Source organism: Diorhabda carinulata, chromosome 1 (genome assembly GCF_026250575.1).
Source record: "Diorhabda carinulata isolate Delta chromosome 1, icDioCari1.1, whole genome shotgun sequence".
NCBI classification, from domain to species: Eukaryota; Metazoa; Arthropoda; class Insecta; order Coleoptera; family Chrysomelidae; genus Diorhabda; species Diorhabda carinulata.
The window spans coordinates 32966753-33081823 of record NC_079460.1 but is presented as its reverse complement, the minus strand read 5'-3'; the positions used below and the strand labels follow the sequence as shown (position 1 = coordinate 33081823).

Below are 115071 nucleotides of genomic sequence, written 5' to 3'. Positions count from 1 at the left end.
CTGAAATATAAGTAAAAAAAAGTTTATTCCTTTACTTCATTAATTCCTCAAAATGTAGAAAATCAATATGAATGTGAAAGTTCATCAATCAGATATAATCATATTTTCTGTGAATAATGTAATGTATACTCTTATTTTTTCATAATAGTTTCCAAAAATCTCATACTATGAGGAAAATAGCTATAGAAAATCAGTCGGAAGAATTAAAACATGTGACAAGGGTTTCTAGAAGGAAAGAAAAGAGGTTGAGGTAAATTAGGAGAAATTTGGATTTAATCCTATACGTATATGATAAAGTTTCAACGAGTGGTATTAGTATACTTTATTGACTATGGATTTCTTGAGAATTATGGATATATAGATTGTTAATTTGAACTACGCCTGTCTTAGTAGTACTGAGAGAAGTTTAAATAGAAAAGTACCATAGTACATAACATATTTCTACTAAGTCTGTAACATGTATTATAGTTAATGAATAAATAAATAAATAATGAGGTAGACAATATTCTTGGGGCTTTGAACACATTTCTTATATGTGGTTGTTCATCGTTTCGTGGAAAACTATAGATTTATAGTTTCCAATGCAGATTCTTAGGTTTTAAGTAATGCTTGTTTTTTTACTTACATATTTCTCTATTGTTTTTGATTTATAACCTCCTTTTTATAGAGCTAGTCAAATAATTATTGGAAAATACCTATTTGTACTACTCCGATCAAACATTATATAACTGTATTCCTATCCATTATTGATGCAATTTTCCATAACAACAGAGGATCATCAAAATTTATATTTATTGTTTTCGGAATAATTCAGTATAAAGTGGTGTATATAAACAGTTTTCGTTTCTCTCAAGTGAGACAGATTTATTGCGGCATTTTCAATATATACTTTAACAATATCTAAAAATATTCTATCTACTTAATTATACTAATCTCGTTGTACCTTTGCTTTGGTAATATGTTGTTTATTCACATATATAATGTAGACGTGTTTTGAAAGGTTGTATTTACATACTCACTAGATTATTAGGTTTACTTTATTATCAGATGATATTAATTATAAATATACGTTAGTCTGTAAAGCATCGGCTACAAAACGATAAATTTTAAACTCAATAGTGAAAATCATCCATTCTATTTTTCGTAATGCATTGCTAGTATAAAATGGTCGTGTGGATTTTTTAAATCACATAGATATAATGTTTAATTACATATTTAACAACAATTTGTAATAGAAAGAACGTTTTATACAAAAATATAAAACGAGTTAAGTACACACAGTGAAATCTTAGAAATTAATGAAAATGTATTGTGCGCATTTTATATTTTATTGAATGATATTCTTATTTTTTCAAAGGATATATCGACAGGTTGGTATAGTGAAGAGAATACCTATTTATTATATTTTACATTTCTGTATAAATACGAACAACCTTATTATTGCAAAATTTCCGTAATATTCCAATGTTACAAAACCATAAAAACTCGGGAACATAAATTCTTGTAGCACACCTCAGAATAATTAAAGCATGTGAAATTTTATGCATTTATGTTTCTGATAAAACATCAAATGTAGTATTTGAAACATTTTGTATCTATGTCAACTGAAGCACTGATAACAATGGTAGTAGAAAGTATTTTGCTCTATATCAAATTAAAAATTTTCTTTTGCCGATCTCCATATATTTCATCTCATTGGAAAACTACAGATTTCAATGCAATCATTTTTTATTAAGGCATTTCACTTTGCAGATCTGCCTGATCCTGAACAAATAATCATTATTATAGAAATTTTTTTTTGTTTTAAAATAAATTTTTGTAAATTGTTTAGGATCAGAACAGCATTTATTTTTAAAAAGTTAACAGTTCATTCGTTATTCTTCATGTTAAAAATATGGCATACCCTTTTACATAAAATTATCCTGTCGACGATAATTTAAATTTTCATCTCAATGTATAGATATACGTACGGTTATTAAAAGTATCTGGTTAAAACTATACGTTTTATTTCATTTGAACACTTTTTTACGATAAAAGTAAATTTAATTATCCTATTACGATTATTGCAATATCATAATCTTTAAACTACTCCTAGATCCATTGCTCAATCCCATAAAATATAATTTTAAACTTGTGGTAAATGAATTATGAGACTTATTTCAGATATGTAGTTGGGATGTTTAGTTTTTAAAATATTTCATACAGCCATATTTACATTTTTTTGATAGACATTTTTATAACAAACTTCTAAACATGTCTCGAAGCTAAGAAAATATCTCCTTTAATTAGAACGGCAACAATCGGTAAGTACTTTGGAACCTTCTAAATTGACTATTTAATATTTGTTTTTCTATCATCAACAGCAAAATACTACATATTAATCTGTCATCAAAGAAGACAATACCATAAAAGACTTTTCTTCAAACACTTACCGAATATTGCATGCAAATAATAAAAAATATTATAAATGGAATGTTCAGATTGACATAAAGAAAAAACCGTTGTTAAAATCTAACCAATTCAGACTTCACAACCTTCATAGCTGTCTTAAATAATGTAATAAACGGTACCATTTTTCATTTTAAAATATTTCTAATTCAAGCAATGGATCTAGGAAGCATATCGTCTAAACCAGCCACCGTAGATCGTAGGGTGTGTTACTGGAAAAATTGAGCAACATGCATGACCACAGACAGACCTGTTTGAGCCCTCCAGTATTAGAACACATATCTCCTAAAACTTCTACAAATTCTATGAGCACGAATGTCTCCATACTCTCGAGAAGTAGATCATCGTCCGAATACCGTATTCGCACATAACCAACAAAGAAACAAGTCTTTCTGTCTGTAAAAATGTTATCCATGCTGTCCATAGCAGAAACACTTTGTTAAATGTCCGTGGGGAGGAGCCCCCTTTATAGGGGTTCGAAGAGTTTGGAGGCCGCCCTGGACAGTGCTCGCAAACGTTTAGGATGTCTCTGTGTCGTCGTCCGTTATCTCTTTTGATGTCTTCTGCTTGAAGTTGCTGCTTCTCTGTACCCCTGCCCGCTGATAAGCAGTAGCTGTAACAACAGTCTTCTTCCCCTCGAGAAGATTTCAGTCTCTGTTCGCCGGTTTCAGGAATATTAGGATCTGTAAAATATGTTATATTAGATATTTCATATAGATTTTAATTTCAATAAACAAGCATAAAAGTTTCCTCGTTTAATAATATATTCGAATATTCTATTTGAAGTTTAATTCCAAATAATAGGTAAATATTACTAGAGTAGAAATGAGATATTGGATTCATCTGGCTTTGGGTTTGGATAAATAGATAGATAACTAATTTTAATCATATTCATATAACGGAAAACTCTATATGTTTATATGTTTATTTTATACATTTAAATATATCATAACTTGTTAAGACTATGCTTGGTCATATGGCAAGGTCGCCACAGTGTATTTAAATTGAGCCCTCATTGTTGAAAATACCTTAATGAACTTTTAGTTGCTCATACTACAATTTTCAATATGTTGTTTAAGTATTATGGATAGAAATAAACGAGAAAATAAGAATTGTATTTTATTTTTCCGTTGGCTAGTTTATGGCTAGTTACGTTTTATAACTCCATTTATATTTATAAACGTCCAATAGTTGGATGATACGCTCTTCTTGAGTAATTGAGTTTTCATTTTAAAAAGCAAAAACAATAACAATCATGTGTTAGTATTATTCAAAATTGCTACAAATTGTGGAGACCGACCATCTCTTATGTTATATACTTCTATACCATTTTCAACACCCTTTTTATATTATAACAATAAGTATATATAATAAGTTTTGTATTGTGGCAGATCTTTCAAAAATTTAAAAATTCATCAACTACTCCAATCTATTTACAGCCCAATTACCATTCCTAATATAGACGGTAGGTACGTTGTGAGTGTAAATTAGGGGGCTCAAACAGTTGGCTCACAGATCACCTATATTTAGATGGATACGATAATTTTATTTGTTGTAATAAAATTGACATTAACTGTGGGACTGAACTTGAAATTTCAATATGACTTGCTCATAAAATCATGTTAAATTTGAAATTTATTAAAGGCACGTATACTAAATTATTTGGAGATAATTCATACAGCTACCTCAAAACAACGTCTATAAATGAGGTGGTTTGTAGGCTGGCTTTCTCCCATCCATTGTTTAACGGGATAAGGCAAAATTAAGTACATGTATTTAGTCATTTTAATATTTTCAAAATTAACGCTCATCAAAATACTAACTGATTAAGGTGATTGAAGCCTTTTTTTAGCGATTTGTGTAAACTGTTAAAGGTAATTGACTGGATATTTTCCCTTAGAATTTCAATATAAAGCCAATATTTGAAATATGAATTAGATTTATTCATACTTTGAATGAGATTCGCGAAACGATTTGAATGCATTGAAACATTTTGAATTAGTTTATTGACAAAGGTCGCGTTCAGCGGACGAGAATGTTGTGCAACTGTTGTAAAACCCTATCGGAATCGTTTGCTGGTACATACACTACAAACTCAACACGTTCTGGAACAGACGCCATGTTTCGGAGCGCTTTTAATTTGTGATAGGTAGAATTAGCGGGACTGAAACGTGAGAAAAGTGAACAAAAACTGAGACAGAACCAGACCAGAGATTTTTAAATCAACTGTGTTGAAAAATTATTGAATTCGGTTATGAGGATGAGGAACCCATTAAACTAGTTAAAGCTACAGAATGAAGATCCCAATATATTTTTTTACCTACAGTTCAGCTGAAGGTTACGATTCTGATAGGGCATTGTGACTCGTAACATATAGCTCATCACAAATTGATCATTTGGAAATATTACTAGGCACACTTTTGTGTAGGGACGCAAATATTTTCAATCCCATTCATGAAATTTTTCCAAAAACAAACGGTGTTCGTATATGAGTATAAAATAAACGAGCCCTCAATCCCCACATGTCCATTTGATTGGCAAGTAATTGAGATTGACTGTGGATCATGTCTGTTATTTTATCTCATAAGAGATATTTGAGCACCCATATACGTAATCCAACTTTTTTATCACTTGTATTTATTACACCTCCAGAACGAGAACTACTAATTCTGTGTTCAATTCCTTTACCGTATAATCCTAGCTTTGACATCTCTTGAAAATTGGGATTTACATTATTTTTACACTTATTGTCCTATTCTTTCTCCTATATCTTCAAACAAACTATCAACTTATGAGATTATCTAGAGGCCGAATAAATAATGAACTCTCCAGTATTCTACAAAAAACAAAAACAACAAAATAACACCAAACCAAAGATCGTCTACTCGAAGATATAAGTTACTCTAGAAAAAACAGCACTTCCATTGAGCACAATGATTATATATTCAACAAAAACAAAAAGGTTCAAATGGTAACAAGAAATGATCCACAAGCATCAATTTCTCTTAAACTGGTGGAATTAGCAAAAGAAATATATTTTAATGCATCTAAATGTTCTTGATTTTAGGTGTCTTCAGTTTTAAAATTAGTTTTTTTATAGTTTTTAAAAGAAAGATAAATTTTGACATTTCGACTTTTCGACTATTTTGATAAAGACTTAAAATCAAGAATATTCAGATACCTTAATATATCAAAAGGTCTAAGAAATAAAAAAATTGAAGATATATATACAAGACTATACATTCTTCTCTCTATGTTTATCACATATTTTTGCAGCTTCGACTATTGTTCTCTATTTTTCTCTGTCCTGCATCTGTTTGTTCCAGTCACGTACTCCCAGATTTTCCATATATTGCACAATCTGATCTTCCCATCTATTTTTTGGTCTACCAGGCAATCTTTTTTTCTCGGTCTCCATTTTGTGATTTTTCTTGTCATTCTATCATTAGTCTTCTATAGTCATTTCCAACTTTCACTAGTCCATGAATTTTCCTAATTATTCTCCTCTCATATATTCTTAGTTGTTCTTTGTCTATATTTGTCAGCCTCATTGTTTCAGCGGCGTATGTAACTACTGGTCTTATCGCAGTCCTAGCTGTCGACTACTTCAAATATGAGGTCATTTATGTTCACTGTTTGCGAATTTCCTTCTTTCTTTCAATTTCCATATATTTTGTCTTCTTCTGATTTATTTTCAATCCTCCTTTTCCTAATTCTCTTACAATTTTCTCTAATGTGTTCTCTAGACTCTTTCGGTCCCTTGCTATTAGTGTCAAATCATCAGCATATGCTATCACTTGTATTGATTTATTAATGATACTTCCATTGATATTACATTCTCTTATTATGCCTTCAACTGCAATGTTAAACAATACCGCTGAGAGTCCGTCACCCTGTCTTACCCCAGCATGTATTTCAAATTCCTCAGCTGGTCCGTTTTTTGTTATTACCCTTGCTTTAGAATTTAGAATTGTCATTTTCACCAATCGTATCAACTTTTGGGGTACTTGTAGTTTTTCCATATACTTTATAATCGTCCTACTTTTCAGACTGTCGAAGTAAACTAATACCTCTTTAATTACTACTACGTTGGGATTTTTTCCCTTCAGTATTGGTATAATAAATCCAGTAGACCACTCTCTTGGCATTGTTTCTGTTTCCCATACTCTTTCTATGATCTTGAATATCTTGTACCTTAGTTTCTCTCCGCCATATTTTATTAGTTCATTCACTATTTCGTTTGGTCCTCCTGTATTATTGTGTTTCAATTTGTCTATCATATCATTACATTCTGCTTCCGTCGGCTTTTCTTCATTCCCTAATATGGTACCATTGTCACTTATATCATCTTCTTCGTATTCACTGTTTTCTTCCGTTAATAATTCTTTGAAATACTGACTCCATTCTCTTTCATTACTATTTGTTGTATTTCGTTTTCTATTTTGTTTCTTTATAAATTGATATAATTTTACATTATTTTTATTGTCATTTTCTAAGTTGTCCATACCATCATTTAGTTATTTTATTCTCTTTGTCTTTATTAACTTGGTGCTCTCTTCTCTTAATTTCTTGTATATATTATAATCCTATTGTTTCATAGTTCTTAGCCATTTCAATCCACCTTCATTTTTCTCTTTAATTTTTCTTGTACATTTGTTCTTGTAATTTTTTGTTGCATATTTTGATTTTAACTATAATTGGTCTCTTTTTGTTTATTTTAAATGCTCCTATACTGTAGTATTCTACTAAATCAACTTAATCAGCTTCCAGGTCGATTTCTACCTCTATTTTACCTATTATGAATTGGATCTTTTATTTTATTTTCTGTTTACTTTCATTCTCCCTATCTTCGATTCCTTGAATTATTATATTATTGCGCCTCATTTCTCTTGAGACTACCTTTTATCTGTAAGAACATTCCTTTAATTGTTTCCATATCGTCCTTTTCATTTTTATCATTCATTTTCTTTTATTTTGTCCCGTTCAGTTTCGCTAGGCACCTACTCAATTCAGCCCCCAATACTTACCCGGGTTGGTAAAACTCTTCTAGCTACGTTATTGTGGATTCATTTTGCTATTCTATTTGGATTTAATCCGGGTCTATATTTTTATCATTTCGGATTTCTATTTTTATTGATTTTTAACGACATTTGTTTATCGATTTTTTGTTGATATTAATTTGATTTGTTTTATATCTAGTTTTCTCTTATATTAATGTTTCGGAATTACTCACCAGTAATATATGATAACTTGCACTTACACAAGATATTTTTGAGCTTTCTGATAATTCTAGATTATTACTTTATTCTCAATTTTGTTCTATCACTTCCACGATTTAACTGTATACTTCTCACATTAGATGCAGGACCGTATGATGTGAGCAGATGAAATATTATATATCAAATGAAAAATATACTGTACACTTAAAAAACAAGAAATATTGCTGCAATAAAAAATAGTTAAGAATACTGTTGAAAAAATCGGTTTTCATATATACATTTCATACAAAAATTTATTTATACATGTGATAGCAGAATTGCAAGTTTTAGGTGGAATGATTTATAGGTAAAAATTAGCTCTTTTCAAGACCATTGTTGGTTATTTCGAAGTTTTATATTGTTTAATAATTCGTTTCGAAGTTTTCAATTGTTGTTCTATAGATTTGTCATTGTCACAAGTTATGAATTCGATATGCATTGAACTTGCTAAAAGCTAACAACTATTAAGCCTGTCAAGTTACACGAATCAAACAATGATGAATTTGCTGGGTAGAATTGAGCCCTCTTGATTTTTTAATCACAGTTAAAGACATTATTATGCTTTGTCAATAAGGTTCTGAATGCAATTTTTGCGGAATTCAAGAACTATATTTAAATTCATTTTCGTTGAATAATTCTTAATTGCATTCACTTCATTTTTTGATTGATATACTTAATCAAAAAAATGTAGTATTTCTGACATTTCGGGCATTAATAAAAATAAATTCATTTTGTATAATAAAAGAAATTTGAATATGGAAAATATATCACATTTTGATTATTTACAATGGTTTATGTTACTCAATTTATCAAAACTTCATTACGCACTTTTTAAATGTTACTAATCTTGTCTTCAATTCTTCAAATGTGAATATAATTTTTAATGTGAAAATCACGTTCGTTTGAATTGAAGCTTGACTGATATATAGATAATTTGGGTAATGGAAAAGGATTTTTTTTTAATATAATAGCAAATAGTTTACATCAAACTTTTCTTATGGATGTAATTTAAATGAACCGTTGAAGCAAAAATCTACTTCACCATTTTTAATCGAGGAGGAATGCCTAATTAAAGTAAATACAGTTCACGGCAAACTCAACGCATATTTTTGATTTTTAAATCTTAAAAAATATAAATATCGGAGTGAATTGGAAGAAAATATTATGTATATGTGAAAAAACAAAACAATCAATTACATCTTGACAGCGCATGGGTATGCTACGAATCGCATTTCTGATTTTACTTTATTCAAGAGCATTCAATATTGCTATGAGTCTTTGAGATAACTCTTTTAATTTGTGAGGAGTAATAAAGCTCGTAACCGACTTTCGGTAACTCCTAAAAAGGTTCTAATGGATTGAGGTGAGGGCTGTTAGATGTCCATACCATAGCTTCGATCTCTTCAAATTTATTTTGAACTATTCTTGCGATACGCGGTCCAGCATCAATGATTACCATAACAGTTCAATCCTCCATATTAATGCCACGCGATACCAATACTAGTCCACCACCATACGCATCTCTGGTCATATATATCATTGCGTGAATCTTTTGTTTTCTGTTCTCTATACTATAACACGTCGACAGGCAACAAATAGGGCGGAATCTGGACTTTTCAATCAATAATTTACGATCTACGTAACACCTCTACGGCATGAAGTCGGTTTCTATTGGCAGAAACGGATGTTAAATTTACGTTAAATTTGATACCTTATATGGAATTTTGTTTTCCGGTGTCAAGTTTGTTTCGTTATAGAAAAACCACCAAGACATGCATTGGAATTAACTTTTTCCCTCGTGCACTTAATTCTTAAAATTTTTATAAATTTTATATGAACTCATTTATGATTCATACATATAATTTTAAACAATACGTACAATACAGAAACAAATACAGATCTTTGTAATGTGTACATGTACATACAGTTAAGAAAATACAAGCGTCTGCTCGATATTTATTGGATTACGATTTGTTTTGTGTGAATAGAAAAATGTGGGAGCAAACAAATGTCAATCAAGAATATTTTTATTGCTTTTCAAAATATTAGCCAATGAGAGAAAGCATTTCTGGAGAGCCGTCACTTCGATTTAGAAGAGAATATCATCTGTTCAAAGAGTCCATGAATCAATAAAAATGCAGATAGCTTTTATCGACATATAACACAAAATAGTATTTGGAAAATCTAGAAAGAGCTTACTACTCTTCCAGTCTCCGCATTTCGTTCTGTAGGAAGTCAGATACTTCAACCAATATACTATACTTATATTTATATTTACAAAAGTTATATCCAAAGATTGGCAGATATGTCAAAATTGGAAATGGGAACTGGAGCTGCGTTAGTGTCAAGTAATCAAAAATTCATCTTTAATAAACATCTATCTTCTGGTCTGAGCTCTTTGTTATTTTACAAGAATTTACATATATGAGCTGAAACGAAATCAACTGTATTTTAAAATTTTGGACTCTTTAAGGACCTAAAACGAAATTATGTACTAGTATCAATCCAGACCAGATTATAATATCTAGATTTCTTTCAAGACATTCTAAATATCTAACAATTGTGAATAGTGCAGCAGTTTTGAGTTAAAAAACTTGATTTATGTCGTACTGGTAGCCGATAAAAAACATAGAAATTTGTGTTTTTCTCAAAAGAGTAGGTGACTAACTAACTTACTTGATGTATGAATAATTTTTGTTATGTATTAGGAGAATCTTTACTAAAAAAAAAACAACTGAAAAATTGTGAAACTGACTCATCGATGTACGCCAAGCTTCTTAGAAGAATGGTTAAAGCCAGAAATTGAATTTCTCAGACTTTGGTTTTTTTTGCCCTTTCTTATTTAGTCGTTAGTTCCAAAGGCTACGCCACGATTATTGAATTACATCCCATATAAGGAACGTGATTTCTATCGACCTTTTTGTCGATATCATCCCTGATGGGTCGCAACTGCGAGGAATGAGTTGTAACCACTGACTAGTTTCGACGTTAATACGTCTCATCAGTGTGGTATAATAAACAGAAACAGAGAGCGCTAATATTTGATTCCTGTAGTTAAAAATTCTCCAGCAACGTTGTTCGGTACCATATTCACTTCTAACTGCGAACAATTAGTCAATTAAAATCTAGCTATTGTTGGCGTTGATATCAATTCTCTTGGGAATGTCCAACCACAGGAATCAAGCAGAAACTCTTTCCGACGCCGTTCTTAGCTCAGAGTCCATTCCAAAGGAGAGGCCGCTACAACACTCTGACGAGTTAGAGATCACAACCCTTCGCAGCAGCTTGGGGGGAGACTTGTGGCCCATTAGGAATATTGATATCGTCAAAAAGGCTATGAACATCACGGTCTTCAGATGAGATATATCTCAACATTCGTCGAGGCATTAGCCGGAAAAGTAGTTGTTCTCTTCTTTTAGGTACTGCAGTTTATATTTTCGAAATATTAAATTTTAAGAGGTGAATAGTAGGAATCCTATATTTCGATATATTTGACACACCTCATATATCATAGAAATGGAATCTATACATATAAATATTAGGGTTATTCATTTGCTCCAGCAAAATATTAATGCATATATAGAAAATATAGTTTGAACTCTCAATATGGATTTTAAGTACTTACATTTAAATATAAAGTTTTACCCTTTAAAATGCATGTAAAAATTTTCTTACTTACTCACTTTTCACAATAATGCAAATCACTTTGATGGACCTTTCGAGGGATTTTATGCTCTTCGAAATCGCTTTAGAGTTTTTTTTGTGTAACTCGCACTGGTTCACCAATAAGAGAAAAAATCTTCTCAAAAACTGTTCTTAAATTGAAAGTACTTAAAATTGATATTAAAAGCTCAAATTTGGTGAGATTTTTTTTCTATATGGAGATTAATATTTTGCTTAAGCACCGAAAAAAATATTTTTTGGCCTTGGAATCAACTAATAAAAGTGGTGATTTGTTGCGTAGAGTAGACAGATTGAGACCACGGTATCGGACTATTTCTATCCAATGACTTGAAAGTGTCTTTCTTTATCCACAATATATTAATTATTTCAAATAATATACTTCCTACTTTGTTTCCTAGATTTTCTGGACTACTTTTCCGAATTTTGTTCCATTTCGGACCTTTTTTTCTTCAATTAATAATTTGACTATATATTCTTTAATTTTCAAGCATTAGTCTTTTGCTCTTTCTAGTTTTTTTTAGTTTATAAAATAGTTATAACTTTCTGTTTCCTTAGTATAATTTCCCAGATCCTTTTCGTAGCTTATCTCACTGTTCATGTTGTATTCATTCAGTTTTTTATTTCATAAATATTTTTCCAAATTTTTGATATTACGTATTTTTTTCTGCTTTTTCTGCCTTATCACCTTTCGTGTCAGTTGTGGCATATAATTCGAAAAAATATACAAAGTATATTTCTATCTGGAAAATATCAGTACATCAGAGAAATATTGTTCCTTTTTCATTAAATCCATTTTTTAAACGATGATTAACATAGTTATAATTTTATATGGATTCAGATATAAGTTATTAAAAATAGAGTAAGTATATAGCAAACATATTATTTATGAAAGAGGATTCACAAAATAATCGAGCCATGAATTTATTTCTTTACATAGATCGTTGAAAAAATCTTTCGTACGTGAATTTGCTAAAATCCTATATAAGGTAGATTGTTGAAAATGATTTCATACTTGTCCAGGTATTCCTGCCGATACTTCAAGAAAATTTGACAAATACATTTATTGGCTTGGATTTTATACATACCAAGGCAGAGAAAGGTCGGTTCTCCGGCATATTGTGGTGTCGGGTGGGCCGCCTCTCCAGGAGACACAGTTTGATCCGGCAGTAGGTACGGACACTGTTGTTCGACGTTTTGACACACACGCAGGCACGGTCGCATACGCTCGCCAGAACGTGTGTAATGAGGCACCAGGGAACTGCATACCCATCGCCGGTATGCTTCCTGTAAAAAATCGTCATATTATATGTATACATCAATGTATAACACACATTAATAAATTTATCACATGTTACACAAGTTGCAGTTTGTTGACCCATGATTCATGTATGATATTGTATTTTGGTGGTACTTTATCATGTTTGAGAGATAGCTCCTTTTGTAGGCATATCTAGGCTATGAATTAAGTTATTTGACTCACAGTTGAACGAATTGGCACTATTATTATTTATCTGGTAAAAAATAGGAATCCTTGAAGTGTTTTGTATTTTTGAGGGCTGCATAGACATCTCGCATAATTTGTATTTCTTATAATACCCTAAATAAATGAAATAACTCGTCAGCTGATCGCGTTTACCCACTGGTCTAAAGGACTATATCCAATGAATCCGACCCGATTAACTCAATCAGTTTGGGAACAACGGTAAACGTGATCTCAGTTAATTTCTACAATTTCAGAACATGATCGCTATAACCCGATAATATTTCTCGAAAGTCCTTATGATATACTTACTAAACATTAAAAACACCTATACATGACAATAAGAAGTTTATTAGAATTTAATGGGATATAGGAATCTATACGAGTCGAGGACATAGTTTAGTAACTCTATTGTAATATTAACATAAAACCATACTCCATAGTTTTTGATAAATATGAATGGTGATTACCAATGAAATATTTCAGACTAAAAGTTTTTTCTGAAAGAAAGAAGATATGTATAAAATAAGTATATTTTTTTTGTTGTAATTAATTCAAAACATTGTAATGTGTTCTTAATTACTTTTTTACATCGCCTCTGTATCTCTTACGCTCTGCTATTTATATCAATTTAAAATAGATTGTATAATGACTCAATGAGTTGATTAAATTACGTAGAATATATTTTTGCTATAATTCATAATAATCACAATTTCTAACTAGTTGCACATTGTATAATAAGATGAGGGAGCGTATGTATTCAATTCACATAATTTGACATTGAACTAGAAATAAAATTAGAATAAAAAATTAAAGAGAGAATATACACTGAAGATTTCCAATTTGTGCATATTACCCACGTAAAATAAAAAGCCGACCTTTGCAAAAGAAAGACATCTGTAAATCTGGGTTAAAAACATCTTCGAAATACACAAAAGGTGGTGTTCTACGTGGTTAAGAGGCATCGACGACTTCACACAACAGTTCATTAAGTAGCCAAGTATGATAAGCTTTTGCAGAGCCTAATAGACCTCGGGCTGTATCATGTTTAACAAGCTTCTATTGAAACGGGAAAGGTGTACCTCTAACGACTGATCAAAGCTTTCACTTGAGACCAACCCCGTTGAGTTTTCAGTCTATTTGTGCTTGATTGGCTACTTCAGGTAAAATTTGTCTTGAATACCGAGTTTCATAATGTTTGATATGATCGCAAATCTTTGAATATATTGTTTTTAAAGTAAAAGCTATATTTTTTTAAAAAATAAATATTAGCAAAATTATTCAAAAAACGTTGTTCTTTGTTATAACGGAGTAGTTGATATCAAATTTATAATATTAATAGCTATACCAGGGAAATCACTTGACATATTGATCAAAAGCATTTGTCAATTCTCAATATTGGTTGAATAAAATATTTACCAAACTTAATAATTCTTGACATTTGAATGAAGGAAATCTACGCCTAGGTAATATGGACCTACAGATTGGATTATAGTTACTAGAATATGTGACAGACAGCTGAATCCATATCACTCAAAATGAACAATTAATTCAATTATCTTTAGAGTGTATAGTATTATTGTCAGATCTTTCGCTTTTCTAAAACTGTAGATAACCTGTATATGCATTTTGAAAATTGAAATGAACAATCTCCTCGGGAGTATTTTCACTACTTTATTACCATATAGAAATGTTTGCAAAGAACATGTAGTTGATTTACTATGGCGTTTCGTTTCGTGACGGAAAACCAAATTAATGATAAATCGTGAAGTGGTTCAAATGTACTTAATCATCAATGCAATACTGCAAACGACGTCTTTCACCAAAGCGAAGCAAATTTACTGGGCAAATGAAGTTTTAGCGAAAATGTGTGACAATATTAAGAAACTAACGCACTTTTCAGTAAGGTTTTATACTGTTATCAATAACATCTTCCATCACAGCTTTCAATCGAAAATGTATTGATATACAAATTGCTAATTATGATTATATCACTCCCACGTATCAAGTGTTGGTTTGAATGTACGAATGATAACATCCATGGGGAATATATAGAATTAGAGAATCTTCCTGCTTAAAAGATTTCTCATTATTATTACTCTCCAATTTCTACTATTTCCTACATTTTATTATTTCAATACGAATGAAATACGCTAGAGATCAAATTTTATCCTTTACTAAGTGGAAAGGATTCTCTGAAATTAAAGCTAGAGATTGGGTAATTATTCTCCATTAATTAAAAACCCAGTTAAAATTCAGAAAACTTTTTAGCAGCTTAATATCTTCAGCAGAACGCGGACGTTTACAAATGGAAATACCTAGAGAACAAGCACAGTCGTTAATTAACTGGGCAAAAGAGCTTTGTACAAACAAAATTTTGTTTCTCACTCAAAAAATCTTCAGCTCATGAAATTATATGAACAATATTTAGAATTTTCTCGACAAAAAAGAGTAAAAGCCACGGCAAAAGTTTTTTTTCGTTGAAACATACTGAACCAACGCAATGACTTTCATGGGTACAATGATACTGTTTAGATGAAATAATCTGATCTGTTAGTTTGTTATTTTTTTAAAAGAGACAATTCAGTTTAATTGGCAACAAGGAGAAGTCATTCGGTAACAAGTTGGAAGTGTTATGTAAAATGATTTGTCGTTTTGCCTGATTTCAATTTTCTGGAATTTTTTGATAAATATATTGTCTTACACGTACTTTTACAATTGCCTCTAAATCTATGATAGTACAGATTACGGATAAGTAACTTGGTTTTCGACAGACTGAGTTGATGTATGATCCGATTTCTGGCTTCCAAATATTTGTGAAAAATCTGTATGCTGGTTATCTCAAACGCTCAAATTAATCTCGATTATCGGATATATTTGAAGGTGGTTTTTTCGCTTAGTTTCCGCATGACATCGGATTTCATCCTTATGTATAAGTGTTTCGTTTGAATTAAGTAGCCTGGGTTTGTATTCCGACCCCAAAAGCTGCTTCATGTACATTCTACGAGTTTTATCTTCATATTGAATCCAGATTCCAAAATTTTCGCAAGTAGTTCCGCGTGTATATATACTTTTCAAGATCACCTAGTTATAGACGCTGAAAATCAGAGTAATTAATAGAATAAAAGCGTTTAATATTTCGCATGAGGGAATATTAAAAATATCGCTAAATAATTACCCTTGGCAAAGAAATTAATGGATGAAACAAACTAACCTGTTCGATCTTGATTATATTACGGTCTCGTTGAAGTAAATAATAAATATGTAGTACCCCCGCTTCGGCGCTCCTGGACCACAATATTCAAAGAAATCGGTTTTATTATCAATTACAACCCAAACTCTCGCCCCAAACCTTCCAATTACTTCAGTCACTTTAAAGTTAAGTTATTGTTGCAAGGGAGGAATGGACTTATTTACTTCAACGAGACCTTAATATAATCAAGATCGAACATCACTTAATGTAAGTTTGTTTGATCTATTAATTATATTACGGTCTCGTCTTGTAAATAATAAATATGTAGATGTTTAAAGTTTATTGCAACAACAGATAAACTCAAAATTTTAAACAATATGGTTAACCGTGGTAACTAATTAAATACTTAATCGTAAACTGACAGTTAAGAAGCTAGTACAGTTTTCGCAAATTCAGAATTATCTATAATAGGGGGATTATAAAAATTAGTGAATGTTTTCGAATCCTTTGACCACCCCGCAGCTAATCTTATATTATCAAAAGTGACTCCGGCCCTAGAAGCTGAAGAGGTGGAAGCATGTCTTGTACTTTGTGGTTTAAGCATTGCCATATCCACTCCACTTTTTTCCAACATGTTCTTCATCCACCGACTGATAGTAGAAGCAGATGCTTTTCAATGGGGTTTTTTAAAAGTGACAAAAAGCCAATCACAAGAGTTTCTCAAATTTTCAGTCTTGGTAATATATATTTTAAGCGCTCTAGCTATACATAATTGAGGATCATCATCAAGGAAAGGTAGAAACAAAAGAGGTTGCAGATATTTTCAAACGCTCTGATTTTTTATTATGATTTTATGAGGTTGGATTGAAATGTTCTTGATATTAATAAAGTTGAAGTTTGTATTCGACGGCTAGTAGCCAGGGCTAACAAAACTGCAGTCTTCTTGCTTAAAGACTCTAGGCTAATATCTTCGGTTTTAAGCGTCATTACGTAGGACAATACTATTTGGGGATCCCAAATGTTCTCGTACCTGGCACTGGGTGGTCTTTTTCCAAAAAGTCCATAGAAAAAACGCTGAAGTCTGAAATCTTGACTGAAATTTTGCCCCGCTATTTGAGATGTGGCCAATCTGTATGAATTTAGGGAAACTCTCTTATGGTACAAATTTTTAATTTTGAAAAAACTTATGTAATCTGATACGTTTTTCTTGCGGTAATGAAACATTCATATTATTAGAATTAAATCGAAACCCCAGATATTGGCAAACATGGTTAGGGGTGAAAGAGCCCTTTTTATAATTTATAATAAATCCTAAATGTTCTAAGACCTTTATAGTTTCTTGTGTAGAGAAAGTTCTTCCGAGAAGTAGAAAATCATCTAAATATATAACAGATAGAAAGCCACGCCTCCTAAGATAAGATATAACTGGTCTTAAAATCTTTGTAAAAATCAAGGGGGCGCAACTCAACCCGAATGGTAAACAATTAAATTCATAAATGCATCATTTGTAGCCTCTATATACTTGATCTCTTCCTTCCCATCATTTTTCGCGAAATCAGATAAAAAATGAGTTAAGGCTGAGATTACTGCCGCAACTTGCACTTGAAGGCTGGATAACCTTGCATCTCTTTTAAGAGTGTTTCCTGGTACGGCTATTTTGACTTCTGGGTTAATTAGAGAAGACACAATCGCCTTTAAATTCTAAGGATGCAGAAATTTATTTACGAGCTCGACTCCAACCTCCTCTTTTAATCCATTTAAGTGGACATTCACGTAACGTGGGACCCATTCCTGTATAATCCGAGCGGCTACTGTTTTGTGAATCTTCCGAGGAATGGTTTGTTGAACGACCATAACGCTTTTGCTTTTGTTCAATCGCATTTAACCTTCGCATTACTGATTTAAGCATTGTTTTTATCTTAGCACTATCCGATCCTCTATTTCCAGAACTTCCGAATCTCTTCTTTCCCTCGCCCGCCATTTAACGTAATAATAAAAATATTCAATTGTGAAACACGATAATTACACTAAAATTTATAAGCTTAATCGAAAAACCCGTGCGGTCTACAAAGCACAAAAACGAAGACTATTGTGGTCCAGGAGCGCCAAAGCGGAGATACTACATATATATTATTTACAAGACGAGACCGTAACATAATAAAAGCACTGAAATACTTCCCGCGATAAGATATAGAAAATTAGCATACCTTGCACACCATTCTACATAATGATAAATATATATTAGAATTAAAGGAAAAGAAGATTTATCTTCATGAAGAAATATACACGATAGCTTCGATGATGCTATAAAAGAAATAAAGTAGAGCAATCAATTATAGACGACGTTACACAGAAATATGCTACGCTAATGATATGGTCATATATTCAGAGGAAGAAGAAACACTAAACCAAAATCTCGAATTGTTCCACCGAATAATAATAAAATACAGTAAGAACATAAGCATAGTTAAAACAAAAAAGATGATCATAAGCACAGAAACAAAGACACACGACATCAAAATAGGATATATACAAATAGAAATGAAAAATTCGAACGAGAAATAACAGAAAGAACAGTAAACGCTGGAAAACTATGTAACGCGATAAAAATTTCTTCACTGGGGAACAATGACATAACCAAGGAAATCGATCAATACATAGAAGATAATCAACAAAGCCAGACAAACAGTGGAAGACCAAAGATCTGGATGGACGAAATCAACAAAGCGTCTGAGAACAGAGGAAATAAATCACATGAGGTACTACCACAAAAAACCAAAAGATAGATAGAAATGGAAAGGATATGGAAAATGTAACAAATAAACTCAACCCCACGTCTTACACCGCATATGGATTAAGTGAGTAAGTGAGTAAGTAAGAAACAAACGAAATTGAATAAGTCTGAATTTTGGAGAGTTGATAAAAATGGCTGGAAGAATTTAAAGTAGCGATATTAAGATATGTCGATTCCATTTTCTTTTCATATGTGTAAACTGATTGACACATTCTAAGTTCATTCAAACAAATAGTTTACAAAGGTGTTTCAAAATAGAGACTATATATTGGAAACTCGGTTGTCAGAGTATGGCCTTAGTAACAACACTGAAGTTTATGTTTGGTGATATCGAGATCCTTGCATTAACAACAAATATGTTGTCCTGTAACTTATTCTTACTCTTTAGTTCAATTACTTTATGTTGTTTTACTGTTATTTTTGTTGCGACTCGTTATATGAGTTTTATGTATTGCTTATTCTCAAATCTTCCATATTAATTTCATGTGTTGACAATTTCTTTTTTCATCTTAATCTGGTTGAAACCTTTTATTTTTACAGAAAAATCATATCCCAAACAACCTTCGCTCTTCATGTGTGCTAATTATTCCAATTTTGTCATAAGTTTTGTATATTGCTTCGTTCTTATGCTGCTATGTTTCCGTTCGATCATTGTAACATAGTGCAGATTTCTCTTCTGATCATTAGTCAGGCGTTATTATTGGCGAACAAAATATTAAGATTATTAATATATTGGTAGTTACTAATTGAACCTGAACTAATATTGTTTGTGTAGATTCTCGGTTAATTACTGTTTGAATGAATGAGAAATGTACAAGTGATACTAACAAAAACATTTAAACAGCTATAGGTGACATAACACAGAATAAAAATATCCAGAGTATTCTCCAGAGAACAAAATATAAATGAGAGAACACGGAAAAAGGAGAAAAATGAATGTGTGAAGTATAAACATGGAGGTAATTTGGGATAAAGAATATCATATAGATGAATAATATTGTAGTTGCAACCAAGTTGGATGAACTGAACGAACCTCAAAATGATAATAACAAATTACATGAAATGCCTTGGTTGAGTCTATGAATATTCAACAATAGATAGAAGAGACCGTTCTATATGCAAGTATATTAAAATTGGCTAATCTCTAACTATTAGTCGAACTTATTGAATTAACGAATCACGATATGTATATTAAGCAACTTAATTGTAATTTCGCCATCAATGATATTCTGATTCCAATTAATATCATTGTGAAATTGGAAACTTATGCAACATTGACATTTCTGGTATAACCATGGAAATACGATTGTAACCACACACTTACATTTAACACGGTATATAATGAATAAATTAGTATTTTTACTATGTCATAGCTTTTCATAGTTAAAATAAATAAGCTTGCAATTCGTTGGAAAAAAGGAATGTGAATATTACAAAATCTAGTCCAAACAAATACCTTAAGCTTAGAAAGAAGTATGGGACCCAGTTTCGACACGGATGGCAGAGAATCGATCTCGTTGTGCACAGCTGGTGCGGGGCGGTGGCATTCGCTTGCTCCTCGCGCCATTCCCCGCGATTACGTGGAGGCCACATTGAACATTGGTGAAGCGCTTGGCTACACTCGTACTCATACTTTTGTCTCACAGGTCATTCAAATATCGAAGACGGCATTTAATGAACAGTATTTGTGCCGCCAAATTTTGATGAGTGGTGAGTTATCTTATTATCGATAGTGTTAAATATTGGAAATTTAGAATCCATTATATACTTACGTCATTTAACTCTGATGAATAATTACATACATAATACTCTTAACAATAACCCAACTTGAGTATATGAAAATAAAGAAGCTTGTTAGAATGGAAATTGTTTATAGAAGACTACAGTGAGCAAAAATCAAATCTCTTATTTAGTTCTTTGTTAATTAATAATGCCACGTTCCGTAGATTTTTAGCGTAGGAGCATTTATAGAGCAATTTTTTCTACGCAAATACATAGTTCTAATTATAAATTTTCAATTTTATGAACAAAGCATATATTATTTCGAATAATTTAGGTTTGCATAAAATAACAAAAGTAGGAGGTCGAAATAGTATTCATTCAGTCATAGACAGACAACAATTTTTCAGAATTGTTGCTACCAAATGGTTTCTATTAAAAAATAATTGATTAGCTAAACATTAGTGAAAGGCTATTAATATTTTTTTACGTTTCCCAGTTTCAGCAAACCAACTCTCATATCATCAAAAATTATTGAATCCCAATTTTGAATATATTTGTTATGCCAGTTAATATATCAACCATCAAAATGTATTTGTGAGAATTATGCAGTAGACAAAGTAAGTAAAGTTATTACTTGGAAAAGTAAACAACTTTAAAGATATGCTCCAGTAACAATCATATTTGATGAAGTACTATTATTACAAATCTTAAATTGAAAAAAGCAGCAGCAAAGTAATTCAGAGCACAAAATTGAATTATCCAATAGCGACAAAACAAAATTCTTTGAAGCAGAACGATAGTTTCCTAAAAAAGAAATTTATTTTTTGACAGAACTAATATAAACGAAAGCCTTTTTTCAAAAGTATGGCAAGACTTGAAGATCCAAAGCAGTCGATAAACTTTTAGAGGACGTTTCTTCCTGTTCAAAAGCGTTGTACGTTGAAGGACACAACTTAACAGATATTATATTACGATCCCGTCTTATAAATAATAGATATGTAGTACCTCCGCTTTGGCGCTCCTGGACCAAAATATTCAAAGAAATCGGTTTTTTTTATCTATTACAATCCGAACCCTCGCCCCGTGCCACCCATTTACTCGTTTTTGTGCTCTGTAGACCCCACGGATTTTTCGATTAAGCTTATAAATTTTAGTGTAATTATCGTGTTTCACAATTAAATATTTTTATTATTACGTTAAATGGGCAGGGGAAAGAAGAGATCCGGAAGTTCTGGAAATAAAGGATCGAATGGTGCTGAGATAAAGACAATGCTTAAATCAGTAATGCGAAGGTTAAATGCGATTGAGTAAAAGCAAAAGCGTTATCGTCGTTCAACAAACCATTCCTCGGAAGATTCATAAAGCAGTAGCCGCTCGGATTATACAGACGAGCTCAATTCTGATTGTTCTTCAGCGAAGGAAGATGTATTCGAAGTCGAGAATAACAACTCTAATCCAGTAATTGCGGGTAAGCAAACTACGTTGAGTGAAAAAAAAAGTACTTAGAAGAGAGAAGATCCTAGAAGATAAATCAACTTGAGCTTAGAGTAACTAATTATTTTATATTATTTTTTTTGTCAAGCCTAGAGTGGCTAGATGGCTTATGACCTTTTTTCTCTGGGTTATGGATAACACGACACCAGACAACATCAACATTAACTCAATTCTGGGAGAAGAGACGCTGGTGAAAAGTGTTTCTGAACCAATTCTACAGGAATGAGTCCCACGTTACGAGAACTTAAAGGCGATTGGGTCTCCCCTAATTAACCCAGAAGTCAAAATAACCGTACCAGGAAACTCTCTTAAAAAAGATGCAAGGTTATCCAGCTCGCAAGTGCAAGTTGCGGCAGTAATCTCAGCCTTGAAGCATTTTTTATCTGATTTCGCGAAAAAAGGTGGGGAGGAAGAGATCAAGTATACAGAGGCTACAAATGATGCATTACGCTTGCGGTGTGACGTTTTGCATCATGAATCTGTTACAAGGAGAGAGCTCTTGCTGTTGAATTTGAATAAAGACCTTAAAGACGCTCTGCAAAAAACCACGATTTCCGAGTACTTGGTTTGGAAAGTGGAAAGGAGCCGGATACCACCATCGAAGCTGCAAAAAAACTCGAGAAGTCGGCGAACACTTGAAGATTAAAAAGAACAAGCCACCTATTCCTACCTTTGCCAAATTTTCTTAACAGGGAAACTACCGTCGTCCATCTGCCAGAGGAGTGCCGCGGGTGGTCTACACATCCCAGAAACACACTCCGATGTTAAACAACAAACCGATGAAGTCCACGCCGGTATTAAAAGTTAGCAGGCTATGCGGTAGACTACTAATTTTTCTAATTTAGTACTGCTTCAGTACTGCTTAGTACTTTCTAATTAGTACTACTAATTTAATAAAGATCTAGGTTTTCATAGAAAGGTTATTTCCTATAGAACTGGTCTCAAAATTCCTCTTATTAGGAGACCTATACAAACAATTGTTCCTATAGAGCTTTCAAGGTCACATAAGGAATGTGTCTCCCTTGAAAATATAATTAAAAAATCTTTATTAAAAGAAATTTTTTTGTGTTGTAACACCCTGTAAAGGTGTAAAATATACATCGAACATCTTTACTGTACTTAAACCAAACGGTTCTAGCAGATTAGTTATCAATTTAAAATCATTTAATAGATTGCATGAAACATCACATTTCAAGTTAGAGAAGCACAAGACTGTGATTCAACTAATTACTAAAGATTACTTTATGACATACATAGATTTAAAGGATGCTTATTATTTAGTGCCGATACATAACTCTCATAGAAAGTACATAGGCTTTCAAATTAAGGGGTGCATTTATGAATTTAATTGTTTACCATTCGGGTTGAGTTGCGCCCCCTTGATTTTTACAAAGATTTTAAGACCAGTTATATCTTATCTTAGGAGGCGTGGCTTTCTATCTGTTATATATTTAGATGATTTTCGACTTCTCGGAAGAACTCTCTCTACACAAGAATCTATAAAGGTCTTAGAACATTTAGGATTTATTATAAATTATAAAAAGAGCTCTTTCACCCCTAACCATGTTTGCCAATTTCTGGTGTTTCGATTTAATTCTAATAATATGACTGTTTCATTACCGGAAGAGAAACGTATCAGATTACATAAATTATGGAAGTTTTTTTAAAATTAAAAGAGAGTTTTCAAAGTATTTTGGCAAATTAGTGTCTGCAGCTCCAGCTCTCAGATATAGTTTTCTCTACACTAACGTTTTTGAATGCGAAAAAATTAAGGCATTATACCGGGTTCTACGATGCAAAAATGAATATCTCTACGGATTTGTTACCTGAATTTTCGTGGTGGTTAAAGAACATAATGGTTTCAAGTAATAGTATTCAGAATGATAAATTCGCTATAAAGATTTTCTCTGACGCTTCAAAATCTGGTTGGGGTGCCATTGTGAGAATAAAACTACTTTTGGGTTCTGGTCAAATCAGAAAAAACATCGACACATCAACGAATTGGTACTACTACTAGTGTTTTTTGCCTTGAAATGTTTTACACGAGATGTCGAAGATGTTCAGGATTTCTTTGACTATACATTTTAATAGAGGCGCAACTTATGGAACCCTAAATTCATACAGATTGGCCACATCTCAAATAGCGGGGCAAAATTTCAGTCAAGATTTCAGACTTCAGCGTTTTTTCTATGGACTTTTTGGAAAAAGACCACCCAGCGCCAGGTACGAGAACATTTGGGATCCCCAAATAGTATTGTCCTACGTAATGACGCTTAAAACCGAAGATATTAGCCTAGAGACTTTAAGCAAGAAGACTGCAGTTTTGTTAGCCCTGGCTACTAGCCGTCGAATACAAACTTCAACTTTATTAATATGAAGAACATTTCAATCCAACCTCATAAAACCATAATAAAAAATCAGAGCGTTTGAAAATATCTGCAGTAAATAGATCTCAACCTCTTTTGTTTCTACCTTTCCTTGATGATGATTCTCAATTATGTATAGCTAGAGCGCTTAAAATATATATTACCAAAACTGAAAATTTGAGAAACTCTTGTGATTGGCTTTTTGTCACTTTCAAAAAACCCCATAGAAAAGCATCTGCTTCTACTATCACTCGGTGGATGAAGAACATGTTGGAAAAAAGTGGAGTGGATATGGCAATACTTAAACCACAAAGTACAAGACATGCTTCCACCTCTTCAGCTTCAGTTATTATTGTATTATTATTTTATATTTGTTTTGGGCGTTGAAGGTATACATTTTGTTAGGAAATATATCTTGTGTACTGAAAATATTTGTGTTATTGGATTGGTAATAATATAAATAACACAATTTATTATTGTGATGGATCAATATTGCCTCTTAACGTGCCACTTAACTGCATAATTAGGAATATAAACTAATATACAATAGTGAAAGAATCTCAAGGACTGCATTGTCTGCAATTGTTTCCTCATGTAATATAATTTATTGCTAATTGAAAAATTCTGTACTCGTATATATAAATATGATGGTTGCAGAGTTAAAATATTTGCCTGAAATTAGATACAATGACCAGATATTTAGAAATAAATCAACCACCGGTCTATCCACAAGTTTCGTTAAAATTTCTTAATTATGTTGTGTCGTACAGAGGAATGTTATTAAGCTAATATAAGCTAAAATTTAGATAAATTGTATTCATGTTTTTTATCACAAGGTGTTTTTAAGCGTATTTTGTATCAATATTTGGATAGTTATGGTCTAGGTTATTTAATATTGATTGTGGATAATAAATTTTTCCTCCTACTACTGAATATTTTTCTCATACTCATACTTCATGTATACTTTTGCTTTTGGTCCTCAATATATATTTAGCTTTTATCCTATAAATCGAGAATCCCACGCCTTATATACAAATGAAGTGTATAAGGCATGGGGTGCTTGATGTCCATTGATGAAAATGTTGATATATACCAATAAGCCAAAAGCTATCAATACTTTTCGTATCTTATTCGCAGATGATACCACAACCTTATCAGATGGTATACAAGTGGGTGATAATTGTTAAATCATTGGTCCGTGGCTAATAAATTAAAACTCGATGAGAATATTTTTTCTTTAGTGTAGACGAACGGGCCATACAATCGGAGCCAGTGAAACTACTGCGCATTTATTAGCATTGTATTCTTACTAATTTATTTGAAACTTTCTATTAAACACTCCTCCACAGCAACAAGGTATTATACTGAGGAGCAGCTGCTCATCAGTTAACAAAATATTTGTTTCACAGAACATAGTAATAAGGAAAATTTACGATGCGCCTAGAACCACAAATTGCAGAGAAATTGAAATACATATTGCCACTTCCGTTCCTGATCATTATAGAAATTTCCGTAGAAAAACAAAAAACCGATTTTATTTGAAGAAACATGGAGATATTCATGATTATTTCACAATAAATAACATAAATATTGTACCTTTCAAATCTAGATTGAAATGACACAAAACAAGTTTTATGTTATATTGTATAATCCATTTGTTAAATATTTGGAGCATCTTTGACATATTGCTTTTATATGATTTATGAATTTTTAGAGGAACTAAAAACATTTTGCGATTATTTATAAATTTTAATTAGGGCGTACGTATCTAAATATTTATGTGTATTTATCTTTATTTACTATTCTGACTTTCAATGTACATAATATATATGAACGTGGCCAATAAAGTTTCTATCCATCTATCTATAAGTTTATGTTTTCCAATCGTCTTGATTTTAGGTCTCTTCTGTTATAAAATAGTTTTTGATAATAATTTGAATTTGATATAATTTTTGAAAGATAGATAAAAATTTCTAAAGACTTTATCAAAATATTTTGATAGTCAAAACGTCAAAATTTTAATCTTTAAAAAATTATTTAAAAAAACTAATTTTATATTAGAAGAGATCTAAAATCAAAACTATTTAAAAACATTAACATATAAAAGGTCTAAGTAATAAGAAATTAGAGAAATCTATCTATAGTTGGCTATCAGAAAGCACTCCATGCTAATTCACATTAAAATGATATCTTTTATTGATCAAGTTTTAAAAAAATATTTTCTAATATTCAGCTTGACTTGCTATTATAGCGGGTTTTTCTATTTTTTTTTAATTATTATTTATCAAACTCCTTTTCCGTTTTTCTTCAATTATGAATTTAAGCAGTGTGCATACCTGAACACGTCCTTTGGTAATTGGTACGAAGCACTACGAAAAATCGGATATAAAAAATCGCTAGCACTGGTGAAACTGATCAGGATAATGGCACAAATTTATTAGATTACTATATTATCATCGGATCTTAATAAGTGTGCGAAATTTCAAAGAAATACAACGTATTGGGAGTATTTTAGTTACTTATTACCATTTTTGTAAATGTGCTAAAATAAATATATCACACCAAGGAGTGAGTAAACATAAATTCCAATTATTGTTCATTGCTTTTATATCCATTTGTTGACAATAGAATTGTTAACAAATGAATTACTGATTAAAAATTCCGCTGGGAAAGATAAATTATTATTTTTTCCAATAAAAAATGTATATTTGAACTACTCACTTGGTCAACTTATCGTTCACAAATGGCAAATTTCCAGAAGTTCTATAAACTAGTCATTCCGATTGAAAAAATGCCCCGTCAACGTGATCGATAACTATCGTCATGAAGGTATGTGAATATTCTTTTCAGGATTCAATATGGATATTCTTAAACAGTTTTGGTATTATTAAGAAGAGTCAACATGGGTTTAGAATAAATCATTCAATAAGTTCAGCGATTATTCAGTTTTATAAGAAACTTTTCGAATGCCGAATGCCCTGCTGGAATATTTTATGACTTAGCGATATATTATCGAGTATGCTCATGTAACGATATGTGAGGACGATGCGTCTTTGAAAGAATTGGATAAGATTAAAAATACTACACTAGAAAAGTGTGTTATAAAGTTTAAATTTACTTAATGAATGTTCACCACTAGAGTGTCAACGATATTTCAATACTCATGAATGAATCGCAATTTTGGGCCTAATTTGACAAAAATATTTATTGGAAATTCAATGTCATAACCTACCAAAACGGGTGAATTCATTTTGTTTTTTTTTTCAGAAAATTTTCATTCTTCGAAAGATATTTGTAAAGATAATTGCTGCTGTCAGGAATCAAAATATCTGAAGAATGGTAAGGACGAGCTGGGCAAAAAAATAAAGTTACTTTCCAATGGATTCCAGGATACACAGGAGTGGAGGGAAACGAAATAACTAACATACACGCTAAATTAGGGGCGGATAAAGCAGTCATACAACTCTCCCCCTTTTGTGGTATCAGCTACATAGCAATATAGAAAACACTGAAAAAAAAGCTGAATAGTGTGAGAGACTACGGAACTCCAGAGGGTTACACTTGGGAGCATATGAAATACAAAATGAAGATCTCTAGCAACTAAAGACATGCCAAGGAACTTTATAGGAGGAGTGGGAATAGTGAATCATCTGTAAACACTGAGGATCACGAGTGCCACAGCAAGGGGACACAATAGATTATTTGGGTCGCAGTGTACTCTGAACTACATTAGTATATACATATATAAATGGAAAAAAAAATTGTAAAAAAAGGAGACCAGCAGCTAATGAAAGGAGATATCATAAAAACATGTTAATAAGAGCAGCCAATATAGTATAAACCTAGCCAAAATAGTATAGATCAAACAAAATATACCATAGCAATCAAATTCTCAATTTCATTGAAATTCATGTGATGGACGATATACAAACGATTTATGTTCCAATTATGAAATTGTAAAATATTTCCTAATTTTCTTTTCCAAGCATTGTATCCAAAAAGTAATAGTTCAATAACTTTATTATATATAGTTCAAAAATGTATTAAATAAAAATTTTACCGTTTAAAATGTATTTTTAAACTAAAAATTTTGGATTTAACAACAGTAATGTTAACTCCAAAGGTTTACCAGATTTGACACCACTCGTCTCGGTTTTCGTCTGATCTTCTGAATATAATCCTTTTTGAGACTACCTCAAGACCTACTTCAAAAACATCTCACAAAAATCTTGGGACAATATATGTAGCAAGAGTACAACAGCACTTCACAACGTCCATCCATCTACATCTCACCTGCTCCTATATTTTTTGAGTATGAGAGAAGCTGTCACACCTCCGTATAAATCACACAAAACTCACACTCAGTTATTTGATGTCGACAGAGAGTAAGTAGTCTTGTCTGCCAAAGTGTCATATTCCTGTGTCCGTCAAGCACATGTTCAACGACAATACTCCCGCATACCGTCACATCAGTTTAATTTGTTCTTAAGGTGACACTCAACTGCCCGACGAAATGAAGGAAATCTTAGATTTTTTTAGTTACCAAGCTGTATCAGGACACATTTTTGTTTGTTTTATGTGCCAATGACTAGCGCTGTCGAGGTACGAAAAAAATTTGAAAATTGAAGAAAATATGTTGGTAGCGGCATGGTTTAAGCAGCAGATGGAGATTATCAATGTTATTCAAGTATTTGAATATTGAACGACGTTATGCATATGTAGACCAAGCGCAACATCTTTCAAAATATCATATTTAGTTTCAACATCCGTACCATTCTTCTAATAACATTCCATCAAATGTTTTGATCATAAAATTCAATGCAAGTAAATATTGATAAAGAAAATGTAGAGAAAAATCACTAGAGGGTGTTCTGTTCAAACAAGGTACCACATGTAAACTGAGTTCTTTTCTATTCTATTTGGTATCTTAAGGAGTTGAGCTGACTTAATATTAGCTGAAAGTTGTTTTTTAAGCCAAGTTTGAAAGAATTTGTTCTTATATTTATATGATAATTAGCAGAATTGGCTTAGATAAAAAGCCGTCTTTGGTTCTAGCGAGTAGTATTATAATGCGTTTCCCTTAAGACCATGGCTCATTTAAACAATAATTTTTATTATGCAATTGTAATTCATTGCGTCTGGATGATTTGCTAATTGTTGCTTCATTTTCCTTTTATAAATTTCAGATATTTTTATAAATTCTAGTACATTTTTTTCAATTATAAAGGTTCTCCGTACAGGTTTTTTATTTTCAGTATGATAAATTGCTCGATAAAATGAGATTTTATAAATTTTTGCATCAATTTTCACTGTGATTGTATTATCAAGTTGTTGCACATTTTTTTTTCAGCATAACCAAATATATAGGTATTTGAAATATCTTGTTGAGTCTATATTAGCAAATCTTAGTTTTCAAATTCTTGTGATAATATCCACACATACCTATACATTTTCACTACTACTTTTGTAATTCGATTTTCACACGCCACTATCTGTAGCCCTAGAAGTTTTTAAAGATAAAAATTTGATTCATTAATCTTCAAGCCTGGGACGCCACTAGCTTCACCAATGCAATGCGTTCAGCCTTATGATTCACCGATTTGATTGGCTGAACAAAGATTTTGCATATTGAAATACGTCAATCGAGTCAGCTTCCTTTGAATATATATATGGATAGTAAACATTATTTTTCGTTTATATGTGTTAGCGAAGTGATTTCGATTTCTACTTATAAAAACAGTTTATGCAATTGATAATGGAAGTTTAATTTTTTGACGTATAATGATGATATTACCTCTTTTACGAGTACAAGTGATAACGAGATACATAGAGTAGCCATTAAACATGCTATGTTTGAAACTGAGCTTTCGTTTATAAACAGTTTCAATATTCCTTCTTTGCATTCATTATTAGTATCATGGATTGTTTTTTAATGAATTTTTATTTATCCTACGTGGAATAACATCAGTTTGCTTGCTTTCAATCTGGGCTAGTTTACTAGAGAATTCTTCTGATTGATCCATTATTTCTTGTATCATATTTGTTAACAATACATGCCTTTTTGCTGTTAACCAACAGTTTTGGTATGATAGTTCAGTTCTATTTATATAATTTTAATTTGTAATTTTAGCTCCAACACTTCTTTTATAGGTATATACTTAACTACAATTATATAGGATATGAGGATATAGGTTTTTGCGTTTTTGATTACTGTCAGATTTAACATATGCAATATTTCCTTCAAATAATTTTTTAGTGTGTTTGACATTTTTCATATTATGAAATTTCGCTTTACATAATTTTCTAGCCTTATTAATATACAGTGCGGAACAAACTAATGTAAAAAATTCGTTGATAATCAAATGAGGGCGTGTTGGGGAAAACCCTTGGATACGTCGATTGGTATTTTCAAATGCGCATTCAAATGCATACAATGCAATTCTGAGAATCTGATACTGGCCAAAATCATATAAAGTTGTACAAATCATATTGATTGGTAAACCAGGCAAAGGCCCAGCCAACGTGTCATCTTACCGTCCAATAAGCCTTCTACCTACAATGTCCACACTCCTTGAAAAATTACTCCTTCATGGAATAACTGAAGACTTATTTCCACAGGATTGGACCCCCTGCCATCAATTTGGATTCAGACAAAAACATTCGACAGTGCAACAAGTCTGAACAAAAGTTGACCAATAGACCTAATAAGAGGTATAAGAGGTTGTATCACAGAATGTAAGCCTCACTAATACATTATAGATGTTAGATTATCTAACACTCGCGAGCAAATTAATCCATAGAATGTAGAAAATATTCTGATTGTTAATAAAAACTTGTAATAAAAAAATGATACAAACGAAGGAGTTCACAGACGACGATTTCGATAGCAAGACGTATTTTTATGAACAAATTATGGATCGATTGATAGAATGGCCAGCATAGTCTCTTGAACTGACGCCGTTAGACTTCTTTTTGTGGGTATATGTCAAAAGTATTGTATACAAAACTAAGCCCCTTCACATGATTTGAAAAGACGAATCACGATCGTGATTTTCTTTTTTTTATGTTAATTTTTGTAATAAATATTAGAAAACTTGATATTTTCGAAATAGTTGAAGATAGGTACAGAACCAGTAAGGGGGTTGCATTCAAAATAAGAAAGTTGGTTTTGGATACAGTAACATAACCCTATATAATTTTTTTTGAAATAAAATTGGTATTTAAAAATACAAATCGACTTGCCTGAGTATTTTCCCAACACGCCCTCATTGATTAACTAATTTATTCCATTTGACTGTTCCACACTGTATATAAGTTTTAAAACTATATGGAGATATTCATGTATAATAACTATTGATACCAATGATCACCACGAATTTCGATAAGCTTTCAAATAACAAATAAAAGAAGTTTTGAAATCATATTGGTTATTTCATTTATTTTCCTTTACAAGCGAACGTAGATGATATTCTGAATTGTAATGAAAAATAAATTGGCCGAATCCCAAATCATATTTAAATTAATATTTTGAGTCGAACCGTATTTTATGGCAGTAAACAAATCTGGTGTAGTATGATAAATGTCTGTCCAATGTAATTTATCAAAAGATTTGAATATTGGGACACAGCAGAAATATTCCATTTGTTTGGCTATTCAAAGGGACCCCAATAATTGCTCGTAGGAATCGATATCGAAACAAAATCTCCAGAAAACATATCAAATGATCTAAGTAGTCAACACTCCTGACCTAATTACTTGATATCAGTAGAAAATGCTTTAATATGGTAATACACATATAAATGTTAAATTTCTGCTATCATGAGTTTCCCCAGTGTACAGTACAGTGTACACTTAAATGCTGCAGAAGAAAGAAAAGACAGTGGATAAATGCTATATTGGAGGAAATAGAGAAAAAAAGCAAAGTCGGTAGAAATTTTTTCTACTACATCAGAGCTCAAAATACTCCCAGGAGGGCGTTTCCGAGATTAGATGGGGAATATCTTTTAACCCGCTCTCAGAGAAACGAGCGAACAACACGAAAGTAACCAAGGGGGAATCGAAGAGGCGGCTGAGAGAGAGGAAATCACTAGGACTAGATGACATTATACAGAATTAATATAGAATGAAGGAAGAAGTCTGATAACAAAAATATGCGACATTAGAAAGAAAGAAAATATGGGAAAAGAACAAAATGCCCACAGAATGGAGTATGGGACTGATCCCGAAAAAGGGAGAATTCACGCTCTGCGACAGTTATAGACCAATAACACTTCAAAACACAACTCTGAGCACTCCTATAAGAGATAGACTAGTAGAATACGTTGAAAACAAACTCAGAGACAATCAGCAGGGTTCCAAAATCGCCAGATCCACAATAAATGCAGTGCATGTGATGACACAAACAGTTCTATGAACACGGAATGGACTTGTATGTGATATTTATGGACTTTTGATAGTGTCAACAGGAAATGCTTAGACTAGATACTGAGAAAAAAGGCAATAACCTAAAAGCTTATCAAATATGACGTTGAACAACTCTAAGGCCAAAATTTTTTACAGAGAGCGGGTTAACAAAGGTGATTCCAGTACAAAGAGGTGTTAGAGAGGGAAACGCTTTCTCAACTACTTTGTTCAACATCGAAATAGAGGGAATAATAGGTGAGATAGATGTGGAAGAGAGTTTATACTAAAACAGCACGCAGACAGTAGGATATGCTGAAGACCTGACACTTATGGCAAGGGATAATAAAAGCTTAGATTTATCCTGCACTTAAAGGAAGAGGCTAGTAAAATGGGGTTGGAGGTGAGTGTTCAGAATAAAAAATACATATTGGTGACTAGGAGAAGGACAAATGAAGAGAGGGAGATAATTCTGGGAGGATATCAATTCCTATAAGTGAAAGATTTCAAGTATTTGGGTGTGACAAAATAGAAGCATCGAAGTGACAGAGAGAACAGAGCGTCACATAGAGGGTACTGGAGGTATGAAAGTTTCTAAGGAGTGAAGAGATGAGTACGAATAAAAAGTTGAAAATATATAGGACAAGAATTTGACCAGTCATTACATATGAAGCCGAAGTCATGTGACTGTCGGGGAAAGACCGAAGCAGAAGAGAAATGATGGAGAGAGGAAATTTATATGGTTCGAGCATTTACAAAGAAAAGGTCCGAATGCGGAAGGTAATAGAGTCGATATAGGAACAACAAGTAATGCATGATATTGCAGCGTTGAGGCTGAGGTACTAGAGACAAGTCGTGGAGGATAGAGAGGAGTGGGACAGAATACTGAGGGAAGTGAGCAAGAAGTTGTATCAGGTTGGAGTTGAATTGACAGAGCCCGAAAGGGCGGCTATCATTCGTAATGAATGTAAGACCAATATATATATATATATATATATATATATATATATATATATATATATATATATATATATATATATATATATATAATTATATATAATAAGACCCGTGGGATCATCAATTTTAATTTTGATTTTTAATAAAATAAAATATCTAGATTCAGTTCCAATTAAAACTCTAGATAGGCGGTATTCGAAACAATGGTTGTTTACAATATTGCTACAACTTCCAGATGGGTATTTGAAAATCGAGAAGCAATTTCAAATATAATATTTCACTAGAGGAAAAAATATTTTTTTGGTGATTGGAATAAAATAGAACTGAGAAACATGTATACGTATAACCAATGGCGAATTTTTAGAAAGGCAATCTGTCCCTGTTGCCGAGATCTGGTTAACTCTTACCCAGCACCCAAATGAATTATTTTTCTACTTATGACGAATCAGCTTTAAAAATCAGCAAAAAATTATTTCTACTGTTAGTTCAAAAACTAATCTGTGATTTTCCATTAACATATTACAAAGTTCTTTGGCCATGCCGAAAGATCAAAGGGAACAAAAAGTTAGTCCAATGTATTTTATCATTTTATTTATTATTATTTAGATTTCGTTTTCTTATACCAAAAACAGTTCGTTATTGTTTATTAAGGAATAAGATATTCTCAAGGCTACTCATCTTGATGATCTTAAGTGTGTGTGAGGGGTTGATTAGCAACACACGTCAACTCAAAAATTTTCTTGTAGCTGAGCTTCCTGCTTCCTATACTAATGGAGAGATTTGTTTACACCTTGTTTTGAGCTGTCGCTGGAGGAAAAGCGTTTCGTTATTTAGTTAGGTTATCTCAGACCATATCTGCATGGTGGTTGTAGAACAGGAGCAAGATACTCGATTATAGGCAAACACCATATTCATTGTAATTTGTCTATCACCACACGAAAGATGCATAGTTAACGATTGACCGTAGATTTGATTGGTAAATTGGGTCTTAACTTTTTTATTTCTTGTAAAAGTATTTTGAGGTTATTTTTGTAAAATATACCCTAAGTGTACTTTGAGTCATTCTAATCTACGTGTCTCTCAATGTCATAATAATTCATAGTCCGTATAGGATAAGATAAGGTCAGTATATTGCACCTATAGTGAAGACCGTAAGGTTGCTTCTAAGGAAACAGCACATGGACTTTTACATTTTCTTAAGATATTAACGAAACATATATTCAATTTCCCAGAGATACGGTTAACCAGATTCACAGAGAAATCCATTCTCAACCTTAGTAACTAGAGCCAGTGATAAAGCAGATTTTTAAGTAGATTGAAGAAAATTATAACTGTTAGTCAGGCAATGAAAGATTTTAACAAATCCATCAAGCATTAACCCCATGATATCTCAAGTACATTGGTATCTAATAAAATTTGCTTAAAAAAGGAAGCACGACATATTGTTCGAGAGCTGTTCCAAATAGAGGTTGAAAGATGAAGAAGAATATTGAATTATGAAGAATGCTGGTGAAATTCCAGTATACAGACACAGGTTTATAATAAAGACATGTAGTTGGCGTGGTTAGCGCCAGAATAATTGGAAGCGTTTGTAAACCAATAACAAATTCAATGGAGATTTTTCATCTAAAATAATTTTGATGAATAAAACAGGTGAACTTTCGAGTATTAGTTTTATGGAACTAAAAATATTTCAATAGCTCATGTTATTATATCTGTAGTAAGAAGTCAATTGTTTGTATCACGCCTAGATGTGGAATTAGGTGCATATTTTCGTCTAAAATATTCGATTTAAATAAAGTTATAGAAATAGTAACGCTTTAGGATGTTGCGAGTCATACAAATAAACAATGTACTGAGCATTGGCGACTTTTACAAAGCCTGCAAAAATAAAATCTAAAACTTTTCTACACATTTTGTACGATAACATAGGCATCATCGTTAAAATAGTAAATGACAAATGAACTTTCCATAATTTTGGACCTATTGAAATTATAATTTCAAATGGTGAAATTTTTTAGTAATAAATATATTAAAAGACCAAATTTGATAAACAAAATCAGTTTATGATTGAATATTCACTTAATATAATTGAAAATCAAAAACTACTAGAAAGGACTTGAATCTTTTAGTGTTATATCCTTGCCGGATATTAACAGGAGCTCAAGTCATTAGATACATATACCTTATAATATTCATTCAACCTCTTTATAGAAAATAATGTGACATAATTCCAGCCAATTCCAGCCATGTGTTTATCGGATGAATGTTCAGTTGTACGATTAGGATCTTTTCCGACCCTCATGTCATATATGGGGCCGATTGGTTTCTGAATAGACTAATAAAAAATAATCAGTTTAGCGAAGTACGTGAACCTATCAATTCGATATACGTATTTGTAAAATTTATAGTATATCGAGATCACATTAATTTGCTGTTTTTTTTGTCGATATCAATTATATTTAGACACATTAATTCAACATCTACAGAAATATGTTCAAATATTTTTAGACTCTATTCATATCTCATCATTTGAAATATTCTAGATAAAATCACCATCACCAATTTAGCATTAATTCGTTAATAATGTCAAGTTTGTTAGCCAATAATGATTGAGAGAACATTTCAAATCGTTTTATTGTTGTTTAATCAATCGCGTTTTTTCTCGGTTAATTTTTCTAACTAATCATTTAATTTTCACAATTATTCATTAGCTCATTGTTTCCTGGCGGGAACGCTTAACGACACCTAAAAATGCACGTAGTCTTTTTCTGTGAATTAGTGGTAAAACGCACAGGGATAAAATGTGGTGTATGTGAAAAAAAAAAGAAAAACGTTTTTTTTATAATATTGGTTCATATTATTTTGCTTAAATATATTCGAGGAAATAGAATGGGGATCTTATGGATGAGCCAACTGATAAATCTAAGAACAGATAGAAAATTTAAAAAACCACAAGATTGTAGAGAAAACGGAATTATAGCTGAAATTATTAGGTACGACGGAGAAAATATACAGAAAAGAATATGTAGAATAATAAGGAAAATTTGGAATAAAGAACAAATGCCTCGGAGGTGGAATAATGAAATAATATGTCAAATATTCTAGAAGGGAGATGAAAGTATATGTGAAAGTTATAGAGAGATATCACTTCTGGATGTGGTATACAAAGTTTTGACGATCATATATATGTATATATATATATATATATATATATATATATATATATATATATATATTCTCAATTTCTTAGACCTTTTAATATATTAATGTTTCTAAATATTCCTTATTTCAGGTCTCGTCTATTTTAAAATTAGTTTTTTTAATAATTTTTGAAAGATTGATAAAAAATTGACTTTTCGATTTAACTTCGGTCTTTATCAAAATATAAAGACTGAATTTAAGTATATATATATATATATATATATATATATATATATTAATAATTCTCAAAAAGTAGAAATAAATTGACGTTTCGACCAAAAGTGGACCAATTTTAATATATTTTCCGAGCTTTCGAATACTATTCATCGTCTGGGACTGAAATTATGGTCTAATACAATATAAGAAATATGTATTAAAATAATGAAATTTCTACTTACAGTAGTTAATTAAGATTTTCGGTGGTTTTGAATCCTATTAATGTTAAGATTATGAATGAAACAATATAACTATTGAATATTCAAATAAACGCTATTAGTAAATAAATGAATGAAAATGTGGCAGGCAAATGAAATCTACTTCAATTCGTTCATCCATCATAGCGCTAATTAGAACCATTTTATAGCCGTTAGCACAAACTCCACAAGCACTCGAATGATTTTTTAATTTTTAAAATGAACCCCTTCCAATCATCAATCATTACACGACAAAAATCCATCCACATGTATTATTTCGACTAATATAAACACTCTTTTGATGACGTGGCATCTGTCGTTAAGACAAAGAATTTTTTTCGATTGTGATTTTAAACAGTAGCCGATAAATAAAACCAGTAGCCAAATTTCTAGTCATGTATTAGTGAAATCAAAATTGAATACATAAACATAACCAATACGTTGAAATAGATGGTGAATGTCAAATGAAAAAGATCATAAACATATATTCACTCGATTGGTTTTATACAATTGACACAATGTATGTTATTGAATCAAACCGTTTGGTTGCATTTTAAACCAAAATTAAAAAATACAAATGAGAAAAAAGAAATGCTAGATAATCGAGAATATTGCGTGGGAGATATTTGTAAAAACAACAGTTCTGTGGAAGAGTAACTCTTCAATTATTAAGTTATTTTGCTGTAAAATAAATATTTCTTCAACATAATATCTTTTTAAGTCTACAGACAAATATTCACTTCATTAGCTATATCACGTTCTTTTATTCGATGATGCTAATCACAAGGGTACGGATTTTATTAGCTATTTCTGAAGTAGTTACAGTGAATCACGGTCCCGGACGCTCAGTTTCATCCCCGTTCATATGCCCACTTTTGATGTCATAGGACGGTGCACTTAAAAATAATATTTGAGTAACTTTTTCTTGGCTCTTACAATGGGTCTCCCACATGAAAATTGATGTTCAATCAACACTTGTAATTCTTCTCCTCCAAATAGACCCAACAACAAAAAGTTCTATATGTCAGTATATGAAAAAGAATAGAATATGTCAGATTTGTGTACAGTTTTTACAGATGACATCAGAAACACAAGGGAATCTTACAATATACCATAGTGAAACTGTTGTAAACTTTTGAAAAGTGACCGTCACACCGCCCTCGTAAAGTATAATAAATTGTAACGATTTGTACATGATTCAATTGAATTTATTGTACCCGACAAATAATAGATACACCGATAATATGGGAACTAATTCTTATCATTAATTTCATATTTTAGAATTGCAATAATATTTATCTATCAAAATCTTAATTACATTGATCACAATGTTCTTCAGATACTCTTAAATAGATAAAATTCGTTGAAAATTTTTGGGAATTTCGGTGCAATATTGTTGATATTGGTTTTTAATGGAGTAAGGAGGTTAGTAATGAAACCAGCTGCTCTAGAAAATGTTTTTTTCTCACATATTTGAAAGCATCACTATTTTTGCCTGTTCAGAGGATAATTACAAATTTCGTGATTAAATATCGACCATGCATATTTTTTGACCACTTAAGTCTCCCACTTCTATAGTATAAAAAATGCATTTTCAATTTTCTAAAAAAGTTCATTGAGCAAATTTGTGTGAATTTTGCAAAAGCTAGGGTATGTAGAAGTTGGTGGGTAACTACCTTAATTCGCTTTTGTGACATATTTATTTATTATAGGAGAACCGTTACTTTCATTAAAAGATTAGTAGGTAGATACTACCTTCGCTAGTATATTACTGATATCATATATTAAAAGCCGATTTAATAAAAAATGTCAACAACCAGTATAAAAATATGGCGATGGCGTAATAAGGCGCAGGCGTAAGTTAATTTGTAATTATCAGAAATAACAATGTACGAAACAAAAAAGATAAATTTTTATTTGGAAATATTTTGATTATCTATTACATTACAAATATCAATATTAAACCTGTGATTTCTGATTTAAACAATGGAATACTCCACTCTTAATATACTGAAATTTATCCAATTGGTTAAATTCAACTCAACGGACTAGTGATTTTATTGGACAAGATTTAATTTTCTACTTGTGATGAAATGTAAGAGATTAATGATTATCCAGAGAAGTGGCGAATGATAAATTGTTAATTACAAAGAAAATACCATTAACAAACCACAACCTATCACTCCTGCAACTTGTTGACTATTTGATCACATTATCATTCTACTTATATGTGTGTGTATACTTGATGTGGTGACGATTCACTCAGACCTGAATGATTTATTGTGCCGTCTTCTCCTCTCAATTGCTAACTGTGCCAATAACTAGTAGTTTTCTAATTCCTGCCTTAAGGTATCGTCTTTTTGAGTTTAAGTTTTCTGAGATATCTATTCATGCAACCTCTGTTAAAATTCTTAGATTTGCTTTGGTTAAAGCATTCCCCCAACCTTTTCTGGTTTAAGTTTGCTAATAGTGTTTTAACTTGTCTAAGCCTAACTGTATTACTAAAGAAGTCCAATATTTGATTTATATTTCTTTAATTTCCCCAATATTCTACCGGCGCACAGAAGAATTTTGATCCCAAGAAGATACTAATTTATCATATTTCTTTCTATTAAAGTGTGATGTGGTATATAAGAGGGTCACGTATTTTCAAACTATTTTGGAGCTAATGATTGGTATTTGTTTGCCTACACTGCTTATTGATTTTAAAATGGGCGCATTCCCCATTTGCGTGAATTTGTCTTTGGAATGTGTTTTATTTTTATCCCAAGCTTTTTTTTCTAGTTCTTGAATCGTCTGCAACTTATTTAATTGTATTATTTCCTTGTCTAGTGTGGTGTTTTGATCCTACTCCTTTTTGTTACTTTATCCTGTATTAAACTTCATTCAGAAGCTATATTTTTCCTCATTCCATCCTATGGAAGGATTCTCTTCTCTGACTAGTGAGGGGAAGTTTTTCTGCAGATTTCCCCCTCTATTGATACATTATTAACTTGTATATGTAGTGACATAATTTTTAAGATTTTTTCAATAACTGCTATAGAGTATGTTCATTACTCTCGTTAACCTATGTAAACTAAACGTTAGATTCTTAGAAGGTTATCTCTTGTTGAGCATAAGCCCTAATAATTAGGAGAGACGGGTAAGAGTGGACCTTTGTGCCTGACGAAGAAAAAATTTAGGAGGACCTGAAAGCAGTATAGAGGAAGAGGTAAGAAAACTAATGAAGGTCAAGATTTATTGATCGGAATGATGAGCTACTGAAATGAAAGTATTGAGAATAAGGTACAGGGGGATCAGGATCAATATTACTTCGACGTAGGGTAAATGAACAAATTGAAAAATCGAATAATGAAGGTTTATGAGTCAAGGTAAAAATTTTGGTATGCTTCAGCTATTACTAAATTCTTACCACTGCTTCAAAAGAGGAAATGAGGATTTAGAATACTAAAGAACCTACAGTATCATATATTCTAATTTCTTTAAATTACGAGGCGTTCATCAAGAGAGTTCCTAACAACAAATACTTAGCGGGAATCTCAGAGTTATATTGCTTTCCTACAGTACGCAACGACCGAACTATCCATGTTACCTAATCCTTGACTAGAGCTGGGTGATGATACCTTTGTTGTAGAAACGGTTAACGCAAGAAACCCGTCTTGTATTTGAGTCAAACTTACAAGCATACAAACATGTAGGTGAAACTAATAAAAGCGTGTTAAAATGTTCACTTGTAACATATGGAAAACATCCAAAATTTTTTAGCATGACTGAAAAAACTGAAAGTCGTTTATGAGAATAATGGAATAAAGAGAAAATCAGTGATAAGTTTTTAGAAATTATATGAAGAATTCGGTGTATTATTCAAACTGAAATTATATTCAATCTTTGATATACTGGCATTTATCCTACTTAACGAAAGAGTCATTTCATTGAACAAGATTCAGTTTTTTATCAGAAAGGAATGTAAGAGATTGATGAGGAAACGTCGAATCATAAATTGTTAAATGTAGAGCAAATACCATCAATACTTAACTTCTGCAATTCGTTGACTACTAAATTGCAATTCCAATTCAATGTTACCACCTTGTGGTTAAATACTTTGGTTAAATTGGTTTGAGACTCACCTTTTTCTTCAACTCTTTGTAAACTAATTATGCCCTCATAGATGTTTGAAAATACATTATTATGAATATGAGAATCTAACAGATATCTAGATTTCCTTTCGATCTTATAAATGATGTATTTGTTTCTAGTTCTTAAGAGTTAACACTACATATTTTTTACAGATTGTCTCACTAATATTTTAATATTATTTGTTAACTAACAAATTTGGTACTACATCAATAATTATTTGAAAATATTTAAGGAAATAAATGAAATTGAAGATTGAATAGAAAGTAGGCACGAAAAAATAAATTACTCTCTGAAATGACTTTTTATTTAAGATCATTCACCGCGAATATATCTAACTACTTTGTTTTTTATGGTTTATCACAGAATATACAGTTTTTGAGTGTAGGTACTTTCTTGAATCAATACATAAAAATTTTATTATACGAGGGTGGTCCCAGAAGTACCTATTTATTTTTCGACATAATCTCCCTTTAGCTCCATACTTTTTTCCATTATATTCCCGATATTCAATAAGTTCGATATCCTTTTTATAATAAGAATCATCAAGTTCCTCAAAATAGCCATCAACTGCCGACATCACCTCTTCATTGTTGAAAATCTGGCGAATAGGGTACATGAGGTATCAATTGAAACTTCAATTCATTAATTTTGGCTATTGCAATAGAGGATGTGTGAGTTAGTGCATTGTCTTGATAACACGCCCCAGCCCATCCCAAAAATCTAACACCATGATCTTGCCTGCAGATGGAACGGCTTTTGCCTCCTCTGGAGCCGGTTCTCCCTTTTCAGTTCATTGTTTTGATTGTTCTGTTGTTTCGGGTGTGAAAAGGAGCAGCCTCACCCAGAATAGAATCTAGTTCAGCTTTTATATTGGTTGGGCCGACGCCTTTCAAATAAAAGTATTGTATCACTTAACGATGACCAATTTTTTCCATGTTTACAAATTCACTGAAAACATTTACTATTGATGGCTGCCAAACAAATACTAAACAACGTGGCGTCTTCCAATTTGAAACATATGCTGTATTGTGTACTTTCTAATGTAGTGGTATTTTTTAAACAACCACCGCCATCTCTAGGTAAGGCCAAGTACTTCTGGGACCATTCTCGTATTAATTCGTGGAGTAAATCAATGATACAGTACATTCACATGAGAAGTATATTGTAATAGTACACTTCATTGTTATATATTGACAATGGAAGAAATTAGTATTATCTACTATTATACAATACACTCTGTATAACAAAGGTTCGAGTAACATTGTCAATCATCTTAGACTATTATGAGTTCCCCTGCATCTATTTGTTATCTAATTTATTTGTTATTGTACATTGTGTAGTTAGTATCGAAATGCGATGAGCAAATGTGAATTAGCACCAGCAACCAGCAAGTAAATAGAATAAGAACATGCTTTGATGATATTTGTCGGCAAGTTTAACCTAAATATGATTCATATATTATACAGATCAATATCAAGAAATAATTCGAGTTAAACATCAATTAAGAGTTAATTTAAATAGACCAGTAATCAATATTTCAATAGGTACGTATATAGGAATCGAATCTAACAAAACAATAAAGTGTCTAATTGATCAGTGGTAATTTGTAAAGTATATTTTTGTATGCGAGAAATGAGTTACCCTCCACTTAAGTTATTAAGAGTTATTAAGTTATTAAGAAGAGTGATTTTTTGTCGAAATATCATTGTAACTTAAAAGCCTACCTTTTTCTTAAAAAACCGTTAGCTTCGTTTGAAACACGCGCATAATTTCAAAGTTAATCTCGTTATTTGCTGGCTGAATTAAAGTTCAAGTCCCTTGAAAACTGGAATTAACTTGTCTGCAACCAACCGCCTATGACCAAGAGAAAGCAAGGATGGAGGACAGAACGAGCAGTTTGAATTAGTTCTCAGTTTTATCATTAATATTCAATTGTTAAGTTTGTTAAAGTTAGGAAGATGCAATTGTCTAGCATTTATGTACCACTCAAGATTACTTGTTAAATTTGAATAAAATTCTTTAATAATATGTTCAGTTGCTTCAACCCAAAAAAATTAAATAACTATAATATAGATAAAATTGTGGATTGTGGAATAAATTTTACCGAATTGGTATTATCTACATAAAGTTCATTTTCTAGGCCATATAATCAACATTCAAAGAATGATTATTAATTTAGCTGAACTAAACTCCTATTTTCAGAAAAGATACGTTGCCAGATATTGAAAAAGCAAAAACATTATTATGAGAAAAGAATTATCTAAAACAAATTATTAATACAGAATTGGATATATGAATAAATATTATAATCGAATAACAAATAGTATAGATCTTAACTATCATAATGTAAAACATATTTTGTCATAATATATGCAAGGGTATTCCCAAAAGTTATTTTATTACTTTAATAAATGTAAATCATATAATCAGAATAATTGCTAACATTAATGCCTTTCAATACATTACTGGAATCCCCCGTACCATTATCACTAGGTTGGGAGAATTTTTCTCGCTATGGCATTTCTATGAGCAATGGAATGATCAACATTTCCCTCACCTAATGTGTTCCTTATTCTGATGGCATAGAAACGAAAACAGTGGCCTGTGTATTGCGTTGGTTCTGGCAATTTGAGAAATTTGGCAACAATAGAGGGCATTTTTCCAAATGTATTTATTCCAATTGAATAGGTAGTACATTCTTTTATTTATGTATTCAGAAAAAATAACGACGATGTTTGATAACAGAAGGGTGCACTGCAATCTATTTACAGAAATAGTCAACATACTTCCCAATAATTCAGAAAGATTGACTGACTTTCCTTTTTGTGTTTGTATCACCAATGATTTATTTGTTATTTCGATATATTCTACTAATAAATCACATAATTCTTCACGATAAGGAGCTCCAAATAATCCGAATATATTTGCAAACTTAACCATCGAATATTTCTCATCTGGTACCTCGTTCAAAAACTTTTCAACTTGTTCATGTGTTAGAATTTTTGATTTTTTGGGACGATATCCTCCACTTTTCTGTTTTAAATATGCCATTACCTTGGAATATTTACTAATATTAACATCAATTTTAACAAGGGTGCTCGACTTGATCTTAAAAAATATGCTTCAAAAAGTTAATTTTTCTACTAGATATGCTGAGAAAACAGGATCACCGAAGCTCACTCCTACATTTTTCAATTTACACCAGGCCAGGAGTTCCAAAGTTGCCCTTCTTTCAGAATTTTCAATGTTTAGGTATTAATCATTTAAAACTAAAAATTAAATATTGTTTCAAACATCTAAAAAATACACTTTTAAAACACATCAAACTAAACAGTTAGAATAATTTTGAACATAAGGTTAAAACAATAATGAAAAGAAAATATTAGTATTATTGTGAAAATAGTATGGGGCGCTTTGTTCCATATTTCTCATACATCGAGTGCCTGACGCTTTTTTCACAATAGTATTAGTATTTTTTATCCATCATTGTCTTAAGCTTAAAATTATTTTCAACTTTTCAGTGTAATGTGCTTCAAGGGGGATTTTTCAGTTTTTTGAACTATATTTATTATTTGTAAACAAACATTTATCAGTAGCCATAATGTTGGCAGCATTTACCATTCACAACAACCTTGTGATTATCTGAATATTAAAATACGTTTTGCATATTAATGATATTCCAAATTACATTATCAAAAACATTCTATGACATTTGTGTTTAAAGTGATTTCATTCTGTTCATGAAATTGTTGAATTCCTTCCGCTCTTTTCATAAACTTTTTCAGTCACCAAATAAAACTTTTGATACTCATATCGTAAATAACTATGATTAGTCTAGAGTATAATACACCGAAAAATAAAAGAAATAATATTATATTTCTAGTTATAATTGTGATGCTGTTTATATTATATATATATATATATATATATATATATATATATATATATATATATATATATATATATGTATATATATATATAAAAGTTTTAAGAAATCATATACATAAAACTGAACAGCTCGAGCAAATCTCCATGTACTCTAAAGTAAGTAGAAGTAAATTTATAAATGCTTCATTTTCGTATATTCAAATTTGAATTTTGATTTTTTGTGTAATTGAAATAGATTCTATTTTGATGTTCATGTGATAGAGGATACATCAATTTATTATCTAGTTGTCAATATAAGTATATATTCTGAAAAAGAGCTTAATCAGGTCGAAGCGTTAAATTTCTTTTTTATAAAAAAACATGTTTCTCGTTCCATTTTGAAGCCATTAATGAAAGAGTAGGTGGGGTGATTATTCGATCAATAATCTAAGAAGTAATCCGAATAAATAACGTTTTTGTTTAATAAGAAGACTTTTGACGCTTCAGTCTGATTATCAAAAATTTCGGTCAGTTTATTATATTTATAAAATATAATTATAATTTTGATTTATTTCTGTCCTGTTTCTTTAGCGAAAACTTGCCGAAACAGTATTATTAAAAATTATGTTAAATAATGACGTTCACAATATACTTCCCATCGAAAAGTATTATACGTGAATCTTCTTTTTCAAGTGAGGTGGTAAATGTTTCGAACTCTAACTACATGAACGCCGAGGGCCCTAACCGGCTTTATGTTGGTCTCTATGCTTTTCTTCGTGTACTTCAATGATATACTAGCAGTTTATCGTTTTATGGATTGGTCATTCGTTTTAAAGTAATTAAAACAATATTCATTACGTTTATCAAAATGTAAATCGCTCAGTATGTAATATCAATTTACTGTGGTATGAGTATATGCATGCAATTAAATTTAATTTGATAGCATAGTTGATTAGTATCAATTGTAAGAAAACCCACTCTATATGGGTCTAAAAGATCAATAATTTGAAGCGCTCATCCCTCGTTCACACGCTGTTCTTATAATTTTTATTTGAATTGTATATGTGTATGAGTTTTTTTCAATCCTTTTATAGAAACTATTTTTAGTTTATTAGTGTTGTTTCAGAACTCGAAATGATATTATGTGTGAAAATTAAAGTGAGAAGACTTTCTAGAATCCTGTTTTGCAGCATCATAAACATGATTTTTTAAAATCTTTATTACTATGTTATTACCTCTATGAATATGGTTGACCATGTGTGAGACTCATAACACATTTTTAAATTTTTCGTACAAAAATTAAACATCTACAGCATTGATCCAAACTACTCTGAGAATTCTCAGTATATGAACAAAAACACCACATCATTTCAACAACTGATTAAGCATTATTTGATTCAACACATATTTTTAGCAATATTTTTTAATGGTAGCGCTGTCATTTTTATATTGCTACATAGCGTTGTGTTCAGAATACATTGATTCCAGATATTTTTCAACTTTAAGTTTGTTAATCAGTTCTTCATTCAAATACGTGAAAATAAGTAAGTAATAAATACTATCCTGTAAGTGAATAGATAATTAAATAAAAGAACGGAAAGAGTCGGTCATAAATACCACTTAAAATTTTTTACGCAGCAATGTATTAAAAATATATATTTTGCCAGTAACAGTGTCATTAAGTCTGTAAAAACGGAGTCGTAAATATGTGACTTCTTCCGCGTCGATGCACGAAGTTGGACCATTAAAAAAGCAATTTCGTGCTATAAGAGACCACCCCAATTGTGATACGCCCGGCAGCTCTTTCTGTATCTCCACGCACCGCCATTTTGATCAAAAACGGATTAATGTCAAGTAAATTGTAGGTTCAATAAATTGTTTTTTTTTTCGACAAAAGCATAGTGCATTCAATGACACGTCCGAAATATAAATTAACATTAAAAACTACCAAACTATTCAAAAATGACTTGCGCATCTCATAAAACTATACAAAGTTTTAACCTTAATATGAAAACACAGAAACTACTAAAAACTAAAATACAATTTGTGAGATATGATTTTGTTATATTTTTTAAGAGTTGTGGTAAATATCGGAGACTTGCACTATGCATCTTTAAATTAAAACAAGATTTTTCAATTTACATGTATGCAAACATTGTTTCTAAGACAAAATTATTTGATGTTTATTTCTGGAATTTTTTTTACTTGTTTTTGAATATTATTGTAAAATCTATCGAATAACGCAAAACTACAAACATTTCATGAATTGTTTTGCAGTGATATATTTTTTACACACACGATAATAATCTTATATTTTTGAGCGTCAAGATCAACTAAAACAGAAGGATCAACGATGTTTCGAAATTTTATGAAGGAGTTTTGATAAAATGATATAGTGATGACTTTGATGTTGAAACCTATATTTATCTTATTGTACATACTGTTTACACTACCACTACACCAACCCTCACACTTATTACACTATCTGAAGTGCGTTTCAATATCCAAGATTTCGTCTTAACAGACTAAAGGTGAACTGGTAGTGTTAGTGTAAACAGTGTGTTCAGTATGAATATCACTAACGATTCTAGAAACTTCAGCTTAATTAATATGTTTATCAAATTTTCTAATTCAACATGAATATGAATATGAATATGAAAACAATAGATGGGTTAACTCATTTGTTCATGAGTCAATTCACCTAAAGTAATATAATAACGGAATAGCTTCATATGACAAGTACGATGGCGGTTTGACAGCAGAATTTCACAGATCTAACAGAGAGATTAGTTTTAATTTATAATGTAAAGGAAATTGCTTACATCGTTGGGTCAATATGGAGAAAAATAATTTCACTGGTTAATAAAATATAATTTTTACGTTTTTACGCAAAACAATTTAGGAAAAATTACGTTAATATTATCCTAAAAGTGCCCCATTTCATGCAATTATTCGTAAGTGCTTTACAGATTTTAAAAGTTGTTGATCGTCTAGGACTGAGATTTCATTATATTCAAATCAAACTATTTTGTAATATTTTGCTTAGAAGGTTATATATAAAAAATCTATCTACAAGGTGGATGCCAACAAAAGATAGAACTGGAATATATCATTATACTACAAAACCAAAGAAACAATCATAACAATTAACATTTTCATTGAAGGAAAAAAGAACTTTCTTCATTAAAACAAATTGTTCATATATAGTCTGGTTGTTGGAAAATTTTAGTGGACGTATTTTCACAGAATTGCAACCTTCGGTCGGAGTCGTCACCTGAAATATATATGAGTGAAATTTGTTTTTCGTGTATGTGTACTGTACTATGACTGACGCCACATTAAATGTTAAATTATCAGCTAGATAGAATTTGAGTTCACTATAATTTGAATTGAACATTTCAATTTAGTTTACTAAGATTTATGAATTAATCATCGTGTTCATATTTGTCTGTGTAATTCAATGCTGTCACTTATAAATCCTACAGTTGCAAATGTTGGTCGAAATAACACGGTAATGATATGGGCCTTATATTTAACACTAATTTCTATATGTCCATAAATTTAAAAAAAATTAATTAAGTTTTTGACGTAAATACATTGATTGAATAATTCATATGAAACTAAAGTTTTCTTTTCATGCAATTTTTGGAAAAACGTTTCAATTTTATTCGTTCATCTATACTTATTGCGTAACAGAATACATTCTAACCAATGAGTAACTTTTCTGTTAATACAAAACTTTGTTCTATAAACTTCTTCTGGCTTTTGCTACAATGTAGTTGGTGTATACTTTGAAAATGTAACAATATTCCAGTTGCGCTCTGGTTTGACAATAAATCTGATAGCTATCCTAAACAAAATATTGACGTATCCGTCGACTACAATCCGCGTAAATTCCCAGCTAAACAATAAACTACAAGGTAACAATTGTTATTGAATTGGAAAACGAATAGCTGACATTAATTAAACCGATAGATTAACCAGCAAACTAAGATAATAAAATCATTTATTCTTTCTGATTAGTTGTGAACCTAAATACGAATATTTTGAAACAAAGAATTATTACACCTTTTTCTAATATTTTTTAATCATTAGGACCATGACATGACTATGTTAACTAGTGTTCATATTATTAATCAAATTTCATATACAGTTTACTTGACGCTTCATGCTTTAATGTAAGGGTAAAAAGGTGGTCATACAAAGTATCCCAGTTTGCTTTGCGGGATAGTCGAGCTTCAAATCAACATTGGATTAAAAAATATTCACCTTCTCGGAACGCTCTGTTCCAGGAAAATAGAACGTGATAAATCCAGCTTTAGTATCAAGGGATGGTATGAATTAGTTACATATGAAACTAGTAGACTTATACAGTGATTTGTAGAAGAACCGACTGTAGAAAGAATGGGATAGGATGAATTTGTTTGTCTGATAAAAAATGTTTTTGGTGAAAAAAAATGAGTCATTCTCAAATTCTCGGATTTTTCTTAATTTTTTTCACAACTACCTAGACGATCTTGTCGATATTGGGGATCTAATTGAAGAAGATGGTAACGATTTCACCAGGAACTTCGAGTATACAAGCTACTGAAAAGCACAACTAATGCCCTATTATTTTTGGAGTATTTACAAAAGCTCTAAAACTGATGGCCTATTATTTTTGGAGCATTTAGAAAAGCTGTCTATCTGGCTCCGCGATCTTAGCTCCCCTTGGGAAAAATTTCAATTAACAAATTATACCATCTGAAAGGTCAAAAATTAGTCATAAATGGTCAGTTGGTCTTATTAATTGATAAGAGTTATAGAATTTGTATTGAGTCTTAAAGTTTTTCAAGGTCGTTAAGAAATTTAGCTCCTCTTTCGCAAAAAAAAATAATAAAAATTAAAAAATTCTACCTATGTGTGATCAAGAAGCATTCGCTGATAATTGGTATTCTATATAGCTTTAATTGTGGCCTCCAGTTTCTTTTTTGTTGGGTGCCTTGCGGTGGAAATCTTTGACATAAATTTTAGATGCAAGAAAACTATATTTTCATATTCATATTTGTCACATTGAAGAAAAGTTTGGAATGCAGGATATGCTATTTTCAAGAATGAAGTGTGCGATTTTTCAATCAAATATTTTAAACGCTTACTGGGATATGTAATATATTAAAATCAATTATGGTTTATAATAAATATCACAAAATTACTGTTTCCATCATGGCTGTTCTCAACAAGTTATATAATCGAAGATTCTAATTGTGCTATAAAATAGAAGTGTTCCATTTGAAACAAAAAAGAAGAAAGTTTTGGACTACTCTGTATGAAGAGAATAAATAAAATTCAATCGCATATAGATGCATCATGATATAGAACAAATTTTTCTTTACCTACTGTTATCAGATGAAGCAATATAGTCGAATTCTGCCTAATATACAGAACTTTTCATTTAATAAATCTTTTTGGTTTATTTTGAAAAAATAATTTGAAAATAGATACAATACAGATTTCTACTAGTTTTTTCATATTTTACACTGTTCTATAGACGATAATCAACATAGAGACTATATTCCAGAACAACATGCTACCCATTGTTTTGAATGGAAATTGGAAATATCACTTATTAAAATTACAAAGAAAATCAACAAACATACATAAGTACATAATCATCTGCAACATACAGTGATATGATAATGAAAATAGTTGTCAAACACAAATTTTCATCCTCAATTTTAAAGAAATTAATTTCATAGTTTTTTATTTCTCTTTCGTGGTTCACTTTTCGATTAATTTTCGTTCTTCTTTTTATTTGTAAGAATGAAAAATATAAACTTTTGTTAATCTATAGATAATGTTCAATTTATTGTTACTCTTTACATTTTTTTTTATTGTGAGGGCAAATAATAGTACAAGCTTTCATTCGAATGTTTTTCAATGGAATTCTTGTTATACTGCCGTTTCATCCATTCATTCTTGATGTTTCCACTAAATTAATTTTGTCGGACAGACTTACAAAAATGAAATTTGTACCATATTTGTTATGTTACTGGACAGAACTATCTTAAAATTGGAGACACGATATTGGGCTTTTGCATCAATCACAAGACGATCAGTGTGTTAATAATTAGGCGAAATTACTCCAAGAATAAAAGAAAAAATATTCTTTCCATTACCAACTAATAAGATCTATCAATTTCCTAGGAAACATGATCAGTATTTTTTGTTCCTGTACTTGATCTGTCGATTTCAAATTGATTATGGATTGTTATTAACATCAGTGATTTGGAATAATCATAAATTCTATTGTCATAATAATTGTTTCTCTATTAGCGCGATGCAGCACTTGGGTTTGATACTAGCACGACTGATCTGCTTCCCTTAAGATTTGGGATTACGGCATGCAGAGGCATAACTTTTTAAGCTTATATAGAGAATGAGGGCTTCATTGTGTATAGGTGCTTGACAGAGGTACTAGAAGTACATTTCTGAACGAGGTAACCTTTATGGTGATGCATACTTCTTGGATGGTTACTGAGTTATTTGATGAAATTCAAATAATGCGATTTGTTCATTCACAAATTTATTTAAAGCAGCTCGACATATGAATGTTGAGATTTATTGAAATAGACCACATTTACTAATTTAACAAGAAATATATATTTAAAGTCAGTAAGCCTATGTGGCAATTGGAAAAAAAAGATTACTGTATATATACGGGCTAGATCTAATTTTATACTTGTCCGTGTACTTTGTGTAACAAGTTGTTTTCGCTAGTGGGTTTTCTAAAGATTTTTCATAAATATAATATCTCAACGTTTATATACCGAAGACACCTCACCATTTCAAATGATCCTACTACTGAAATTGTTCCATTACCTGCAACAAAAATTAATTATTAGTATCAACAATAGTGAGTTTGGTAATTTGATTAAGTGACCATGTTCAGAAATTGCAAATAAAATCTAGAAAGAAATATGGGATGAATTCTTCAGGCAACGAAAATCTACAAATGATGTGTGTATTCATTCAACCAAGAATATCTGTATAATTACATTGAGTTGAAATATATTTACATCAATAAACACATAAATAACCACAGAAACTATCTGTACGATAGTTTGTACGTGATGGGACATTTCATTAAATAAAAACTAAATAAAAATATTTATAAACAATTAAGTACTTATTCCTAAAATTATCTAAGTTAACTGTTACATATAAGAAATAAAGCAAAAAATGGAGTAAAAAAGTGATTTCGTAAAACACAGTCATTTTTGTATAAATATGGCATCACAATTAATTGGATGTTTTCAGCTCTTTTAGATCAAGAACTGTCAAATTAATTCATGTATATCTTTTCTTGGTCTATTTCTTATATAACTTTTTAGTTCAATTTTGAATCTTTCTAGTGTATTTCCTTTTTTCATAGCATCTGGTAGATTGTTATATAATATAGTCCCTAAGACAAAAAACTTCTCTGTCCTATGTTCTTGTCCATAAGGGGTGTAACATACTTTTGTTCATTCCTAATTTCATAGCCATGTGTTTAACCTTGTAATTTATCACTGTTTGAGTATTGTCTTAAGTTGACATACAAATAATATATTTAATATCTAATACTTTGGCTTCTGTGAATAGTTTATCAGTGGAATACCTGTTACGTTTGTTCAGAAGTAAATCAAAAATTTATTTTTCGAAACTTATAGTGCATTATAGTGTGTTTTTGAAAAACCTCCCCAGCCTATGATTCCATAACTTAAATGTGATTCTACTAAACTCTGATAAACCATAATTCTCTCTTTTTTATTTAAGAATTAGACAATTTTTTTAAAACTATATAGGATACTCATTAATTTTTTTGTTAAGTAATCCACATGAGTTTTCCATCGGAAAGTGAGATCTAACATTATTCCCAAATATCTAATTTCATTTGCTGCTTTTATTGTGAAAGAATTTTGTTTTTTATATCAAATCTTGGAAGAGCTGTCTCGAGGCTGCCGAATGGTAGATAACTTTTTTTTTGAAATTCAACGACAATAATCTATAATCCAACCAAGTTTTAATTTTTACAAAATCCCTTCCAATTTTCAATTTCAAATTGTACCAGTTTGTGCCCCTATATACAATCACAATATTTGCCTCATTTTCTCCAATAAAAATATATTATTCATGTCAATTCAAGTCAATAACAAAGGGCCCAAAACCGTTCCTCGAGTCACTTCTTTTGTTATACTTATTTTGCCTTTTATTTTGACCTGTTGTTTTTTATTTTCCAGATAACTTTCACAAAAACTATATGCTTAACCTCTTATTCCTAGGTTCTCTAAGGTTTCTAATAGAATGGAATGATGGACGGTGTCGAAAGCCTTTGACAAATCAAGAAATGTTTTTGTTTGTTTGTTTGAGTTGACTTATGATTTATAAATCCTAATTGAGAGTTTGAAAGTAAACTATGTTTTTCCAATAATTTGTTCACTCTAGCTTTCACAATATTTTTTTATACTTCAGCTAGGCTTGTTATCAGTGAAATTGGGCGATAATTTGCCACATTATTCCTGTCTCCAAATTTAAAAATTGGTATTACAGCACTGTTTTTGAATGCTTTGTTTCGAGTGAACTGTTATTTATTGCAGTGAGTGGAAGACTTATATAATCCTTTATAATTTCCAGCGTTTCATCACTGATATTATCATACCCAGGGCTTTATTTGGGTTTCAAGTCGTTTTTAATAATTTGTTTCATCTCACTCTCAGTAGCTGGATACAAATATAATGAGTTGCAACTAACAAAATTCTTTTCTTTATAGTTACATGGTGGATTAATAGTATGGGCTAAATTTTTACCCACATCGATAAAATATTTTTGAATATATTAGCCATTTGCTCAATGTCATTGATTATTTAGTTTTTGTCTTTGATAGTTTGTATCTCCATTCTTCCTGTTTTTAATACCACCTCATTGATTAGATTCCTCAACTCTATCGACGAATTTTTTTCATTTTTCATCGTCTTTTGGTAATAATTTATTTTTGCTTTTCAGTTTTCATCATTGCGGGAGTAATCCATGCTTTTCTTTTTTTATGACTATGTGTTATCTTTGAATAAATAATAGGTACTGCTTTCTGTATAATATTTGTTTGTTCTAGTATCAAAATCGGGTTCTAAAAGTATGTCGTTCAATGAGGCGCACCATATATTTTTTAATGATTTTTTGTTATCAATGTATTCCTTATATTTAATATTAAAGTTGGTATAATGTTTTTCCATTTTTTTTCTAAGAACGAGTTGTAATAATGTAGTATGATGGTAAGTAATAGATGTGGCGATTGACAGAGGTAGTATTTTATCATAATTATTTGTATGAACAAATATATTCTCCAGAAAAGTTCTGGAATTTTTTTGTACCATGTGGTACTATGTACCATATGTAATAGAATGTTAATATTAATATAACCTAAAAAGAACTTGTAATCGCATTTCTCATTATCATTTTCTAACATGTAATTCAACTCATCGATAAACTTGTTTTCATCACTAGCATCACATCATCACTTCATGGCACTTTAGCAGGGGATCTATAAAACGAAGGATACTCTCATTCAGTTCTATTAATTGCTGTGAGATATTCATTTCTGATTTTATGAATATGAATATTACAATCCATTTTTATAGTATAATTCAATTTATAGAAATATGCGATATCATGGGTACTGATATAGATAGCAAAAGCAACGGATATTTGTAAATTCCGAAAAAAAGAATCCTGTTTATATTAGAAACCAATAATATCTATTTATGGCTCAGATGATAGGAATAACAAAAATTTCCCAAAATGTGCTGTTGAGAGATCCAGATTTTCCAAGTATGAAATTCATTGCCACGGGCTAGAAAGTAATTCAAAGAAATCTATTGAAAAACGATGAATTGTTATTTATTCTTCGCAAATGTCCACTTTTTTGTTGAGATAATATCTTCTTTATCTTTGCAACAATATAAATAATTCATTTATAGTGTCTAACATAAATCCAAATACCATATAAAGCTTACCTATTCTGTTTTTCCTAAAAAAAAATTCTTGTTAATAAGAAGTCAAGGCATTAAAGTTTCTACTTTTCGAGAATATTAATGTGATGAGCGCTTTTTGGTATGGCTATATGGTCATTATCATATCAATCATAAAAACTAATTAATAAGCCATACATTGTTTTGTCACAAATTCGGGAGTTTGTTTCATCATCTTAATTCCAAAGATAAGGGAAGTAACAGTAGCAGAATGTATGCTAGTCATAAATATGACCATTTCATGGCACTTTAACAGATTGTTCATCTCATACACTTTTTGAAAATGCGGAAATGTAAGTAACGATTTTATCCAGACAAAGAGGAAGTGAGAGAACTGGAATATTTTCATAGTTCTCAATTACTGTTTGACTCTTGATAGGGATGCTTCATAAATTATAGTTAAAAAAAATAAGAACACGCTTCCAGCAATAATACAACTAAAATAATAATTCTTAGCATAAGAATGAAATTCATGATACTACTATAAAAGTTTGGTATCGTTTCTACAGCATTTTCAATTATTCAATTCAAAAATTATTGTTATAACTGGGTCATGATATCTTTGTTATAGAAACGGCAAACGCTAGAAACCCCTTTTGTGTTGGGGTTGGTAATTGTATTGACAAATGTACAGGGGAAACTTATAAATGCCTGTTAATAAATAAATGACAAAATAACAAAAGACAACGTATAAAAAAACTAAAATTATTAATTTTTAATATTCCAATTTATATTTTCAAGATACTATTCATAAATAATTTGGATAAATAAATTGTGTTTGTATACCATCCATCATTTCGATTTTATCAAGCATTTGAGTTTTTATTCTCACCTATTAGGTCGAAATTAGAACAAATGGAAATGGATTTCAATCTGACCAACAATTGGTGGCACCAACTCAATGAGTTCGAGGATCTTGAAAGAAAATTACTAATAATAGAGAACTATTCATCTGATTAGTCACATTCTACATATAGGTGAATTTATTGAGGTCTCTTGGCTTATATTGTAGCTCTCTAAATTATTAATAGTAATCAATAATTACGTTACATGATGTATAGTAGATCCATTTTTGTCAACGTAGTTTGTAAAGTAATTATTTTGAATGCCGTCTTATAAGTAGATACTCCAATCTTTAAATATTAGTATCTAGGGTGCCTGTTTTTTGTGTTATATATATTTGATTGTTCATGGTTTTTGAAAATGCCTGGAAAGTGATAGGAAATTAGAGCTGAAAATCTATTTGGAACGCTTATGGATTTGAACGCATATGAATTAATCAATTTCTGAATTTCATATTATAAAATGATAACTGCTCATTCAAGTTTTGACAAAAGATCACTCAGATATATTTGTTCCTAATATAATCTCTCTCTTTATGCCTGGATAATGATTTACATGGAACTATTTTTTGAAAAATTTATAATCCATTTTTTTTTCCTTTCTCTCTTTGACCCAACTATATATTTACTTTCGTTTGTCGACAGTACCACTATTACTATCAGTCACTTCTGTTTGACATTTAACCAGCGTATTGTTATATATTAATAAACTCGAAACAACAAATCCCACATGTACATCTACTTTCCGCAACCTTTGCAAACATTTATTGATCACTTCGGATGATTGATAGCTAAAGCTTTTACTCGGAAAAATCCAGCCTCCAATATTCTTGAGCGATGCCCATACATAAAAAGTAGTTTGAAATGGCGTCTACGTGAAACGCTAAAAGATTTTCAAGTGACTAGGTATCCGGAATACATCTTTCGCTGGGCGTTTCTTAGCATATATATTTGTTTTTACACAGATATACAAATGGATAGTGTAAGAAATATTTTATGAATATTTTTGAAGTTATTTGATATGCAATAAAAAGTTAGAGCACACACACAAAAAAATAACAAGTTAATACCAACACAAGCATAAGTTATTGTATTTATTGTGCTATATTGTTGTCAAGCTTTCTTCAGTTATGGTGGTGATGATAGTATGTCTAAATATGGGTAATTTTGACAACTGTCTACTAGATGGAAGAATACATTTTACTCCATTATTAGTAACATAATACAAAATACAGAAACTTCATGCCGCTACTTCTAATGTTGAGATTTATTTATCAATGGAAGCTTAATTGATTGAGACCTCATTAATCAATAAAATAATCGTATCAGAGGCACTATTCACATGTCACAAATAGAGCGCTTTAAATCAAACTCTCATTTTGAGTTAACAGAAACTAAGATAGTTGTGTGGTAGAGAAAGTTTAGTTAGTACAATTATCACACACTGCTGAGAACTCTAATGCAGAAAAGAATTCATTACCAGCTTAAAGTAGGTAAATGTTATAATAAGAAACTTGCAAGTCGCCTCTATAGAGAAACAACAAATATTTGACGCAATACGGTTGAAATATTGTGCCAAAAACAAGCTGAGACAGATGCAGTGATTTCAGAATATAGTACTGAGGCTCATACTCGAATGGCCCTTGACAGTAATCGTCATAGAGAATAAGACAGTAATAACAAGAAATAAAGAATTAAGGTAAGTTTTATGAGTACCTTGGGTAAAGTCTTTATTCAATTGAGCAGCCTCTTCAATTAGATATCAATTGTTTCCCAGTTTGGTAACAGCTTCTGCTCCTTTCCTATAATAATTTGAATTGTATAATTACTGTTACTGTCAAACTGTTCCCTATTTCTTCAATTTGTATTGTTACTTTTGTTTTATATTAGATTTAAATAAAACTATCGACAAATTGATTTATTTGGTGGTTTTGCTCACAAAAGTCACAAAGTATGGAGATATTGGTTATCAATATTTATCTATATTATTTATTCAATGCCAGTAGGAGCCAATAGCTCATGGAGTAGCTCTACTCGCGGCTATTATAAAAGAATAGTTTGAAGTATTTTATCAAATGTAAAATGGTAACATAAATAACATAAAAAATAAAAATAATAGCTCTTTTTGTTTTTTGATGTCACATTTAGTTTGACTATCAAAAATCCATCAACCAAAAACAAAAATTTTCTCACTTCTCATTATTTTTACTACAAATCTTCGTGATGGATAGAAATCTGTAAGATAGTGTATTTTTATTACTTCAAGCTTCACAAGTTGCATGTTTATTTCGCTAAAAGCAGTCTTTCCACTGCAGTTTATGGTTTTCATATCTAGTTAATGTTGGCAAATCGCCATATTTCACTATTTGAATGTCTTATTATTGGCTTCATCCATATTCCAAATATAATGAATAGTTTCTTCGTTTTTATGGAATTTCTGCCATATTTTGATAATAACTCACTAAAACATAGAACCAATCTGATACTTTATACCAAAGAGGTCAAAAATATTGAAACTTAAAACTTAACTATTATGGTAATAACGATTCATTCATATCTCATTTAATGATCATAAATTGATAAAATGCGCATAAAAGGTTTTGCATTTTCTTAAAGCCAAAACGAAAAACTATAGACGAAATATAAGCCTCGTTTATAATGATGAATCCAGGATATGTCAATTATTTCCGAAAACTTTTGAATAAAATTCTTATAATCGAAATAACATTTCATTCGGAAGCACTATAACTTCATTTTTGTAAATATATTCTTTATTCTTACACATACAAAGAGCTTGAGATTCGTAGTTCATATAAAGTTTATATTAACACCTGATCGATTTTACTTCCATATTAAAATATGAAGCCGAAGGTAACTTCCTTATTAATAAAAGATTACTCAAAATTTTTTGGAGAATAAAATTTCTGCGGTTCGGAATTCAATAATACACATACCCTCGACAATGGGTTTTTATCAGAAATCATTTTAATGCGCCTCGTGAGCTGAACCTTGACAAATAAGTTTCCTTAAGCTTAGTTATGAAATATTTACCGTTTTCACGGCTCTTTAAATCTGAACGAATAAAATGATTCTCCACCTTAGGGTGACAAAACTATATATTAAAATCGATATTGGTTAGAATACATATAAGTACTTTTATATATGCTAATAATAAACCGTAACCGGACATTTTACCAAAATGAAAGTATATATAATGATATCCATATCAGCAAACTAATAGTTGGATTTCAAAAGCCACATAAAACTACCAACTAGTGCAATACTTGTTGTTTTGAGAATATTTATAGCTTTTAAATCTTGATTAGTTGATGAATTCTCATTACTTTGATTGGAACCTCAAAAATCTAGTAAAATATTTAAAGGAAATACTGATTTCGATTATAAAATTAGTTTGTTATCATGAAACAGTTTTGCAATAGAATCCTAAAAATGTTAGTTCTGTCCACACTGGAATATTTCATAATTTCCCTGCAGGAAGCTTTATTGTCTCTACCACAGTCATACACCACACATGGAGATCATGGGGAGAGTTAAGCACGTAGAATTAACTGAAAAAGAAAACTAAACTAAATTGGATCGAGTGTGAACAAATATGTAACAATGATTCTGATGCTGTGTTAGGAACAAATTGTTAATCGAGAAATATTTATACAGAAACTAGAAATGATATTATGTTGTCCAGATATTAGTACGAATGCTGTATTTTTGATGCCGAACATTGACAATTCTACTGTAATGGATTGTTTTATCACAAATATTTTTGGTACAATACAAAAAATACTCTTACAAAAACTCTCAATACTGCATATTAATTCACTTTATATCCGATACTCTTCTCGCTGGTTTTTGGGAATGAGAAGCTCAAAGTTCTAGTTTATATTATCGGATCCAATGTGGGCTATGCCTGAACAACAATTTAACTAAACCACGGTATTTTACTAGTATCAGTGGAATCAATAGATTTGGCATTCAGAGAACTTTGCGACATGCATAAATTGTCGATCGCAAGCTGTTGGAAGTTCCACTCGTTACTCAAAATTTTGATTCGAAGCCCATTCTAGCTATCTATAAGTAATCTGAAAATATTTTTAGTATGTTTTTACCCTTAACTAAACATGAAAATATTTAAGTGACAAAAATATTTTCTCATACGACCACTCGTTCTGAGTGATAGGTCTTTGTTGTGATTTACGTATATTGTATAGATTTTTATATTATCACACTGTCTGATTATTGCTTTACTTCTAATTTCACAATTTTTAATATTGTTTATCTTAATCAACGTTTGAGTTAAAAAATGTACCATATATTTTTATCCTTGATAAAGATCAAATAAAAGATCGAAACATTTAAAAAACTCTCTAGACAGTTTTAGTCCTCGACCAGCAACACCATTCGAAATTTAAGTATATTTTATAAATTATACATCCATATTTTTTTAATAATAACCTGAATGGTCAGAGATACTTAGAATTTCTCCAAAATAGTTTCCTCCCCATTTATGAGATTCTTCTAAAATTCGCAGAGACATGTAGCTTATACATTTTTTCTAGTAAGTGGATTGGTCAATGTGGTCCATTTGCATTACAACTACATTCCTCTGAATGAAATACAATGGATCTCTTAAAGGCTTGGTATATGCAACACAGGTGAGCACAAAGAACGAAATGATCGATACAATAAACTTCCATTGTGACGCTATAAGGAATGCTCTTCCAAGTTCAAAGATATATCATCTGTTGACTCCGGAAGTGTGTGGAACTGCAAGGTGCCCACCTCGAACATTTATTAAAGTTTTTTTTTTTGTGTTTTTATTAGTTGTAGACTAATCAACTAAATTTTTCTACATTTCAATTTTTTCCTCATGTAAGAAACACGATGTTCGACAGTATGCAGTTCAATTAGATTACATTTCAATACCTCCTGTGAATATTTTCAATAAATAATTATAGTTTATGATAATTGTCTTCAGAATGTCTCTTTATGGCGAACTTTTTCCTTGGCATGTACAACGATGTGAAAATCTACATACATCCTAAAATATAAATTTTATCAAGTTAAGCCAAGATTATCTTTGTTGAAAAATCGATTGAAAAATTAATTTTTGTTATCTTTAGCATGCACAGGTTGTCTCTATAAAAGTTACGGAGTTTTAACCATTGGCCATGAGGCACCCCTAGCCTTTAGATAGAATTATTTATTCTGTCAACCTAACACATACGTAATCATCCATTGAAAATTTATAATAATCGAATGTATAATTTAGAAAATATACTTAAATATAAGTTCTGATTTCGCAACTTTAAACGCCTATAACGTCGTATGAGAAAATTTTTTCATGTCACAGCATTATTTTCATGTCATCCACTCACTCACGAATTTTTTGCATCAAGTCCCAAAGCGCCCTGTATATCAAAAAGTAGTTAAAATCCGAACTTACCTAGCGACAGGTTTTCAAACACATAATACGTAGTTCATAATATGATAATTGAATTTCAATTTTGTCAGACCAGACAAAAATATAAAACTGATCCACATCATCTACTACTCCTATACTAATAGTATACGAAAACATGGGATAAAATTCACATGTTCGTGATGTATTTTAAATAACAGTTATGAATTTTCTGGTAATTGATTGACACTTAACCTCGTTGACTCAACACCCAGTCATTAAATCAGAAATAATGATTTGATACAAATCGCGACAATTTTAATTTATGACTTCGCTGATAGGAGAGAGAAATTTTTGCTTTTAATCCTGCCTTTAATGTGTTTTGATGTTCAGTTAATTGAGTCGTGAGGTGAATTGTGACTGTCTACACAATATACCTACAAATACCGTAAATCGCCGTTACTAATTTGCTGGCCAGCATTTCCCTGCTTCATATCACAAGCTGTCACAACTACAAATTATCCTTTCAATACAAATAAATACTATTTTCTATTATAAAAGTTCCTATCATTTGAAAAAAAGACTATTACAGTCAAAAATTTTATCCTTATATAATTATGTTATCATTATACCAATAAAATATATATGTAGGTGTGCCACAGTGAATCTATTCCTAGTTTGGTACTATTAAATACTTGCTGTTTGACTGCATTGCTCCAGATTTCATTACAATTTCATTTACTTAAGCACAACACCATTAAAAAATATATCATGCTCCCCGTTCTATTAGACCATAATTGTTTCTCGTGAAAAATAAAATAATGAACAAATGTCAGAGCATTATATCAAAATTCGAGTATTAGGTACTGAAAATGCCGATGCTTTGAACATATATTCATATATAATATGATACTTGTGCAAAAAATATCCTCAATATCCAAAATGATGAGGAGCTAGTGATGAAAATATATGTTTCATTAGCACTGAAAACATAGCTATTCCCACCAAATAACACATTAAATGCCATTATGAGAAATAGAATTTATTTGAAACTGTCAATTTGTCAGCAAACTAGATGTAGCAGACTGGTTTGACTGGTTTTTTAAGGATGAGATGAATGACAAATAAAATAATGCTGAGGTTCAATCAAAATATTATTTAACTATTAAAAATATGAGGAACTTGTTGGAAATGAAAACATGCATGAAAAAAGGATGAAATGATATTAACATTATTTATCTTATGTTACTCGTCATCAGACCTTGTGGTTGCGATTCTGCGCATTTTTTTAGATAATAGGGGAAAATGGATAAGACTTTCATTACAAGTAAATAAAACCGGGTTCTCGTTATGTGATTTTTACTTCCCCTCGTTAAAACAATCATAAGCTACGGATACGATTAATAATATCGACAAAATAAAGATTGCAAGATTCTTTTAACTTAGTTTTGAGCTTGCATCAATGTCGTATCCGAAGAATTGGCAAGAACATCAACATTATTTCTTTTGCATTTCATCTCTTGGACCTGGCTTATAATGTTGCTGATTATGTACTCATTCATTAAATATTATACGTACCTCAGATAGCTCGGTTTATAATAATGATTCGATTCAATTTTCATTCTTTGAGAAAACTCATTTTAAAATTCAATTCACAAATTTTCAAGAGTTTTGTAACAGGAAATTATTGACTGAAACAAAGTTTCAATAGTATCACCGAGATATTCTACTCAATTTTTTGATATGAAAATAAATAATAGACAATTGTATGAGATGCTGATTATTTATTTGACATAGAATTCATATGTAATTGAATAACTGATTTCCAAAGTCAGAGAAACCATTATGAAAATTAACTGATTATACGATTCAAATTAATGTCACTCCGCAAATTTAATTAATTCCATTAAACGAGGTAACAATACGATTAGATGTATTTCATATTACAGCTTAATACCTTAACATCAATTTAAACATCTAGGTGAGACCTGTTACGAACATTAGCCTTTGTGGCGTAATGTAATGCATACATAGCGATATGTATTGAACATGTAACTGGTAATCCACAAGGTAAACTAAATTACTGTACAGCTCAAATTAGTATCCATTTTGGCAGTAAGATTGTAGCAAATTAAGTACGTGGTTATCAGAGAAGTTTTCTATTAATCTAATATACATAGTTTCTGAAAATTTTTTATCGAGATGGCTCATATATTAGAAGTTTTATTCATAATTAGGAGACTAACGTATTTACTGACAATAATAATGTTCATTATATTAAAGTAATACATGTACAACAAATACAATTACTACGATCAGAATTTAACAAGCCACTACTTCTGCTTCTGAAATCAGTTCATTGAAATTAACATAGATGAAAGGGGAAATTAAACATTAACCAATCAAAAACTAAGTTATCGGCAATGTCTAATTCTAATAAACTACGGTTATTTTTTATAATTTGAATCCAAAATCTAATATACGAGTGTAATACATTCATTATGAATTTATTAATCCAACAGAGCTTCAATTAATTTAATAACTTCATAACACAATACCTCTATGCTGCGAACGCCTATTTTAGGGTTCAATTTCAATCAACGGATTATTACGTGAATATTTTGTACTTAAGGCAGCTTATCGATATATTTCATAGATTGATATTGCACGACGTTTGACATTATACAAATCACTTACCACTGCATCATGGCTACTCTACCACAAAAATTCCATAATTAAATTAAACAAATTCATATTGTCAAATTTTATTTAATACTAGCTGATCCGGCAAACGTTGTTCTGTTATATAAATTATATCTACGAAATGTTTTTCTAGTTCAATACAAATAACTAACTTACTATATAAGTATATAGGGATGTACTTATAATCGAAAAATAAAGATTAATCTCTTAGCGCAATAGAATGTGCAATATTCTTGTTTAGACCGTCTTTAGCCAACACAAACAAACTGGATGGTTTTCCCACGCGAGAGCACGCCACATATAGTTGTCCGTGGGAAAAGCATTGTGTTTCCAAATCTATGTTTCCACATACAGACAATGTCTGGCTTTGTGCCTTATTGATCGTCATAGCGAATGCCAATCTAATTGGGAATTGAGTGCGTTTGAATTTAATTGGCACATCTGTAAGAATCATTGGGATTCGTGGCAATTTTCCAATGACTAATCGTGTGGGGGTCCAGCCTTCAATTGGAAATGGTGTGGTGGCATGCCTGGCAAATCCAATGAATTTAAAAACTCAATTGGATAATTCACACTTTCGTTGGTATCGCAAACTGCATCGATAGATTTGTATGACACTAAGTCCCCAGGCAAAAACTATTGTATCTTTAAATTTAACCCATTGACATCCACATTTTTTGCTGCCAAAATCACTCTTTCTGCCAGCCACTTATGATTTTCATATTGTGTGTACATCGGGAAATATGTTATCGATGAGAGTATTTTGCGAGTGGATGATTGAGCAGAAGTCCATTTGTAATTTTATGCATCATCCAGTATTTTCATGTTCAGCAGCTTTCCTATCGTCAATATCTAACAATATCTGTATAGAAAATGTTTCGCGATGATTTTAAGTAAGCGTTGATTTTACCAGCGTACGTTGAACGTAGAATAACGGGAAGGGTTTGTCTAAAACCACCTGAAAGAAGTAAGAAAGTGCCGGCAAATAGTTTATCGTTGTTTTTTATATCCAATGCCTCAAACGAATGTGTCATAATGCATTCATCCCAAATAATAATTGTACATTCTTTCAGCACTGTGGCCATGGACGATTGTTTTTTATGTTGCACACTTTGAATATCTAATGGCAGCTTAAATGCTGAATGAGCTGTTTTGCCTCCATCTAATAAAGTTGCTGCAATGCCAGAAGATGCAACGGCTAACGCGATGCCATTTTTTGATCGTATCTCGGCAAGAAGTAGCGAAATAAGGAACGTTTTGCCAGTTGAACCTTTTTTGTACATCCAAAAAAAAAAAAAAGAATCATCCTTGTCCTGCCGAAACTGCCAGCACAACGGTAGTACGGTAGTAAATTTTTTGTTCATCATTTAGTAGTGGAACATTGCGACTAACAATGCCTGCCTTTTCTACAGTATCGTACTATCGTACTGTAGTTCACGATTCATATCTGTGTTGAATAAATCAGATGCACTTCGATTTGGTGAGCTCATACCGAAATGGTAAATTCGCAATAGCAATGCAATGTTCCTGGATAGCAATCAATGCTTCATTGTATATTGTACCACTGAATGATATCGTTAGATCGTTGTACCTTGTACGAGGTCGATACAATATATCATCAATCATTGAATCTTTGTGATTATGTCATTATGAAATATGTAGTCAGTACTGTAGCAAATAGTAGACGAATTTTTGTTCCTGTGCAGTTTAATGCTGCTTCAGCAAGCATACTGTCCCAATGATTGTCATCTTCTAGCAAGCCTAGTGCAAGGTATGCATCTTTATACGTTGGATACTGTTGTCCATCTACCTTGCGTATATTTTGAAGTGACAATGGTGCGGTGACATTAACCAACAACAGTCTCAGATAAAAGCACTCAGTCTGCCTTGGATTGACTGTATATACACGATCCAAACTATTTGATTTGAATAAACCGCGTCACGCATCAACTAGTGTCCCTTGAAAAAATTCGCGATGGAATAGGGGTTCATCGTAGCGAGGGAAAAATTTAAGCTGATATAATATTTTTATTATAAGTTGAAAATTTAGAGATGGACTACCCTTAAAATTTAGGGGGATGAAAAATAATGTTATTCGACTATCAGACCTACCCATACGCACACAAAATTTCATGAGAATCGGTCAAGCCGTTTCGGAGGAGCTCAATTACAAACACCGCGACACGGGAATTTTATTTATTAGATTTTGTGACAGGTTTAAAAATGAAAATAACAAAACTAAGTGAAATGATCAAGAAAAAAGTGGTCAGTGAATAATTGGCAATAACGATACTAGACTTTTCCCTACAATTTCAACTTGCATGTAATAAAAACGGCATCATTCAGTTGAACTTCATCTGCGCATGCTTTTGATCAAGAAATATGCATCATGTCAAGCGGCCTTAATAGTATATGCACCAAATATGAAACGACTATTTTCAATTACTGATCTTCATGAAATTTTTGTAGAAGAAGGCGTCAACGAATAAACTTTTAAATCGACGCTGTTAAGTAAAATACAAATATTTCTCATAAGAAATACGAGTAAATAATTGACTAATAATTAAAAAGTCATAGTTCAATAATAATAATAATAATAATAATTTTTTTGTGCATTATTATTCGAAAAATGGTGATTTTCTTGGTCTTCATAATTTACAGTAAAGCTAAAAGGCTTATTCGCAGGAATGTAGTGAATTCTATATAAGTAATATATATAAGTGTTGGATTAAAGTGACATCATTAGCCTTGAATATTAATTTTAGTTCATATATGTTGTCTGATTTTATTTGATATATTGATTATTTATGATTTATTCACGGAAATTAAATCTATATTTCTGTTACCTGGGAAAAGTTCTTACAAAAATGAATCAAATATAGAGAATATATTTCCGTCTAAGCAAAGTCAATGATCAAAATACAGAATAGACAATTGAATGAATGTAGACACGAAATCATAGATCACCTATATTATCATAGGTAGGTTGTGGACAAAATACTAGATACTCTTGTCGCAACAAGGCAAGTGAACTTAATAATTTTAATTAGAAATCTTCAGATAATCATCAAAAGTTAGCTGTTAACATATTTTATATTTTTAGGGCCATTCTTCAGATTTTACGAGTCAAATATAAAGTACCTAAGAATGATTTAAAATCAATAGAACACTGGCACTGGATGGTAGTTATGAAAATCAGACAAAATGTCGATGTCAGACTTGGAGTTTTTAATTTAGCAAGCAAAATTGTGCCGCAGGAATTCAATGGTTCTCCTGAGAAATGAATTTCAGCAAGGTTGATTCGAAAGCAATAATAAAGACTTTAAGAGCCTTAAGAGTTCCAAACAAATTATTTGAGATGCTATGCATACGCCACTGTAATCAAATTACTAGCCGAAAAATTTAAAACCGCCTACATTAGTGAAGGGGTACCTAATGATGTCTCTGCTAAGACATGTCGGTTGTTATTAACTTCATTTTGGAAGATATAGATTTTATACTATTAAACTACGGATTTATCACTGCAAATGCCCGCCTCTCATGTCGTAGATCTGGTATTCATGAGCACAGATTAAATCAATATTGAGGCCGAAATAAGGAGCAATACATTGATTCATTTAATTACACCCTAAAATAACTAATGTCGCGGAAAAAATCGAAACAACAATAAAACACGAGTAATTAATTCGGATAATCGTTTTATATTTGGGGAGATTGAATTGTCGTCGATTATAATGAAAAATGGGAAAAAAGTGAATTACTCTATCTGGTCTAGATACGTATATTGTAGAAATCATTAATGCTGTACGTGACCTTTGTAGTTAGCCATTTTCCAAAGGCAGTTTTCATAATTATTTCAATATGCATTTATTAATGATAGTACCTAGTGACATGTATTCCTGATCATTGAACAAAGAGAGTGAATTGAATCACGAAGTGGGTACAACACCAAGCATAACTTTTAAAACATTAATATGCCTGAAAGTCAAGGATTGCTGATATACTCTTAGCAGAATCATAATGCTTTTGTAGAATATATAATATTGAGGGTATGCAAAATAGATAGATGCAAAAAATTGTCGCACTGTATTTTCAATATCTCTCTTGAAATAACATTAATTCCCACGCAAGAATTTCACTACGGATCTGAATAAATAGAATCAGAGGATACAAGATCCTGACTAAATGCTGGTTGTGGTGGAAGTTCAATACCAATAAGTTCTTCGATCTCATTTCACGTAATTTCGCAGTATGTAGTTTAGCTTCACACGCTTTCGGTTAACTAAACCTGGATATTTATCTGATAAAACCTCATAAATTCGTATCAGCTATCCACATTATGCCTTTGGTATTGATGGCTTGACTATCTGGAAAAATTTCGAAGTACACTAAACCTTCACAATTCCACCAGACACACAACAAGACTTTCCACTAAAATCGAACTCTCTTTGCGCCGGGTTCTGGTAATTGCTCTTTGTCTAGCCACTGATTTTCATTGTTCGGTTTGTTTTGATAAAATTCTTTATACTCCACTCAATTCTCATTTTCAGATGTTTCTTCACCAATTGTTTACTTTCTTCCTTCACAAAATGCCCAAAATTGTTTTCATATTGTTGTGTTTGATTTCCTGGTATTGGACGGTATTAAGTTTTCTACCTCAACTTCTATTTCTTCCTAGCTATCTTTCTCAAAGTATAACATTTTCTTCTCACAAATAAAACTTTTATACGCTTTTAAAACTTGTCAAGTATCAAAACAAAACCTCATATCTCGCCACCTAAATTTATTAACTCGCCAAACATGAAACCAAAATAACCGCTTAAAATTATGTCAAAAAGTGTTGTACAGCATTTTCCTTGAGCTTGAATTGATCTCCGTGAATTATTTCTTGGTTGCGAATTTTCACGAAAATTTCCCTCGGCCAAGGCCTTGCACCTCGAAAAAATTTTCGGAAATAATTCAAGCTCTAGGGAGATTATAAATGATCATTTTAGGTAAATGTGCTTTCCAGCTTTTCTATTTAGTTATTTTATTCATGAATTTATTTCTATCTCTATTTTTAATACTGACTTCTTATTTATAATTCATAAGATTTCGAAATAGCACATTATTCAAATTTTCTGAATAAAATAAGATGCTCAGGACATTAGAATATACATGACCTTAAAAAACTTCTAAAGTTTTAAGGATATCGTAATTCCATCCCGGAAAACAGTAAATTGTGTGGAGCCACAACCACTCAAACTTATACCAAGTTCTACTTATCCTGGAGAATTATTAACACTAGACACGAACAATAGAAACAGGAATTAGACAACTTAATGTTCTTGTTCTGTAGGAATTATCGGCTAATGTTTTACACAAAAATTAAGCTATTTTTATGAACAACTCTTTAATATATGCATGTACCGTCATTAGAATATATCCAGTATCCATTTTTCCATTAATATATCTTTTTATAAAATTTGTTATTTGAATGACGCTATCGTGTTAATTGATTTAAATCATTTATTAGTACAAACGAAAACTGTTCACGTCTTGTAGTTTTCGGTGGAATAAATTTGTCAATTTTATTTTCACAACTATCATCTGCAAATAAGCTACTACTTGAATTCACGTTAATTTCACATAACCTCTAACACCTGAAATGGTTAGAAATATGTTCAAGAGAATTTTTTGGGTAGGCTGGCAGATGTTGCCGTAGGGTATAGGGGATTTTTAGCGTTAATATATGATGTAGAGGAATTATGTTCCATAAGTAGGGTAGGTAGTCATCGTATATTCAGAAAACTGTAGCCTTTTGGTAAATTTATTCTAAATTCAAATCAATTTCCTTTCGGAATACACACAAATTTCATGTTTAAAGTCAAAGGCAAAACATCCACTAGAGATTATTGTTCTCTTTTTTCTAAGAGCAACCGAAATTGTATATGTTTGGAGATAATTTATAGTCTTAGAATTATATTAATAGAACCATTTAGTATTGACACGTATTAATATTTACTAGGTGAGTTGTCTATAATGTCCAATTTATCATTTTTAGTTAAGGTAGTTTAGTTTTTTGCAATATAGCATATTTAACAACTACTTTAGCATTACTAATAAAAGATTCAAGTTTTAACTTGTTATTTCTGTTTAGCTAGGCTGTTATCCTCATTGGTAATTTATCGATTTTTCCTCAGTAAGCTTGTGCTATTATTTATATTCCATTTTAACTCATCAGTCGAAATTGATACGTATTAAATTATTGATAACAATAATAAAAAATGAAAATGACACATGCAACAATGAACTATGTTCTTGAAGGAACAGAACTTGAAGGAGAATGTCAAACTATAATGTTTTTCCATTATTCCGTATTATTTTTCTGCAACTTAGGTATACCCAGATATTTTAGCAGCCTTACCAATTTCTTAATAGCAAGAATTGGTTTTGTATATCAAATATTTGGTAAATGGATGAATATGTAACTATTATATGGAAAAGCTTCATTTTTATCACAATATCATGAAGACAAAGGACAAGGAACTGAAGTACTGATTCACGTTTCTACTACGAGTAAAATTTTAGTCGATAAAAATTCACGAATGAAATGAGGCCTGCAGAAAGAATACAAATATATACCGAACTAAAATGAAGTGAGCCAGCACTATAAAGAAATTAAATTCTATGTAATGTTAATTGAATGTTTGAAACAAATGATGTATTTGAGGAGAGGCTACACTGAAGAATAAGACGTAAAATGTCAATTCCAAATCAAGATCAATCGAGCATTTTTTATCATAACTGTTTTCTCTCAGATGAGTTGACTTCAGTTCAAGCTAGTATGGTGGTTTGTTTTCTGCCAAAACATATATCTCGAAACTTATCATTTTGCTCCAAACATAATTTATAGATTCTTTCTAGATAATAAAAAAAATAATATTTATACTCATAGTATCATAGCAATCACATGTCAATATTTTTGAGCTAGCATTCTCTGTTATACGAATAATTAGATTCCACTTTTACGGATTCCAGGGATTTTTTGTCCTTGATGCTAAAAACAAACAGTGATAACAAGCGTCGACCTACATTATTCTCTGAGTGCATGTGATGAGACAGTTGTATTGACCTGATTTTAAAACTTTGTTGGATTACTTGAAAACGAGATGTTATTTAATAGGTTATACAATGTGTCTCCTTGAGCTCAAGCCTTTTTTTTCTCATTCCGACTATTAAACTAAAAAAAATGATTAAAAGGGGAGAAATGCTTTTGTGTCGAAAACTATTTTTATTGTTCGTTTGCTCACGAAATCCGAGGAAATGTTTAGATGAGATTTCATGAAAGAACTTGTAATATTTCACATAAAGCAAATAAAAGATGACAAAAATGTAACCCTATAACAAAGACCATTTCGTGAGCAATTAATAATTGTCTATATACTGTCATCCAGAATGTGAAAATGGAGATTATCTCAATATTAAAATTGGATAATAGATTCCTGTATCATTAATTACATGAGGATCAATGATAGCCGTCACAAACACAAAAACCTACACACGTAGGTAGGTATGGGTTACCTCAAATAATTATGCCGTAAAGTGGGAAATATAAGAAGAAAAGGCATATTTATAAAAGATCAAAATAGTGATTTATAATGGAATATAGATAAATAATATCGATATTCTAATGAAATCATATGAAATTAGAAATAAACATTTAGAATACGATTAGAGGAGAGATCTTAAGATATATGTGTAAATAAAGAAACACATAAAATAATTAACATAATATGGAAAACAGGAAAGATAACCTGAGGCTACATCACCATGATAAATTTATATAAGAACTACCAGGATTAAATTTTAATAGAGATGAAGATAAAACTGTATATACCTGCATATTTAAATTTGAATCAACTTGGACTCATATCGATTTTTGGTATTGGAGCTTTAGAACCAAATTTACTAACAGCGCTGTAACAATTTTATGTTTGGCGATTGTATTTTGTGAGAGATACATATTTTTATGAAGATTCATATATTCTATAGTCAATAATAAGAATGTTTTTAGCTCAATTAGGCACATTGTATATGTTAACTTATCAGACAAAACGGATGAAAATATTTTCTATCTCTAGCTTCTACTTCGATAAAAATCAACCTTAATTTAAATTAGATTGAAAAAAATTATCCTTTGGAACTCATTTTCTTGTCATTTTCAGTCAATTAAAATCCATCTTTTGGCAGTAATTAAACTTTAGTGGGACGCGTATCTGATGAACCATTGAAGTCTTAATAGAACTGATATTATCAGGACAACGACGACAATAAAGCAGGAAAAGGGATTACTGACAGGAGATGTTGCGTTTTGGAGAGAATTTACCAATGGAAAAGGATCTTTTGTTTGATTATTGCCTCACAGAAATTATATAGTGACGCAACAAGAGGAAGCTATATATAGAGGAGAAGGCTTTGGTATTTCCACTTACCACCAAAAAAGTCTCGAACTTTGATCAATTAAAAACCCAGATTAAGGGTACTGTATAAATTCTTGATGTCCCTGACTTCACAGAAATATTGTTTATACCCACGCAGAAGTTGAAATATATCAATTTCGCTAATTTATTTTATCAGATTATAACAAAAGGGCTCTGCTTTTTATATAGTGGATAAATATATCGATATTAATATTTGTTGTAAATATTGAATTGCGATTAAAATTTCGTGTATGTGCTGAAAATATCAAATTCCATTTTTTACAAATCAATAATTGCGAGAAGCAGCACCTATTAACAAAGAGTCTAAAAAAATATATTTGTAATGTAAAAACAAGGACGTCGAAGCACACTCCAAGTATAGGGGCTGGTCGGGATGACTAATTTAGAGATCATATGGGTCTTAGTTGGGGAGATTGAGGATATTTATTACAGTTTCGTTGGAATGAAACAAGACTTCTACTTACCAGAAACAATAAAAGATAGAGAGCAGCGATGATTTACGGCTTTATTGTTCAAAATAAATGAATATGATTGAATAAATGACAAACCGACTTTTTTCAGAAGAAGAATATGAGATCTGAGTCAGTTACTTGAGGTGGTGTATAATTTAGGGCATTTTAATTCGCGTAATCAGTTTGGCTTAGATTATCAACGGTTCCATTATGAGAGATACATAAATGCGCTTTTATTCATATGAAATGTTAGATGGCTGTTTTTTCCAAATTATTCATTCTCAACCTGAGTTTTAGTGTGAAAATATTCATCAGTGAGCTGTTACTTTCAATTTATAATATGAAAGTGAAGACATGCAACTGCAAACCATTAGTCGTCATAAACTGAGCCTATTAGTTAATTGTATTGCAAGTAATTAACAGAAAAATAGCTGACAGAGCATTCATGAAAAAACTCTCAGTAAAAATCGTCATTTTAGTAGTTAGAGCCTCTATATTAAAATAAAACTAATGTAAGACACTGATATAATAAACGCATAAGTAACATTTAGGGTGGCAGCGCAGCTCGCGAATGCACCAATATTTAAAATATCAAATATGTTCATCGTAAATCCGTAAAGATGTTTATAAATTATTCAAAAGATCCAGAATACGAAATTTTATACTGCAACTTCAACTTGTGACATAGAATGGAGGAATGTTATGTGTAGTTTTTTAGTAGTGGTCATACATTCAGCATAAAATACATGGAATGCAGATAATAATAATGGAACGGTGAGTCGTTTACCTCAAGTCTATTAACCGACTATTCAATGGAAGGTTGATTGAAGACTGAAGAGAATAGGCAGACATAATGCATAGATAACTTCTAATGTGCAGGCTATACAGAGCTTTATTTTATACAGATACTTTCCACTCAAAGTTTAAAATTATCTAAATAGTCGACGCTTGACACAATATCATTCTATTTTCATGATATCTACATTTATTCATGTTATGTAAAATATAAATATTTGAAAACAGTACGTCATGACTCTTTGGTTTTATTTCTATGAATTTAAAACGTTTGAATATTTTAAATGACTGATTATTAATTTTGTCTATTTGTAAGGTAAAGAACAAAATGTTTTTATTGCTGAATATTTTGTTTAGGTCTCTTTAGAATATTTCACATAATAAATCGAAGCTATTTGAACCAAAAAAATTAGTATTTCACAACTATATACTCGATTAGGAAGATTAAGGTTGGTTTAGGAATACTATGTAGTTGAAAATACCACTCCATTCCTGTCGTTTAGTATTTTCCAAATTCTCAATTACTTTTTGAAAGTTGGATTGTAGGTATGATGGGCATAAGATGGATGCACCAATATTTGATAAATAATATGCTGGTTAATATTTTTACTATATAAGTATATTGTGGCTGAATACAAACCCAATTTGACATTATGTAATTAGAATTACACTATATTTTAGAGAAGACAAAATTGGAAGAAATCTATAACTTATCAATTTCTGCTATTGAAGCGAAGCAAATAATATTTCTTTATCATGAAATTTACAATCATCAGAACAGAACAGAACAGAAGTTTTTTAGATAGCAATTAAAATCTGTTTTTTTTAAGAAATTCACAGAAATGAGTTTATTATAAAAAATTTTCAGAGATATTTTAGGTTAGGTCCAGATATCTGATATATTCAACTTGGAGTTATAGTTTTCAGGTTTGGGTTAAGAATTAGTATCTAACAGATAACTATGGGTCAATCGCTACGACACATTTTTGAATCAAGACAACAGTTTCATAGCGTCTTTCACTTCTCTAAAGTTATTTGTAGACATTTAATTTTTTTCTCTTACTCTTCGAACACTTTATATTTCATGGTTGTTTGGACATCAGCAGTAGTAAGAAAATTCAAGCAAATGTTATTAACTGTCATTCATTGTAGTTTTCGTTCATTTTCATCACAAATCAAGATTTGTGGAGTGAATTTTTTTAATTGTTCGTATTAATCTACAGTTGTAAACGAATATTTGTGAGTGAAGACATTTGGATGGATCCTTATAAATATATACATAAGTATCATTTTCATCAAGCAAAGCTTTTATTAGCGTATATTTGGTGAAATTTTGGACGAATGAGGTACGCTGGATGATATACGTGAAAAATAACATTATTCACAGTGTTTTTCAGGAGAATTATTTCGAAAAGCCTCAATTTTTATAAAAGCGTTTCTAACATCACAAGAAAATTATTTCTTAAGATTTCTATAATGTTTATAAATAATAAAATTTTAGAATCAGAGACCAAATTCATTGGAAAAAAGGAATGTCCATATTTCCGCTAAAAAAGAAAGATTTATTTATGACCATTATAATCTCAATATTCTTTTTATTCCTGTTGAAAAACAACCCAAATAACTTGAAGTCAAAGTTTTCTCCACGAAAAAAAGGCAGTCTATAGTTAGTGACTTGAATATTCCTGTTGAAAGTTTTGAAAAAGAAAAAACATCACAATCTTTTTTCAGAGTGTAAAGTTATCATAAGAAGAGAAAAACTTCTTTTATCCGACAAGCTGTCAATAAATCTATTCAAAAACGCTTTCTTTCCCATGGCTCTTTCTAAATATTACAGATCACATGAAAACCTGATGTATTTTCAAACACCAAAATTGTCATTCTGAATTTTTCCATATTGTTCACTAAAATGTTTAATTTTACAAATGTTTAAAATGGATAGTGATGAATAAACGAGCCTTTAATTGTGTCTAAATGAACGGTAGTTATCGAAATACACTGCAGAGCATTTTAAATATCTATCGTATTTGAATGTTTAAATCCCAATGAACCAAAATAGTGTAGATATTATTATACTTACATACATATCGAACATGAACCGATTTTAATTTTCTGTTCACGTCGGATTTATGGCATTCTATAGTAGTAAGCTACACGGAAACAATTTATGAGAAGCACTTTGAAAGTGAAAAAACAAAAATTTATTAAATTGTATAAAAACTTTCAAATGCAAAAAATATACTTAATAGTCCGAACGCTAAAAACTAGAGAAAACGTGTGGAGAATTGGACAGATCAAAAAGTATTTGAGAAGCAATAGAGTATTGATAAACGAGATTTACAAAAAGCTGGTAAATTCTGGTTTGTTCATGGCGATCACTACGACGGAAATAATATATTGAAAAATAGCGAAGGATGTATTGAACATAAAATGAAATAAATGCCATAATGGAATTAAATGTCATGTCCTATCAAAAAGAGAGAAAAGTATTAAACAAAAGTGAGAAACTGACAAAATATTTTTCATATGTCACATTTTCATTATCCCAATCCTGGGATCTGAGCTTTCGCATGATATGTAAGCTTTTTGCTTTCTCTTGCTGACATCTAAATTCATGAAATCGATAAAAAAATCTTATATAAGAACATGATGATGTGTGATTCGGAGATTATGGTCTTTATTATTAATATCAGAATATAACATTCAAATATCCACCATCTTTAAAAATTATCGACTACAAGATGAATTTGCACTAACTTTCCTAGTTTTGAAGCAAATATTTTGAATGATTCTAAGATGAAAAAGACAAGAATACAGTTACTTCCCTGTATGTATTCCTCGATAAATACTAAACTATATAAATACGAAATAGAAAGCGATCGTGAATTGCAAAACAGCGATATTTCATGTGCAATAATTTGAAAATTCTTCCGTTATACCTACGCAATGTTTAGAAACAAGTGAGCAGTCTGTAAATGGGCCGTAAATATGTCAACCTCGCACTGCCTCCAAAATGTGTATGGTATAAAGAAAGAGAGGAGGAGAACGAAAAATAGAGATAGAAATAGCTGTAGAGAGAGAAAAAGGTATAACTGATCGATTTCTGTGACCCGAATAAGAGAGCCTACATCCCGCACAGAGCACGTTGAAGTTTATATAAACATGGGTAAGGCAGATGTTTATGTAGAATGTTTCTAAATCTTCTTGATTTTAGGTCTCTTCTGTTTTAAAATTAGTTGGAGTAAATGTACGGTTCATACCTTTACTACTTCAATTATCTCTGTTTTTTTATGATAAGCTCTTTCCCAAAAATATTTCTAATTTCACGTTCTTTTTCATGATATCGCTCTTATTCTTTCATTCATCCTCTGGTATCTCAACTCCAATGTGTTCATTTTGTTTGTACTAGTGACAAGACCTTAGAAAATTGATTGAAATTTATCTATTTTATACATTTCAATGCAAATGCGAATAATTTAATTAAGTAAAATTCATAGTTCTATTTGATAAATTTCAAAACTATGTATAATTTAAATGATAGCTGTTACATAAATATTTTTGAAATGTAACAATTAACTAGACTTGTATTTTGTATTTCAAACAGATTTTTGTTTTGATATTCATGTTGTAGGTCAGAGGTTCCCAAACTTTTTGTACCACGCCCCCCTCTAGTTATTTAGAGACCCCCACCCTCCCCTACACATATCATCTTTCCATTTTTTAATACCCTATTTCCACGGGGCCGTACATACCAACTCCCCAGTATATGTCTACTTGATACGGTAAGTAGGTAGATTTTTTTGTTCACTGTTAAATGCGGTAACGCAGAATGAAAAGATTCAATAATTGTACATATGATGAAAAACGAATATAATTACTGATACAAAATTTAACATTGTAACACAAATACATTTTCAATTTAAGGAAGGTAAAGCAATAGGCCTACCTACTTACAAAAACAAAACATAAAATGTAATTTAGTGAGATGGGTGCGCTTGCATGTTCTGGATGTTGACAGATCCTGGGTTGAGTTTCAGACAAAGCCCAGCGTAGGTCACTATCAACATCAAGTTTGTTGCAGTACTTGGTTTTAATCGCCACAAGACTTGAAAACGCTTTTTCGCACATGTATGTTGTTGAAAAAGACAAGTACAGCCGAACAGCTTTCTCTGAAACACTGGGATAAACTTTTAAGTCTTCTTCTTCTACTTCTTGGAGATCTGTCGATCTGTTAATTCTGAAGCTGCCTCTGCATCTTTTCGTGAGAAGTGGATTGCCAACTATCTTTCCACCTATCTTGCAGCAGAGTCATTTTTTATTTCTATTCCCTTCTCTTGCAACTCTTACGGCAGCAACTGTATGTCCATGTTGAACGGGTCGGTTGATAGTTTGTAAAACTCCTCTGACAAAATAGGAAAGTACCTGCTGAACTCCTCCTTGAGGTTCTTCAAATGGTCAATTATCAAGCTTTTCAAAAGCAGTCCTTCAAAAACGTCCTCAAAACATGCTTCTTCTGAGACTGACACTACTTTGCTGAAACTTAAATAGTTGCTGGGGTTCATTGACACTTTACGTATCCAAAGCTGTAGTTTCTCAATGTACATCTTGATGGCATCCCGATGTGTTACTATATTTGAGTCTGCACCTTGCAGTTCAAAGTTTAGGTTGTTTAACGTGTCAAAAAAGTCTGATAAATAGACCAAAATCACTTGGTTACTGGGTTTTAAACTAAACTAGTATTAACAATAATTTTTCATTGGAATATCAATTCTATGCATATGGTTTTATTAAAAAACAACTTATCAGTGGGAATGAAAGAGACCATATTAATGATAGGAAATATAATTATTATAGGAACGGTAACTACAGAAAATTAAAAAATGAATAGCAAGCATTTTATTCCCGCAATAATTATCAATTCTAACTTACTGTTAAATATTTGCATTCCTATTTTGATACCTATCTTATTTCATTTCACGAAATCGATTTAGATGTGTGTCGTAACCCTATTAAAATAGAAACGGCGTAACACGTCTCCTTTTTTACTTCTCTTCGTTCCTCTCATCTTCGCAGTGGCAGCGCTCTAGCTGCCCTTATTCCGTCCTTCAGCGCGAGTGCTTAACTTTTGAAAAAAGTCTGAAAATTACAAACAGGACTAGGAAGTTCGAGTACAACGGCTTACAAGGAACACGTGGACTAAACCTTATCTCACAAATATTCGCTGAGATATTCCGTGGAACTTAGACAAAATGTAACAATGATTAATGATTCCATTCGTTTCAGTAGACCATTAGAAGCTTTTAAATATGTCGCAAATTACTGCTTATCATTTCTCATTTTTTTTTAAATAACCTTTCTTGATCTTCCGGGACACATTTTATTCTAGAGATTTCTCTTAATTTGTATGACTTAACTGTAATAAATCAATTTTTTCTTACACATTATAGGTTTGTAAAAAGATTATTTTTAGAGAAATTTTCATTTTTATATTCGTATTCAGTAACGTCCTAAAACAACAAAAAAACTCGAAATAACCACTAGCAAATATAGCCGAAAGAGTTGCAAATAGTTATGATACTAATAGGACACATCTAGTTACTTAGCTTAATTGTTGGATAAATCGTGATGGAAATCTGCGACTCTTAAATCGAAGAGAACGACTAATAGACTGAATGCCAAATCATTTAATTTAACTGATACAAACTTTGTGTGTTCTTAAGCTAACCTACTATTTTTATTTCAATTTATAACCCCATATATCTCAGAATTCTGAAATTAGTAGATCGTTTTACGCATTAGAAAATTGACCTCAATCACATTGTTATATTTGGTGCTTTGCATCCCATATTCATGCGAGTATTGCCGTGTTTTAAAGAATGTATATATCTTGATAGAGATGGAGAATGGGATGCTGAGAGCATTGATATCGGTTCTAAAAGACAATATATTACCGTTCTTAATTATTCTTGGAGCGAGATTTCTCTACTAAAGGAGTGAAGATAAAGTTTAGTTTCCTTACCCCCTTATCAAATTATTATCAAATTATAATAGTTAATTCAATCACCATCTACCATCCGATGGAAATAAATATTGGGGACGACAACCATCATTTTAGTCATATTAGACAATAATCTTTGCTTATGATTTATCAAATTACCTTTTCAATGCGGAATTGTAACCGAGAAGAGAATATAATAGAGGAAGAGAGATATCCTCCAATTTGTGAGATTCTCAAACGAAAGTTTTTGACATTGCCTGATTTTACAATCTATACAAATTTTTTATATTAAATATTTTTCTTCGCATCCAGATTATAATATTAGTGAATGTTGTCGTATTCTCAGCATAGAACAGAATTTTCAAAGCTGTGATTTGTTACGTTAGCATTTGAATCAGTTTTTAGCTTCGGGCTCCAACTAAGAAATCGTCGAACGATTTAATTCTCTCTTGAACCAAGCTATTCAAATTCTCTTAGAAAAATGTAAGTTTTGAAAGTCAAAGAGCTTGCATAATATTTATAGTTCCAGGCAAAAACTCCGGGTTAATTACAGAATTTTAAAGTCCACAAATTCCATTATACCAAAATCCCCATCTCAATTATACAAAATGAAAATTTGGTTTTGCATCTCACTATATTCCAACATTGATGTTGATCATCCATAGAAAGTTTTCTCTTAAATATTCTAAAACTCTAATCAAAGGCTTATTCGGAATGGCCGTCTACAGGCCAGTGGCCACAATTGCATGCAACGTTGCCCATTTGGGATTTTACGTTAATAAATATATAGACCAACTTTTGTACTGAAAATGTTTAAGATTAACAACAATAATATATTATATAGAAATTGTCATTTTATGGAACATTTATTTGGATTTCACTTTGGAGCGTTACATTTATAATATGGTCATTACCAGGCTTCATTATTTAATTACATCACCAAATTCAGTACTTCTCAAGTATCTGCAGCTTTGATCGATAATAACAAGTTTTTTTAAATACTTGATTCACAGCTGGAATTGAAGAAGGTTTTATTTTCACGTTTTTTGGAATTCTTAACTATTTAACGGGTGCATAAAAGAAAAATAGATTGGGAAAATGATGAGAACCCACAAAAATGGAGAACACATGAATTGAATTTATAATAGGACAAGAAGAATGGGAAGTTGAAGAAGGTGGATAATTGACCATTGATTAACAATTCAATATTAAACATATTAAGAGAAATAAAAATTAGGCGATCAATAATTAGTACGTACATTAGCAAAAAAGGAAAGCACAAGAACTTCGAAACTACGTTCCTTATCTAGGCGCTAAGAATAATTTGAATCAAAAGCCGCTAGAAAAGAATAATATATTTTATACTCTTATGAGCTTGCCTTGGCCAGAAAAATAGTATATAGGGGCTAAAATAAATAATGAGACCCGGAGATTCTAGTCAGGATCTGTAGATTGTTCAGAGAGTCGTTTTGACTTCTTATCCGCTCTGCACCTATTCCTAAAAGTTGTTTTATTGTCCCATTTCCCAAGGTGCTAGAACTACTTTGACATACCTCCTCAGCCTTTAGCTGATATGGGAAGGACATTCGCAGCTTCGCAAGTTGAGATTCATTTTTCACAAACTCTTCTTCGGCCAACATTTGGATGAACTTGGAGTATTTATTATTCTGATTTTTGCACAGCGAGTGGACAGGTTCATCAATAATATTTCGAAAAACCAGGAAAAACGACAAATTTTTGACCATTGATATTGGACTGATGTATTTAATATTTAAAATGGAAAATTAACTTTTAAATTTCAATGTGAGTTTGAAGCTTTTCACTACGTTACAGTTATTTAAAGATAATTAGAATATGGTATGCTTCTAAAAAAGTAATAACAGACAATTTCACTTTCGTTTCAAAGTAACTATCTGCTATGAGCATTTTCATTCATTTTTCCATTGTGATATCATATTTTTCCAATTCCTGTTGAAAAGAATTCATCCCTATGGATATATTTCTTTTAATCGCAAGGGAGAGAAAAATTCATTGGCAAAAAATATCAGTTTTGAGTAATTTTAGCTCCAAAAATATCTTTTGTACCACAAAATAAATGATGATAACTTACTCGTTTTACAAACGCCATTTAATAGATTTCGCAACGCTTCGGACTCTCTCGTACTGCTTGAAACGTTTTAATTTATTCCCTGGCTATTCCAATATTAACGAGAACCTAGTGGGATGTTCCTTTTTGTTTGTTTACGTGAAAGAGAGGTTTTGTATATCATTTTATATATACGTAGACATCTTGAATAACGAGAATAATTGATTACTTTGACCTATATGGAAAAGGAAATACTTAATTATGTAATCCAAGAATTCAATACACGTCAAAAGAAATATTTTTGAGTCAAATCATATCACCGGATTTTGAAAAATAGAAGGGAATGAGACGACTAAAACATATAGACTAAATAACAAGAGTGAAGATACATGAAATATTATAACTATAGATTCAATATTTATTACACGAAGCATCATAAGCAATGAATATAGAAGAGAGTATATGATACATGAACTATTATAAGACAAGTAAAAAAATATCATAAAGGGCGAAGTGGGAAGAGAATTGGGGAAATGATTTCAACATAACGAAGAGTATCCAAAACAAAAAACACTTCCAAACATATTATATAATTAGAGAAAAGTATAAAAAATTTTCAGATTGAAAGCAGTTTCAACTCATTCATATATGGGTGATTCCGTTCTAACTGTGATATTCAATGTCCTGTATTGTTTTTTTGTACTAGTCATTAATTAATAATCAATTAATAAAAATTTTGTGTTAATTGAATAATTCTTAAGATATTTAAACATTATTTTTATACAATATAACTTGCCACTTAAAGAAAACTTATACTACATCACTTGAATGTCAGTACCGTGTCATGTCCATTCCTAGAATTTACCGATAAATTATTAATTTTTTTTGTCGTAACAAATGATTTAAACTAATTACCTTATAAATTCTAATGTTTATGATCAAACTGAGGAAAATTGATGCACTTGTTGTTTAATATCTTAAGTTACCATGTCAGTACCGTGTCATGTCCATTCCTAGAATTTACCGATAAATTATTAATTTTTTTTGTCGTAACAAATGATTTAAACTAATTACCTTATAAATTCTAATGTTTATGATCAAACTGAGGAAAATTGATGCACTTGTTGTTTAATATCTTAAGTTACCATGTCAGTACCGTGGATAAATGAGTCAGTACCGTGGAACTCAAAATCCGACATTTGTGTCTTGCTCGTGATACTTTGAAGTTGTAGTAAATTCCTCTTAGAGTTTTATTTTTACAGTAAAATAGATGAATAATATGCATAAAAAAGTTAGAAAAGTTAAATTTTAAAATCTTGAAATTTTGAATACAAAAAATCACAGTTAGAACGGAATCACCCATATAGAGTTAAAGGCTTTCACCCCAAAAGAACTACAAAAGGATTCCAACTCCACAAAAACATCGAGAATATTGTTCTGTGGATATCAACGACATTTTTATACGGTTACGGAAAAAATAATTCATATTATTACATGGTGAATGATTGAAATTGTCAAATCAACAATGATAACTGATTGTTATCATAACTTATCGTAACTTTTTGTGTACAAACATATACTTAGAATGATGTTTTAAGAAAGCACGAATAATATTTTGAAAACTCTAATTTCCGCCATAGAAGAAAATCAAACTTCCATTATCATTTTAAAAATATCCTTTCAAATTCAGTTCGAAAATCAGAGCACACGAAAATATGTTCATTATAATTTCGAAAAAGTTCAGATAAGCATATGAGTAATATAAGAAGAACAGTGTATAATCAGAAAACAATGAATACAATAAAAAGCTTTCACTTAAATATTGTCTGCAATTTAAACAAACAGAAATATTGTTTGTTAATCTCTACAACTTCTAATATATCCATAAGATTGGAAGAAGTTGGACATTTTATTCAAGCTTTTCCAAATAGTTTATGTTATTTTTGCATGTTTAATAGCTAAAATATACTATCCTCTGTGAATGAAAGTCTTTCACATTTCCATTCATATTCTAGTGAATTTCACATAATATCTTTATTATTTTCGGCAAACAGTGTTATATAAACAGTGAAATTTAGTACTGATTCTAAATAACACAGTATCCATTTATCAATCAAAATATGAGAAAAATATTTCAACTCAGTACTTCAGATTTGTAATAACTTCAATACATATTAAACTGCGGCGATTGAAAAATCGATACCTTAAGCATGCACAAAGAATGTTACACAACGTTTATGTATTTATACTATCCCATCTTACGATGGGTAGGTATAATAAACGCTTGAATTTTTCATAAAGTGTGCAATGGAATATATTTCAATAATTTTCATCGTTATATTTATTTAATCAATACCAGCTTGTATACGAGGTGTGGCAATGAGGTTAGGATAATTTAGTCATAACTCTGGTACTGGTAACATTGCGTTACTTCGCCTATATTTGCCGAGCAAAAGAACTCTCTTTCAAATTCAAGCCTAAAGTCAATAGCATATATGGTTTGCGTTTTGAAGGACTTACATAGTAGAAGACTGTCCACGTAAACATAGGACAGATTTATGCAAAGATAGTGCCACAAGCTATCTCCAATGAACAAACACAAATATAAAAAGAGATATTCGAGTGATGATCCCAGGTTAAAAATTGTGAACTTATGGACTCATCAACCAAATGAGGAAACAGCCATGTTTAATACCATTAATTACCAATTATCAGACTAATAGCGATATGATTTTTTTTAGAATATATTGTGTGTAATAGAAATCAATCAAAATTTGATAAATCGAATAAATTGTGTTTAACGTTGTACCAAGATTCATGTTTACAACATAAATAAAATAAGTATACCTATGCATGTGTCATATAACGCAAGTAATAAATAATAAATATAATTACATTTATAATAAAAATTCCAATCAAGAATAAATAAATCTATAATTTTAGTTTTGAGCCTTAGGAACAAAAATAGAAGCACTGGTTTTAACGAGTTTCTTTAGTGGAAATTGAAAATAAAAACAAATGTTACATAACTTGATGAATTTTGTCTTCGTAGAATACGGAAACCAAGTCAAAATTGCATTGCCTACTTTGTAACAATATGACCGTACTACCATAAGAATAATCTCATCACCAGATTATTTGAAAAACAAATGTATTTTTTTTGTAAAAGATATGATTAGAAAAGATATAAATTCCTTAACATATTTGTTTCCACAGTCATATAACAGAGCTGTATTTTCTAAGGGAAAATGTATTTTGTGAATGAATTTCTCTATTCCAAGTTTTATGAGATTTTTTTTAATTGCAATTAGTCATTATAAGCATTCTATAAATTGAACCAATACTTCTGCTACAACATCTTTCTAGTTTTTCATCATTCTCCTGAATAATCTAAAGTATTAATGGTTGCACCAGTACATTATTTCATTTGTTATTATTATATGTATATTGTTAACTGCATAAACCGAAAGTTTCTGTTTTCTACTTACTCTTGTTACAGCATATTAACTGAAAACTGAACATCAGTTTTTGTTTTTTTAAACCAATAGAGGCTTGCGCAGACCAGAGTGGTGAAATTGGTGATAACAGAGGGGGTACTTATATATTTCGTGGTCTAAGTATATTGAATCTAGTTTTATATACCACCGTGGTATTATGTAGTGTGTTACAAAATAATTTTATGTAATTTGCGCTGTGATTTTGGAATATGTGTGATTTGTATTTTCATTTTGAACATCTGATGTGATCTGAGTGAGTTAAAGAGATATATGATAAAGCGATCAAGTCTTCCTTGTATAGTTTTATATATGGTTATGTTGTTATTTGGATTGGATAATCAACCATGGAGGGAAAAACATAACGTTTTACGACATCCTAGGACTCTTTGGAGAAGCTTACCACAAGGCTATTACTACCTTTTCAATTTAACTCTAATATCTTTAAAAATCATGAGCTCTGCTGAAGTTTGGTAGGCATACTGTCGAGGAGATTCTAGACCGTGGGCTCCATTCAGAAAAAACTCCTTGTTCATAGCCTATCTAAGCAAGCAATCAACTGCCAATTGAACATATTTAAGCATAATTAGAACATAATTAAAACATATTACCTCTATTAACAGCGTTTGTCTTCCCAATTAAAAAACCTCTAGATTAATGTCGAATAAAAACTAATATATTTGAGAAACTAGAGTAGAAACAAAATAAGGATATGGCAATAAAAGTTTTTTTGGTAGAAAGAACCAAAGAAATGTGAAGGAACCAAAAAGTCCGAGCTCAAAAGATGAAGCAATGTCGGAAAGCAATGATGACAGTTTAGATGACATCGACCCTTCTCAGTTCCGGATAGGGACAGCGTTACTAAATTGGAGATGGACAGTTTCTTTCCGAAATGCATTCCTAAATTTGCCGACTTCATGTTAGTTGAGTTTTGAGAGAAAAAAGGCATAAAATATTTTATAAGACAAATTACTCAAATTTCTTAAGAAGAAAACAGAGACATTTTTGCTTTCCCCCAATTAGAGCCGAAGGACTGATCTTATAATAGTCCATAAAAATGTTTACCGTTGACATTATTACTTTTAAATAACCTTTCCTTATAATATGTGTATTGGTTAAAACTTTCACATACTTCGTCAATGTAATTTCCTCTATTAACTCTTCTATTGAATAATAAATTATTAATAAAGAGGATGACATGATCCCATCGCGATCAACTCTCTCTTCTAGAGATATTAAGTCTTCCTGTGAGAGGTATAGTTCATACTAGTCCACCCATGAGCAATAACAAGTTTTTTTCTATTACAAACTCATTTTTTTAGTGACACTTGGGTGTTAAGGGCTACAGTGAGTTTGTTGGTATAGGATGAACTTAAAAGACATTAGAAATAACTTCTATGCGGTGAATTATATATTATATATTATATATAAAAAATATCAATTATCCCTAGATTCCCTAGTTTCTTCTAGAGAGAAATTATATAAAAAAAGAGGGAGAACTAGTTGAGAAAGATCGCAATCAATGATGGTCAATTATTTGTATTTTACCATCCACTTTGGGCTCATATTAAATAAAGTAAAATTACAATAACTTGAATAAAAGTATATTGATTATTTAGTAACCTAAAAGATGGAAATTTTCAATATTTTTCTTCATACAGCCTTCTATAGAACGTTTCAAATATAATGAATGTTTGTTAGTACGGTCATGTATGTGCTTGTCTATTTATATTACAGTATTTGCCCGCCTCCGCTCTGATTAGCGCAAGCCTAATTATTATGGCAGAGTCGAGAAGTTCGATAGAAATTGAAATCTGTGTAAATTGAATTTTACCTCTGAATCAATAATCCTACATAGAATTGGATATTTAACTTTATAAACGTGATCCTGACACGTGTTGTATCCTATTTCCGAATAATTGAAGAACAACAACATACGTGTTAATGGTAAGAAATACCATACGTATGCATCGGATTGAGCAATGTTTATTATAAATTCAGATTTGATTGTACCATTCCGCAAAGTACTGGGAGGAGAAAGCATTATATTAAATCACAAAACTTAAGAAAATAAGCAAAATACAAATCATTTTAAAAGATGGAGATAAATATCGAGAATTCTAATAAATTTGTAATAGGTCTTTTTTCACAACGATAACTTCAAATTACCGTTGCAGGTGACTTAAAGTTTTTGTACGGTAATTGATTGATTCGGATGAAGCTGCATTCCGTAAATTATTCCCTAACTATTATATGAGAAAGATATAATTGTTTGCATATACATTTTCACAATTATCGTAACCACCAAGTCACAATATATTCCATAAATATAGATTAATTGATAGAAATAATCCTATTTGAACTATTAATTGAATTTTACCCAACATACCTAAAATAGAATGCATTTTGCCCTTCCTATTATGATGGAAAATTTATATTTTAATTGCACCTTCATTATATATGATTCTCATATGTTTGTAGTGTAATTAGCAAAAATCGAATAAATATTCTTACACTATAATTTTTTTGAGTTATAATGGGACATAATTTTGGTTCATACAGCTAATTAAAAAGAGTACTAGTAAATAATGACTCCATAATAATATTATTTTTCTTATTAGGAGAGATATTGAAAACTTATTTTTATTCCATCTGTTTTAAGAGATCTAAATTTATCGATGTAAGTTAAGTCCAATGTTTTTCCTCAAAATATATCTTCTATTAATGAATTACCTTTTCAAAAGAAAAAATCGCAGCCAGCTAATTTAGAGATGAATTTTATTTTTTACAGTGAGGCTCTGAATGCAGTAACTACAAAAAAGGGATGCTGAATCGCGACTGTCCCTTTTTCGTCGTTAACATATCTGGACTACCTTAAGCGTGTCATCACGTCCACGGTTTGATTAACGACCCAAAGATCTTCTAACCTACCAAAAGATGTGTTCAGTGGAGCATTCCTAATTCTATCCAACTCAACTTAATGCGTGACATGAATGCAATTTCGAAGTAAAATCTTTTGAACTCTCTTGTTTTGAACACAAAGAATTTTTTGCATTACATTTTTCAACTAACAAAATATCTGATAAATATTTATGATATTTATTGCAGACTAAACAATTATTAAATACCTCATATCAAATATTCACACATTGCAAATTAATTAATTGGCATCACAAACACATCATTTTCTACTGAATATGATTATTTGACTAGTTGTTTATTATTGATATTGATATAAACAAATAAAATGGTCTCATATTTAGAACGTTTGGTGAAATGTAGTGTAATGGTATACATTGAGTTTATATGAAATTTAATCGGATACATTTGAAAAGTCCTGATTATATTTATTGATTTTCTTTTCAACTATACTCAATACAACATAAATAATTTCAAATAAATGAGGATAATGTCCATAATTGAGGAGCAGATCAAGAGATATACACAAAAATTCACTATTGACAGGAAACAAAGTAATGTTATAAAAGCGACTTTGTCATAATTTTAGCCTCAGTGTCAGACCCAGCATTACTATAGATAAGGAAAGTTTCCCCAGCAAACATTCATCATCTGCCCATAGGTTATTACAATCCAGCTCGATATGTAAATATATAGAGACCATTGTATTCTGCTCTAAATTTGCGCATCAGGATAAATATTATAGGTAATATATTGATATCAAAACAAATGAATCCAAATTCAAATACACGGGCATTTATAAAAATACTGATATATATATATATATATATATATATATATATATATATATATATATATATATATATATATATATATATATTCCAACTGGTAATTTTGATCACCAATTCATTGCGATGGAACATTGCATCGAACATTATTTAATTCATTTAATATGAATAATGCATCAATCAAAAATATGTTATAAACAGAGGTAGGTCAGTGGTTATTAAAATCTTGATCACGTTCAAAAATGTGTAGTATTATAGTATAAAATAAATATTCATTTTGATAGAAACAGAAAGTCTACTTCTGTTTCTTTCTTTCGTCATAAAAATGGAATTTCTTTCACTATTGAATCTTGTTCTTATTATATTATTATAATAGTACTTTTGTCATTCTTATAAATGATTTTAAAAATCTAGTATATCTGCCAAAATAAAAATTCTTATTACTGAATTTAGACATACTCGTACCAGAAAACTTCCAGTGCCATAAAATATAATTTGAGTATTATATGCCTCAACCGAAAAACGATACTGTGAATCATAAAATCATCATTTCAGTCATAAAGCTGCCAAATCTAATAGAATAGAAGTCGGATATATCCTCAAAATTTATCTCCTGGATTTTAGTAACTTCATTTAATATAACTATTTGTTCTAAATAACATAGATTCATTCTATATGCAAAATATGCAATGTGAAATATCAGCCAGAATGGTCTAAAATGATACAAGTGATCAGGATTAGGTTTAGTTCCTTTATTTCACATATTTGTATTTAGGTATTTGAACTATTCCAAATCTTAGCAAATGAGACAAAATATTTGATAAATTTTTTTGTTACAGTATATCATGAAGTAGATTATTTCCATTTAGGTAAACAATTACCAGAATTATGTCAGTGAATTTTATGGAAAAAGAAACAAGAGATGAAATGAATATTTTCCAACCCTCTTTTCTGCAGTGTATGTGTTTCTCAAGAAAATCACTCTTACTAAAATCTAGTTTTTGTTTCTGAATACTCAAGAATTTCCAGTTTCACAGCTCTTTATAATTTTATTCCTATCTGTGGTCAAATATAATATTTTTATTATCTCGGCATATGAAAGAATTAAAAATAATGTCAAGTATTTCAACAAATTGCAATGAAATTTTTGACCTGGATATTTTAAAATATAAAAGTGAGTTACCACAAATCAACCATTAATGATTTTCGTGATTCACTAGATGATGAACAGAAACAGTAAACTTAAAACCATTACTCAAAACTCATATTCCTGTAAACGGAGTCTCTATTTACTACATTTGAAGTCACTAAAAATGGTTAGTGAAACGTTCCTGATCAAAATGACACGCTATGCCATTTTTTCAGAAATTGAATTTAGTTTTTGGAAGTATCCTGAAATGAAATATTACTTCAAATGAGGATATATTTTCAAGATAATGATCTAGTCCTGTTAAAATAATGTGCATTAAAAAATACGATTGTAGAAACCTGTAGTTTATCTAATAATATATTTTATATATTTTCAAAAGATGTTATTAAAGAGCAAAAATAGGACAAGACAATTTTGTGAACTAACTTCAGTCTTTCTTTACCAAATAATTTTATTTGTAAATATATAACAATGTAAAGTATTTATATCAAGGCACAGATTTTAAAATAGCTATAATCTAAATGGAATCATGTGAATTGGGACCATTCCGCTATTATAAAACTTTTACAATTAAAATAAATCCTATATACTCACCATAACATCGTTCAGAAGTTTATATAAATCTGGAACTTACCTGAAACAGAAAGAAGAATTATTTCTAAATCACAAATTTGTTATGCTAACCTGTGTGCGATACGAAAATAGAAATGTTGATAGTTATCTCTTTTTACACAATTAAATTCAAATAATACTGAAGAATTATATCAACTAAAAATATAAATTTTCGATTCCATATTTACTATTTAATAGGAAATCCGACTGTGTGTGAAAGGTAACAATTTTCTGAATGAAGTTATTTCAAAATGTTGTTGTAGATTTTTAGGGAAAGGTAAAGATGAATTTTACTTACTTTAAATTATGTTAATATGATTATAATAAACGATTCAGCAAATAGTAGTAGTCATGCATATTGTTATGTCATAAGTTTGTAATATTCAGGGTGTCTGGCAAACGAAAACGTGTCAAGATGTTTCGTTTCTCAATATAAACGTAACGAATGAAATTTCACATATTCTTCTAACTCCTAATTATTAACTAATGTTTTAGGACATGCAGTTTGAAATTATTTCATTATTTTTCTAATCCAGGATAAATCCATAAATATGTTTTGTTATAAAACATTAAAATTCCGAAACATTATGTAGAAAATTCGAAAGCAAGATAATTTTTTCGGAAAATTCTACAGATGTCGAAAAAACGTCACTCTACCGAACTCCCTTCCATCCAGAAGTTCGTCGAGATCAACTCAAAAATAAGAAACATGTGTATCAACTACTGTGCAGTATTATTTGATTTCTTTCTCTCTCTCTCTCTCTATCTCTCTTTCTCTCTCTCCCTCTCTCCAATGGAGACCTGCCGGCTATGAGTGCAAATGCAATCGGACGTTTTTCATAGTGAAGCTCGACATATATTAACCATAGAGAATCATATAAGCTACATCAAATTTTAACCGATATTTATATGGTAAAGCGAGAGAGAGGAAGAAAGAGTAATAGCGATGTCATAAAAGAGTGTCCGTCTTATGTTCCAAGCTACAAATTTTTCAAAATATAAAATATAAATTTATGAGCTTTGCCGATTTTGAGAATAATTCAATGGGAAATTGAGATAAAAAACAGATAATTTGAATTTAGAACAAAGTTAACCTATAAAAAGTGAAATATCACTGGGTAGGGAAATAAAAAAATATAGAAAATTTTAGTATACATATTGTTACGAACTCCTCTACGACATTGAACGTGAAGCCCGTCCTGTTAGGTTATGATTGGAGTCTAAAATTTGGTGAGCGCGTCAAATGTAAAAGTTCTTGAAAACCGTTTGATAGCATCGATTTGTTTATTTTGTTTATGTTACCCATTTCTAGGAATGCCTTTTTATCTATTTGTTTACTTTTCAGAATTATTAGAAAGCTTCTAGGTATTAATACTAGTTTGTTTATAAGCTGAAGTCAGTAAATAATATGATGTCATCCCGAACACATCTGGATGGACAAGTGAACGTTGTGTTTAAATAAATAAGTATTAGATAAGTCTTAGGACATAGCTTAGTGAATAGTAACTAGATTAGTATACTTAGTGTTAGTTTATGAATAGATCCAGTAAGTAATTCAGAAATGTGTGTCTAAATCCACCCTACCGTGAAAAAAAATTGGAAATGAGAAAAACATTTGAAAAACGCATATATTTTTGTCAATATATAATAGTATATCAAAAAAAATCTTGACATTTTTATTTCACATCCAAAACTAGGGACATGAATTTAATTGCACAATAATTTTGTCTGCTCTATAATCCACGGAATGAAAATCCCTAAGTCCAATCCAATCAAGTATTAAATGCACCAATTGAATGCAGAAGATAAAGTTTTCATTAATTGAATTTTGTATTTACTGTGAACATCATTAGAAAACAGAAATTATGTAGAATGTCTCGTTCTACTTTCTGCTTCTTCATATTATCAAATTTCCTTCAAGAGACAATAAATTTAGGAAAGCACGTACACATCAAAGTTTATTGGGAAACAGTTATTGGATAACTAGGTGATATAGGCATGATATATGTACAGGATCGATGTCTAGCCTACAGGTAATGCACATTCATCCCATCGTTACCGTTTAACAAAAGATTTATAACTCTATTTGTCTTATAATGTTCAGTGTACAGACACTATCGCTTCAAATCAATACTAAGGTTATAAAAATAATATTGATAACTGACTTAACTTTGTTAAGTTGTCATCATTGAAGCGTCCATTTATAAACTGAAACAAATAAGAACTGATGGATCTTTTAAATCATTCATAAGATAAACTGGTTGTTTGATGTTGTGTCTAAAAAAGAGAATAAAAAACTAAAGAATACACAAATATAAAAAAGCACACTACTGATAAACAACTAACAAAAGATGGTAGATCAACTGGTTTTAGACATAAATTCGCATTAAATAGTTATAGGCAAATATTTCTCCTTTCTGTGAGAACTTTTCTATTGAGTAATATGCCCCCTTATTCACCTTATACAAATCAATTGAATAGAATAAATGAGTTTATAAATAAACATCGCCAATGAAGAGTATTTCAATTTACACCAGAGATATTTTCACATTATTTCAATAAATTAATTTGAATTTCATTTATTTTGTCTGATACGGATTTGGAACATACTAACAAACGGATTTTCTCTAATCCTTCCTAGTTCGCTCTATATGCGTATCTGTTATTTTATTTATATAGATGTAGGAAGAGAGTTATCAACGAATACTTACAATTTCATCTCCACTTGGTGCCATATTTTTTTCATTTTCTGATATAAATATTCCGTATGATTATATTACAGATCAAATCTTTTTATTCATTCAAATAAAAGCGAACCACATTCGTAGGTCTTTCGTGCCGCTATATTGTCTCAACTAAAAGTTCTGCAGGTTTGTCTTAAAGAACAAATTTAAAATTCTAACAGGAATAGTAATCACCGAAAACACTAACTTTTGATGTAGATCCAGTTTCATATTTCGAATGCAAAGCATTTCTAGATATATTTAAGCATTTCCTTTAGGAGTTGCTTATATAAAGAACAACATCTTATATAAAGATTCTTGTTTTTGATAACAATATATAGTCTAGACGTACTTTTATGAATGTATTTATATCAATATATTTGAAATCAATTGAAATTGCCAATCTTGAATAGTTCCTAATTGGATAGTCTAGATGTAATTTATCAAAGCAAAAATGATTATCCATGAACTATTTAACGAGCTATGTCTGATTGCATAGGTCGTGAAAATAACGCCAAATTACATGTGTGTCTCATATTTGAAGCAGTTTTACATTTGGTAAATTTACCATTGACTAATTATTCGTATATCTTTGTATTTAACTTGATTATATACTTATCACCGACTCCACTATATTCCATTTAAATTTCTCATGGTTACCAATTTCGGAGGATAAACCTAACATTCTTCGTAAACAAAAAAAAATAGATTTTTCCTTCTAGCATAACGATTAAATGTTCTAAAAATTTTATGGATTGTTAAGAGAGGTGAGTAACAACAATAATCAAAAATATATAAACTGATGTAATACTCCAGTTCTACTGAATCAATCGGTAAAAATAAGAATGATACCTCTGATATTACCAATCCATGATCTTTCACAGCTAAAACTGTATTCAGACGCTTTTATAAACGAGTAACAGCTTAGTAACAAAATATATGCGTTTAACATACAATGCTTCCTAAATGCAATGATATTCATTTCGAAAAATATATGCAATGATAATGACAGTTGTTAAAAAATACTTCAAGTGCTAAAAACTGAAAGAATATTTAACAACAGGATATCTGAAGTTGAAAACACGCCATCATTCCGTTTTACAACGTTTCAGCTCTTCCAGTTCTACTATGAATTTTCTATGCTAGGAATAATTTTATGATTCTTGGCATATAATAGAGATTTTTATGATCCTCTATGTCCTCGGAAAACAGTAATAATATGCTATTTATGGACTGTGTTATTTAAGTTATTAATTTGTCTTAATACTTAAGTACCTGTGCTAATGTGCTCAACTGCTCAACTGTTGATAAATGTGAATACGAAACATAATATTATTATTACCACTAACAAGAAAACAAAGGTAACCAAATTTGTCCTACTTTTCCATCACCCATGTTTCATATTTAATTCTACGCAATATGAGCAAATACTACTTAAATCCAAATATCGGAAAATCGGAATTAAGCTAATTCATAATTTAATATCTGATATAAATTCACAACAGTTAACAGAATACTCGGTTCGTCACAGTAAATTGAACTTTACTAGGATCCCACACCTCTTACCGTATTTCTGTCATATTTAGTCAACAAGGGATTCTGCAACGAATTTCATGGTATTACTTTATTGCCTTTTCTATCAGATTAACAAAGGATTTGCTTTTCCCCTTAAAGTTTTTTAGAGGTGAAAATTATACAGAATTGAGTTGACTGAATAAGATGTTGTATAAGTGGATTGGGTAGCGATAAAATAAATGGAATATAATATTTGAAAGACAGAGTAAAGTAAACAACGAAAGTGTTATAAAGCCAAATTGTATTAGAAGAATCGCTTTAATAAGAATATATTTTTCAGCTTTGAATATTTATTCGCATTAGGGATAATATATTAGTTTCAACAGATTTGGCGCTTGCATAATCCAATCAAGATATATATTGAAGTAAATTAGGTGATATGAAAAAATAATATATACCGTAAATATCATAGAACTGCTAGTAAATATATCAAAATATATCTTTTCCTCACAACTACTAACTTTGTATAAAATAGAATAATATTGAAATATTCGGGGCAATTTGAGGCAGTATGAAAATTGGTATGATATGAAATCTATTTCAACCTAATAAAAATATTGATTTACAGGTGGGGGAAAGAATGAGAAATCATTACGATAAAGAAAAAAAGAAACCACTTCTCACGATACTTCAATTTCACCAAATCATTTAAAAAACTTGTTTAAAGGACAAGTATAAGAAATTGTAGTCAAATAACTCGTGAATTGACCAAACAACAAATTGTCTCTCAATACAGTAAATAGAATTAACAAAGCCTTTAAACCCCTCAAATTTTCTCATTTCTTGTGTACTTACTTTTTCCCTTCTTTCACTATATTTTTTATCAATTCAACTCATAAAAATCAATAATAAAATTGGTTTCCATACTTCTTCCCGTTGTAATACTATCGTAATTGAAAATATTGGTTATTTTTCTATACTATATTCATGGTTTTCACAATAAGCAATTTCAATCTTTGGGTCAAGCTTTTTTGTAGGTGATTTTTTATTAGTACACTTTATATTCTTGTATACTATCACTTATTATGTGTGTGTATCCTTTGGAAGTATGTCGTGGAGTTTACTTTTGTATGTTGATTATACGCTTAACATCTCATACCAATAAAAGCTCTTAAAACTCTTTCAGACTCTTGATATTTCTAAAATGTTACGTGTACGACTGCTCCTGTTCAGTTTTGTGATACGTTATTTGTTTCATATAATCAATAACAATAATAATAATTTTATTAATAATATAGGTAACTACAATGAAATGGGTGGATAAAATAGAAATGAGCGATATATACAAAATGTGTATAAGATGTCCATTTAAAGAAACATAAATAGGAGAAAAAATGTGAGTAGTATATAGATAAAACCATTATTAATGTGATACTTTTAGATATATATGTGAAATACATCCTGACTCATGCATTTATGTAAACTCAGCCTGCCCTACATTAAGAGTGTGTATGCATGAGGATGTTCAGTATTCTTTATATTAGGGACTCTATCGTCTTATGGTATCTATCATTTTTATTGATCCTGTCTTTTATATAATTCACCTTGCTTTTTTTCTTTATATTTTTCAGAACTGAACTATTGATCCTTCTCATAATGTTTTCCATTTTTAACTTTAAATATTCCCATTCGATGGTGTTTCCGTTATTAACTTATATTTTTTGAACCTATTTATTGTGACTCCACAAGTTTCACCTCCGGCTGCTTTTGAAAAGCTCATAGTTTTCCAAGAAAAACTGGTATTATTTCTTATGTTCCTATAACCAAATATTTATTTGTTACTTCTGCTTTGTTCTATTTCGTCAATCTCATAATTTTTTGCAATTAGCCTAGATATTATCCTCTGATTGATTTTCTCTATCTATGAAACATGTATATATAGGCTATTGACAAGATGACGACAAGTCTGCTTCTCTGTGTATTGAATTTGTAATTTTATTTTTTCTTCTCACACACTTAATAATGGACTTTTTTCTCCATTCGCATTTTACTCTTGTATTTATGATGATAATGTGTTTACTTTACATATAAATTAAAATTCTTGTTTTTTTTTAAACTTTGTTAAGCCATTAGTATTCATAATTTAATTCGAAGCTCATCTTAATATCCATCCTACTTTTGCTTCATAATTGTACTATATATTTCTCACACCCTATATTACAAAACATGAGTTACCAAATTTTTTTATGGTGATCCGAAACAACGTGATAAGACCCGTAAATCAAGTTTCCTATCATCACTGTTAACATCCCAAATCCATCGCTTACAATAAACGGTATACTTGTAATAACATTAAATTATTTAATTAGAAATTATTAATTTTTTATGAAAATGGCCCCTAAATAAGTCATATTTTGCTTTATTTAATTTAACATTTGACTGCAATTCAAAAAGTTATGAATTTTTCCAATAAATTAATTTCATAGGTTTTATATAGTGTGTGTTAGCGAATAGAAGTTACTTTTTGAAAAAATTTCACAATCCTTGAAACTGCATTTTTGGTAATTTGGTTGTGATTTTTGTAAGTATTAAATCAGTGACCTATTTCATTATAGGCTCTTTAACTATCACCGTAATCTCTTTCTTAAGTTGGAAGTTGGAATTTCGGGAACTGTTGGCGATATTCGTGTTGTTGTGGTGTAAACAGTATATTCAGTACTCTTTCTTGTTCATTTACCATATCTAAACTACACTAATCACCTTCCATTAATGACATTGAGATAATTCAAGCCATAAGAACAAAATGATTATGATAGGAAAACCTATTACTATTTTGGACTAAACAATTTTTTATTAATTTATAATTCAAGCTACTAGAATTATACGGTTTTGACGATTGTTTTCTAATTTTGAATTAAAACCTGAAGATACTGTTCAAAATATATGTTTATTAATTAATTAATAAGTAAAAAAGTAGCCTATATCTATATTTCTAATCGACTCTAATTCGACACGACAGACGTCCTGAATTTCATTCGCCACTTCTGTTGTAAACGTAATACAAATGGACAAATCAGCAACTTATGTTACTTTATGAACAGAATGCATATTTGGTAGGTAATAAAAACTTTTTTGTGGACCATTCCTTCGAACGATATCGCAAACACTACATGTAGGTTAGAAAGAACAAGAATTGTAATTTCAATGATTAATTGCAAAGCCTTTATTTGCCACAAAATCCAATTTCTAAAACGTATGGAAAAAATAAGTTAAATGTTATATTATTCACAATGATTTCTTTCTTGATATAATTGTTTGACTTTAAACAAGTGTGTACTTTCCACGATTTTCAAGTGAAGATATTTTTTTGGTACATTGTTGACCCTCTCGGAGTATTCGAGATCTGTAGAGTCATTCTGTAATCGAGAATCAAATATCCATTTGTGACCGATCGAAAGGATATGTTTATTTAGGTTTGATGTGTACATATTACTGAGATAACTGCAATCTTAAATTTCCGTTGGGGGCAGCTTTACGTGTTACGAAAAATAAAAAATAAAGATTTTTTGAATCCTTCTAAAAATATACTATTTGAAAGGTCCGGAATTGCAGTTCATAAAACAAGTTCTCACTATTTCATATATCTTTCATATATAAAAATATCTTTATTTTAGGGTTTTTCCATCGTACATTTAAATTATACAAATATTATTATTACTTAATAATAACCTTGAATTAAGACAAAACTGATTGAATAGTCACAAAGAACCAGGGGCTGTATGATGAAAGAGTGCCTTTTCAAATGATGGCAACACTTCCACTCAGTTATTTATATTGTTTTCGCCATATGTCCTACCTGTCAACACTTTATGTAAATTTGACAGATACCTTGATTCTGATACTCACATGTAAAACTGTTTTAATTGTTTGGCGAATATAGAAAAAAATGTATTCAGTGTGTTAATTGAACTTTATTTTTTACGCGGAAAAACACTTGAGGAATATGAAGAAAAGTCACAATATTTTCCAGGAAATGTTCCTTTTAAAAGAACATGAGATAGTTAATGAAGTAAATATGAATATGCAAAACGTCGCTCAATTCAAACAAATGTTTGGATATCGTTTAACATAATCTGTTCTGCTCTGTATCAAGATATCTTTAAAAAAGAGAGGAAGTTTCAAGTTAAACTTAAAATTAAAATGACATTTTTTAATAATAATTTCTTATTATTTTAATATTACTCTCAATCTTACTGGAAAACAAAAATAATATAGTATGTTATGATATAATTCTTTTATTTGACATGGTATTAGTTTATATAATGCATTTACTGTCTTTATATTTTCTCCTTGCAGTATGTTCTTTGGTTTTACGACTATATAGTGATGGATCTTCGTCCAATAAAGCAAGCCGTAACACTTAAATATTGACTCAGACCTGATTATTGGTTTTATTACTTAAAACTTGTTATTTCCGCTGTTATTTTATGCTGTCATTTCCCGTTTCCTAGACAAACTTTTCAAGTTTTACACACGGTGTAGAGTGTTTTGAACTGCCGAAGTTATCTATTTTCTATTTAAGAGCATTTTCTTTGATTTAATTTAACGAAATGGGAGTAGGTTTTCAATGAATGGAATTCACTCATCAATAATAACCACCTAACAATTCGAAAAAGGTCGCTACTGATAACATATAGATTCGTTTTCGGAGTTTTCTTGAGTAGCTACCTGCATCTGTAGGTACGGAACAATAGGTTAATGGTTATTGAGCATATTTATCTCAAATTTAAAACGAACGGTTTCTTAACAATTAGAGAAGACTTTAATTATCAGTGAAAATTTCACGTTTTCTAAACACAAGGTCTTGAAAAGGCTTGACACATTAGAATGAAGAACATGATATTGGGGAGAGAAGATGGCTATTTCAAGTTCATCCAAAAGGAAGGCAAGAGAAGATTTCAAGGCTGTATTAGAATAAATACCTACAACAGTCGCGGCAAAACCCTCCAGGTCAGATTCCTAAGAACATAGAAGAATTTCTCAGTAATGCATATGGCCAAATGATGATAAATAGGAGTCTGGCTCCATATACCGGATGACTGGATTGAATCCAAACGGAGTAAAGGACTGTGTCGTCTTCGATTTAATGTCGTACAAACCAGCAAGTGAATTTTTGGATACATTCTTCGACTATTTGTTGGCGATGTATCGTCGAAAACGCAATTTTTCCTCCTATTATGTGAGCAGGCTACAAGAACGAATAATTGTTGCAAAATTTGATTCTTCCTTCTACGCAACAACAAGGTCCTATGTATCTCTTCTTTACGAAATTTAAAAGTATGTCAAATTGAAATGTATATAAAAATACAAAGTTTTGATGTTAGCTTTAATTTCAATAAAAAATATTAAAGACTACAATAATGTACTTGGTATACCTAATATTTATGTACTATTATATAAATATTGATTTTGAATAATAACCTATTCAAAGTAAAGTGCACTATTTATTGTTTTGGGTTGCTATAGAAAAATGCGGTTTAAATGAAGTAAGGTTTAAATGAACCCTCAAATTCCAGCTACCAATTTACATGTCGGATTAGTGGAGCGAGTAATCTTGGCGACGAGTTTACCAACGCCAATTCTTTCAGAAATTTAGAGTTTCAATTTTTCACTAGCTTTTAATCAACTTATTGACTTGAAATGCCACATACTTTCTCCATTCTGGTGACAATACATAATAAAAAATTGATTAAATAATTTTAATTAATTAACTCAATTTTTATGTCGAACAATATTACTACGAGAAACAAAGAAGACTCTTAATTTCATCTAAAGATGACGTTTTACTAATTTCAAAGTCATATTTATTGACTACTAAATATTAATAAGTCAGCTGTGATTTCACATATGAATTCTTTGCTCTAGGATTTATCACAAAAATGCATTGACATTTGCGTGGTCGCCTTGCAATTAAATAATTGCAAGCTCAAGTCTGAATGATGAATACATGAATATATCATGACCTTCAGCCGAAAGAGGTTCCAAAAATAAAATATGTCGATAGCTCAGTAATTTGATTGTTGTTTATGTTTTCAATGAATCGAATTCAAAAATAGATTAATTATATTCGCTGGAAATCGATCAGAAGTATTTACAGTTTTGATAATATTGTTTGAAACAGATAAAGTTTGACATGCAACGAAAAACTGGAAGTGAGCATTTCATTACAGTATGAAAATATCACTTTCTCAGTGAATTTATGAGAAAAATACTGTCATAAATCATTTTTCTTGTTATCCTCCATATTTAAAAATGGAAATTTTAATCAGTTCATAATCTGCCTATAACTGTGCATTCCTGCAAATATTTTTCATCAAATTTAGTTAAGAAATTGAGATACACATAGTAAATGAAGTTAGTTTTTGCTTTGCTGTGTTAATTATTAACAGTTTTTTAATTCAAAGAAGTAATTTAGGAAAGACATTGATAACAATAGTAGTACCGTTGAGAAACTAGTTAAATTAGATAACGTTTAATGTTACCCCTCAAAGTTTGATTTGGAAATAATATAAATAATTTTGTAAAATAGGGTGAGCCACAGCCCTTACTACTACTCTCGGCTTCTGACTCACAAGCAATCTTCACGGTCGTCCAGGAATTTCAGCTTTCCTATTAGGTATAAAATATAACCATTAAAATCTTCTTAGACCCGGTATTTTCCTCCCATGTTAAATTATAATCTGACAGATATGGACTGGAATAGTTTCTCATGATTTCTCATCTGTTCATCTGGAGGTGAAAATACCAAGCGTTAAGCTGAGAGAATGCTCACTTTAGTGGTTATTGTATAAGTGTTAATAAAAAAAGGAGGAATATTTACACATAACATACCGAATAAAGAGTAATAAAATTTCATATAAGATTAAAATTGAGAGTAAGATTGATAAAAAATGCATGTAGGATTCGTAACTGAAGAATAAAATTAAAAACAATATTGATAAAATATAAGAGAGTGTAACTAAAGATCTGGCTAAGGACATAATCTAATGAAGACAGATAGAAAAAATCAAGTACTTCACATTAGTAAGACATATGACTTGATATCGAGTATTTACAATTCGAAAACTTTCGATAAATATAAAAAAAGAAGTCAATAAACTTATATTTAAGTTATTATCTCCCGAAACTCTATTGAATATATCAATTTTTATCAATATATTCAATACAACCTGTACAACAGCTTTTATGTAAGCAGATATGATATAATCTGTTTCTTTCTGGATGTATAAAAGCTCTCCGAACATTTTATTATAAATGAACGAAGAACCGAAAATATCCAGATCAGAAAGTCATATAACCCCAATATCTCAGAGCAGGTGTAACCTAGGATGCTGTGTGCCGTTGTCGGATTATACCTCTCCGTTCATCCTCCCACCATTCCTTTATCGATCTAACCCATATCAGTGGATGTTAGCTTCGGTATCACAAAAGGATGACGTTATATACATTCAGGAACGCGAATTGCTTGTTCCTGGATTTTTTCTTGATTTGATCGCTACCAAATGAAATGAGTTTTTACTTTCCAAATACTGTACAATATTTTCGTATGGAAACGGTGAAAGAATTTCCTCGAATAAATATCGAATTTCGTACTATGCACAATATTTGAAATTTAGAAAGGAGAATTTCATTGTGTGTCTGTTGAATATTATCATTGATTTAAAACTATAGATTTAAAGCAGGTATAGTAGAAACTGACTTGGCTCTTTTCACGAATTATATAGCATGGTGAATTTTAAAGCACAGAATATGAATTGGGTTAGGCATGGACATTAAGATTATGGCATAGGTAAAAAATTACAAAACTCGTTATTTTTTGCGATATTTCAAATTGAACACATCGGTCTCTAGTTATCGATTAATTTTAAAACGATTTGAACAATTTGTATTATGATCATCCGTATTAAGCTGTTTAAGATGACATATTTTTTAGTATCTAGAGGGTTTGGAGGTCGATAGAAAGGTGCAAAACTAAAATTCGAAATTCTCAGTATACTAAACTCATAGATCCAGCGCTGAATAGGCGATTGAATCTCTAGATTCTTAAGGCGAGTTCAAATAAATATTGTCAAGTAACTTTTTTAATGCTTCAACTAAATCTTTAAAATACTTGAGTAGCTGATGGAGAAACGTTTTTTGAATTTGGAAGAACAAGTTTAAAGGATAACAATTCTATTTCGAGATGGCTCTAATGGTAATAAAAATTATCCGAGATGTAACATAGCCCGTTAATCTACAACAAAAAATTATGTTTTTGTACTTCTAGTTGAGATTACTCAGAAAAATGGATTTTATAATAATGGACTTCTCTCTATCTCCAATTATCCTGCATTTATGTCAGTAATACAGTTTTTCTTATTTTTTGGCTAATGTTCTCAACATCTCATAATATCAAACAATATTAAACATCTCATAATATCAAATTGAGAATCTCTTGAAATGAAGAAAAATTAAAAAGCAGCGAATTCCATCAAAAAAGCGGTCTTTCAAATAATTATTTCATTGTATGATGACTTGAATGATATAATCGAATAATTTTCAATTAACTTGGGAAAATATTTCACTTCCAATAGGATACTTGCGTGTTTTAAGAAAAAAATAGTTTTGGATAGTTTATATACAACTATTATTATTGTTTTTTTTTCTCAATTCTTTGATATCTATTGTTTTGAAAGTGTCGGTATACTAGTATTTGGTAGTTAAAAAACTGGAAAATACTCCAAGTAAGGAGTATTAAAATCAAACATAGGTCGCTAAATCATGAAAAATACACGACACAATCCACAAGTTCCCAGTAGCAATATTCAACATTTAATATAACATAATTTGATGTAAATACTTTGGGGTGCCCATTAGAAAAATTACCTTAATAAACTAATGATTTCAAAATTGTGGAAAAGATTATAAACAATTTCTATTCTCTTCTGCATACTGCATTTTAATTTCTGCTAATGGTAAATTTGAAAAATACTCAACAACATGGAAACAGGAATGCCGAGCATCTAGTAACCACAGCTATTCTCTACAATATACCATCTTGCGAAAATTGAATTTTGTAAGGTTATGTCACTGTTAATGTACTCCTATTTTACCAACCGCTTCAAAAAATAATTGTGCATGGAATGAGTGGTAACAGGGAAAATGAGTTCAGAGTAAGCACAGTGACAGAACGGCTTAGCAAACCACGGAAAATTATTACAAGTATAGAACGGTGATTGATAGAATAAACAAAAAGCTTTTTGTGCTTTTAAGTATTGTGACGATCTTGTGGATCATAATATAAATTTGAAGATCAAAACTATAACAGTGAAAAAATTTGAGTAATATTTAGGTCTAATACAGTAAAGCATAACAAAGGAATGACTAAATTAGGACAGTTATTACATATGACAAAATAAAAAAGAATAATGCACAAAGAACCGAAAATACGGAAAATATGTGAATCCTAATGAAAATATATAAAAATTAGGAAAACTTCAACCGAAGGCAACGCGAAGTATGAGAAAAGCAATTAGATAAGAAGAATTTTATAAATAATTATAGTTATATCGTGGAAGATTGGAAAGAAAACAGAATATCTGTGACTTTTATTATATAATTAAATAATATAATGCTAAGACATCCATAAAACAATTCTAGATTGTGTGTTACTTACAATGTGGTTTAGTTCCATTGTTGGAGCACTATGGCTTTTAAAATATTAATTGAGCTACCACCCTAAAATTTCCTGTTTATCACGATATGATGAACTGACAAAGGGAAACTTTATAGTACATTTAAAAATTAACGGAACACAACATACATACAGGAACAAAGCGAACTGTCTCGAACGGGAAAGTATGGAGTGAAACAAAAACTTTAACAACAGGCTTATTATTTCTATACCTCGTCCTTATAAAGATTTATCAAAGCAACAAATAATTCTCTACATTCATGATTGAAAAATATTGAATAAAAATAAAATTGGACTTTCTACTTAAAAATGATATAATCGTATAAATTTTTATTCCTCTTAGAACAATTCCAAGATAGTTTTGTACTATACCATTTATTGGAAAATATTATCGAAATATGCAAAAGTTATTAGGAAAGTGCCTAATCGCCCTTAGAAAACTCATGAATATTATTAGTTGCTAAAACTTGAACAGAGCAGTTTCAGGGAAAAAAAGAAACCAGATTTACATAAAATTCAATATCTTCAAGTAAAGTGAAATAATTCTGAATATATTTAATACATGAATAGTTTTTCGACAATATCATCAATTAATTAGGTGATTAAAATGACTCTAGTATCCATAGCCTTCTATATATTCTAATTATCTGCATTTAAACAAAATAATTTTTCAATATCAAATCATACCAAAGAGAAAAATTGATAAAAACATCCATAGTCAACCAAAATATGTTTACTTCATACATCCGTACTCTGAATTAACTTTCGTTAATCTGAATCTGAATCTGAATCGTTTTTAAAATATTAATAATCCAAGAAACGTCTTGGGAGAGCTATCATCAGCTTCTTAACCTCGTCGGTAGCTTTTTCTGTACTAGTATGCAGAAAAAAAGGAAAGGAATCAATGAACTATAAGTCATGATAGTATTACTGACTTTTTATTTCTCAGCTGTATGTAATCAGCTATCTACTTGATGTTCCCTAATTTAATATTGTTTGACTATGTTTCATACTTTCTTACTTTTGATGATATTAAATAACTCAAAAAAAAAGATTATCAAAATATTTATTCATTTCGCGTAAATTAATTAACTCAAACTTATTATCGAATAAGTTTAAGTTCATTGTCGTGTATGTAATAATGTAATAAAGTTATAAAACGGTTATAAAGTGTGAACATGTGAATAAATGAACAAAGTAATACCATAAACTACGGGTTCTGGTATACAGTTAGTTAGTAGGATAAAATTTGAAACGTCAACTATTTTGACACACATCACAACCATTTTTTAATAGCTCGAACTTTGTCACAATGTATGTTATTATCCATGACAGTGAATTTCAACCTTACCCAATAGCAGATTTTGCAGCTAATTATTAGAAAGTAAAGATTTCTATAAGACCAACTTTCTTCTACTTTTGTGTTCCTATATGTTTACAATATTCTTTTTGATTTTTGATTATCATCAGCATCTGTCATTTGAATAATTCTTGATCTTTTTTTGGTTATTTTTTTCTTTGTACTATAAACCGTAGGTGAAGTAATGTATTAATTATTCATTTTAGATTAATCTTGATAAATAAATACTTTTTTTAGATACTATTTTCAAATTATATAGAATATAGAAAAATATAGAGCAATCAAAGTGATAATGGGATATTGCTTCATTTCGAAATAAAAACAGTGTTTGGTGCGAAATTGATCGGGCTATTCAAGAAATGTTCTCCGTTTCAATATTACATCGCATAAATCACAAACTATCTAGTTCTTACAAAATATAACAAATAAAAAATAAGTTATCCAAGAAAGAAATGATAGAATACTGGCGATGGTACTTGATCATTTAGTTAAAATTGCGCAATTTCATATGCTCATAATTTTTGCTAAATTTTAAAAATTATACTACCATTTGTTATGGTATAAAATGGCTAGTGACCCTAAACGTCAACTCTTTAATAATATTTTGATAAAGACTTAAAGAAAAGTCGAAACGTCAAATTTTATCTTCCAAAAATTATTAAAAAAACTATGTCTGTCGTTCTTCCAAGGAGAAAAGACCTGCTTTCTTGGCTAATACCTCGACGAATATTGAGTTACATCTCCTCTGAAGATCGTGATGACCATTGAACTTTCTGTCGATTTCTTCATTCCCAGTGGCTCGCAATCGATATTTATCTCCATCCTCACTTCCAACTGCTAATGTAGATTTCGATAGTATATGAGGTGTGTCAAATATATCAAAATAAGCGTTCGCTGGGGAATCTATAACTACATGAACCAAATAGCGACGCTGTTTGACGAAATCTTCAGTTAGAGTATCTACCCCGAACAAGAGTTTGTTATAACACCCTGATGAAACTTAATAACATCGAAGCTAGTCAGTGGTGACAAATATCTCCTTGCGATTCATTAGAGTGTTGATATCGACAAAAAGGTGACATCACACGTTTTAGAGGAGATGTAGTTCAATATTCGTCGAGGCATTAGAGGCATAGATAGGAAAGTAGTTGTTTGAAGAGCGGCATATATATATATATATATATATATATATATATATATATATATATATATATATATATATATATATATCTTCTGTCATTCCACCTATATGTCCCAACCATCTCGCTCTCTCCGCTTTTATTATATGGTCTCACACAATTCTTATAGTTCCCTGTTTTTTCTTCTGTATATTCCATATTCTTTTATTGAGCCGTAAATCTTCCTGGCCATTTTATATTTCTGTATTTCTAGTCCATTCTGCTTTTTTTTAATCATTGTCCAGGTTTCGCATGCATAGGTAACTGATGATCTCATTATTGTTTGGTACATTTTAGCTGTTCCTAATATATATTTTGATTTCAACATTTATGATACCATTCCAGCTGTTTTACTGTCTTTTGCTTTTTTTTACTATTTCCTCACCTTCGTCTAATTTATTTGTAATGGTGACTCCCAAATATTCGTTTGTTCCACTTTTCTCTATTCGGTAGTTATTATTTTGATTACTATTTTTAGTAATATCGCTGTCTTCTTTGTCTTTTATTACCATGTACTTCATTTTTTCTCGTTGATCATTCCTCTTGCCTTCTCTTTCAGTAGAGAGTTTCAAGTTATTACCTGGATCTTGCTATCAGTACTAGCAATAGCATATACTCCGTATATGCTAGCCATTGATGTGTATTTCTATAGATTAAATTTGGCTTTTTATACCAATTTGTCTCAGTATGACTTCTTGAGCTAAGGTGAAGAGGGTTGTGGATAATAGATCCCCTGTTTCAGACCTTTCCCTATCTTGAATTGGTTGGAAGTACGGCCCTCCAAAATTACTTTACTATCAGTTTTTCGTATCGCCATTTTCACTAGTCTCTTCAATTTTTTTAGTGTATTTAACTTTTCCATTGCCTCATACATGGAAGTTGTATCATAATGACAATTTCGCTCATGGTCGATCTTTTTAGGTAGTTTTGCTAGAAATTTCAATGTTACATCCTAAAGCGCTAGTTGTTGCATTCTTTTTGGCATCTTTTTTGTGTATTTGTGGATTGGTATGATTAATTCCTTATTTCAATTTGCAGAGATCTTCTCTACTCCGTATAAGAATGAAATTACTGATAAGACAATTTTATACTTATTCCAAAAAATACTTTTCAGTTTTATTATTGGTTATAAAGTTTTTTTAAACTATAATTTATTAGTTTAATTATGCCCAGTTCGAATATAAATTTTAATCAAGCCTAGCTTAGTCAGTACTTTTTATTTTTGAAAAAAATTTATCTACATATAACTTTAGAAACTCCTTAATAAAAGGATCTCCTCAATAAATATAGTGTTTAGTGTCAATTGATGTATTGGAATTAAATACGAAAAAAGTGAATTCCAAAATAAAAACAAAGTTGCAGGAGTAATAATGAAATTTTATCTGTTCAATAATAATGTTGTGATTAGTTTCGAATGATGTTCATTAGCAAGTAAATCAATCAAGAATTACTAGAATATTTCGGCCGAAGTAGTTCGAAGCGTAAAGTTTTTACTTATTATTTTAAACTGATTTTTTATGAGAACAAACCTATCAGACTAAATCATCACAAAAAAATATGAAGAGGTCTAAAAATTAAATAGTTAGAGAAAATTTCTAAAATATTGGACTATAAAATGATAGGTACGTACTCTTGCACTTAAACATAAATACAATATATAACTTTCTTTTTAATATTTTATCTGCTTTTAAAATCAATCTGACATCACCGACCTTCATCTTTTGCTAACAAAACAAAAAACCTTTGTAGTGGATTGTCTGTTAACGTATACAATGAAATCTTACTGTTTACTCTTCGATTATTATATCGAATACATCGAGAAGTTAAGGTTCCGGATGATTCATGTAGACATAAATACACATCCTTCTAACGGCAAATGTCCTGTATCAAATATCAAACGTTAGTGTATAAGTACAAAAAGTAAACAGTTGCTAACCTCTATTGAGGATTCAATACATCGTTATCCTTCCTTCCAAGCCAATTCTGGAAGATGCGGAGGTAAAAATCCATTAAGGTGTCATTTTTCGTAAAGGTTGTAGTGCCAGTGTGCTCTTACAAAAATTTATGAATTGTATATACATAACTAATAGATCGAAGTATCTATTTGGTCAATATGGTAATTTGAATTGTTCTTCAATATTCAGGGTGATCACAATAATAATAATTCCCTGTAGAACAACATATTAAGATAATAACAGTGATAAACTAGACATCGGCATCTGGTTTAGAAGATATATTTTGCTGTGGAAACGTGGAGGTTAAAGGAGTATAAAATAATTTATCAGTATCGAATAATAACAGAAGATTTATTAATTTTGTAAAATAAGATTGAAAAACTAGGTCACATTAATCAAGCGAAGGCGTGATTTGAATTTATTTTGTAAATACCGAGAGCGTTTTTAAACGTAAGTTAAATTTTTTCTGAATTTGGATTGATTATGATGTAAAATATTGATCATATCTTTGTTGTAATCGCAAATAAAATCTTTCTGTACAATAACTGCCAGAATTTCCGAAAACACCAAAAAATACTAGATATTGAAGAAATTTTAAGCAATTATCAACCTAAGGTAAACAGTAGAACTGCTAATATTTTGTTGGAACTTGCAGAAAATACTGGAATTGGAATATTTAAAATGTAGTTGCAGATTATTCAATAAGGTATCCAAGACACATAAGATGAAAAAAAAAGATGGATTTTTTCTCAAGTGATTAGATTATTTGGGGAGTCGTATTAGCTTCAATACCACTCTCCACATGTACATAGAAGATATTTTGTACGAGACTCTACAATCTCTACATCTCATTGTTCTGCTTTCAAAATGCTCTGCTGTTTCCATGGCTTACTCGCAGAATCTGCAGTTGTCCTGTGCAATGTGTATCGTCTTAAGATGGTATTTGACAGAAGACCGACCACCAGTTTCATCTCGTTTCTGGTCATTACGAGAATTTCATTAGACTCCTTAGGTGATATGGTTATGCATCCTGTGGATTGTCTTGGTCCTGGTGTGTTTCCCCAATGAGACTCTACCTGATTCTTTAACTATCCGTTCAGTTCTTTATTAAGTGGCATCTAATGAGGCTACAGTAGGGTTTTGGTCTTAAGTATGGAGTCGTTGCCCCTTTTTGAATAAGAATAACGAAATAATCGAATATACTAAGTTTTCAAGATAATTTTTTCTTGTGAAAATATGCAGAATGCAGAATATTTTGTGATATATATGGGTAAAATCATGAAGTGTTGATAAGAGTGAAATTGAATTGATAACATGGAATTAATAGGGAAAAATATGATTTTGATAAGAAATTGATTGAAATTACGTGAAAGTGATCTCCTTCACTTTATGGAAATGTTTGGGAGCAACGTACCGCTTAAATAATTTCCTATAGTTGTTACAACAATCAAAACCGAAATTCTCTCTCTAAATTTGGATGTATTAATAAGACACTAATGAGAAAACTTCCTTTAATATCTTAATTGGAAACAATGTTTTAGTATAGTTCTATTTTCTTCTCGCCAATTGCTTATCAATTCTCTTCTCCGTATATATGTTTCAGATTTTTGCTTTCTTAAACTGTTTACACCTATATAAGTAAGGTTATTCACATTTTTCATATTCGTCTATTTCATACCCTAAAATGCAGAAGTCTGTGGAGTTATTCGTTTACCATTCCATTCAAGTATAGACTTCGTTTCCAAATTTACTTTCTCCTTTCTCATCTGGTTATAAATGGTATCATTGCACTGATTCAGTAATTTAAAAAGAATACGAGCCCTTTAAGAGAAATATACATAAACATTAAAATTTTGGTTTTATTCAAATAACCATTACGTATATAACTCAATTAGTTTATATTTCTTTTAAAAGGAATTAACCTACGACGCAATTGCATCTGCACGTGATAGCACGACATTTCCATCAAACAATATTTGAAAACTAATTATTCTTGTTAGACAATTATGAATAGGGAGGAAGGAGTAAATACAACACTGACATACAAGCCCACACGCAAACACGCACACACTCACCATACATACTCTAAATCTCTTGCTTTGGTGTGTGGTGGACACGGTATGATTAATATCGTCTAATGCTGAAATTATTCAAATTACTATGTCTATGCAACTACTCAAGTATATAAATAAATGAATAAAATTTTAACTTGTGGAAATATATTTGAGAAATTTTTACAGCGAAATTATTACGATTCATCAAATTATTGTTATCTTCTCTATGCATTTAGAAATATCGTATCATGGCATTTGGCACATTGAAGACATTGGTTTGCTAACAGTAAGATATAGTTTACTGATCGTGACAATATTTCGGGACTGAACAAAGCGAAGCCGCCAATATTAGAGGAAATTGGTGAGGTCGCCGTTGCTTATTAGTTCTGTGTCTTCTAAAATGTCTTTTTGATTTTTGCAAATATCCCATTTACAAAAAATTTTATTACAAATATTGCAAAGAATAATATTCTTCACAACCTTTATATGAAACATTTTTATAATACTCCGTATAAAAGATTATATGTGCAGTTCTAAATAATTTGTATTTTTCATGCATTGTGACATTCCATTTAATAATATTTTTCACTAGATAATTATATATTTCTCTATTACCTTACCTATCCGTATTGTTCACAAATTAATGACTAAAGTACTAATATATTTTAATACTTTAAGGAGGAGAATGAGATGTTTATCGACCTTTTTGTCGATATCAGCATACCTAATGACTCGCAATTGTAAGATGACTAGTCAGCGGTTACAACGCTCTCCTTGCAATTGGGAGCTATTGGGGATATTGATATGGACGAAAAGGTGGATGGACATCACTTTCTTTAGAGAAGATGTAATTCAATCTTTGTCGTGGTATTAGCCAGTAGTTATTTTCTCTCCTATGAAGAACGTCAAACAATAATTTGAAATTTTAAATAATCTAAGAGGTGACAAGTAGTTAATTCTCCTGTTATGAATCAAATGATTCTTTTATAAGAAAGATTCCCATATGGTGAGTAAGATATAATGGATTCATCAATATCTGAGCTACTCTTCTAATTTTTACATCCATCATTTTATTTGCGAATCATTATTGCGAACATTATTGAAATTTTAAACAATCTTTTTTATATTTCATTCATATAACCTGTCCTTTATATTTCAGATTTCAGTTTCACGTCAACAGACGCATGCGTCATCAACTGAATTGCGTTGTTACATAGATAAACTCCAAAAGATCAGCGCAGTAACACAAATACAAAAACCACAATTAAAAAGGAGGGTGAAGATATATATATATATATATATATATATATATATATATATATATATATATATATATATATATAAATTGAATATGAATAACTATGTAAAATTAACATCGATACTAAGCTTTTACAAATTAATTTAATGATCGAATATCAAAAATATTAGAAACACATCTGGTTGAAGTAATTTTAATAAGAATTGTCAATCGAATAACTTTAATCTGTTGAATTAATCATGGAGCCTGACAACAATCTATTACATTTGTCCTGTGATCAAAACAGAGTACATGATTCAAAATTCTATAGAAACAAATCACTACCCTAAAATTCTATTTTTATTAATTTCATAGAATAACACAGATTAACGTGATAGATAGATTTTTTGGTTTATAATTTAGAACTCTATGCATTGAGTTTGCAATTGAGTTTTTCACCAGGTTGTTACCTATATGCTGAATATAATTAAATATCATTACTGAAAAAGTTTCACACGAAAACCTATTTTATTAGTCGTAGAAGGTAAAGTTAAAAAAGAGTCATGGATAAATGTTTCAGGAGCTTTGTTATTAATTTGAAGAATATTATTTTACCTTGCAGTCTTTGCAGTTGTGAACGATGGAATAATTCTGAGAACAATCATAGCGAGTGAGCAGATCAGCGTGGTTACAGGATAGAATCCTGGCAAAGTTATCAACTTCGATGAGTCTGGTAAGAAGTCGATGGCAGGTGTTAGAGTCCCCGTGGAAGGCGTCTTCGGGGAGCGCCTTGTCGACAGCGTGTTCACAGCAGTGGGGCATCCGGAGTCGGTGCAGCACGTCACGCCTGCGCTGGGGCGGCACGTCTCCGCCGCAGACTTCCTCTTTGTGCGAATCTTGCAAGTAATGAAGGCACTGTTTAGATCTGTCTGAGGTTTGACAGGGCGGCGGACAGAAATTCGTGTCGTCGTGGGCAGAATTGCTGCAATAATTAGAATTAGATGATGAAAGTGACCACGTCGGAAAAGCGCCAACAACGTCAACACCGTCAACGACAACGGAGGAGACGTCGTCGTCGTGTTTGGAGAGCGGTGACGATGAGCTGGTGACAGAGGTGAAGGTGGCGGCGAACGCCAGGCCGGCCATCAGGAGCAGCGATGACAGGCGGCCCGATCGAGGGGCCCGGGGCATTCTGCGGGACAGGGTGCGGTGGCGGCGACGGCGTCAGCAGCTACGGGAGCCGGGAGCATCGCTGCGGGCGGCCGGAGTGCCCCCCCTCGCGGCTCCGAGTGCCCCCGGGATCGACGACGGTGTGCCTCCGAGGCTCCCGGCTACAAGAAGGCTGCTCCAAACTCCAAGCGGGCCCCCCACAATCCTCGCTCATGCTGCATGCTTACCGCCGGCATAGAAGAACGAGGTACTGGAGGAGGTGCAGGAGGGCCTCCTAGACATCTCACATCACTCACTCTAAGACACTTGTCGCGTGACCGAAACTTTAACACATGAAACTACGAAACGTAGGGCCGCCATCTTTACACGAAGAGGTAAATGCGGTGTGATGATGGTCACAGTCGTCGACGTCCTCCCCGCCCGGGCCGAAGCTGTGGCACCGGCCGTTTCTCACTCGACACTGACAGCACCGACGGCGGCGCATTAGAGCGCCGGCGCCGGCGCGATCGATACCTATCGCCGCCCGCTTCTCATTTCCTTCCATAAATTCACTGAGAGTCACCTACACAGTGGACCAAATTCCAATAAAAATAACGTAAAGCGCTTTTCTCTCCAATTATATTTAATGTAAGGTTTGAGTATTATTATTTTTTAAAACTATAGCTCTAAAATCAATATCTCATGTTCACAAAAAGATGCTGAAAGTTTCTTATAATACCTTTCTCTAACGGTATGTTTCGATTGTTAAAACTATATAAAATTTTGTACAATGTATTTTTTAAACAACTCAATTGCGATACAACGATTTGAAAGAAGGAATTATCTCTTGAAAAATATTCAAGTGACCATCAACTCTATATCAATTGTAGTAATTCATTGATACGAGCTGCGTTTTTCAAGTGTACTGTCATTTTCTCTCACTGTTTTCAACAAATGGATAGCTTTTAC

The 115071-nt window shown here is 30.8% G+C and overlaps 1 protein-coding gene across 1 annotated transcript; it reads right to left on the bottom strand.

Moving 5' to 3' along the window:
- Positions 1-636: 636 nt before the first annotated feature.
- LOC130895291 (uncharacterized) lies at positions 637-114586 on the bottom strand. Its single transcript, XM_057802516.1, has 3 exons — positions 113569-114586; positions 12476-12674; positions 637-3131 (listed from the first exon to the last, which is right to left on the bottom strand). The coding sequence occupies exons 1-3, from the start codon at positions 114142-114144 to the stop codon at positions 2752-2754; spliced, it is 1155 nt and encodes a 384-aa protein (XP_057658499.1). The 5' UTR covers positions 114145-114586; the 3' UTR covers positions 637-2751.
- Positions 114587-115071: the final 485 nt, after the last annotated feature.

Excerpts from the sequence above, each read along its gene's own strand:
- LOC130895291 (XM_057802516.1), bottom strand. The coding sequence starts at position 114,144 with ATGCCCCGGGCCCCTCGATCGGGCCGCCTGTCATCGCTGCTCCTGATG. Across the intron at positions 12,675-113,568 it reads ACAACTGCAAAGACTGCAAG|GAAGCATACCGGCGATGGGT; the intron begins GTAAAATAATAT and ends GATTTTTTACAG. Across the intron at positions 3,132-12,475 it reads ACCGACCTTTCTCTGCCTTG|ATCCTAATATTCCTGAAACC; the intron begins GTATGTATAAAA and ends CATATTTTACAG.